Consider the following 144,179-nt stretch of genomic DNA (forward strand, 5'->3'; position numbering starts at 1 on the left):
AGATACAAAGTTATGTGAAAACATTTTATAGTAAAAAAAATAAAATAAAACAGAACAGCTTTCATTTAAATTTAATGGTCCACTGTAGATGTTTGTTGGGTGCTCAGTTGGCCTTTACGTAGCATTTGGGGATTTGGTGACCCCTCTGGTAGAAATAGGTAATTGCACCAAAACATGTTTTCTGCAAGTAAGAACTTTTTTGTGTCTTAATGAAAAATACTATAATTTTATGTGTCCAACTGTTCATAGTTGTGACTGCTAGTCATGAAATGAAGTTCTAGCTAAAATTATCACTACAGAAATAATCAGTACAGAAAAGTTTGGTAAATCTTTCAGTAGTGTTATGATTGTTTGGTTAGTGATAAAGTGTGTGGTCAATTATTTATTTTTTAACATAATCAAGGTCTGGGTTCACTCAAAGTTAAAGGATTTTAGTCTAAGTTCAATTTAAAAGACTGACATTTTGCTTCAACTCTGATTTTAAACATGTTTGGTAGAATGATCCATAAAGAGTTTACAGAAAAAACAAAATGTTTTGTTTCAGCATTTCTCAACATTAATGAGCACAGTAAAATTAACCCTCCTCCCCCCCGCAGTGTCTTACCTTGTAAAGTGAGTTTGATGTTTATATGTGAACCTTTAACAGCACAGGTGTAAACTCCTCCATCCTCTTCAGTCAGGTGTGATATGAGTAGAGAGAGATTTCCTGGAGAGTGACCCTTAACCAGCTGAACTCTGTTTCTGTACTGACCACTCTCACTGGATATCTCTTCCGTTCTTTTTGTGTGTCTGTTCTCTTTCTTCCAGCTGAATGTCTCAGGTTTGGTGTGTAGGTCAGTGCAGGAGCAGGGCAGCAGTACTGACCCTCCTTTATGTGCTGTGATACTCAGTACTTTTTCATTTTTCACCAGAGTGCAGCCTGTAGAAACACACATTAGTGGGATCAGATTAATTATATACTATTTATATGACATTTTGATTACAGTTTTTATTTTAAGTATGTGGCATCAACCAACAGCTTTGTATGATCAAATTCAAAATATCAATTATTGTTCATAAACTAAGAAAGATAAAACAGAACAGTTATATATGATGCATGCTGTTGGTGTCCTTTATATATTGTTAATTTTAAGATGATTGGGCAGCAGAAGTGGTCAAAAAGCCATCTCACATACTGGTAGCTGTTACTGAATAATAAGTAATTTTATGGGCACCAAGTTGGTGATAAAGTAATGAAATGATGGTAATACTTTGAAAAAATCTAAAAATAACCTGAATGTTTTGTAGCTATTACAAAAAGTTAATAAACAGTAAAATCATGAAAACAACCTTTTTTTTTTAGTTTGTGTTTTATAAGTTATAGGGGAAATACGACCCGTCCAGCTTAATAACTTCAACATATCACACCAAATTCCTTTAAACCTTAAACCATTGTAGAGTTTTATAATATTATGACTATTGTCCCAGAAACAATGAAGTAGTTCTGCTTAAAAGTAACTGCAAAATAAGGCATTACTGGGGAGCTAACTGACTAACAATTAGCATGCTATCACAGCTTCAAACACAAGGGGAATAGACTTCCAATAAAGATGCAACTAAAGAACTGGTCATCATACAGTTACAGTGAATGCAAATATTCCCTAGTTCTTTTTTACAAATGTTGATGATAAAAGAACTGTAAAAAAACTCTATTCTTGATATGTTTCTCTGTTTTGGTGTGTTAAACAGACAGAAAAGGTAAAGAAAGTAAAGCTTAGACTCAGGAATGTACGACCCACCATAACATGTGATCAAGTTGATCAAGAAGTTAAAAAATTGAGACATGTGGAATTAAAAAATGTAGATTTAAACAGTGTTTTACCTTCAACAGAGAGTCTGATGTCTGTGTGTTCATGTGCTCTAATGTCACACCTGTACACTCCTCCATCCTCTTCAATCAGGTGTGATATGAGTAGAGAGAGATTTCCTGGAGAGTGACCATTAACCAGCTGAATTCTGTCTCTGTACTGACCACTCTCACTGGATATTACTTCCCATCTGTTTCTGGTAGGGTTAAGTTTGTTCCAGCTGAATCTCTCAGGTTTGGTGTGTAGGTCAGTACAGTAGCAGGGCAGCAGGACTGACCCTCCTGTATGAGCTTTGATAAAGGATCCATTTTCATTTTTTATCAGAGTGCAGTCTGCAGAAACATCAGTAAGAGAAGGTTACTTACAGTCTATCTTTGGGTCATATTGTTAAAAGTTTTTTTTTTTTTTGTTTTGTTTTGTGTTGTTTTGTTTTAAATACATGGATAGAAACAAAAAATATCCCACAATAAAAATAAAATAAAGCAGTAACATATTGAGCTCAGCGGCTGTCAGTGTGCTGTGCTTACAATCAGACACTTGTGGGTAGCTTGAAGTTGAAGTGCTGGTTATGGTTTGGCTGTGGACGACTGCAGTAGATGCTGTAGTTTTAGGTGGGCCTAAAACTAGAGATAGAAGGGTTTCATGGTCAGTGCAGTAACAGAACATCAATGGGCAGATTACTGTATATATACAGTAACATAAACACCTTTTACTGTAAATGATCAGAACATGTTTTCTGCAAGTAAGAACTTTTTTGTGTCTTAATGAAAAATACCATAATTTTATGTGTCCAACTGTTCATAGTTCTGATTGCTAGTCATAAAATGACGTTCTAGCTAAAATTATCACTACAGAAATAATCAGTACAGAAAAGTTTGGTAAATCTTTAGTAGTGTTATGATTGTTTGGTTAGTGATAAAGTGTGTGGTCAATTATTTATTTTTTTAATAAAATAAGCATAATCAAGGTCTAGGTTCACTCAAAGTTAAAGGATTTTAGTCTTAAGTCCAATTTAAAAGACTGACATTTTGCTTCAACTCTGATTTTAAACATGTTTGGTAGAATGATCCATAAAGAGTTTGCAGAAAAAACAAAATGTTTTGTTTCAGCATTTCTCAATATTAATGAGCACAGTAAAATTACCTCAGTGTCTTACCTCGTAAAGTGAGTTTGATGTTTATATGTGAACCTTTAACAGCACAGGTGTACACTCCTCCATCCTCTTCAGTCAGGTGTGATATGAGTAGAGAGAGATTTCCTGGAGAGTGACCATTAACCAGCTGAACTCTGTTTCTGTACTGACCACTCTCGCTGGATATCTCTTCCGTTCTTTTTGTGTGTCTGTTCTCTTTCTTCCAGCTGAATGTCTCAGGTTTGGTGTGTAGGTCAGTGCAGGAGCAGGGCAGCAATACTGACCCTCCTTTATGTGCTGTGAAACTCAGTACTTTTCCATGGTTCACCAGAGTGCAGCCTGTAGAAACACACATCAGTGGGATCAGATTAATTATATACTCTTTATATGACATTTTGATTACAGTTTTTTATTTTAAGTATGTGGAATCAGCCAACAGCTTTGTATGATCTAATTCAAAATACCAATCATTGTTCATAAACTAAGAAAGATTAAACAGAACAGTTATATATGATGCATGCTGTTGGTGTCCTTTATATATTGTTAATTTTAAGATGATTGGGCAGCAGAAGTGGTCAAAAAGCCATCTCACATACTGGTAGCTTTTACTGAATAATAAGTAATGTTATGGGCACCAAGTTGGTGATAAAGTAATGAAATGATGGTAATACTTTGAAAAAGTCTAAAAAATAACCTGAATGTTTTGTAGCTATTACAAAATTTAAGTTAATAAACAGTAAAATCATGAAAACAACCTTTTTTTTTTGTTTGTGTTTTATAAGTTATAGGGGAAAGATGCCCCGTCCAGCTTAATAACTTCAACATATCACACCAAATTCCTTTAAACCTTAAACCATTGTAGAGTTTTATAATATTACGACTATTGTCTCAGAAACAATGAAGTAGTTCTGCTTATCACAGTTTTAAACACAAGGGGAATAGACTTCCAATAAAGATGCAACTAGAGAACTGGTCATCGTACAGTTACAGTGAATGCAAATGTTCCCTAGTTCTTTTTTACAAATGTTGATTTTAAAAGAACTGTAAAAAAACCTCTTGATATGTTTCTCTGTTTTGGTGTGTTACACAGACAGGAAAGGTAAAGAAAGTAGAGCTTAGACTCAGGAATGTACGACCCACCATAACATGTGATCAAGTTGATCAAGAAGTTAAAAAATTTAGACGTGGAATTTAACAAGTGCTTTACCTTCAACAGTGAGTCTGATGTCTGTGTGTTCATCTGCTCTAATGTCACACCTGTAATCTCCTCCATCCTCTTCAGTCAGGTGTGATATGAGTAGAGAGAGATTTCCTGGAGAGTGACCATTAACCAGCTGAACTCTGTTTCTGTACTGACCACTCTCAATGGATATCACTTCCCATGTGCTTCTGGTTGTGTCGAGTTTCTTCCATGTGAATCTCCCAGGTTTGGTGTGTAGGTCAGTGCAGTAGCAGGGCAGCAGGACTGACCCTCCTGTATGAGCTTTGATAAAGGATCCATTTTCATTTTTTATCAGAGTGCAGTCTGCAGAGACATCAGTAAGAGAAGGTTACTTACAGTCTATCTTTGGGTCAAATTGTTAAAAGTTTTTTGTTTTTGTCAAATACATGGATAGAAACAAAAAATATCACATAAAAATAAAATAAAGCAGTAACATATTGAGCTCAGTGGCTGTCAGTGTGCTGTGCTTACAATCAGGACACTTGTGGGTAGCTTGAAGTTGAAGTGCTGGTTATGGTTTGGCTGTGGACGACTGCAGTAGATGCTGTAGTTTTAGGTGAGCCTAAAACAGGAGATAGAAGGGTTTCATGGTCAGTGCAGTAACAGAACATCAATGGGCAGATCACTGTATATATACAGTAACATAAACATCTTTTACTGTAAATGATCAGAACAGCTTTTATTACATTTTACAGTTAGACTTTGTTTTTATGGATCACTGTAAATGAGGTAGGTTTTCAATGGTCAGCCAGTCTTTCAATAACATTCAAGTTTACTAAGTGCAACAAATGAAGTGTGATAGATTCTTTTACATTTTAAATTAAACCTAAACCTAACCTTAACTTCAACACTAATCCTACTCCTAAACCTAACTCTAACCTCAACTTCAACACTAAACCTACACTTACTCCTAAATCTAATCCTAACCTTAACTTCAACACTAAACCTACACCTACTTCTAAACCTACCCTAAACTCAAATTCAACACTAAACCTACACTTACTCCTAAACCTAACCCTAACCTCAACTTCAACACTAAACCTACACTTACTCTTAAACCTAACCCTAACCTTAACCTCAACACTAATCCTACTCCTAAACCTAACCCTAACCTCAACTTCAACACTAAACCTGCACCTACTCCTAAACCTAACCCTAACCTTAACTTCAACACTAAACCTAAACCTAACCCTAAACCTAACCCTAACCTTAACTTCAACACTAAACCTACACCTACTCCTAAACCTAACCCTAACCTCAACTTCAACACTAAACCTGCACCTACTCCTAAACCTAACCCTAATCTTAACTTCAACACTAAACCTACTCCTAAACCTAACCCTAACCTTAACTTCAACACTAAACCTACACCTACTCCTACACAAAGCTATGGAAATACAGTAACTGCATTCTTCTTAAGTTTAACAACAATCAGTAAAAACATCTAGTATCAGTTGTACATTTCAGCCATTAGCAACTCCCCCAAAAAATAAATAAAAATAAAAATTTTCTCATTATTTTTTCCACTAATATATGAAAAAATATTGGCTACACTGGGCAGCTATGTGGCTAAAAATTAGCATGCTATACCATCTTCATTTGTCCAGTGTTTGTTGTTGTTTTTTTTTTCCTGTTTGCCTTTTATAAACCAGGCCAAATATATATATATATATATATATATATATATATATATATATATATATATATATATATATATATATATATATATATTTATACTGGTGAGCTAACTGGCTAACAATTACCATGCCACACCAGCTTCATCCACAAGGGGACAGTTCAGTTCTAAGGACTTCCAATCAAGAGACAACTAGAGAACTGATTATCATACAGTTACAGTGAATTAAAATCTTCAGTAGCTCTTTTTTATATAAATGTTTAATAACAGCTCTGTAAGGAATCCAATTCCTAATATTTTTGGTTGTTTATGGTATTTAATACAGGCAGAAAAAAAAATAAAGTACAGCTTAGAATTAGCTTTTGCATCTTACCCTTCAGGCCTTCCGTATAATGGAATCTTACCACAACAATAGATGAAGTTGATCAACAAATTAAAGAAGATTTAAACAGTGTTTTACCTTCAACAGTGAGTCTGATGTCTGTGTGTTCATGTGCTCTAATGTGACACCTGTACACTCCTCCATCCTCTTCAGTCAGGTGTGATATGAGTAGAGAGAGATTTCCTGGAGAGTGACCATTAACCAGCTGAACTCTGTTTCTGTACTGACCACTGTCACTGGATATCTCCTCCCATGTGTTTGTGGTTTTGTTGAGTTTCTGCCACGTGAATCTCTCAGGTGTGGTGTGTAGGTCAGTGCAGTAGCAGGGCAGCAGTACTGACCCTCCTGTGTGGTCTTTAATAAATGATCCATTTTCATTTTTTACCAAAGTGCAGACTGCAGAAACATCAGTAAGAAAATTTTAATCACATTCTCTTTTTATATGAAGTTGTTACATGTTTTTTTTTCAAATACATGTATAAAAAGAAAGATATCCCACAAAAATAAAATAAAGCAGTAATATCTTAAGCTCAGCTTCAGTCAGTGTGCTGTACTTACAATCAGGTGTTTGCGAGTAACTTGCAAATGAAATGACTGAAATGGTTTGGCTGTTGACGACTGCAGTAGGTGTTGTAGTTGTTGGTGGTCCCTCTGTAGAGAGAGAAGAGTTTAATAGTCAGTGCAGGAACAGAACAGCAGTGAACAGCTCACTGTAGATACACAGTAACATGAACACCTTTTATTGTAAATGACCAGAACAGCCTTCATTAAAATGTACAGATACACTTTATATTGCTGGTCCATTGTAGATGCTGTAGGTTGTAGATGCTCAGTTGGTCTTTAAGTAACAGTTAACCAAATGTTCACTAAATGCGCACACACACACCTTCTAAGCAATTTAGTGTGGCCTGACTGCATGTCTTTGGACTGTGGGAGGAAACCCAGACCCGTAGACCAAGGGGGAACATGCAAACTCTACACAGAAAGGACCCTGGTTGCCCGACCAGGGAATTAAACCCAGGCCCTTCTTGCTGTGAGGCTACCCACTGCACCACTGTGCCACCCACTAAATGCAACTAAATGAAGTTAAATAAATAAATTAAAAATTTAAATATTTTATAGTGGACCACCACAATAATGTGTGACTATGTATAAAAAATAATCTTTAGAGACCAATTCAATATGAACATACAATTATAGTAAAGCTATAACAGCAGATATTCTTCATGAATACATAAAAAATGGTCAGTTAGGTCAGTTAGTTTGGATCTGACAGTATAAATACATATTCAAATAAGGTTTAACCTTCTACAGTGAGCCTTTTGGTAAGGCCAGTTTGTATCCTCACACCAATTTATCCTCATACACAGTGCTGTGAAAAAGTATTTGCCCTATTTTTAGTATTAGACAAAGATAACCCAAATAAACACAGAACGCTGTTTTTAAATGACTATTTCATTTATTGAAGGAAAACAGTCCATCCCTACCTGGCCTTAATGTACAAAACATCCCCCTAAATCAAGCAGTTAACAAACTTCAACTGACCATTGCATTCAGTTTCACTAGCCACACCCAGGCATGATCAAGGCCAAACCTGTTGAATCTACACATCCCTTAAATAGAACCTGTCTGGCAATGTGAAGCAGACTAGAAGGTCTCAGAAAGCAGCTCATGAAGCTACATTTTAAAGAGATTCAAATACAGACGCAAAAAAGAAACCTTCCAGTCTGGAAAATGTTACAAAGCCACTGCTGAGGCTCTGGGACTCTATCAAATCACAGTGAGAGTCATTATCCACAAACAGAAACTTGGAACAGTGGTGAACCTTCCCAGGAGTGGCCAGCCTACCAAAATTTCTACAAGAACACATCAATGACTCATCCAGGAGGTCATAAAAAACCCAGATGACCATCTGAAGAACTGTAGGCCTCACTCGCTTCAGTTAAGGTCAATGTACATGATTCCACAATACGAAAGGCATCCATAGGAGAGTTGCAAGGCGCAAACCACTTCTGACCAAAAAGAACTCAAAGGCTCATCTTGTATTTCCCAGAAACTTGTAGATGACCCCCAAGAGTTGGGGGTATTACCCTGATAGAAAATATTCCATGCACTGATGAGTCAAATATGGAACTTTTTATAAGACATGGTTCCTGTTACATCTGATGTAAAGCCAACACGCAGTCCACCATAAGAACATCATACCAACAGTCAAACATGGTGGTGGTAGTGTGAAGGTCTGGAGCTGCTTTGCTTCTGCAGGACCTGGATGACTTGTTATAATTGATGGAACCATGAATTCTGCTCTCTATCAGAAAATCCTGAAGGAGAATGTCCACCCATGAGATCATGACCTAAAGCTCAAGCACAGTTGGGTTATGCAGCAAGACAATGATTCAAAGCACACCTTTCCACCTTTGAATGGCTCAAAACACACAAAATTAAGGTTTTGCAGTGGCCGAGTCAAAGTCTTGACTTGAATCCCATTAAGATGCTGTGGCAAGACCTTAAATGGGCAGTTCATGCGCAAAAACCCTCCAATGTATCTGAATTAAGACAATTCTACAAAATGGAGTGGGTCAAAATTCCTCCACAGTGACGTAAAAGACTAGAGACAACCAGATATAGATACATACATAGATTAAATATATTACATAGATATTTACAAGGATTAAGTTATGATGTTGTTAAACTCAAGGCATTAATTAAGATAGTAATAAGTAAAATATATACAACATTATAATTTATGGAGTACTTTCTATTGGGAGGTGACTGGCCCAAACCCTAAACTAAATTTACACTTGTGATAACAATTCTCAACATTTGGTTATATTTTGTTATATTTTTATAGACTGTTTTGATTTATTTAATAGCAAATTTAAAATATTTAGATTTATCATGATTTTAATTAAAAAAGAAAAAAAAAATACTAGGGAGCTAACTGGCTAACAATTAGCATGCCATCCTAGCTTCAACCACAAGGGGGCGATTCATTTCAATAGACTTCAATTCAAGAGGCAACTAGAGAACTGGTCATCATACAGTTAGAGGTGATTTTTTTTATATGTTGATTATAACAGCTCTGCAATAAAATTAATTCTTAATATGTTTTGGCTGTTTTTGGTGTGTTATATATTTAAAATAGAGCTTAGACTCACAAATGTACTTAATTTCTTTCTTTTTTTCATCTTTTCCTTCAGGGCTTCTGTAAGACACAGCCTCACCATGACAAGTGATCAAAGTTATGTAATGTAAAAATGCAGATACAAATAGTGTTTTACCTTCAACAGTGAGTCTGATGTCTGTCTGTTCAATTCCCTCTGCATGACATCTGTAATCTCCTTCATCCTCTTCAGTCAGATGTGATATGAGTAGAGAGAGATTTCCTGGAGAGTGAACATTAACCAGCTGAACTCTGTCTCTGTACTGACCACTCTCACTGGATATCTCTTCCCATCTGTGTCTGGTTGAGTTGTATTTCTTCCAGGTGAATCTCTTAGGTTTGTTATGTAGGTCAGTGCAGTAGCAGGGCAGCAGTGCTGACCCTCTTGTATGGGCTTTGATGAAAGTTTCGTTTTCATTTTTTACCAAAGTGCAGTCTGCAGAAACACAAACGAGTAAGACAAGGTTAATCACATTCTCTCTTTGTGTGATGCTGTTAGTAATATAAGCCAGCACTAATATACTAAACCCTCTTCTTAAGATCATTCTCAGCTGCAGAAGCTGTGTGGAAAGATTTGCTCTTCATCTGATACGGATCTGTTTGCCAGGAAAGACTTGAGCTGAGGAAGTAACTGGCCGCCCTCCAGCACTGATAACTTTTGCTGATATTCAAACAAATTTGCAGCATCCTTAAAAGGCATAGCAACATCTGTTTATCTGAGTTTACTTGACTTAAAAGAAAATGTGTGGGTCTCTTGAAAAACAAGAAACATGCAGACAGACATCAAACAAGGCATGGCTGGGATTCTTGGATAAAATGAAATGTTACAAACATGGGTGATGACCGATATGACCGAAACCCCATTTTGGGAGTGCAAGATGAGACAGAATGCCGGTCCTACTCAGATCTCAAAAACAGTCTACACTGTTAAAAAAAGAATATTCTTCAAGGGTTCTTTAGTACAAGGAATGGTTCTGTTTAGAATTATGTGCTCTATGTAGAAATATTGCATGCTTAAGCAGTTCTTTGCATGGTGAAATGGTTCTTCAGATTGATGGAGCATGTGTTGTATATGGTTCTATATAGCACCAAAAAGTGACACTGTAACTATGACAGAACTATTTTGGTGCTATATAGAACCCTTTTTTACCCTTTTTCAAAAAGATTCTATATAGAACCTCACAGCAAAAAGGATCTGGGTTCGATTCCCCAACCGGGCAACCGGGGTCCTTTCTGTGTGGAGTTTGCATGTGTTCCCTGCGTCTATGTGGGTTTCCTCCCACAGTTCAAAGACATGCAGTCAGGCCAATTGGACACGCTAAATTGCCCCTAGGTGTGAGTGTGTGTGTGAATGTGTATGTCTGTCTGTCTGCCCTGTGATGGACTGGTGACCTGTCCAGGGTGTATCCTGCCTTCCACCCAAAGACTGCTGGGATAAGCTCCAGCTCCCCCTGCGACCCAGGATAAGCGGTTTAGTGTGTGTGTGGTTCTATATAGAACTCATGGTGATGTTAACCAAGCATAAGGAGGCTGAAGTTGCAGAATGAACTGGCTTTATACAGAGGAATCCCAAATCCAAGCTTAATGATTACAAGGTGCAATGAAAATGCCTAGGAGACCAGAAATGGGCATTTGGAAGTTTGGAAGGAATGAATGAATGAATGAATGAACAAATAAATAAATCTTAGGGTTCCCCCAGTAAAACCGGACCATTCTACCCCTGGTTACAAACAAAGCACAAAAGGATGACAAGGTGGCAAGACTAATGTAGAACTGAGGCAAGACTGGAGTGACAGGATGGGGTGAAGCCTAGCCAGGAAAACTTTGATGGCTCAATATTGTTATGCTACTTTCAAATACATTACAAGTGAAAGTGAAAGCTTAGCACAAGCAAGACTGAGCATAGTGGTTCCTATATAAAAGATTTAAAAAAAAAATCAAACCAAATGATCTCTATGAATAACATACTCAACATGACTGTGTAGTTATACCACAGCTGTATTTGTGTACAATTTGTGGAAAAGAGGGAAAAAAAGCTGTTTATAATATAAGCAGTTTTTGCCTGAATGATTTACACATCCAAACTAAAAGGAGGAAAAAAAAGTACACTGGCCTTCAGTCACAAGAATGCAAACAAGAAATTCCCATGAGTAAAAAAACACACTAGAATAACTAGCCACACACAGCTACTCTACACACATCCTCACTACAGAGCTCTCACCACAACTATGATATAATCCGCCACACTCTAATGACCTCGGAGTATTACATTGTAATGAAAACATGTTTGAAATAAAACACTGTAGAGTTGGTTCACTGACAAACTGAATTTTGAAATTTACGTTGGATTATGAATACAGATACAAATAGTGTTTTACCTTGAATGGTGAGTCTGATGTATAGATATTGTGCTATAGAATCATCACACCTGTAATCCCCTCCATCCTCTTCAGTCAGGTGTGATATGAGTAGAGAGAGATTTCCTGGAGAGTGACCATTAACCAGCTGAACTCTGTTTCTGTACTGACCACTCTCACTGGATATCACTTCCCATGTGAATGCATTTTTGTTGTATTTCTTCCAGCTGAATGTGTCAGGTTTGGTGTGTAGGTCCGTGCAGTAGCAGGGCAGCAGTACTGACCCTCCTGTATGTGCTACAATATATGATGATGTTCTAATGTTTTCCAGAGTGCAGCCTGCAGAAACACAAATATGAACTTATAACTTAGCTTAACAAATGTGTTTCTTTGAAGTCAGTGCAAATGGTAAAAGGGGACATACTTCAAATTTATCTCATGGTGAACAAGAGAAGATCTGGCACTCACCTTCAGAGACATGAAGCCCAATGAAGAGAAGATAGAAAGTCAGCAACATTCTCACTAGTAAAACAACACTGAGTTCACAGCACACTGACAGCTCCACACCCAGCACTACACTAGCCCTGTATACCACACTGAGTACACAGCTCTCTCAGCAGCTCTTCACTGGAGTCTAACCCACTCTAATGCCCATGCAGCTCACAGGAGCTGTGCCCAAATCAGCTAGACTGAAAATCATCTGATTTTATCAGCAGCTTGATCAAAACACACCCAGCCATGTGGTTTCCTCTGGGTCATGATAACACATATTGTTTCCTCTTTTGTGGTACATTGTTTCCCAGGACACACTGCCCAATTTCCTGTGATCATGGTTTGGGGGGGTAAAGTTTTCCAAAAATACATCTGGCGTTTACTCCTGTACTCATGAGAGCTAAAAGTGTGGTTCCCAAACAGAGGAGCAGAGAACTGAAAATGTTGGATCTAAAGTCAAGCTCTGTGAATTGGCATGCGATGCATATCAGCATATCAGATTTAGATCATGTGAGCTTTGTTACAGCTTTTAGCCACATTCTGCAGCAATGTGTTACTTGAGCACATCACATCCCCACATATTCATTAGTGTGCTGACAATGTTTCAGGAGTTTTATTTGCTATGGATTTGTAGCATATCAGAACACCAGCATTAAAACACAATGCTACATAGGCTGTGTGTTTGGTGGCCAGCATTATAACTTCTTTTACTGCTGACCAGCAGAGCAGCATCCAAAATGCAACACATGCAGGTTTTTCTAGCAGGGATATTCTTCCCAGTTTACATCTGTCTTTAGCCTTTTCTTTTTATGTATTAGCTTGCTTGCTTTCATGTTTGGTTACCTTGAACTGTCATTTACCACTTTTTCCTTTATACTCTCCAGTCCTACAGGTATTCCAGGAGAGTGATACCATATACACTAGAATGGGCTTGAGATCAGGGCTCTGTGCAGGCTTTACACCACCACCCCCAACGTTTGGCATAGTGCAATTTGATCCTAGCCTTGAGTAGCTGCTCAGCCATGCCATGGAAACCCATTTCGTGAAGCTCCTACTGTAATGTGCAGTTCTTCTGCTGATGTTGTTTCCAGAGGCAAATTGGAACTCTTTAGTGAGTGATTCAGCGCTTCAGCACTCGGCGGCCCCGCATTGTGAGTTTGCGTGGTCGACCACTTCGTGGCTAAACTCTTGTTGCTTCCATTTCATGATAATAGCACTTACAGTTGACAGGGGCAGATCTAGCAGGGCAGAAATTTCACAAACTGACTTAGTAGTGGTAGAGGTGCCATCCTATGACAGCACCATGTTTAAAGTCACTGAGCTTGTCGTTATGACCCATTCTACTGCCAGTGTTTGTCTATCGAGACTGCAAGGCTATGTGCTTAATTTGATCTAATTGTTAGCAATGGGTGTTGCTGAAACACCAGAATTAGGAGGGGTGTCCCAATACTTTTGTCCATATAGTGTATGTTCTGCTGGCAGTTCATCTGCTCTCTTCCAATCCTCTATTCTGTCTGGCAGTGTTATACTGGTTTGTAGCTGTAGTCTCTAATATAATCTCTTAAAGTTGTGTGCAGCTCTGATCTCGTACTTTTCTGCATCTTATGTTTATTTTTAAACTATCAGCTCTGCTTTCTGTGGTTTGCTAGTTGTTCTCTCTGGTCCTTTCATGGATTTGAGATATAATCTCATTACTGTAAAACATCTATGTGGTCTACGTCTCCATTTTGTGGTAGCTATAACAGCATTAAGTGGGGCTGTGGATAGGAGAGAGGCAGGGCTACGCTGACTAGAAACTAGACAAGGCCTCAGAGACACAGCATGAGTGACCCAGAGTGCTTTAGTTACACATACATGGCATACCAAAACAAATGTTTATTCAAAGACTTTCTTATTTCAGTGTCAAATGTCATTCTTTAACCATTTTTTTGTCATGATAGCATTAAAAATAAAATTAGCCTAAGAAAGACAATCAAATACACAGGACACAGCAGAACATAGAAAATAACAAAAATTACTTTCAGGAAGGCACAACAAGGACTATACAGAATGTGCAGGCTCAGTATTTAAAGCACTGTGTACTGCACATGCAGTCTCCACCAACACATGCTTAGAACACCTCGCTCTAAGCAGGCGGTCCATTTTGTATCTCGTCTAATCACAAGGCGGCAGTTATCGCAGGTAATTTGGATCCCCACATCTGCATCTGCTCCAGTGAAACTTTTTTCAGTACACATTCATTTACAGTGTGGTCTCACAAAATCATTAGTAAATAACAAACAAATAAGTTAGTGAGTAGGTCTGTTTTCAGTCCTGTTTTAAGTTTTTAAAACAATTTCAGGACATTTTGAACAAAAAACAACATTAATGAACAAAATTAGCTTCCATAGTTGCTGCACTTACAGCCAAACAAAAGCATCATAAAGAATTTCTGTATGGAGCTGGAAGTGTTGATTTTTATTCCGGAAAGTAAGTTTAGGTTAGATTAGTAGAAAAGTGACAGTCTGTGGATCTGTGATGACAGAACAAGAGAGAGTGGAACTTTTACAGAAGATATGGAGCAGAAAATTCATAATATCAATGTAATTATGTATTTCATGGCAATGGTGTCATTAGCAGTACAACTTAAATAATGAACAGCTTTAAAAGCAGAAAGAAAAGTAGTAAAAGTACAAGCAGCTTTTAGCATCATTCCATGATCCAGTCCAGGTCTTCTGCTCTCACTACTCATTCCGGTCCATACTCCAGTCCATTTATTCACACTGCATGATTTTCCTTTTTTCTGCTTCGACTCGGCCATTTGTTTGTTATTTGCTTGAGTAATTTTTGACTGTTTAGTCTTCTGACTCTGGTTTGTTTTTGATTTAGTCTAGTCTGCCACTTTGTTTGGGTTTCAGGTTTTGTTTGTGTTTTGTTTGTCAGTTGTTCGTCCTTTATTTTATTATTTTGTTTTGGTGACTTTAATTTGTGCGGGTTTTGTTTGTTGTTTTGGCCTTGGCCAAACCTGAGGTCCAACTAGTGTTTGCACTGGATTTTCATAAAAAACTTTGTATTGGCTATTAACCCCTTCCATAGCCCACCAGCGGACCCAGAATTTTATTACACACTTCTATAACTTAAGAATAGCTCAGTCAGTTTGCATTAAAGTCCCTGTAGTTACAGAATAATAAGACTTAATATATAATAAGCTTGAAATTTTAAGAGGTTAAGAACCTTTTGTCATTTTTGTCTCATTTTGCCTCACCCTAGACTGGGTCATAACATATCTGTATTATCTCACAGCATTAAGTCTTGAAATAACCATTATGTGCACATATACTGATCAAAAATATGGTTCATGATTTATTTCAGCATTCAACATAATCATGCCACAGCGGCTTATTGAAAGGCTGAGCGTGCTGGGCATGAACATCTCCCTCTGCAACTGGATCCTGGACTTCCTGACTGGAAGACCTCTGTTTGTTAGGATCAGCAAGACCACCTCCAGCACCACGACACTGAACACCGGCGCTGACCAGGCCTGTGTGCTAAGTCCCCTACTACTCACACTGCTGACTCTTGACTGTGCTGCAAAGCATAGCTCAGATCACATGCTCAAGTTTGCTGATGTCATCGTAGTGGTGGGTCATATCAGCAACAATGATGAGTCAGCAAACAGGCAGGAGGCAGAGCTGCTTGCAGACTGATGCAAAGACAACAATGTATCTCTTAATGTTAATCAAATAAATTATTGTCAGCGGGTTTTTGAGGAAAACAGAATTTAATGAGTTGCTAATTTTTAAAGCTGGTCTATTTATCTTTTTAATTTAGATTTTTATTGCTCTTTTTAATAGTTTACTTTATCCGCATATATGGCTGAATTTGAGAGGAATAAATGCCTTTTATTTTGATATACTGAAAATGTGTTCACATAAAAGAGGGACTTTGGAACAGTATGATATGTGGTATGTCATATATATATATATATATATATATATATATATATATATATATATATATATATATAATATATGTAAATGCATGAGAACCAACAGCATTGTGTGCGTCACTAAACCACACACACCCCAACTTACACCCCCACCCACATGATTGACATGATGGCGTGAAGATTTGCTACTTGAAGTTGTGAGAACACTTACTATTTCCTCATGATGCATCATTTAATAATGTCCTAAAGAAACTTTAACCCAGCTACTGTCCATATAAAAACACCCATATCATCGCCACCCTAGAAAACAATATATACCAAATAAAAACTTTTCAGAACAAGGAAAAAACATGTATTATTTTAATGTAAGTTAATGTAAAGATATTCTATTCCAGCTGATTTTGAAATAATTCTGTTGGTCTGTTCATCAGGAAATTGTCACACAATGTAAAGGAGGACTGCTCACTGGACAGTGATGATATGTATAAACTGAAAACTGATCCAGATATTCTATATTAAACAAACACCTCACTCAAACTAGTCTCTTCATCAATCCTACAATCCTAACAGACTGGACCCTTAAAACCTGACCATAAGAAGCTTTATGCTAATCTGTTACAATGTCAAAAACTGAACCAACATTACATTTCAGTAAACTCATTCATATAATATAATGTTAGAACATACATGGTCCCACTGCTGTACTGTAAATGTTCCTCCTCTAACATAGAGAGAGAGAGAGAGAGAGAGAGAGAGAGAGAGAGAGAGAGAGAGAGATCAATACAGCAAAATGAAAACTAAGCAGATTTCCATGCATTAGACAGTAACACCATTGGAATATGAAGATGAGCCACTGCTGCATGGCACCCTGGGAAACTGAGTCTGTCAAGAAAAAGCTCTGTTTAAGAATTTAAGTGAAAGATGCATTGTGACAAAGTCACATCAACAGATTGATGAACAGAAAAATAGTGATAATGAGAGATACTGAAATATTTGACATGGAAAACAGTGATGAAATAAATGAAGAGATGAGCTCAGCAATTTCAGCAGAAGCTTTATTTATTTCCATTTTAATTTATTTGCAAATTTGCAAGCACATTTTATTTTAATTTAAAATAAATTTAAAGGTTACACGAGCAGAAAAATGTCACAGAAAACAAAATGCATTTTTCCATTTGCTTTGGGTGGATTGGCTAATTCACTTTGATGGTAGCATATTCAGTGTTATCTCCAGTGTCACTCATGGTGGGCGTGGTGGTTGTGTTACTGTGGACTACAGTAGAGTACGTCACCTGATCCTGCAGAGAAACACAAATGCTAATTAACAAATACCACTTGGCCACTTCAGAGTTTGACTAAAACCACCATGAGCAATATTCTCATATACACTACATGGACAAAAGTATTGAGACACCTACACATCACACCTACAGGAGCTTTTATGACATCGCTTTCTAAATCCATAGGCATTAATATAGAGTTTGTCCCCCCCTTTGCAGCTATAACAACTTCCACTCTTCTTTTGGGTGTCTGTGGGAATTTTTGCCTATTCATCCAGATAAGCATTTGTGAGGTCACTGCATGGCTAGGTGCTCGATTTTGTACACCTGTGGCAATGATTAAGAGGTGTGTACCAATACTTTTGTCCACATAGTGGACACATAAAATAAGGACATGCATATTTACTCCAAATTGTTTCTGCCTGTGTATTATTAGATTTAGCTTCTAATTGTTACACAAATTGAACACTCCAAGTCTTAGCAGTCACACAGTCAATTTAGTGTGTAGTAAAAAAAAATCAGGCATGCCAACATTTCTCACAGTGTCTAACTTACATTATGATTCAGTGCCATATACTGTTTACTGAAGTAGCCTAGTTGGTATATCAACATCATCTTTTACAGTCAACAACTGAATGTCAAATCAAATAAAGTACAATTCAGTCATATTTCAACAATATTTATTGTCAGTTTTCTCTTTTTAGAGAACGCCATATAAAACAATCTGACTCACTTTCTTCCCCGACAGCTGTGTCTCACCTCGTCCCTCCCCTGTGTGTGCGTCACTCACTTGAGTCTCAATGCTCAGATCATGCACAGATCTAATTGGATGAGTAGCGTCACGTGTGATATGTACAATGCAAGCGATTGGTCTGTGAGTTTCCTGGGTGGCTAAAGCTACCGTAATGACCAGAAATGTTACGCCAATTAAAATAGGACCACCCCATCGAAATGAAATAATTCTCCATAGGTTACAGATCCAGGTCCACATAGAACAGTGTCTGGGTCTGGACTCAGACTGCAGTCTGCCTATTAGTGACCTCTGCACTAGTTAGTTACCCACCATGTTAACAATGTTGTCAGTGATGAGCAAAAAAGCTTCAACTCTTCTAAAAAAGCAATAATACTAGACCAAAAAATGTGCCTAGGCGAACAACTTTCATTCCAAATGAAAGGTCAGAATTTTTTTCCAAGTACCAAGAGTCCATGGAGCCATCCAGTTTAGTGTCACCGCTGCAGGCGTGTGATGTCTTTGTGATAGCGTGCAGAATTTCTGGCACATTTTAAGGACCTTGATTCCCACTGATCATTCCTGGGTGTGTTTTGCTATTTTCACTTGAAATCTCACAATAGATCCATTTCTGACTGCTGTACATCGATCAGGCATAACATTATGACCACCTCCTTGTTTCTACGCTCATTGTCCATTTTATCAGCTCCACTTACTATATAGGTGCACTTTGTAGTTCTACAATTACAGACTGTAGTCCATCTGTTCTCTGCATACTTTGTTAGCCCCCTTTTACCCTGGTCAGTGGTCAGGACCCCCATGGACCCTCACAGAGCAGGTACTATTTGGGTGGTGGATCATTCTCAGCACTGCAGTAACACTGATGTGGTGGTGGTGTGTTAGTGTGTGTTGCGCTGGTACGAGTGGATCAGACACAGCAGTGCTGCTGGAGTTTTTAAACACCTCAGTGTCACTGCTGGAATGAGAATAGTCCACCAACCAAAAATATCCAGCCAACAGCGTCCTGTGGGCAGCATCCTTTGCCCACTGATGAAGGACTAGAGGATGACCAACACAAACTGTGCAGCAGCAGATGAGCTATCGTCTCTGACTTTACATCTACAAGGTGGACTGGTAGGAGTGTCTAATAGAGTGGACAGTGAGTGGACACAGTATTTAAAAACTCCAGCAGCACTGTTGTGTCTGATCCACTCATACTACCACAACAGACCACCACCACATCAGTGTTACTGCAGTGCTGAGAATGATCCACCACCCAAATACTACCTGCTCTGTGAGGGTCCATGGGGGTCCTGACCACTGAAGAAAAGGGTAAAAGGGGGCTAACAAAGTATGCAGAGAAACAGATGGCCTACAGTCTGTAACTGTAGAACTACAAAGTACACCTATATAGTAAGTGGAGCTGATAAAATGGATGATGAGCGTAGAAACAAGGAGGTGGTCATAATGTTATGCCTGATTGGTGTATATTGGGGTTGCATATCTATGGAGTCTGCAGAAGCTATCCAAGAGACTGCAAACACCCAAATATCTCTGAGATTCAGTAAAGCACACTTTCTAACAATATAATTTCAGCCAGTGTAGTGTAATTTTACTTTAGGCAAAACACAATGCTTGTCAGCTTCAGAGAGTCTTTTCTTACTCTTACTTTTCTTTCTTTCTTTTGTGATACAAAACCTATAGGGCTCTGAAGGTTAAGCAATATCTGAACAGCAAGGCACATCTGAACACCACTGATAACCAGGCTTATTCTTACATGGCTGTGGTTTATTCACATGAATACTTCCAGCATTATAATGCACCATGTCACAAGGTATGTATCATCACCATGTGGTTCCAGGAGCATGACAGTGAGTTTTCATTGCTTTAGTAAGACTAAAGTAAGTTGTGCCATTCAAATTTGCAGCAGCTTTACAGCCTAGTCATTGTTGCATGGTACAGCATTACTGCACACATCTATGCTCAGCCAAATTTAGGTGTAGATGAGATGTGTAGTTGAGATATGACGGCATCTGATTGAAACTCACCTGTGTCTCCTGCTCTCTCTTCCTCCCTCTTTGCTCCTTGCTCCCCATCTGCCCTCGTCTCTGTCCTGTAGAATGAAACCAGACAGCATGAGAAACAGACGCTGCACACAGTCTTCATGCATTTGTGTGTGTGTGTGTGTGTGTGTGTGTGTGTGTGTGTGTGTGTGTGTACCTCTGTATTTCCAATAGATGACTCCCCCAAGTCCCAGCAGGAGAATAACAAGTATAGGGATGAAGAAATATAAGTGATGTCCAGCATCTTTGTCTAAAATTTAAAACAAGTGGCTAAATGTTTGTATATTTGTACATATACTGTATGTGTGAGAGAAAGAGAGAAAAGTGGCATGTAGGTATGAATTCCTGAATTCAGCATTGAAACAATGAATTTACTGCTTTTACAAGATTTCTCTTTGTGCCTATGTGCAGTGGTCTGTAATAAACTGACCATTCAGAAGACAGAACAAATTGAGATAAGGCAGGGACAAAGTGGAGTGAGGACAGGTCATAGGTAAAGACAAGACAAGGCAAAAACTGACACAGGAAACCAAACATTTTGGACTTTTAACTGAGATGAACATTAGACGTATTTTTGCTTTGGTTGACCGTATGCCTTATTTATGTTTATTTCATTAAAATAGACGATTGAACATTCCATTTTATCACTACCAAAAATTATAAAGCTACAGAAACTTTACCAGGTGTGTTGGTAACAACAATTTTAGCTAAGTTTCAGCAGAATTCAAAAATGCTAGCCAGTACATCACTAGCCACTGAAGCTTTGTATAGTTGTACACACATATCTGGTTTAGTAGTCACAAATGTTAATGTTCCACACTGATTTTCAGATTTTGGGAGCCACTGAATTCAAAAGTAGTGGGATCTAACTTCTCATCATGTGGCCATGTGAGTCAAGAATACAGTCCCACACCCTGATTTAAAATGCAGGGGCGTGGCTAAAAAAACAAAACAAAAACTCTGTGTTTTGGTAGTGACAGGAAAATATGGTTCAATATTTTTGAATAAAGGATTTTTATTTAAAAATTAAACTCATGATAAATCTTTCAACTTCACCTTCAAAGAAATCAAAATTATCTTAAAAAAAGAAAAAAAAACAAGTATTATTTTGTGTACATTCACATTAAATGCCAACCTCATACAGAAAGTATGCTGTAAATGATGATTTGGTATGTATTTAGCTTATTACCACCTTAGGTGTAAATAAATCATAACATATTATCTAGGTATAAAAATATCTAGGTAGAAAAGTCTGAATATTTCTTTATTTATCTTTTTTTTTTATTTTTCCTTACTTTTATTTGACACTGCAGTTGGAACTAATTTGGTACAATGGCCAATATAAGGAAAGAGCTGAGGACCAGAACAGAGATAGTGACAAGGACTAGGATAGGAATAGTGATAAAAACAGAAACATAAACAGTAACAGGAACAGGAGATAGGATAGGCATGCTAGACTTGATCAGAAGACTCAGATGCCAGTTGGGCAGTGAACTCAGAGGCTAGCTAAGCAGTGGGCTCGAGAGCTCAGCCATGTGGAGCTTGTTGGAGGCCTCAGAAGAAGCTACAACCTAAGTGACAACATTCTCCATCCTCAGCCACAAGCAGGGCAACAGCGACTTCCATGGGCAGGATAACTGGAGGGTCAACACTGGCAGATCTGGCACAACCTCTTTGACCAATCTTTCACCTCAAAGGGAAATGCTGTCCTTGGCTGCCAAGCCTGCTGAGGCAAGGCTGACCACAATAAAGGCAGTGTCCTCAGCCCTGATGAGCCTGGTGAAGTCAGCCACAAGAGGTAGCAGGTCAGGTGAAAGCAGGATGGGGAACAGTGACATGAGAAATTACAAGCTGGGGCATTTCGGAGGCCACATTGGTGAGCTCCATTACTGCTGCATCACCTTCAGCTCTGCATGATTGAGAGCCAGGTTCTGGATTCCCAGCAGCATAAGGACATAGCCTGATAGATATGTGCCCAGATGTATAGCTACATCCTTGGCCAATGTGGCATTCTGTAGCAGTTAAGCAGCAGCTGAGGCAGGAGAGGAGGCAAGATTCATTGAGAGTCAGTTAACTGGTCTAGACTCTGGGGAAACACAGGGCAGACAAACATGGAGAGTGCTATGGTTTCCATGGGAAAATACAAAGATAAGACCAAACTAGAAAACAACAAAGAACAGAGAGACAGACAGACAGACTGAAGCTAACAGATACACAAAACAAAACTGAAGAATCAATATCATTTGAATGTAAAGTGAGGAACAAGGGGAAATAAAGGACTATACATACACCTGGGAGCACTGGGATCACACTGACATGCAACATGGAATTAGGGTGGAGAGAAAGTAGAGTGGGTCATGTTGGAGACAGGACAAGGCAAATCCTGGCTCTGGAAAACCATGACACTGCTAAAACACATTAAAGTAGTTATCTCCTACTTTCAGCTGGAGACTGTGTGCTGTGCTTACCATTAGAAGTTTCAGAGGTTGCTGTGATTGAAGTGGTTGTACTGGTGGGGCTGCTGACCACTGCAGTATATTTTGTAGTTTTATTTGGGACTCCTTTAGGGACAGATGGGTTTTATAGTTAGTACAGGAATGAGGCAGCTTTAAAGAGCTCACTGTAGATACACAGTAACATTAAAGCTATTTATTATAATTTACACAAACAGTTTCATCACTAAAATATAGAAACTTGTTGTGATCTTTGAAATTTAATACAGTCTCATGATAAATTATTAAATTTCAAGAGTGAAGACTTGTGTAATATATATTTAAAAAACAGAGTTATTTCAGATATATTTGTTATATTTGTTTTGAGATGATACAAATACAGACCAAGACAGTGCTTTACCTTCAATAGTGAGTGTCATATCTGAGTGTTCACTTCCTTTACCATCGCACCTGTACGTGCCTACATCCTCTTCAGTCAGGTGTGATATGAGCAGAGAGAGATTTCCTGGAGAGTGACCATTAGCCAGCTGAAGTCTGTTTCTGTACTGACTCATATTGGAAATCTCTTCCCATGCGTTTTTGATTGAGTTGAGTTTCTTCCAGGTGAATGTCTCAGTTTTGTTGTGCAAGTGAGTGCAGTTGCAGGGTAACAGTACTGACCCTCCTATATGTGCTTTGATAAGTAATGCTTTTTCATTTTTTTACCACAGTGCAACCTGCAGAAACACATATCAATAAGGTGAGGTAAATCACATACTGTCTTTGTTTGATATCCCTGTTAAAAGTCACTAATCACCTTACTTAAAAACATAGTGAACTTAATTCATTTTGCTAAAGTTTACTATGTTTACTCAGCCAAACTTAGTTATGACAACTAATGAGGAAAGTAAGTTTAATCTATTTAGGTAAACTTATGAAGTAGGACATAGGTAAACTGGTGAAGTGGAGCTAGTTGATTGCTCATGTGCAGGAAGTACTCTGAGTGAACAGGAAGGGAAAAAGACCATGTCCAGAAAGTCTAAACATCACTGCTTTTTGCCACTGATCCTCTTCTGCTCTCTGGGACCTAGAAACTAAGTTTCTTACCGGCTGTCCGAAGTCAAGAGAAACTGCTCTGAAAATCTACTGAAGCAGCCTCCAATGAGGAAGATACATGAGTTTATGCTATCTGGGAGGTCTTTTACAGATTTTACGGATCATTACTGCATCCACACCCACAGAGGAATGTTGAAGAGTGGAGATTTGTGTAATATAAGCAATCTAACTATATTTTGAAATTTTTCAAATGAAGTGTTGTTTGCGTATATATATATATATATATATATATATATATATATATATATATATATATATATATATATATATATATATATATATATCCATCATCTATACCGCTTATCCTTCTGGGTCGCGGTGGGGTGCTGGAGCCTATCCCAGCTGTCATTGGGCGGAAGGCAGGATACACCCTGGACAGGTCGCCAGTCCATCGCAGGGCTTATATATATATATATATATATATATATATATATATATATATATATTTCTCTGCATTGTGTAATTTGTACTTGGTGCAAAATAAAATAAAAATAAAAATAAAATAATGGAATAGAAAACTACACAAATATGAATCGGCTGGCTCTGGGTATGGGCTGAATCGGTCACAGGATTATTAGGGGAATCCCTTTAACCACTTAAAATCCCAGCCTTATCACATACTAAGCCATCATATTCAATAACTACAGGGACTTCAACGTAGACTGATTGAGCTAATCTTAGGTTATAGAAGTGGGTAATACAACTTTGGGCCCTGGCCCATTGTCAGTTCATCAATATCAACATCAGTGTTAGTGATGTTGAAAGGAATGTCTCATTTCCCCGATTTCTGCTCATTCTCTATATTCTTCCTGCTCCTTTCCCCTGATTTCTCATTCTTCTAGGGTAGGAGAAGAGCAGTGGACTAAAAGGTACACTACCCAGGAAGTCTTTTACAGATTTTCAGGAAACATCATTGCATGCAGCAAGAAGAAGCTATATTTTAAATTTTAAGCTTTGATTGTGATGATATGTGATTGAATACAGGAGTATTAGGGGAGTGCTTTCAAGAGAACAAAGTGATAGTATATCAATAATCAACATAAGATTTAATGACGTTGAAAAGAATCGACTGTCCCATCTCCTACTTTCTGCCTATTTCCTCCATTCTTACTGCTCCTCTCCTTAACTCCTCTGTGTTCTTCCATGGCAGGAGAGGACAAGTAGAAAGGAAGGCAGAAGGCAGGAGCAGTAGCAAAAGTCTCTGGATGCAGACCAGAACAGAAAGAAACGTTGCAGATTGCAGTGAAATCATCTCAAGGTAAGTTGCTACTTTACAGATTCATTATGATAAATTGATGATGTTCATTTTAATGTGAAAAAAATCAACCTCTAAGGCATTAGATTGAATGTGTGATGGGGCAGAAACATCACAAAACTGTTTGTTCACGTGAAGTGACTAGGTTTTCAGTTAACTTACAGTTTTTCACTTTTTAAAAACTCTTCACACACTTCACTGCAGAATCATGCAGATCTGCACAACAGTTCATTTATACCCAAACTGCTCTACAGCAACCAGAACACTGCAGAAACATCTCAAAATGAATTTACTGTATCAACACTTCAACACTGGTGTTCTTACACAGGAATACTTTGTTAATCTCAGCAAAGTCAACTTAGAAACAACTGTTGTCGTTAAGATATTTTATGTAAATCTATGAAGTAGTAAAGAGTTGTGTGCTAAAAGGTAGAAGCACACAGGAGAACAGTTGAAAACATGTTTTAATGCTACAGCATACAGACATTTTAGACAATTTTATGCTTGCAACTTTGCAACAACAGTCTTTTCCTGTTCCATCATCACTGTATACCTGAAGTGAGCTCTATAAAGACATGGTTCAATGAGTTTGGTGTGAAGGAACTCCAGTGGCCCTGATCTCAACCCCATTGAACACCTTTGGGATGAATTCAAGCATTGACTGTGAGTCAAGCTTTCTCATTCAACAACAGTGTCTCACTTCACAAATGCTCTTTTGACTCAATGAGCACAAATTCCCACAGACACACTCCAAAATCTTGAAGACAGACTTCTCAGAAAAGTGGAAACAGTTAAAGCCGCAAAGGAGGGCAATGTAGTATATGTAATGTTTCACTTCATCAACTTCACTGTTATTTGTAAATACACATTTATTATGGAATTTATATCTGCAACACATTCCAAAAAGTTGGGACACATATGAAGCCTAGGAACATTGTAAAATGTTCAAAAACATCTAAACTGATGGAATCATAGTTGGATATAAAAGGAGCATCCAGGAAAGGCCTAGTGTTTTATGAACAAGGACTAGTTTAGGCTTGCAACGGTCGCCAAAAATGCAGCAAATCCAGCCAGGGATTGCAAATATTTCAGGTATTACACTTTCTGCAGTGCATAATATCATCAAATTATAAGGAACCTAGAACAGTCTTTTTGCATGAAGGGAAATGCCAAAATCACAAATGAATGCCAGTGATTTTCAACCACTTCATATGGCACTGAATTGACAAGAAGCTTTTTCTGTGATGGATATCACCGCCTGGGCTTGAGAATATGCAGAAACAGAAAAAAAAGTCTGTCACTGCTGACTTCTCTGGACCCCAGCTCATTTAAAGTCTCATTTAAAGAATTGTGGTCTGATGAGTCAACCTTTCAGATTATTTATGAAAATAATGGATGCCGTGTTTTCTAGACCAAAGACAAAAAGGACCATCCAGACTGTTACCAACGTAAAGTTAAAAAGCCAGGGTCTGTCATGGTATTGGGGGTATTACTAGGTGACATGGACATCTGTGAGAGCACCATTAAAGCTGAACACATTTGGGAGCAGCATGTGTTACCTTTTAGGTGCTGTCTTTTTTTAGGGACTCCTATGCTTATTTCAACACAACAACACCAAGACACATTCTGCATGTGTTACAACAGCATGGCTACATAATCAGAGAGTGTCTGTGCTAGACTGGCCTGCCTGTAGTTCAGAACTGTCTCCTATTGTGTAACAGGATAAACAAATAAAGACACTTGTGGTTAAAAACAAGCTTTGAGGCTTTATTAGAAAAGCCCAGTCCAAACTCATAGTGATGAAACAAGCCAAGGTCAAAACCTAATACAAGTGATCTAAAACCAGCAGGGACATCAAGAGAGTAGTCAAAACATAAGCCAGTTCAAACAAACAGTAATCACAAAATAGCAGGCATAGCAAGACGAACAAAGGCAAAATATAGTCAGGAAGAACAAACCAGGTCGAAACTGCCAAAAGAAAGTAACGCTTAATATTCTCAGCAAACTGAGACTATATTTTGAAAAGAAACAGATGAAACCAAGTTTATATACAGCTGAGAACAGGAGTGACAATAAATATTTGGGTGAGGGTAATCTGTGACAGGTTAATGCCTGGGAGTTAAGAGTCACATGATCTCCCATGACATTCTGGGAGTTAGAGTTCAGGAGGAGACAGATAAGGGAAGAGTCAGCAGAGTTGGTGGAAGGCATGACACACTGAAAATGTGTGGTGCATTATTACACTCATAATATCACAACAAATGACCTGTATAGTTGCACAACTGAAAACTTTAACAGACAAATAGCAAAATAGCAAAAAATGTTACTTTCTGAAACTTGATCAATCTCCAAATGATTATTACGTGTTGTAATTTACAAATCAAATGTTCCTGTTTTTATTGGCATTGCACAAACTCTCACAATTCTTTTGGAATTGGGTTGGTACTTGAGTTCCAGCAAAAGCTTAGACCTGTTTGCATTAAATCTCTTCCATTAAGACGAGCAAGCAAATGAACACGCAATAAATTCATAGCACATACACTTAGATATATGTACACCTACATTGTGCCTTTGTCAGGCACACCTACTAGTGCACTTTGAACATGGACAGTTATTGACTGTAGCGCTCATCTGTTGCTATGATACATGCATTCATCACCCCTCCCCCTTTATCCATACTCTATCCATCAGTGAAAAAAAAAAATCACCATATGAGCACTGCTGACCAGATATTACTTTAGGGGTAACCATTCTCAGCAGAGCTGTAACAAATAGGATGTGGCAGCATACATGCACATGTTGCTTAAGGTCAATACATGGGTGGACAGGATCACCCAAGAATCATCCATAATGAAAAACTAGCTAAACTTCTTTCATTTGTAATCATAAAAGCTGCAGCAACAATATGAGGACAAGTGCGTGAGAGAGAGAGAGTCTGCAGCTGTACAAGGAACAAAATGTTCACTACAAAATGTTCACTAACCCGAACCACAGACTGCATATATCACAGTGACCTCAACCACTCGCCGTTTAACAGCACTACAAACATGAAGCAGTGTTAGAAACACATAATGAAACAAAATGCTAACAGCTAAGCGCTGATCACAGCGCCTACAAACTAATAACTTACTACTGTGAACTAAACTGTGTATGTGAAAGTGAAACTCACACAAGTACACAACCAACAAGGAACATGCAGGCCTTAACAACTGTTAGTGAAGGATACTCACGCACACACACACACACACACACACACACACAACAGTGCATGATGAACTGAATTAACTCTACTTTTCCAGGGAGAACTAGTTTCTCCAGAATTTTTTGACCTACACCCAAAGTCATTCGATGTGCCCATTAGGGTAAGCATACCACAGTTTGGAGCAAAAACCAAAAAAAAAAAACAAAAAACAACAGACTTGACCAGTCGTCTCCTTTGTCTCTTCATCTGATCTCGTCTTGTCTAAGAGAAACTACAGATACATTAAGGAGATCTCTTTTGTATTTTTCTTTCCTATGGGTACTTCCTGTTTCGAGTAACTAAAGAAACATTCACACTCACCTTCAGAGACATGAAGCCCAGTGAAGAGCAGATAAAAAGGCAGCAACATCCTCACGAGTAAAACAACACAGCACTTCACAACACAGCAGTTCACAGCACACTGACAGCTCCACACCCAGCACTACACTAGCCCTGTATACCACACTGAGTACACAGCTCTCTCAGCAGCTCTTCACTGGAGTCTAACCCACTCTAATGTCCGTGCAGCTTGCAGGGGCTGTGTGAGAATCTACAGGACCGGAACTCTTCTGTCTTTTTTCATCATCAGCTTTGTGGCACTTCGAAAACCACATACAGTGGCATGGTGTCTTCTGACTCGTGAGAACACTTGCTGTTTCCTTTTTTTGTGGTGCATTAGCCACGTGACAGCATGTGCAGCAGACATGGGGTGGGGGTGATATTTAGAGGAGAGAGGCCCTCATGTTGCCCTGGAAATTTTTGGCCGTACCCTTTGACTTAACATGGATCCCCTTTTTATTTTTAAAATGTAACTAATCCAGTGAAGTCCACAGACACAGGCGTAATAAACCAGTCCTGCAGACTAAGCTGATGCAGTCTCTGTTTTGCATGTAGACGTCTTTCAGCAGCAGCATGATAATGAGGTCATTTAGTCCAAACACTTCCTTACACTTACATCGTTTGACAGGCTCTCATCCAGAATGACCAAAAATTACACAAAGTCTTCAGAACTAACTATAAACTGTCACACCACTCTCCGGTTCATAAGTTTAACAGTGTAATCCCATGGACTCCAACTCCCAGAATCCATTTGGAGATCATGTGACATTGTTCACCAATCACAAACTGTTTCAAAGATCAGCTTTACCTGAATACTAATCCAATACATCTGTTTGTCATTCCATTGACCCTTATAAAACTGATAGGGTGCACTAAGCCTTTTTCTCCTGTCCTTGATTATTTTGTATCATGACCTTTTTGTTTGTGTTTATGACTACATTTTTGCTTGTGCCCTTTTTGGATTTGGTTGCTGTGTTTGTGCCCTTTGGTTTTGACCTGTTTTTGTCTTCATTATTCTCCTTGATGGGTGGCATGGTGGCACAGTGGGTAGTGCTGTTGCCTCACAGCATGAAGGGCCTGGGTTTGACTCCCAGTTGGGCAACCAGGGTCCTCTCTGTCTGGAGTTTGCATGTTCTCCCTGTGTCTGTGTGGGTTTCCTACCATAGTCTAAAGACATGCAGTCAGGCCAACTGGACATGCTAAATTGCCCCAAGGTGTGAGTGTGTTGTGTATATGTCTTTTTCTCTGCCCTGTGATGGACTGGTGACCTGTCCAAGATGTATCCTGCCTTCCACCCAAAGACTGCTGGGATAGGCTCCAGCTCCCCCCGTGACCCAGAAGGATAAGCAGCTTAGGAAGTGTGCATGTGTGTATTCTCCTTGATCTTAGCATGTTTTATGATTGTGATTTTGGATCACACATCTTCTAGTAAAGGTTTGTATTCTTTTATCCACAAGGGTCTGACTCAGCGTGTACAGCGTTACATAAATTCAAATCTATCCGTATTTAATTTTTCCACTCTTCACTCTTGTGCACTCTGTTGCCACTTCCACTTTTTCATCCCTCCTATCTTAAAAGTAACAAGTTATGGTTGTGCCCCACCCAACAAAAGCTGTTCCTAAAGGAATTACTTGCATAAGGATGGGGCAAGACAGAGGAAAATAAATAAAGGTAAGTTTCCAAAACTGGAGTTCAAACAGACCTGGTAGACCACCAAAACTGTCCCTTTCAGATAAACAGCACTTAAAGATTTTATCTCTGAGACAGTGGAGAAAATCATGCTGGTTTATGTCTCTATTTTGTGGTGGCTACAAGAGTATCAAGTGTTTTTGCTGCCAGAGCGAGGGGCTGAGCTACGCTTATCTGAAACCTGATGAGGCCTCACAGACATAAACACCAGCGTGAGTGACCCAGAGCGTTTTATTCATGCATACGTGACATACCAAACAAACAAACATGTATTCAAAACCTCACATATTTCCGTCCTTTTAGAGTCCATCTCGCTCTCTCGTTCTTTTTCTTTCTATGTCCTTTATGCTGTACCATGCCAGAGAGAACCAGTCTTATGCTGCCGATGATTCTTGAGCACCAGGTGTCTGTGATTTGGGAAGAAGCACCCCATAAATGCTCACGTGAAAGACAGTGACTCCTCCTGTCTTTTGCCACACAATACACAATATAAAGTATGTCATAGCTGCAGTGGTCTACATTGAATTAACTGTGCATTTTCTAAAGATATGTGTCCGTTTTGGCCTAACAATAGTCCTGCATTCTCAGAAAAAAAGGTACTAAACTGCCACTGGAGAAGCACACGTGTTTATTCTACTCTCACACACAAAGAGGAGGCTGGGTAGAGTGATGTTGTAGTATTTTAGGGCCAAGAAGTCTCTAAATCTACAATTAGATCCCACCTATATGCCAACAACCTATTAGCAAAGCAATGTTAGAAGAAAGCATTGTCTCTTGTCTAACCTTAAACATAAGTGTATGAAATTAGCTTGATGTTATTGGAACTTTAAGTGGAACTTTAAGTGGAACTGGTTTGTAGAGTGATGGGACCAAAATAGAGCTTTTAGATAACTAACACTCAAGGTAGAGGCATAAAAAGAAGCCTGATCATACAGAAAATGTCTGCAGCTCAGTATAGTGGATAATCTGTGTTCCTTAAACGTCCGTGGTTGCATACATAGCATCATGGACTTCACAAAGTACAAAGATATTTTAAATGAAAATCTGGCCTCTGCATCAAGCCAAAATTGGAGTGATGGCTGGATCTTTTAGAAGGACAATGACACAAAATATACATCCAAATCCACATAAAAATATTTAAATGAGCACAGAATTAAACATTTGGCATGGCCATTGATGCCCCCTGATCTAAACACCACTGAAAGCAAAGGAGAGGCCTGAAATAAAGTTGTGTCCTGCCTACCTTTTAATATTCATTATGCTACTCATCTATATATTCTTGGTTATTTGTATCCATTGATTTAGCTTGTACTATATAAACATATCTATTGATTTGCTGTGATTAGCTTATACTACATGTGCATATCTGTTGATTTGAGTTCAGCTTATACTTAAGGGCTGAGTATTTTACAATTGAGTGTGAACATAGGCTAGTTTACAAAATATACTGTATTATGAAAGGAATTGTAAAACTTGGTATATGCCTTGTTTCCAGTGGCCTTTGGCTTTTATGTTTAAGGATACCTGGGGGGCATCCGTTGGTCCTGGGTTCCCTCTCTCTTTCTGCTACTGTTACTGTTATAAAACACAGGTCATGCTGCCTAAACGTTAAACCGTCATGCAGAGGAACAGCACATATTATCTCTGACATCCAGATATATATATATATATAGTTTATGCACTCGTCAGCATTAACAGAACACTTCAAGATGGTTGGGTGGAGCTCTCAGACAATGTCTGAGGAACTTGCTTAAAAATAGAGCTAGTGTTAATGGCGTTGGCCAATACCGTGGCAGGCGGTTAGCTTTGGGAACAGAGATTGAGACATTTGATCCTCTTTTTTTATTTTCTTAAATCTTTTTTCTTTATTTCCAATTAATCTGACATTTAATCAACCAATATTTTTCATGACCATCATTTTTTTCTTCAGTTTCATAAAAAATTGTTTTTGTCTGATTAATTACTTTTAAAAATCTGGCCAAAAAAATCTGGGCTTTGACTTTTTTTTTTTTCAACCAATATCTTACAGGCATGTTGGGTCTACAGAGCGTTGTCAGATTATACACTTTGAATTCTCCAATCTCACGAAGCATTATAATTGAAGACTCAGTGATTATGTTGGCAAACAGACGTTGCACAAAGTAAACTGAAAAAAAAAAAAATGCTGACTTTACTTGTTTCAAATGTGTTCATCAGTTTAACGCGATTAACCTATGTTACATCAACTCTGTTCATGCATGTAGGATGGCAAGAGTGTAGGGCAGGTTTTCAACACACTGGTCAGCATTCCTGCCTCTAACTTCCTGTAGGTCAGTTTTAGGTTCTGACTTGTCTGAACTGTTCCTGTTAGAGGTGTCCAGGAATGTGTTTTCAGCTTTTGTAACAGATTGCCTCACTAAGTTCTGGTGTAGCCTTTGATGTAAAGTTTTTTATTCTATTCTATTCCCTATTGAACAGTTCTGACCAATGTATGATGGTGGCATTAGTCAAGAGTGAAGCACAAAAGTAAGGGACAAACCACAAGACTCACAAATGCTGCCCTTTATTCAATTTATTTAATAATAAAAAAGATTATTGGTTATTGAGCTTTTTGTGGTTTTACATAACAGTTACAAAAGCAGAAAAGCAGTAAAAGAGCAACAGATGGTTACTGAGATATATATTTATATTGAGGTATATTTTACTCCTTTATGAACAGCATTTGTGGAACAATTCTTAAACATTTCCACTTGTAATTTTAAGACGTTTTAGCTGCCAAACGGGGACCTCATGCCAGTGTTTTTCATGACTGCACTACTCCAGACTGACCACTCCATCTCCATCAGCAGTGCCGTAGTGAACTCTCACAGGATCTGATAGAGAGACACAATATTCTTGATAAATTAACACACACCAGGAAATTAGTATGATTATAACAGCTTGATTGTGTAGTTTGTACCTTTGGTCTTAATGAGATAGACCACAGCTACTATAATGTGGAGAACAATCACAGTCATCACAGCAAAGGGGATGAAGGGCAGAGACTTCGGACATTCTGCAACAAGAAGTGGATCATATTATTCATTTTATCACACAGCACTAAGTCTTTGTGAATGTTTACATATGCTATGTATAGCATCTACAGTGTATTAGTGACAGTTTTACTGCATAATCTTAGCTGTGTTTAACATTAATCTCTTGAGAAGCTGCTGTGGTTGATATGGTTGATATGAGACTGTTTAGGCAGTTGACCACTATTTCCTATTCACTGTTTTATTGATTTGTATGTTGTACATGTTAGTGAAACACTTTGAGGTGTAAATTAAAGTATGAGTTATATTTAAACACGAAGATATCACAACTTATTATTATTAAATGAACAATATGGCTAGCACCCCTCCTAACTGTCGAGTTCATGTGTTTCAGCCACATGCATTGTTAACAGGTGTATAAAATCAAACACACAGGGTCATACTAAAGAGCTCAGTTACTTTAAACATGGCACTGTCATAAGATGCCACCTTTGCCACACTAGTAAGTTAGTGAGATTTATTCTCTGCTAGATACGCTCTGGTAAACTTTAAGTGTGATTAAATGGAGCAGAGTCACCAAGTGCTAAAGCACATAAGAGTGCCCACACACTACAAGAGTGGAGTTTCTACTGTTAGAAATCCAGCAGAAAACAAAACATTTGGACCAGAAACATTTGGCAGAAACTGACTAAGCAGTACACAAAGACACACTCTGCCAGCCTGACGCACAACGCAGGGAATCTATGCATTCTGGCAATTTGACATCATATAGAACAGGGAAAGAGTAAACCACACCGATTAGTCTCCTCTACATCTCAGACTTTAATTCTTCTGCCTGTGCTAGTTCAACTAAGTTTCTATTGTTTAATGCGCCTCCACGTCAGAATTAGTTGCAGCAACTGAAAAAAAACAATCATATCAGACCTGGGGGAGGGTCTTACTTGCTCTGCAATTTATGCCGGTCAGCAACTGCTGAAGCTAAAGACAAGATTTTTGCTAAAAGCTCACTAAAATAAACATTATTCAAAGTCTAGAATATTCAGAGTGAAACAGTAAGTAGTTACAAAGTAAAGACACCCACCTACACTATGGATTTGTGGCAAATTATGATCAGTAAATGTAGCTGTCGGGTTTTTTAGGCTGCTTGTTAGATAATTTTAGCTAACTTTGGGTTTATGTGCGGCAAGAGAACAGGCTGGGCTTACACTAACACTGGCTTTCTAGCTAAGAAGTTTTAAAATTTGAAAAAAACTTCATAGTGAAAGTGAGAGAGTGTGAACGAGTGACAGGGACCGAAATAATGTCTATTCCTCTTAAAATATTTGGAAACACCAAAGTTCTGATACCAGTACTTGCGAAGTATTGTTGTTTACAGTAAGATGATGCCAGTCACATAGTAATGATCATAATGCAAATTTTATATTTCTCAATTTCTAAACATGTAGATGAAAATGAAGAGGTGGCAGCTCCATCAAAGGCCAGTACAAATTTGAAAGGATTGATTATTATTTCTTTAGGTTCTTGTAAATCCGAGTTTAACGAAAATGTTGTATTATTATACACAGGAATAGAGGGAGAGAAAGAAGCTGAAAGAGACTGGCAGGGCTGAAAGAGCAGATGTGATGGAAGTTAGTTACAAAGAAGAAAGCAAAAGAGAGTTATTTAAGTTTTCAATTAAAATTAGTACTGAATTTATGACCATGACATTCTGTCACCTAGCTCATTTAACATGCCTACAGAGCAAAATTACACCCTTTCTGATTGCACCAACTGAGAATGAACTGATCTCTGATATTTAATCTGTGTATTTGCAATAAAAATATTTGATTCATATATTTATGACCTTGCAGTTTACCTAAAAGAGAGGAGACTTTCTGGATAAAGTATTTTAATTTTAAAATTAAACCAATGATGAATTAAAATCTTTTAACTTCACTTTTAACACTGGCAGAGCTGCAGGCATAAAAGTGATGCTCAAACAATCTCCTCCAACCTCTCTGACTGCAGTGTTTTGCTTCAAAGAGAAATGGTGAAAAAAATACAATAGCCAGCCAAGTCTGCTGAGGCAAGTTTGATCACAAAACAGACAGTGTCCTTAGCCCTGATGAGCCAATATAAAACTAACAGACACATCCAGCAAACAAAATAATTAACTTTAATTGAATGTAAAGTGAGGAACAAGTGGTAACAAAGGACTGAACTTACACAGACACATAACTAGGAACTCCTGGGAACAATGATTATAGTGATGCATAAAATGTGACTAGGGTGGAGAGAAAGTCGAGTGGAGGGTCAGAGTGGAGACTGGACAAGGCTGAGTCTAGCTTGGAGAAACCATGACACTACTAAAACACATTAAATTAGTGATATCGTTTCTTGCAACTAGAGACTGTGTGCTTACCATTAGAAGTTTGAGAATGTACTGTGATTGAGGTGGTCAAACTGGTTGGGGTGTTGACCGCTGTACAGACAGAAGGGTTTTAATGTCAGTACAGGAACAAGACAGCAATAAACAATTTATCCAAAAAATCACATCAGTAAAATACAGATACAGAGTCTCATGACAAGTGTTCAAAGTTAAAGAGTGAAGATTTGTATGATATCTAACACAACCAGTGAGTTCAGATCATATTTAGTTTTGATATGATACAAATACAGACCAAAGCAATGTTTTACCTTCAACAGTGAGTATCATTTCTGTGTATTCACTTCCTTTAACATTGCATTTGTACACTCCTCCATCCTCTTCAGTGAGGGGGGGTATGAGTGGAGAGAGATTTCCTGGAGAGTGCCCATTAACCAGCTGAACTCTGTTTCTGTACTGAATCATATTGGAAATCACTCTCCATGTGTTACTGGTTTTGTTAAGTTTCATCCAGGTGAATGTCTCAGGTTTGGTGTGTAACTTAGTGCAGGTGCAGGGTAGCAGTGCTCACCCTCCTATATGTGCTTTGATATACAGTGCTTTTTCATTTTTTTACCACAGTGCAACCTGCAGAAACACATATCAATAAGGTAAGGCTAATCACACACTGTCTTTGTTTTATTTCACTGTTTAAATGAATGAATCGCCTAACTAATAAAAAACACAGTGAACTTAAATGATTTTGGTGAAGTTTACTAAGTTTACTCAGTTAATTATGGCAACTTTCTGGTGAGTAACTAAACGTTGGCATTAAGTAACAGTTGGAACAAAATCCTGGGGGGATTTTTACTTTCTGGGCCCAAACTACCCACCTTTGTTTGTTAGTGTTACGACCCTCAGTGACCCAATCTGGCTTGTAGTGGTGTTGCAAGCCAGTGGATGGTGCCTGGTAAATGATCTGCACCTGTGACTTGTAGCCTCACCCACCCGACTAACCACCCCACAGTTTCAGGGCTCTGAATGAGCCTTTCTGCTGGTGCTCTTAAAAAAGAGCACTTCTTGCAGCAGAATCACTGCCTCCACTTCTTCTGCTGACACCACACTAGTGTCAGAAGTAGGATAGTGCCACAAAGTGAATATAAACCTGGGTAGGCGTTCAGCGGTGGCTGCAGGCTGTGGGTCAAGTTCTGCGTAGATGACAGATGGCTCACCACCGCTAGCTCATCAGTATCCCTACTGTGACCAGCTGTGCTCATGTGCATCAGAAGAGACACATAGCTGGAGGGTGACCATCGTCCAGGTCAGGCCAGTCACCAGCAGCAGAGCCCCAACACACACGAGCAGCATTTCATACCAGCATTGATGGTGTAGTGGACAGCAGAGGAAGAGGACAGCAGCTGGGTGGAGTGGCATGTAGTTTTGGGAGGGGATGCTTGCCACTGAGGAGTGAGTGCCCCATGGTCTTAGCTGGCCCTGAACTGGGGGCATGCCCAGGGACTTGGCTCAAGTCGGTAGGTAACCAGGGACCGGCTGACCTTTGAAGGGAGGGTTATGTAGCATCCGCAGGTGTGCACAAAAGATCATTTCTTACAGCAGAATTATAGACTCCCCTGTGTTTCTTCTTGTGCCAATGCTACACTACCTTTGTATTCTGCCTCACTATTGTGTTGCGGTCTTTAATGAGCCGGCCATAACAGTTAGTAAAATTACTACTTATGAGTTTTGCATGGAATTGTGTTTGATTGAGAAGAGACTGCTAGCTAGTTGACTTTTCTCAGACTTGCCTGGCAATATTGTAAATATGAACATTTAAGGAATTTTAGGTATTTTCTGTATCCTTCACTTAGGAGGTGATTTTTGTGCTAAGTGGCTAAAAAAATGTAGCACAAATGTAGAAGCACAAAGGACTACATACCTCAAATCTGACCAACAAATTTACACTTTGTCAAGAGTAACCAAAGGAAATGTCACACTTACCTTCAGAGACATGAAGCCCAATGAAGAGAAGATAGAAAGTCAGCAACTTTCTCACTAGTAAAACAACACTGAGTTCACAGCACACTGACAGCTCCACACCCAGCGCTACACTAGCCCTGTATACCACACTGAGTACACAGCTCTCTCAGCAGCTCTTCACTGGAGTCTAACCCACTCTAATGTCCGTGCAGCTCACAGGAGCTGTGTTTAAATCAGCTAGACCAGAACTCTTCTGTCTTTTAGAGACTTTATCAGCAGTTTTTTGACACTCTCAAAGCCACAGTCATGAGAACACTTAGTGTTTCCTGTTTTGTGGTGCATCATTTCACAGTGCACACACACATAATGACCAAGTTGCTGCAGTTAGCATGGGGTGGGGTTTAGGGGAAGCAGTCTAGTGTGGCATTTAAAAATAGAGTGGACATGAGAAACAAAAGAATCAATGGCCTAAAGAGAACTCATACACACTTGCGGCCTTTGGAGTGTTCAGGAGAGCTAGTCCAGGTATATTCTGCTGTAAATCCATATGTAGTCATTTCTGGACTGTGCTGTGCTGATGTGTCACAGCACAGTCCAGAAATGACTAGCATTTAGTCCAGCATCTTGTTTCTCAAAATTGTGGTCAAGCAGATCTTACACTCAAGTAGTTTAAAGCATGAGAACTAACACTGCCTTGGGCAGCTCTGACCACATGTTTCTTGTTTTCTTTAATATTAGCCCTGCTTTCTTTTGTCTCACTAGTTGTGCTCACATGACCTCTGGTTTGTAGTTGCTAATATATGTGTAGAGGGCAGTGAGGCTCTATCAAATTAATTTATCTTTTGTCTACGAGACTTTATGGAACAAAAAAAGCTTTCAAGATTTTGGAGAGTGTCTGTGGGAATTTTTGCCCATTTATCCAGAACATCATTTGTGAGGTCAGACAATTATGTTGGACAAAAGTGCCTGGCTCCCCATCTCTGTTCTAGTTCCTCCCAAAGGTGTTTGATGAGGTTGAGGTCAGGGCTCTGTGAGGGCTCTTTCACACCAAACTCACCCAACCATGCCTTTATGGACCTTGCTTTGTGCCCTGAGGCACTCCTCCACCAAACCTTACACTTGGCACAATGTAGGCAGGTAATGTTCTCATGGCATTCGCCAAACCCAGACTCGTCCATCAGACAGATAGAGAAGCGTGATTCATCACTCCACAGAGTACATTTTCACTGCTCCAGAATCTAGTGGCAGCATGCTTGCTCTGCACCTGTCCCCTCACATTTGATCAAGGTGGCTGAGCTGCGGGGCGGGGGCAATGGAGGGGCAGTGGAACAAGAAGTGGCTCAGGAGCTCACGCTGCCTTAATGAGAGCCAGCTGATGGTGATATGGTGTCAGCAGCATGGGCGCCTTTAAAAGAGCAGAGAGGGAACAGAGAGAGAGACAAGGCACAAAACCTGTTGCTCTGCCTCTCCGTCACCAACATGCTCCCCAGGTTGGCCGCCTTGATTGAGAGTGAAGTGTAGTCAAGTGGAATTTGGGATTCGTGTCCCACCTTCTTGTCTCTCGTGGCTATCGTCTTCCTCTCCCTGTCACTTGCGGCCCTTGGTGGGTGCAGCTTCCCTTCCCGCTGACTCTCGCAGCTTTCATCGGGGCCCAGACGCAGGCTACAGTATCATTGGGAGGGCATAACAAGATGAAGAAGAAGAAGATGTATATTTTGCCTATCTATTGGTGGAAACACCACGTGGTGAACCTTGCTTTGTAGTTCTATAGTCAAGTGTAAAAGCTAGCTCCATACAATTGTAGGCCAAAATTAGGTTCCAGTGTCACACCCGTAGTCAAGCTACATGCTGAAATCCATTATCTCAAACACACGCTGGATAAAATTATTATAATAATTAAAAAAAAAAATGTAAAATATATTTTATATATATGAAACACGAAAAATGGGCCTAGTGTACTTTTGTATTCATACACTTTTACATGTCCTCAAAGCATTTGGTGAGAGAAGTGACTTGGCTCACCGTAATAAATATCAAGCATTAACTAACAAATTCTAAAAACATATAAATAGCACCTCAATTAAAAAAGGAAACTTCACCCTGAAACCAGCACACATTGGTCTGTAATGTGTTCATATTATTATTTTAAAATTATTTTTAGCTGTTAAACGAAACAAAAATATCAGTGATGATTTGATTTTCAGTGAAAATCAAATTTTAAACTGTGTTTACAATGTTAGCCATAGGCTTTTTTAATTGTTTTATTTTTACCTCAAAACACTTTAAAACACGATGTCCATTTACACATACACTGGACAGTTACTGCTTTATGCTTTGGAATACTATTGCATTTCAGATTGTATCTAATCATCAGTGAAACACTGTAGCAAGTAAACTAAGATCAAATCCTTCAATCTTGCTAGTATATTCAGCACTTCTGGTTTCATCCTTCTGAATTAGCCAATCAGCATCTAGCACTGCAAGCATTTATTCTCTGTTACAGTCTGTCAAACTATTTAACCCATTAAAATCCCAGGCTTATTACAGTACAGTGTCCCATAATACACTCTTGTACTCTAGCCTGCTGTGGGATTGTTTTGGAATAAAACAGATCATGAAGTGAACATGAAATGAAATTAAAGTAATAGCAAACATAGAAGTGACATAATTTGTTTATTTGGCAACTGGACTTTTCACAGTACAACAAGTAGTAACAATAGGAATGACAGTAAACACCATGTACTAAGTTTAAACTCTGTGCATAAGGTATAAAATATAAGTCTGACAGAGTAATATATTGCTGTAATATAGTCATGCCTGTAGCTCAGTAGTTACTATATAATTTACAATGCAAAATCAAGAAATAATTTAATCCGTATAATCCATAGAACAAAAGATAAATAAATAAAATTGTGTAGATAGTTATGGTGGTGTATTAATGGCCTCTATATGAATAAAATCTGGTTGCAATTTATTTCAAAACATTTACTGTAACTAGCTAATAGCAAAAATGTAAGAAACGTTGATGTTGAGATGTTTGGGCTGCTGTACGGTGAATTCATGCAGAACTGCTGTGTTCCAGAATGACCACTCCATCTCCATCAGCGACGTAGCGAACTCTAGAAGGATCTAAAAATGATGTTGGCAAAAAAGATGTTATATTAATCATTGGAATAGAAGTATGATTACAGCAGCTTGATTGTGTAGTTTGTACCTTCGGTTCTAGTAGTGTTATAAACCACAGCTACTATAATGTGAAGAAAGATCACAGTCACCAAGGCAAAGGGGACGAAGGGCAGAGAGTGTGGAGGAACTGTAACAAGAATTGGATCATATTTACAATATTGTGTCTGGACTTCAAAATATTATTTATGCATTTACATTTTATAACATACATGTTGATGAAAGCGCAGTTCATGATTTCAGAACATAGCTCAGATTGTCAGTTTGTCCAATGTTACCTCTATCATCAGATACAACAGAGTGACAGTTTTCCATCATACATTCTCAGCTCTCAGTAGCAATGTTTTTCAAAGATCTCCTTCCTTATCTGGCAAACATTTCTGAGTATTTCTAAATTTGCGCATTAAAGTTAGACACTAATGGCACAGTTGGTATATAAAGTGAGAATATTGGTGGGATTTCTCAGTATTCAAAACTAATGATTTATGAATATTTGTACAAATACATGTACAAGTTTAAGGAAGAAATATATAATGTGACCAGCATTTGACATAACAACAAGGACACACATTATATTTGTATGGGTCCTTTTTAACTGTTTTGTTCTTTCTGCATTAAACTGTTTAAAACTGTCTTGGGTTTTAGAGAAGGTGTAGGTTTAGTGTTGAAGTTCAGGTTAGGGTTAGGTTTAGGAGTAGGTGTGGGTTTAGTGTTGAAGTTCAGGTTAGGGTTAGGTTTAGGAGTAGGTGTGGGTTTAGTGTTGAAGTTCAGGTTAGGGTTAGGTTTAGGAGTAGGTGTGGGTTTAGTGTTGAAGTTCAGGTTAGGGTTAGGATTAGCAGACATGTATAACAGAACTAGTTACAGTTAGTTCAGGTTCAATTTTGTTGATGCAAATTTTACCGTCAACAGTGAGTCTGATGTCTGTGTATTCACTTCCTGTAAGCTCACACCTGTACACTCCTCCATCCTCTTCAGTCAGGTCTGATATGAGTAGAGAGAGATTTCCTGGAGAGTGACCATTAACCAGCTGAACTCTGTTTCTGTACTGACCACTCTCACTGGATATCACTTCCCATGTGTTTCTGGTTGAGTTGTCTTTCTTCCAGCTGAATCTCTTAGGTGTTGTGTGTAGGTCAGTGCAGTAGCAGGGCAGCAGTACTGACCCTCCTGTATGTGCTGTGATACTCAATGCTGTTCCTCTGTTTTCCAGAATGCAGCCTGCAGAAACAGGCAAAATAATAAGACTTGCACTGACCAAAGTAATTTCTTTGAGGAGCAAGTATGTGTGTCAAATAATGTTCATGAAAATAAAAATGCAACCAGAATAAATCTCATTTTTAGCATATATTTATATTTATATCATATAATTCATATAAATATATCATTTCAAATTAGGTAATTTGTTTGTCTACAGTTTGTGAATTCAGATTCCAAGTATATAACAGCTCAGCAAAGTTAACCCCTTACATGACAAGGGCCCATCGGCAGGCCCAAAGTTTTATTACACACTTCATTTCACACTATAGTTCAATTTGAACTGGCAGTCCCTGAGATGCCCACAGACTACTTTATGTTTCTTCATAAGTGAAGCTGATGCAAATGATATTTCAGGTACTGTCTTTGTTTCAATTTCATTACTGTTTAACTAAATCTACACTTGGGCCGTAGTACAGAAACTTCTTAACTTGGAAGTCTTATCTTAGCTCTTTAGTAACCATGTCAACTTCCATTAGGAATTTAGGACAGAAGCTATTACAGAACAACAGCTCTTAAGTGAATAATCTTATTCTAACTTCAGACAAGAAAACAGTACAAAAGCATCCTAACTAGTCTAAATTTCCTAAATACCACTATAATTTTACCCCACGAGTTGTTACCCCTTTTTTTTGTTGGTGTTTTTTTTGTTGGGATTTTTACCCAATTTTTACCCAATTTAGTCGTCTCCAATTCCACCCACTGGTTAGGACTCCCCCAATCACACGATACCGTCAATGCTAGGAGGGTGAAGGCTAACACAGGCTTCCTCCAAGACCCGTGAAGCACCACCGCATCTTTTTGAACTGCTGCTAATGCAATGTCATTGGACAGCTGAACGCGCTCGGAGGAAAGCGCCAACCACCAGATCTGTTACGTCAGCTAACAGACGCCTGCGCTGACTAGCATCGCGCTGAGTGATGGGGGGAGAAGGGGGGCCATCTTACCCACCCAGAGAGAGCGAGGCCAATTGTGCTCTCATGGACTCCCGGCTAAGGACGGCTGTAGCACCACCAGGGATCGAACTCGCGATCTCCTGATGATAGGTTAACTTTTGTTCTAACTGTTTGTTTGTTACTGTTGTTGTTGCTGCATGTGTTCATGTTGAAGAAAACTTCTCAGACAAATATTACAGTGATGGTGGTGAATAATGAGGTGACAAAGCTGAACATGTGCCTATTTAATAGGAGGAATAGTGTTGGCACGCTCAGGTAAAGCGTTTGGGAAACTGAAACTGTGGAGCAGTGAAGCCTTGATAAACAGCATGAAGCGCTGACACAATATTCTTAACTTCAAATTTATTACACTTTAGTTTTGTTTGACCATTTTACATCAGTAACAGTAGCTAATGTTAGCTGTCTGGCTAATAATCTTGATTATTTTGATTACGTTTACATTTAGTCAGTTGCTAGGTAACCGACATGGTTGATTGTCGATTTCGATTGAGTATGTTGAGATTTCCTAACTTGAGATAAGATGCAGCAAGATAAGATATGACTTATCTTTGCCTCTCAAATACAAAATAAATCTTTTGAAGTGATGTTAACTAATTTAGATTTATTGTGAGTTTAATTTTTTAAATAAGGACACTTATTCAAAAAATGAAAGTCTGAAATTTCTTTTCAACTCTGACTTTGAACCAAATCAGTAGAAATATCCAGAATTATGTTGATTTGGTAAATATGAAATGTAGATGATAAAGAGGAAATTCACTCTAATAGCAAAGTCTGACTATCACATACATTTTCCATCTATTGAGTTACAAGATCACATGAATGTGACACTCACCTTCAGAGACGTGAAGCCCAATGAAGAGAAGATAAAAGTCAGCAACATCCTCACTAGTAAAACAACACTGAGTTCACAGCACACTGACAGCTCCACACCCAGCACTACACTAGCCCTGTATACCACACTGAGTACACAGCTCTCTCAGCAGCTCTTCACTGGAGTCTAACCCACTCTAAAGTTTGTGTAGCTCAGACTGTCTGTTTGAGTGGAGCTCGTCTGTCTTTTAAAGTTTTCATCATCAGCTTTATGACACTCTCAAAACCACACACAAAGACATGCTGGTCTCTGAGTCGTGAGAAAGCTGATTGTTTCCTCTTTTGTGGTCCATCATTTCATAGTACACACACCCACACTGTCCAAGTTACTGCATCTGCAGTGGTTGTGGGGTGAGGTTCATGGGAGGGGGTTGTCCGTGGAGAGAGCGGGCATGAGAAACAGTCACAGATACAGTCGGCTAAAATACATTGTCAGTAAAAAAAAGTTGCTGTACAGGTATATTTTTGTTAAAGTTACAAAGGGCAAAGATACATATTCACACCTGTATCTCATCTGTACTTCTTTCTTCCCATTCTAGAACCGAGAATCGTCACAACTGTCTAGAGCCTTTCATTTTATCTCTTTATCACATTCGCTTTGTTCCTTATATTTTAGGCCGATTTAGCAGTCAGTTGTCACTAATGTTTCCTTTATAGTGTCCAGTCCTGCAGATATTCCACGTATCTTCCACTGGTAGCTATTTTGATCTCTAGCTGTCCTCCATATTGCCTGAGGCCCCATAATGTAGTTTGTGCAGTGAGATAAAAATCTCAAAAGATGGTTTAAAGTGTGAGAACTGAAACTGAATCAAGCAATTCTGACCACATGCACTTCTCTTTTTCTTTTTTAAGTACTGCCGTCCCTCTATTCTGTGGTTTAACTGGTTCTTCTCTCTGGCCCTTTTATGGTAATGAGATGTCGTCTTATGGTAGAGAAGCTTCTGCGACTTATATGCCTCCAAGTTGTTTTTGCTGCAGTAGTTTATTATATGAGGATAGAGCATCACATTCTGTTATCTGCAGTGATTGCATGGTCAAGGTATGTGCCAACTTTGGCTCATAGTCAACTACAGCTAAAACCTCTTTTGCCATGTCTGATCTGTTAAAAGATTTAAGATGGTGGAGAACGTAAGGGGTATATTTGGCAATGGAGTGGCACTCAGCATTTGGTGAGAGAGTGCAGCTGATGTTAAACTGGTGAATGGCAGTTGTGAACACTGCTTAGCAGTCTGTTATGCAATTTGAGCTCTCCACAACAAAAGGTGCTGACCTGGCAGAGGTGAAGTCTTCAGCACCACGGATAGTGCCTCGTTTATCCTAGGCTGGTTCAACAGTGCAGATACAGGAGGAACAGCTCTGTCCCCTTCATACATGACAATTTGTCAGAGGATCAAAAGAGATATTTGAGCAGATTTAGGGACCACAGTGCAACTGTGATGGTGAATGGCTTCAGGTCCTGTTCATGTTCTTTTTCCAGTTGAGTGAACTCTGAATACTCTGCCCTCGTCCCACATGGACACAGGGTGTGTTCCAATACCTACAGAACTCCCTTTAGTAGCCACAGTCTACACTGGCAGCTGTCTAAGTAGGTAGCATTCCAACATCATCAAATAAATGATATGCTTTAGTTAGTTTCTGGACAATTAGTGTCCAGAAAACTGTAAAATGGTCACTAACAGACCTAAATTGTAAACTATAGGCTATTTGTGCACCTTTGTGACAAGAAAACAAATACATTGCCACAGAAAATCAGAATAACTAACATTTGAAGACGACTTTCATGCTTGCTGGGCAGCTTGCCACACCACTTCTGTCTGCCAAACAAATTTTGTGCTGTATTGCATTGTGGGATTGCTAGGAAACATCCAACGCTCTCTCGATATTCGGCCAAAATAAGATACCTCAGTAGGCCGCATATTTGAGGTATCTAAGAATTGAGACAGCCTTCTTGTCGGGAGCATGCATATTGTGACATAAAATCCTGTCTATGTAGAGAACTCAGTGTGGATGTCACTTTTGAGTGACACCTACAGACTCTCCAAAATAAGAGAACTGATCCTATTTGTAAGATGGATAATGACCTGTACCTCTGGGAAGGCCCTCCTTCTGTTCTTCTCATCCTACAACTAAAGTTCAGTCAAATCTGCCTTTAGCTTGTTGTTTCATATTTTTATTGGCTTGATTTCTTGTAATATTTTGCTACTTTAAGTTGCCAGAAACTAGCTGTCATGTTTTCCCAACACAACCTGGAATTTCTTAATATAACTTGTGTTTTTGGCTCTATATCTACATTCACATTTAGTTTCTGTTAGTATTGATGTGGATGTATTTACAGAACAGCTCAACAGGCCCAAAGAATGTGTGGAAATCCTTGCATACAGGTGCAACACCAGACCCAGACTGTTTGGATGCAAATGTAGACTATTTACCAAAGTTTAAATTTCAAGTAAAAAACAACAACAAACCCTCAAAAATAACATGTGTAAAGACCTACAGATCATTTCCAGAGATATAAACAACATGGCAAAAAAAATAACAGATGTGGCTGATAAAATACAAGTAACATACAGTAAAATGCTTCATGTGTGAAGGAATCTGCCCTTCTTCTTCTTAGCTTGGTAGAAACAAATGCAGATCCAAGTGCTCAGAACATGCCAACTACACATCGTTTGATTCATGACATTCAAAGCTATGATTTGTGTGCAAGTTGGTCAATAAATTTAATTCAAGTCCATTGAAACAAACACCTGCCAACTAGTCCGTTACATCATCTGAAGATATCACACATAAGTTTCCTGCTTATGTCATTTATATGAAATGGCTTAATTCATGCAGTTAAGTTTCTTCATATACTGATCAGGCATAACATTATGACCACCTTGTTTCTACACTCATTGTCCATTTTATCAGCTCCACTTACTATATAGGTGCACTCTGTAGTTCTACAGTTACAGACTGTAGTCCATCTGTTTCTCTGATACTTTGTTAGCCCCCTTTTACCCTGTTCTTCAGTGGTCAGGACCCCCATGGACCCTCACAGAGCAGGTAGTATTTGGGTGGTAGATCATTCTCAGCAGTAACATTGATGTGGTGGTGGTGATCAGACACAGCAGTGCTGCTTTTTAAACACTGTGTCCACTCACTGTCCACTCTACTAGACACTTCTACCTTGTCAGTCCACCTTGTAGACAATAGCTAGATTTCAGTGTAAATTTCATGATGAATGGACCAAAAGAAATGGCCAAAAATGACTTGGAAAAATGGCTGGTTCCATTGACTTACATTAAAAGTAGAGTAGGTTTTTTCCTTCTCCTGTAAAGTTACCATTTTGGAGAGTAACAGCAACAGTGATATAAAACTGAATAACTATATTGTCAATAAAATTAGACAAAATTTAGTAAAGAATATATATATATATATATATATATATATATATATATATATATATATATATATATATATATATATATAAATTCATGTAAATGAGGAAAAAATATAATACAAATAAAAAAGTAAAAAAAGCAACAGATTGTATTGTGATATATGTTTGCCTTTGTACCGACAGCACCTGGATGAAATTTCATATTTTCACTTAAGAGGATCTGCACTACTCCAGACTGACCACTCCATCTCCATCAGCAGTGCTGTAGAGAACTCTGGCAGGATCTGACAGAAATGTTTTCAAGAAAGACGTTAATTAATACACAGAAGAACATTAGCATGATTACAACAGCTTGATTGTGTAGTTTGTACCTTTGTTTCTCTTGGTGTGATAAACCACAGCTACTATAATGTGGAGGAAGATCACAGTCACCAAGGCAAAGGGGACGAAGGGCAGGACTGTGGAGAGACTGAAAAATGAAATTATGAATTATGAAACACTATACATTTTAAGTAATACGTCAAGAGAATTTTACCTATAACAGTGAGTTTGAGGACTATGTGTTCACTTCCTCCAAGATCACACTTATACCATCCCCCATCCTCTTCAGTCAGGTGTGATATGAGTAGAGAGAGATTTCCTGGAGAGTGACCATTAACCAGCTGAACTCTGTTTCTGTACTGACCACTCTCACTGGATATCTCTTCCCAGGAGGCACTGGTTATGTTGAGTTTTTCCCAGGTGAATCTCTCAGGTTTGGTGTGTTGGTCAGTGCAGTAGCAGGGCAGTAGTACTGACCCTCCTGTATGAGCTGAGATACTCAGTGGTATTCCACTATTTTCCAGAGAGCAGACTGTAGAAACATATGGTACAGATTTGTCATGTTTTTAATGTAGCACAATTCATGAACAGGCAGAATTAATCAATGTGTGATCTCTTATAGCAATGTTTACATGACAAACAGTATTGCATGGGCATGCCCACTTTCTTTTAAGCAATACAGAATTTTTATTCAAAATAATTCTGAATGATTATGATTTTTATACAGTGTAAATGCATTAAGCAAGGGCATTTTGTCGAAAAAAATGAAGCTTTTTGGGGGGAGGGGTAGCTTTTTTTTTGAGGGGGGGGTGGGGGGGGGCAGCAACAGTGTATCAAGACAGATAAGTGATTTCTTTTCCCAGGTAACTCTGGATATCTCTTCTTTGTTTGAGCCCTGGATTTCACCTGTGAAGACTGCCTTTGTTTGTAAAAAGGATAGACTTATGAGATACAACTTGAAGACCAAAAACTGTCTATGGGAGAAAAGAAGACCATTTTAAAGCAAAGAGTAAGTATCAATCAGAGCCTTTGCTCAAGAATTGCACAAAGCCAATGCAATAATTTGGAATGTCTATAAAAAGAAAGCAATCACTTTGGTCTACTAACAACCAGACATTTAAAAAGTTGGCCAAAGACAATAACAGCAGTTGATGACAGAAACATTGTGATAGCTGTGAAGAAAAACCTCAAAACAATAGTCGGTGACATCACCAACAACCTACACGATGTACTCTTTGGCGGCCCAAGGAGTTACCGCTGCGCCACCGGGAAGCGCAGGTGAAAATAGGAAAAACACCTCAACGAATGGTAAATAAAAAAGGTAAGTAGAGGAGTCCACAGGTGTGCCAGGTTGGGCCTAACTTATTACATGTCAGTATTACCTGTCTTAGTGTCATTTAATGCCATTTCTAGCTGTAACACAGACATGTGAAGCTTGTAACAGACATACAAAGTAAAGAGTATGTTGCCTGTATGGCTGTTAGAATCTTTGTCTTTTCCATTTCAGTGAACGTGCCATTTAATGTTTTAATGTTTGCAATTCTGCAGCTTGTTGCTACGTCAGAGTAACGAACTCCGCTCACTCGCTGCACAGACAGCAGTTTGTTCTCCAGCTCCTTACACTAACTTCCAAAACTTTCATTACCACTGAGGAAGCTTTTCAGAAGAACACCTAAACAACTTGGAATTAGCCAGAAATGAACTGAATATCATTCACCAAACGTGTAGTCTCATCTTCAGAGTCTGACCAAATCGGACTGAGCCATAAAAATGCCGCAATATCAAGTGTAGCTCAGTTTTGTCAATTTTTACCAGATCAATATTAATGTTATTTTGTATTTTAAATAGTAGCCCAGAGTGATTTACCTGTAACAGTGAGATTGAGGACTATGTGTTCACTTCCTCCAAGATCACACTTATACCATCCCCCATCCTCTTCAGTCAGGTTTGATATAAGTAGAGAGAGATTTCCTGGAGAGTGACCATTAACCAGCTGAACTCTGTTTCTGTACTGACCACTCTCACTGGATATCTCTTCCCATGTGTTTTTGGGTTTTCTTGAGTTTGTTCCAGGTGAATCTCTTAGGTTTGGTGTGTAGGTCAGTGCAGTAGCAGGGCAGCAGTACTGACCCTCCTGTATTAGCTGAGATACTTAGTGGTATTCGAATGTTTTCCAGAGAGCAAACTGTAGAAACATATGGTACAGATCATTTGTCATGTACATTTTTAATGCAACACTGCAGAAATTTTGTTCAAAATATAATGATGATTTTTATACAGTGTAAAGGGCAGCTGTATTTTATAGGAATTATTATTATTATCATTATTTATTTATTTTATTTATTTATTTTTATGGGGGGGGGGTCACACGTATAGATATCAACCGGAGTCTTTGCTCAAACACTGGGCAAAGCCAATACAATAATTTGGCAATCACCTGACAACTACAGCAGTTGATGACAGAAACATTGTGATAGCTGTGAACAAAACCAGTCTGTGACATCACCAACAATCTACATGGGGCTACATGATATTTTTTATATCCTTCGACGATACATGTCTCTGTATCCCCTTCTTCTTAGCATTACACCTGTACACTCCTCCATCCTCTTCACACAGGCTTGATATGAGCAGAGGCAGAGTGATCATTAACCAGCTGAGCTCTGTTTCTGTTTATTCTGTTTAGCCAGAGGAATATATTGACTTGTATTCACAAAACTTTGAAAAGAACAAAAGGACCCAATGCATTTTGCTTGTGTACTAGTAACTGCATAATTTTTAGTATTTAGACTCTTAAGTGTTTTAAAATTAATATTTAGACAGAATGACCTTACATTTGATGAAAGCTGACACTGGAGTTCATCTTCATCTAAAGTTTTCACCAGCAGTTTTGCAACAGCCACAAAACCACATCCAGCATCATGGTCTAGTCTGTCACAACACTTGCTGTTCCTGTTTCGTAGTTCACCCTATCACAGTGCACACAAACTGTTAAAGTCTATTAAGAGTGATACCTTGAGGAGGGGCTGTTGTCACATCAACATATACTCTGTATGGCCAAAAGTATATGGACACCACTCCTAAATATTGAGCTCAGGTGTTTCCACCACTCCTATTGTATAAACCCATTCACACAGCCATCATCTATAGACAAGTATTGGCAGTAGAATGGGTCATACTGAAGAGCTCATTGACATTAAAGGTGGCAATACCATAAAATGTCATCTTTCGCCAATTAGCCAGTTTGTGAAATTTCTATTAGTCAAAGTCAGTATGTGAAAATTCTACCCTGCTAGATCTGCCCAGGTTAACTGCAAATGCTATTATTGTGAAATGGAAGCATCTAGGATCAACACCAGCTTAGTCACAAAATTGTAGACCAGGCAAGCTCACAGAGCAGGGAACTCACAAAACATAGTGCCAACAGTAAAGTTTGGTAGAGGAGGGATAATTATCTGGGGATGTTTTTCTTTTAGGGTTTTGGCTCAGCCCCTTAGTTCCAGTGAAGGGTAATGTTACAGTGTACAATGACATTTTAAGCAATTAAGTGATTCCAACTTTGTGGTGATGGTTTGGGGAATGCCCTTTCATGCCGCCCATAAGTGTGTCCCTGTGCACAACGTGAAGATAATAAAGACATAGTTTGATAAGTTTGGTGTGGAGGTACTCTTTCCAGAAGGGTGGATGCTATTAGACTTTTGTTTTTGTGGGAACAGCATGACTGAGCCCCAGTGCACAAAGCAAGGTCCCTAAAGGCATGGTTGGGGGAGTTTGGTGTGGAAGAACTTGACCTGCCTACACACAACCCTGACCTCAGCCTCATCGAACATCAGTGGGATGAACTAGAATGAAGAATGCGAGCCAGGCCCTCTCGTCCAACATCAGTGTCTGACCTCTTCTAGATGAATGGGACCAACTCCATATTATTGGCTATGGGTTTAGAACGGAATGTCATAAAAGCCCCAATATGCAGTTGTCCCCAAAGTTTTGTCCATGTAGTGTACTTTTAGCTTTATGGTGTATAGAACAAGCCTTGTTAACTGTTCCCTTGTTTTTATCTTTAGTTCTTTTTTTTATTTATTAAAAATTCTCCACTTGTGTTGGACAGGGGACCAGATCATCTCTTCTGACCATTACACTAAATGTCAAAAAGCAGCTTTTTCACAGCAATTTTTTAAATTTCGACTTAAATTCATCTTTTTACTTCTATGACTAATACTGACATTTATACTCAACAACAGAAATGTGAAGCTTAATAAAGATTAAAACAGAATAAATTTTTGGCAGTAAAACAACATTGACTCCTAATTATGATTCTCTCCACTTACTGAAAACACATTCCCACCTCCAGAACTCCCTCTTCAAATGAGTTCTTCTCTACTTCTTCAATGAGATCTAAGACACTCCTTTGTCACGTGACTACAGAGTTTAGTAGTGAACAATGAACAATAATATTTTCATAGTTTCGATTAGCAACAAAGATGAGATTAATGTTTTACCTTTAACATAGAGCCTGATATATAAGTATCCACTCTTGTCTGCATTACAATGGTAAACTCCTCCATCTTCTTCAGTCAGGTGTGATATGAGTAGAGAGAGATTCCCTGGAGAGTGACCATTAACCAGCTGAACTCTGTTTCTGTACTGACCACTCTCGCTGGATATCTCTTCCCATGTGTTTGTGTTTTTGTTGAGTTTCGTCCAGGTGAATCTCTGAAGTGCGGCGTGTCGGTCAGTACAGTAGCAGGGTAGCAGTGCTGACCCTCCTGTATGTGTTGTGATATGTGATGTCGTGTCAGTGTTTTCCAGAATGCAGCCTGCAGAAACACATATACGAACTGTCATAGGATAAAGTAGGATCACATTTTTTTAAGTTACATGAAGTCATGAAGTCAGTTGACAGCTTAGGGTAAAAAAGTAAACTAAATGGTTACGTAGTGCTGAGTTTGAATATGTTATATTAGATAAATGGATCTCATACTATTGCCATAGTTTGACTGGTATGTATATTAATGTTTTAATATTTTCATATCATGATAAAAAAAGTCACTCACCTTCAGAAACATGAAGCCCAATGAAGAGAAGATAAAAAGTCAGCAACATTCTCACTAGTAAAACAACACTGAGTTCACAGCACACTGACAGCTCCACACCCAGCACTACACTAGCCCTGTATACCACACTGAGTACACAGCTCTCTCAGCAGCTCTTCATTCTAAGTCATGCACAGTCTCAATGTGTCCTGTGAGTTGTGAAGTAATGTGCTGGTTCCTCTTTTCCAGAGCATTATTTGGTAATACACACACACGCACTGACCAAGAGATAGTGTGAAGGGGGGTGGGGTATCACGGTTTAAGTGTCTGCTGTAAGTGTCAGCTGAAAATGAAAATTATTCTCCCATATTTGTCTTGTATGTCCTGGTGGGTCAGTGAGAGGTGAATGGCAGAGGATATGGCACCCTCTATAGACCAGTTAGGGCAATACACAAACTGAAATGGATCCAGTGTGGTAGGAGGTGCTTTATGTTTCATTACCGCCTGCTCAAGGCACTCGATGAGCGCTATGGGTCAGTAGTCATTAAGACAGGACAAGGTAGATTAACATGATGGATTTTTTTTTTTTCTGCATTTAATGCAGAAAATGATCACAGGGATGATGGTGGTTCTTTTAAAGCACAACTGCCTGGCTCAGAGAGATGTTGGAGATGTCCGCAGGCTGTTCAGCACATCACCTGAGAACCCAACTAGGTATGTTGTCAGGGCCATTAGCCGTCTGAGGGTTAACTGTGGAAAGAGTAGTCCTAACGTCTACTATGGATAGACTAAGTATTTGGTTGGTGGGAGGCGGGGTGGTGTTCCTTGCTGGCTGGTTGTTCTGTGCTTTAAGCCATTCTCAGAAATCTTTCAGTGCATCAGGGAGCAAAGCATCACCATCACAGGCATATGATGTCACTTTGTAGTCAGTGCTGGCCTGAATGCCCTGCCACAAACGCTGTGTGTGTCTGATGTCTAGAAAGTATCCGTGGATTCTCTGTGCATAGTTGTGCTTTGCCTCTCTGATAGCCCAGGACACACAGGAGAGCCGAAAGCTGCCTTGCCGTCTAACTTAAAGGCAGTGTTCCAGGTTTTACGTAGTGCATGCACATCTACAGTCATGGCTTCTAGTTAGCATGTGTGATGATGGTGTTGAAGGAAGTCACATCATCAATGCACTTGCTATAGCCAGTTGCTGTATATTCCTCTAAATTTATTGAACCATTAACTGAAAATGTTCCAGTCTGTGTGCTCAAAACAGTCCTGAAATGCTGAGATGGTCCTCATAGAAAAGCGTACAGAATGTACACAAGTACTACTAGGGCTACAAAGCTTCCTGGGCCACTGCAGTTGAGGATTCTTTTAGGGCTAAGAGGCTTCCTAGGCCAGCCATCTGAGCAATGCTACGGTACAGTTAGGCCTTCCAGGTGGAGAGAGATCATCCACTGCGGCTAGACTCTTTTCGGGCTACGAGGCTTCCCAAGCCAGGCATCTGAACTATGCTACCCTGCTGCTACAAGACCTCTTGTCCTAAAAGGACATTACATTTTCAATGTAGCCTTTACATTAAGTTCAGGTTTTTTTTTTTGTTTTTTTTTTAATTAATAGAATGATTTTTTTTTCAGTTGGCCTGATATGACTTTTAACATTGGCCTTAAGTAATACTTTAAGCAAAGACAACTGAATGAAATTAATACAATTGAGAAGGCATAACAAAAGCTGTTTTTATTCATCTGAAAAATCTCATGAATCTACTTAAAAACCATGCAAAATATTGCCTTGATATATATATATATATATATATATTTTAAATCCAACAGATTTTTTCAGTGTACATTCCTGGAACTGTCTTTCAAAGTTAAACTTTGCGCCACACAAAGTGACACGGCGTCTACTGAGACACGAGAACCCTTACTGATTCCACTTTTGTGGTGCATGTTTTCACAGTACACACAACCACAGTGACCAAGTTATTTCATACACACATCTAAGTTACTCCATGTACAGTGGGTTGGTGTGGGGTTTAGGAGAAGAGTTTGGGTGTCTGCTTCAGAGGAGAGAAGGGCATGAAAAACAGAAGAAACAGTTTACTAAAGTAAAGTTATATACACTCCTCCCTCTTAAACTCTCCCTCTCTTTTCAGAGCTTAGATTGTGTTAAACATACACTCTACCTTGAGGTCCAGAAAACTTATCTACTCAGTTGAGCTATAACAAAACCTCGTATCTCCAAAATGGTAAGTTTACAGGAGAAGGAAAAAACATACTTTACTTTTAATGTAAGTCAGTGGAACCAGAGTTTTTTCCAAGTCATTTTGGGCTGTTTGTTTTGGCCCATTCATCATGAAATTTACGTACAATGTACATGAATGTACAATGAACAACAGGCATATTCAAATTATGTTAAAAACTGAAAAACAACAAAAATGAGGATTTGAGGTTTTCTTCTGATAGCTGCGATATATACATATGCTATATGAAGAGTCTGTGAGAAGCTTCATTTGGATAGCCAGTGCTGCAATGCTAAAGGCTACTGCATAGCAGCAGTGACCTCACTACTGTGTTATGTGCATATTATGGTATTTGTGAGGTTGCTGAAATCCTCCTGAAGAAACAATAGCAATATGCTGAACAGATCTACCCATAGCTATAATTTTCCTTTTATTTATCATAAAGTATATACAAGTGCAACCTCAGCTCTTTTGGATACAGTTTTTTTTTTTTTTAAAGCTTTAAAAAAAACTGAAACCATTGATGGTGGTGGGGATTAATAGTAAATAACACCTGGAAAATTGGACAATTAAACAGAAAAATCATCATTCTGACAAAGTCAATATAACGTTAAGCTCATATCTGACCACACAGAAACAACCTGGACATCACATTAAACACACATGCTTAACACATGCTAATCTGCACTGACCAGTTGCAAACTGACACCATGATACATGTGATCTGTGTGGCTAAAGGCCTGTTGATTCACCTCCAGTCACTTAGTGATCAACTGAGCGTGTATACAAGGCTGTAGGGTGTCCCATTTTTCATTATGGTGTTCAGAAGGCTGCTTCACTCTTACTGAAGCTTTTGATGAGGACTGCATTAATGTGGACTCTTACCCAAAATTTAGGTCTGGATCAATCAGAACATCTTTGTCTGCAACACTGTTGTCAACACCAAACTGTGGATTTGGAGGAGGACCACAGGACTTGGGACTTTAGAACTTGTTTTAACACAGATTTATTTCCATCACCATAGACGTGGGAGGTTACAAGAGTATTCTGAAACATGTTCAGAATTAGCTTTAGTGATCCTTAGTGGTGCACCTTGTACTGCTGAGCCACTGTTTGGATGAGCATATTGGGGAATGCAAGCATCGCTTTCCATCCATTCTTTCCATCTTCTTATTAAGGCGTTATCCGTAAGTATATTGTTTAAAGGAACAATATATACATTGTCTATGCTTTATTTTTAATGGCTGTTGTGTTTTAGAGAATTATTTTTATTTGTAGTCACACTAGTTGCTCAATGCCTGATACACTACTCTATTCTATGTAAAGAACTGAATGGGGATGTGAAAGAACAGAACCTGTACTAAACTTACCTGTATATCTCCATGACTACTTGGAAAGAAAACACATTTTCTCTATTTGTGTTGATGTTATGAAATGGGTTTTTGCAAGTTTGGCTGGGCCTCATATTGGCAGTAACATTCTCACAGCCAAGGCAATTTGTATCGATCTTTGTTTTATGTTTACTTTGTACATTCTTTTTTTGTTTTGTTTCTATTGATGATGCACTGAAATCCATACTGCTATTTCCTTCTGTTTTTACAGCTTCACACCGCTTCCATTAAAACTGCCTAAGAAGTACTGCCTTGGCTACTTTTTGAAGGAGCGTTTAAATATCTTCAAAGCTTTGTATGTAAATACTTAGTGAGCGCAGAAGAAGCAGACATTTGTTTTCTTTCTCCATTCAAGTTAACTCTAAAGGCTCTGCCCTCTTCTCACGAAGACACACACTATCACACACACTGTCAGCTCAGGGGATCAAACCGGCAAACTTCCGGTTGCAAGGCTGGTTCCCTAACTGCTCCTCGTGACTCTCAATGCCTATGTATTTAGAATGGGATATCATTAAAGCTACTGTAGGTGTAAGGTGTAGGTGTCCCAATAGTTTTGTCTATACACACCTGTAACCGATACAAGTAGTTGTGAAAGTTGTTAATATGTACAATTTGTAGAACACAGGCTTGGTTCCATCCATCTGACAGAGTAATTTAATGACAGTCCTGATTAATAATCAATAAACTAAAATATTAGCCAACTTGAGTATTTCGAGATCTACTACAAAAGGTAACATTGGGAAGTAGGCTATAGACTGCATGTATTTGGGATATCACCTCTAAAGGGGATGAACTCAATGAACTCTTGGAACTCATAAAGAAAGAAACTGTACAAATTGTAGCTACAAGTTATGGTTGAAAGGAGGGGAATTGTTGGATGACATTCTAAACTATAGCCAAGGTAAAAACGAATTAAAGGGGAATTCTGTTAGATGACAGTATAAATTATAGCTGAAGTGAGCTCATGCACTTGGGTGAAGAAGCTGTGTAAGATGGCCTTGAGAGTATCAAACAGCCTGGTACGCCCAGGTTAGAATGGTTTTTAAAAAAATGACATCATGTGCGTTTGGTTCTAAAGGTTTCCAAAAAGGTGCAGGGTTTGGACACAATGGGGACTAAGATGATATGGAATTGTGTAAAAAGGGAAGGGGTGATTACTTAATCACCCCGAACAGGATATAACAAGGGTGCTTTGTGATGATTTTTGCATTGTGGTTAAAGCTAAATAAAGAGAAGGCCTTTTCCTTCCTTCCACAAGAACTCAGCGGCTGAAGTCTTCTTTATTCTTTTTATTCTTTTTTACTTTTTGTTGATATTGTTTTATTCTTTTTAAAGAAGATAGACTACAGTTAGTTATCAAGGCTATAGTATAGAACATATTAGAGATACTCTTACATACCTAGACCCTGGGCAGAAGGGACAGCTCTTGGTCATGACACATCGTATGGATTTGTTAAATTATTATTTTTTTTTTTTAGTTTTATTTTTCTAATTATTTCCTAAGTAAACTATGCATATTAGTCACACAATGTAAAGCTGTATATCTGTAAAACAACTAACTCTAAACATACAATAATACAAAAATACAATAAAAACAAGCAGTAAAAGAGTCATGACACATTTTTGGTCTGTACATTTTTGAACAGCATCTGTGGAGAAATTCATAAACATTTTCACTCAAGAACCTGTGAATATATGGAACAATCATTTCTGATCTCAAGATGTTTCAGCTGCCAAATGTTGAATTCACAGATGTGACAGAACTTTTTATTGCAACTCACAACCTTGTCCGAGGATATCTACCCTCACGTGCAAGCAAGGTGGGACAACGGAAGTGTTGCAGATCTGCCCTACTCCACACTGACCACTCCATCTCCATCAGCAGTGCTGTAGTGAACTCTGGCAGGATCTGACAGAGATGTTTTCAAGAAATGTGATTTCACAAAAAGAAGAAAATTAGCATATCACCAACAGCTGATTATCTAGTTTGTAGTCTACACAGAACAGCTACTGGAACTAGACTAAAGCTAAGTACATGTACTGCGTACCTGTACATCTCACTCACTAGGTAACACTAACATCTCATACAGAGGTAAACACAGTGAAAGAATAACTCAATTTTTTTATTTATATACGTTATATTGCCAAAAGTATTCGATCGTCTGCCTTCACACGCATATGAACTTGAGTGACATCCCATTCTTAATCCATAGGGTTTAATCAGATGTCAGGCCACCCTTTGCAGCTGTAACAGCTTCAACTCTTCTGGGAAGGCTTTCCACAAGGTTTAGGAGTGTGTTTATGGGAATTTTGACCATTCTTCCAGAAGCGCATTTGTGAGGTCAGACACTGATGTTGGACGAGAAGGCCTGGCTCGCAGTCTCCTCTCTAATTCATCCCAAAGGTGTTCTATCAGGTTGAGGTCAGGACTCTGTGCAGGCCAGTCAAGTTCTTACACACCAAACTAGCTCATCCATGTCTTTATGGACCTTGCTTTGTGCACTGGTGCACAGTCATGTTGGACCAGGAAGGGGCCGTCCCCAAACTGTTCCCACAAAGTTGGGAGCATGAAATTGTCCAAAATCTCTTGGTCTGCTGAAGCATTAAGAGTCCCTTTCACTGGAACTAAGGGACCGAGCCCAACTCCTGAAAAACAACCCCACACCATAATCCCCCCTCCACCACACTTTACACTTGGCACAATGCAGTCAGACAAGTACTGTTCTCCTGGCAACCACCAAACCCAGACTCATCCATCGGATTGCCAGATGGAGAAGTGTGATTCGTCACTTCAGAGAACACGTCTCCACTGCTCTAGAGTCCAGTGGCGGCGCTTTACACCACTGCATTCGACGCTTTGCATTGCGCTGGGTGATGTAAGGCTTGGATGCAGCTGCTCAGCCATGGAAACCCATTCCATGAAGCTCTCTATGCTGTTCCTGAGCTAATCTGAAGGTCACATGAAGTTTGGAGGTCTGTAGCGATTGATTCTGCAGAAAGTTGGCGCCTCAGCATCCGCTGACCCCACTCTGTCATTTTATGTGGCCGACCACTTTGTGGCTGAGTTGTTGTCGTTCCCAATCACTTCCACTTTGTTATAATACCACTGACAGTTGACTGTGGAATATTTAGTAGCGAGGAAATTTCACAACTGGACTGCACAGGTGGCATCCTATCACGGTACCACGCTGGAATTCACTGAGCTCCTGAGAGCGACCCATTCTTTCACAAATGTTTGTAGAAGAGGTCTGCAAGCCTAGGTGCTTGGTTTTATATGACTGTGGCCATGGAAGTGATTGGAACACCTGAATTCAATGATTTGGATGAGTGAGTGAATACTTTTGGAAATATAGTTTATTTACATAATTAAATGGTTAAGATGTTAGTGTGAAATGCTCCATTCTAGCGCAGAATTGTTCACAATGGTGGTGACAGGAACCAGTTACCAGAAAGTTATTACATCAAATTTTTATGAATACACAGCCGGATCCCTGAGACATTGTTGTCCGATATTTTGGTGGTAAAGTTTCATCCTAAAGTGTCTTGTTAATCGGTTTATTTTAATCCATTCACAGCAGAGGGATACATGCAGGGCAGTGTGAGACTAAATAGTCCCCAAAGGAAACCTTTTTTTCAGATTTTCCACTATTTTACCATCAAGAATGCATCAAAAATTCAGAAGTTGCCTGTAGGTTCAATGGTGGTTTTGCATAGTAAATAAAATGTTTACATCTGTGCTATAGACATGATGACCCTGCTTTCTGTTACCAGCACTGTAAAGAAATCTGAGTCTGTAAGTTTCTCTACAATGAATCATTTCACATCAAAGCACTGATTTTGAAAAATTGGTGGAATTCTCCTTTAAGTCTGTTGCCAAGCCACAGCTGTTCTGAGGCCAGCCGAGATGCAGTCACTGCTCACTGTGTTTGCTGTTTCCACACTGAATCTCAGAAAACCCTTCAGTAGCTATAGAGGGCCTCCATGTCCTTGTGCTAGTTACGCTAATGACAGGCACTGATAATGAACCGAAGGCTTAAGGCAATGATGGATAGCAACAGTAGCTAAGCCGTGACTGCCGGGCTGAGAAAATAAGGTGGAGTTTGATGGAGAGCATAATGATTTTCATTGGCCATAACACAGTGACAGCACTCAGAGAAAACAAATCCAATTTTATTTTCTGAGAAAATTTAGCTTAATAAACGTCCTTATTTGATTGGCTATATCATCCTTGGTTGCACCCCTTAGTAGGCTACTGCATAATCAGTACTGTGCAGTTTCCATATCAAATCTCGTGAAGTAAACATTAAAAAAAAAATCCTTCTAAAACATGAACTGAAACGAGGACAGTCACAGACCACAAACCACACTTTTTTTTTTCAACTTGAAACAGCCTGTTTTCTATATGTTGCAACTGTCCAGAAGTGCTAAGCTGATATTTTGCAAGGGAATGAAAACTGTGTAGCAGCTCAGATCACCTAATTTCAGAATATACGTATCATTCTTAACATTTTGGAATGGGCACAAGTGATTTTGTGAGTTAATATTTGTTCTTTTTTAACAATATTATTCTTTATTCTTTTAGAAAGAAGCCTGATAGATAATATTACTGCTTAATGCAACCATGTAACCATAATAGCTGTCTTCAAATCATTTTTACACATCATTATTACAATAGAGAGAATGGATTACTCAAGCAACAGAAATGACTCATCAGATGAGGAGGACAATATGCTAAAACTAAAGGTTATCAAGGTAGCTACTTGGCTAGCTAGGTATTTTACCTTACTTTCTCTTGCTGAAAGAATAAAAACGTGACCATTTTGTGTTGAATAAAGATAAAACGTCATTGTTTTCTTTATGTTCTACTTTGCTGGAAGGGTAAGAGTTACACTGATGCTAGCATTCTTATAACCACTCTGCCATTTCTCAAACTCCTCTAGTTCTTGGTCAGTCATTCAGAACTTTCTGAAATGACCCTTTTATTTCTTTCAAGTGACCATCATCCATGTCTTGAATTTTCATGAAACCTTTTTCCATCTCTGCATGAAACCACGCAAGTGGCAAGTCTGGGGATGCTACCAATACTAGCATACCTTCTTCAGGTGATATTTCTCTTTTAGTCTGTGCTCTTTTCTTTGGTGGCATCATTAAAAAAAATTCCAATAGAGCCTGAGGTCACTTCAGAGGATAAAGTCTACTTGCTTAGTAGTTTAGAATAGCCATACAAGATTTTAGCGTGGGATCCAGGCTTTTGGCATCACTCTCTCATACCACCATAACCTGAACAATTTTAGGTCTTAGACTTTACTATTTTATTACTTTTTACTGTTTATTACATAAACAGCTTAAGATTGTGAAACTGAAAGTCTTCAGGAAGATTATATGAACACTAATGAAATCAGTGAATTTTCAGTTGAAGCATTATTTATTAATTTATTTTTGAACATGTATAAAAGATAACAGGTACATTTTGGAGAGATGGTTGTTATTAGTTGACTCTGATGGTGGCGTATTCAGTCTTATCTCCAGAGTCAGTCACTGTGGGTGTTGTTGTGGTTGTGTTACTGTAAAATACAGTAGAGTACGTCACCTGAGACTGCAGAGAGAACACAAATGTTAAAGTTATAGTTTTGATGCATTCATACATGACATGTGGCAGCTGTCTGAATGATATAATCTTCCTTTTTATAATTCCTATAATTATAGAGACTCAAGACTTGAATCAGACTTTCATTTCAGAGACAACTGACGTGACTCAGACTTACATTTCAGGGACTCAAGACTTGAATCGAACTTGTATTTCAGAGACTTCAGACTTGAATCAGACTTACATTTCAGAGCCACTAGACTTGATTCAGACTTACATTTCAGAAACTCAAGACATGACTCAGACTTGCACCTTAGAGACTCCAGACTTGACTTAAACTCGCACTTCAGAGACCTGAGACTTGAAGTCAGACTTGCACCTCAGGGACTCAAGACTGGACTCAGACTTGCAGTGTAGAGACTTAAGTTGGAATTGCACATAGACTTGCACCTTAGAAACTTAAGACTAGACTCGGATTTGCACTTCAGAGACTTGAGACTTGACTCAGACTTGCACCTTAAAGACTTCAGACTTGACTTGAACTCCTAAGAAGTGGCTTGTAAACATCTCTGGTGTGAACTCACCTGTGTCTCCTGCTCTCTCCTCCTCCCTCTGTATTCTATGCTCTCCATCTGCCGTCGTTTCTGTTCTGCAGAATGAAACCATACAGAGTTATCCTAAAAGACTGTGTGTGTGTATGTGTCTGTTTGTGTGTGTTTGAGTGTGTGTGCTTACTTCTGTGTCTCCAATAGATAACTGCTCCAAATCCCAGCAGGAGTAGAAGAACAGGGATAAAGATTAAGGAATGCGTCTTGAGATTTGTGGGATTTGTACCTGTGTGTGCAAAAATAATTAGCACAGTTTGAAGCTGAAGTGTTGAAAATGCAGTACAAAAACTGATCCAATAGTGAGTTTACCTTCAACAGTGAGAGTGATGTCAATGTAACTGCTTCCTGTAAGATCACACCTGTACACTCCTTCATCCTCTTCAGTCAGGTGTGATATGAGTAGAGAGAGATTTCCTGGAGAGTGACCATTAACCTGCTGAACTCTGTTTCTGTACTGACCACTCTCACTGAGTATCTCTTCCCATATGTTTCTGGTTGTGTCGAGTTTTTTCCAGCTGAATTTCTCAGGTTTGGTGTGTAGGTCAGTGCAGTAGCAGGGCAGCAATACTGACCCTCCTGCATCTGCAGTGATATTCATTGCTTTTCCAAGGTTTTCCAGAGAGCAGCCTGCAGAAACACACATCAGTCAGATAAGATTGATCACATACTGCCATTGTCTCATATTGCTACACATGTCATCACTGTCCAAAGAAAACTGGGTAACACTTTCTATGAATGTCACCTTTGTAAGCATCTATAAACACATTCATAACATGTTATAATGCATTCATAAGACATTATAAACATGGCTATACATATTTATAAAAATGCATTATATGTTATAACCATGTTTATTATGCATTATGAATTGTTAACATAATACATTATAAGTACTGATCATAAATTATAAGAGCTCATAAGTTGTATTTGTCCACTCTAAGTAAAGTGAAGCGTACTGTACTAAAGCCTCCTCCAGTGTTAAGAGTGAGGCTTCAAGTTGAAGTATTTACTGAAGGATTTACTGAAACACTAAAACATACACAATAAAGCACATTACAGGCTTCAAATGTCAGAGTTTAAACTAGAGCTGCCATCAGTGCTTTACCCAATGTGGGAGAGTCAATCTACACCACCGTTAGCTTGGTATTTGTTTTAACTTTACGCTCTCTAAACTGGGACTGACTTCTTTGGCACTGACATTATAACATGTTATTAACACTATTTATAATGCATTATATTAACAATTCATAATGTACAATAAACATGGCTATAAAAGTCAGTGTAATTCTTTTTTATAAATATTTATAACCACGTTTATAATGCCTTATGAATACATTATAACATGTTATAAATGTGTTTATAGATGCTTACAAATGCAACATTCATAGAAAGTTTTACCGAAAACTGTGTATCTCCATTTTTGTTCATTTTTATTTTTCTACGTCATTTCAACCCACCAACTGTCCTTTATGTTTTGTGAAAAGTTCATGATGAATGGACCAACAGAGTTGCTCTTAAATCACTTGGAATAAAATCTCTATTTGCATTACCTTCCATTAAAAGATAAGAGTGTTTTTGTTTTCTTCTGTAAAGTTATTATTTTGGAGATGCTTGTTTTTCTTTCGACAGTGATGATGTAGACTGAAAGATTAAATAGATAGGGCTGTCCAAAATGGACAACCAATAAGAAACCAATAAAAGTCTTCAGGAAAGATTTACATATGCCTACGTATGTTACATGATTATATTGCAAGTCGCTCTGGATAAGAATATCTGCCAAAATGCATAAGCATAAATAGAAAATATAAAGTAAATATGTGTATTTGTTTAAACTTTCTATTTATATAAGTTGCTATTAGTATTTTTTTCTAACTGTGACTGACATATCACATTTATATGTCCTGACAAAAACCATAAAAAGTATTTTACCCTCACTGGATTGAATCACAAAGAATATCACTAAACTATCGACTTCCCCAACACAGTCCAACAACTATCCATTGTGCCATGTGTCCAGTATATACTCGCCTACTGCCTATCCCCTTTTAAATCATTCACTTCAGAGTTACAACTGCCTTGGGAAGCAACATCAGGAGCTTAATAAAATGGTTTTCTATGGCTGAGCAGCTGCACACAAGCCTAAGATTACTAAATGTAATGCTAAGTGTTGGCTAGTTCGGCATAAAGTGTGCCACCACTGGACTCTGGAGCAGTGGAAATGGGTTCTCTGAGCTGATGATCATTCTTCACCCTCAGTCTGATGGATGAATATAGGCTAGCAGATGCCAGGAGAACACTACCTACAAATGTATGAAAACCAACTATAAAGTTTGTTGAAGGGGGGATAATGATCTGGGTGTGAGTTTGGGCTCAGCTGCTTAGTTCCAGTGAGGGGGTATGTTAATGCTACAGCATACAGAGACATTTTAGACAATTTTGTGCTTTCGATTTTGTGGCAACAGTTTCGGGAAGGCTTTTCCAGCATGCCCCTGTGTTGTAGAAGAACTCCAGTGGCCTGCACAGAGCCCTGACCTCAACTCCACTGAACACCTTCGGGATAAATTGGAACACTGACTGTGAGCCAAGCCTTCTTGTTCAACATTAATGTCTCACCTCACCAAAGCTGTTTTGACTAAATAGGCATAAATTCCCACAGACACAGGGCAAAATCTTGTGGAAAGCCTTCCCAGAGGAGTGGAGGCTATTATAGTCACAAAGGAGGGGGCAACTCCATATTAATGCCCATGGTTTTGGAATGAGAAGTCACACAACTTCATGTAGGTGTGACAGTCAGGTGTTCACAAACCTCTGACCATGTAATGTATTTAATGTTTTACTAAAATATACATTTATTTTCTTAAGATTAACCCCTTAACAAGTCATGGTGCTGCTGGCAGGTCCAAAGTTTTATTACACACTTCTGTAACCTGTAGTTCCCTCTAAGTCCCTGTAGTTACTAAATAGTAAGCCTTTGTATGAAGTAAACCTGGAATGTTAAGGGGTTAATATGTACCCCTTAAGATGTCTTTGAAAAACTGAAAGCACGTCTCCTCGAGCGGACAGACAAAATGCAGAAAAAATGATACAATGGGAAGAGAACAATGGAGAGATCTAAAAACACCAGATAGATAAGATAAGCAAGCAACAGGGAACAGCTCTCGAATTGTACAGTGAAAAGACAAGATTCACGAACTGCAAACACAACTGTAGAGATAAAATAAATATGTACATAAATGGTGTGAAACTAGGCCTAGGTGTGAGAAATCAGGTGGTGCCTGTGGTGGAGACCTATTTCCCTGCAGAACTGGAACTGCCCATCTCTACGTTAGATGATGAAAAAAAAAAATACATACAGTGCATGTGATACAGAAGAGATTAGTTTAGTTGCAGATTAAGGGTGGGGTTAGTATCTTGGAAAATCTCTGCATTACGTATGACTTTATTGAGATCTCTACTACAGTGGTTTCAAAACTTTTTACAGTGCTGTACCCCTTCATACTCCTGCATACCCCTGTCTCACTCCTTATACACCCATTCTCAGTCTTGGCAGGAATTTACTTTACTTTTCTGTTTTGAAACATTAGGTTATGGGAAATTATAAATATGTCCCTTTCCCCTAGAAAAGTGAAAGTAATGTACCTCATTTAAGGTACACAATTGAGCCTTAAAACCATTACTGCACCTTTGAGGGTATATTTACTTACTTATACACTGCTTTTTTCTGACATTGTACAACAAAGGATTTTATTAACATTTACCTTCAAATTAATAATACTTAACAAATGAACAATATTGGGGATACTTCTTTATTACTGTATTATAGATGAGGGTCAGTCTAGACTTCCTATCAGAGCACAGGGAGCATAAGAAGGCAAATGACTAAACTTTTTTATTTGTAATCATAGGCCACAGCATCAATAATAGGGCATATGTGCATAAGAGAGGGTCTGCAGCTTTGTAATGAACAGTGAGTAAGAAAATGTTCACTAACTCCAGCCACAGATCACATTTATTACAGTTACATCATCTGCTCAGTGTTTAACAGCACTATAAACATGAAGCAGTGTTATAAACACATATTGAAAATGCTAACAACTAAGCGCTGATCACTGCACCTACAAACTAATAACTCACTAAAACTGTGAACTATTCGAAATCATTCAACATGGCCCTGGTGGTATGCGTACCACAGTTTGGGAACCACTGCTCTACTAAAACTCAGTAAAGTATGTGAGATTATTAGGCTCTTTTTCTCCAGAGAAATATCAAAGCAGCTGGAGTTTTTGAGCAAAAGTCTCCTTTGTCTTTCCATCTGATCTCACTGTTGTCTTAGAGAAACTACAGATTCATTAAGGAGAACTCTTTTTTGTTTTTTTTCTTTTCTGTCAAGAGTAACTAAAGTTCACACTCACCTTCAGAGACATGAAGCCCAATGAAGAGAAGATAAAAAGTCAGCAACATCCTCACTAGTAAAACAACACTGAGTTCACAGCACACTGACAGCTCCACACCCAGCACTACACTAGCCCTGTATACCACACTGAGTACACAGCTCTCTCAGCAGCTCTTCACTGGAGTCTAACCCACTCTAAAGTTTGTGTAGCTCAGACTGTCTGTTTGAGTGGAGCTCGTCTGTCTTTTAAAGTTTTCATCATCAGCTTCATGACACTCTCAAAACCACACACAAAGACATGCTGGTCTCTGAGTCGTGAGAAGGCTGATTGTTTCCTCTTTTGTGGTCCATCATTTCATAGTACACACACCCACACTGTCCAAGTTACTGCGTCTGCAGTGGATGTGGGGTGAGGTTCATGGTGGGGGGAGTGTCAGTGGAGAGAGTGGGCATGAGAAACAGAACACATTCTGCTAAAGTACATTTTTTAGTAAACAATGACTCTAAAGTCAGACTGTGGACCCTGACCTGACCTTAATGGCCAAGGCCCACTAGCAGGCCCAACATTTTAGTACACACTTATATAACTTAAGAATAGCTCAGCCAATTTGCACTGATGTCCCTGTAGTTGCTGAATAATAAGCCTTAGTATGTAATAAGCCTGGGGTTTTAAGGGGTTAAGTAAGTTCTGCCCAGGGGAAAGACACATATTTACACCTGTATCTCATCTGTACCTCTTTCCTCCCATTCTAGAACCAAGAATGATCACAGCTGTCTAAAGCCTTTTATTTTGTCTCTTTATCTCATTTTGTTCCTTATATTCTAGGCTGCTTTAAGTAGTCATATCTAATGTTTCCTTTATAGTGTCCAGTCCTGCAGATATTCCAAGTACTTTCCACTCGTAGCTCCTTTGATCTCTAGCTGTCCTCCATATTGCCTGACACTCCATAATGTAGTGTGATCAGTGAGATTAACATCTGCACTGTTGTGTAAACTTGGATTGTTTAAAGTATGAGAACTGAAACTGAATCAAGCAATTCTGACCACATGCACTTCTCTTTTTCTTTTTTAAGTACTGCCGTCCCTCTATTCTGTGGTCTAACTGGTTCTTCTCTCTGGCCCTTTTATGGTAATCGAGGTAGTGAAGCATCAGTGACCTAAATGCCTCTAAGTTGTTTTTGCTGCAGTAGTTTATTATATGAGGATTCACATTATGTTATCTGCAGTGATTGCATGGTCAAGGTATGTGCCAACTTTGGCTCATAGTCAACTACAGCTAAAATCTCATTTGCCATGTGTGATATGTTAAAGGATTTAAGGTGGTGGAGAACCTAATGGGTATATTTCGCAGTGGAGTGGCTCTTTCTGCTGCAGCAGGATCAAGGGACAGCTTGTCGGTTTTCTTGTCCAGTCATTCCGGTGTGCGTGGAGCGAGAAAGCACTCAGCATTTGGTGAGAGAGTGCAGTTGATGTTAAACTGGTGAATGCCAGTTGTGAACGCTGCTTAGCAGCCTGTTATGCAATTTGAGCTCTCCACAACAAAGGTGCTGAACTGGCAGAGGTGAAGTCTTCAGCACCACGGATAGTGCCTCCTTTATTCTAGGCTGGTTCAACAGTGCAGATACGGGAGGAACAGCTCTGTCCCCTTCATACATGACAATTTCTCAAAGGAGGCATTTATAGCCAGGAATCTGTGTTGGTGAATGGCTTCATGTTCTTTTTCCAGTTGTGTGAACTCCGAAGACCCTGCCGTCATCCGACATGGACACAGGGTGTGTCACATTACCTAGTGAGCTCTCTTTAGTAGCCATTGTCTACACTGGCAGCTGTCTAAGTAAGTAGCATTCCAACATCATCTAACCTTAAAAGACAGATAAATCATATGGTCTAGCTAGACGGCGATGACATTGCCGCTGGTGTTAGTATGTCAGCCAGCAAGTTTGTTAGCCAGCTGGCTATTCAAAACAATAACCTGAAGCTTCAAAATCCACTAGCTTGTATGCTAATGGATTGGTGTTTGGAAAACTGTAAAAGTGGTCACTGACAGACCTAAATTGCAAACTATAGGCTATTTGTGCACCTTTGTGTCTCCAAAATAACAGAACTGATCCTATTTGTAAGATGGATAGTGACCTGTACCTCTGGGAGGACCCTCCATCCGTTCTTCTCATCCTACAACTAAAAGTTCAGTCAAATCTGTCTTTAGCTTGTTGTTTCATACTTTTGTTGCTTGATTTCTTGTAATATTTGGCTACTTTAAGTTGCCAGAAACTAGCTGTCATATTTTCCAAACCCACCTGGAATTTCTTAATATAACTTGTGTTTTTGGCTCTATATCTACATTCACATTTGGTTTATGTTAGTATTGATGTGGATGTATTTACAGAACAGCTCAACAGGCCCAAAAATGTGTGGAAATTCTCGCATAAGCGTGCAACACCAGACCAAGAGTGTTTGGATGCAAATGCAGACTTTATTTACCAAAATTTAAATTTCAAGTAAAAAACAACCAACCCCTCCAAAATAACATGTAAAGACCTGCAAAGCATTTACAGAAATGTCCAAAATATAAACAACACAGCAAAAATATCAGATGTGACTCTGTGACAAGTAACGCACAGTAAAATGCTTCATGTGTGAAGGAATCTGCCCTTCTTCATCTAAGTTTGGTAAAAACAAATGCAGATCCGAGTGCCCAGAACATGCCAATGACACACTGTTTGATTCATGACATTGTCAAAGCTGAAATTTGTGCGCAAGTTGGTCAATAAATCAACTTCAGCTGCATGGAAACAAACATCTGCCCACTAGTCCCTTACATCATCTGAAGATATCACACCTAAGTTTCCCTACCTGCTTGTCATTTACATGAAATGACTTAATTTATGCAGTTAAGTGAGTCAAGTAAAAAGTGGTTGTGCTCCAAGAAATCCAGCTACTGATTGAATACTCTTTAACTTGGTACTATGATGGCACTCCTGATTCCCAAATATCTTTCAATTTATGATTACTACTTTGTTAAAGGATTAAAAAAACATAACAAAGATACAAGTCTACACATTTTTCTTCATACACCGACCAGGCATAACATTATGACCACCTCCTCGTTTCTACACTCATTGTCCATTTTATCAGCTCCACTTACTATATAGGTGCACTTTGTAGTTCTACAGTTACAGACTGTAGTCCATCTGTTTCTCTGCATACTCTGTTAGCCCCCTTTTACCCTGTTCTTCAGTGGTCAGGACCCCCATGGACCCTCACAGAGCAGGTACTATTTGGGTGGTGGATCATTCTCAACACTACAGTAACACTGGTGTGTTAGTGTGTGTTGTGCTGGTCTGAGTGGATCAGATACAGCAGTGCTGCTGGAGTTTTTAAACACTGTGTCCACTCACTGTCCACTCTATTAGACACTCCTACCTTGTCAGTCCACCTTGTAGATGTAAAGTCAGAGATAATAGCTCATCTGCTGCTGCACAGTATATGTTGGTCATCCTCTAGTCCTTAATCAGTGGTCACAGGATGCTGCCCACAGGACGCTGTTGGCTGGATATTTTAGGTTGGTGGACTATTCTCAGTCCAGCAGTGACATTGAGGTGTTTAAAAACTCCAGCAGCACTGCTGTGTCTGATCCACTCAGACAAGCACACCAGCACAACACACACTAACACACCACCACGTCAGTGTCACTGCAGTGCTGAGAATGATCCACCACCCAAACAGTACCTGCTCTGTGAGGGTCCATGAGGGTCCTGACCACTGAAGAACAGGGTAAAAGGGGGCTTACAAAGTATGCAGAGAAACAGATGGACTACAGTCTGTAACTGTAGAACTACAAAGTGCACCTATATAGTAAGTGGAGCTGATAAAATGGACAATGAGCGTAGAAACAAGGAGGTGGTCTTAATGTTATGCCTGATCGGTGTATTTAAAAATGTGAAAAATTTGAAATGCTTGTCAATATATATTTTTAATACTGATATTAGTAATGAATTGAAGCATTTGTCAAGTTGGTAAAACATTCTGCATACATGTACAAACAAACTGGCCAGAAGTGAGTTTCATCTCACAGATAAACCATCACTTTAAATGGGCGAATAAGGAATAACACTGAAAAAGACGAATAAGAAATAACACTGACTTTATTTTCAGATTTATCTTTACACAACTTTGATGAATAAGGCCCAGTGTGTGGATGAGGGGTAACACTAGCCTAGAGGTCTGTGGTACTTTAAGGAGAAATAACATATAAAAGAAAAGACCAAATGTATTATATTAACACTGATTATTAGCAGTCACCATTTTTACAAGTTTTACAAGTTTACATTCAGTAAAGCATGTTTTATAAAACGATTTTACAAAGGTTTTAATAAAAAATATTAATCAGAATAATAAAAATATTAAAAATAGCTTAAAATTTAAACTCAACCAATATGTTATTCAAAAACTATGTACAATAGTTATTGTCAGAAGAAAACTTTTATTATTTAATTTTATTATTTTATTTTCAGTTTTTGACATAATTTGAAAATGCCTGTTGTCCACATTGTGTGTAAATTTCATGATGAATGAACCAAAAGAAACGGCCCAAAATGACTTGGAAAAAAGTCTGGTTCCATTGACTTACAGTAAAAGTAAAGGTTTTTTCCTTTTCCCTTAAAGTTACCTTTTCGGAGATACAAGTTTTTTTTGTTTTTTTTTTTCAACAACAGCAATATAAAATGCAAAATGCAACAGAAACTGAATAACTATATTGTAAATAAAATTAAACAAGATTTAGTAAAGAGTATCATATATAAAAGCAGGAAACCATAATTTTTATACAAATTCATGTAAATTATGAAAAATCTTGTAAAAATATAGTAAAAATAAAAAAGTAAAAAAAAGCAACGGATTGTATTGTGATATGTTTGCCTTCGTATGGACAGTATGGATGAAATTCTTTCAAATTATTACCGAAGAGGATGTGCACTACTCCAGCCTGACCACTCCATCTCCATCAGCAGTGCTGTAGTGAACTCTGGCAGGATCTGATAGAGATGTTTTCAAGAAAGATGTTAATTCATACACAGAAAAACATTAGCATGATTACAACTATTTGATTGTGTAGTTTGTACCTTTGTTTCTCTTGGTGTGATAAACCACAGCTACTATAATGTGGAGGAAGATCACAGTCACCAAGGCGAAGGGGACGAAGGGCAGAGACTGTGAAGAGACTGAAAAACCATCCTATTATGACTCATATAATCAATATTATGAAACACTATACATTTGAAGTAGTAAGTCAAGAGAATTTTACCTATAACAGTGAGTTTGAGGACTATGTGTTCACTTCCTCCAAGATCACACTTATACCATCCCCCATCCTCCTCAGTCAGGTGTGATATGAGTAGAGAGAGATTTCCTGGAGAGTGACCATTAACCAGCTGAACTCTGTTTCTGTACTGACCACTCTCACTGGATATCTCGTCCCATGTGGTACTGGTTATGTTGAGTTTCTTCCAGGTGAATGTGTCAGGTTTGGTCTGTTGGTCAATGCAGTAGCAGGGCAGCAGTACTGACCCTCCTGTATGAGCTGAGATGCTCAGTGATATTCCACAGTTTTCCAGAGAGCAGACTGTAGAAACATGTCATACAGAAAATCTGTCATGTACGTTTTTAATGTAACACTTTTGAAATTCATGAACTGAAATGTAGGACAGGCAGAACTAACCGATGTGTGATCTCTTATAGAAATGTTTACATGACAAATAAACAGTATTGCATGGGCATGTCCACTTTCTTTTAAGCAATATAGAAATTTAATTCAAAATAATTCTGATCATGATTTGTATACAGTGTAAAGTAGCACAGTAGCAACAGTGTATCAAGACTGTTTTGTTTTTTCTTGCCCAGGTAACTAAATATTTCCTCTTTGTTTGAGCCCTGGATTTCACCTGTGAAGACCGCATTTGTTGTTAAAAAGGATAAACCAGATGACTAAAAAAAAGACTAAAAAACTGTCTATGGGAGAAAAGAAGACCATTTTGAAGCTAAGAAAAGAGCACATATCAATCAGAGCCTTTTTTGAAGCATTGGGCAAAGCCAATATAATAATTTGGAATGTGTATAAAAAGAAAGCAATCACTTTGGTTTACTAACAACCAGAGATTTAACAAGTTGGCTAAAGAAAACAACAGCAGTTGATGACAGAAACACTGTGATAGCTGTGAAGAAAAACCTCAAAACGACAGTCAGTGACATCACCAACAACCTACATGATGTACTCATTGGCCGTCCAAGGAGTTACCGCTGTGCCACCGGGAAGCGCAGGTGAAAATGTGATTATGAAAGGAAGGCCAACTTTATGTTTCAGTTTTCATGCTGAAGCCTTCTTTCGGTTTTCAGTAGTTTTGGGGCAATTTCTCTCTTTTGTTTTTTCCAGGCTGCTTTTCTTTTCTTTTCTTTTAAATACCCACCTGGGCTGAGGACTGTACCGGTCATTCCTCTACAAAGATGTGACAAAGGGCTGCTGTTTGCCACAACCCTAAGTAGAGGAGACCACAGGTGTGCCAGGTTGGGCCTTATCAGGCCAAGGGCTTCTGGGAATTGGAGTTCCCTGAATTTATTACACCCATTACACCCGTACACTCCTCCATCCTCTTCACACAGATTTGATTTGAGCAGAGGGAGAGTGATCATTAACCAGCTGAGCTCTGTTTCTGTTTATCTGATTAGCGGCTAACATAGTGCTGATTTCTGCTACAGCCTTCTTAAGAAGTTACAGTAATACATGTCAGTATTACATGTCTTAGTGTCAAGTGCTGTACCTTCACAGTTAATGCCATTTCTAGCTGTAACACAGACATGTGAAGCTTGTAACAGAAATACAAAGTAAAGGGTATTTTGCCTGTATGGCTGTTAGAATCTTTATGTTTCAATTTTACATTGATTCCGTCTGAAAATGTCAGATTTTGAAGCCTGTCCCTTGGATATTTTTAAAGGAGCCTAGTACACTTAAGCAACAGAAGACAAGGAGGAGCATGTCATCACGATAACACACGACCTCGAGTGTTCTACTGCTTTTATACAACAGTTAAATAAATAAAGTAAGAAATTAATAAACTGGGTCGTGAACGTGGCATTTAATATGTTTTAATGTTTGCAGTTCCTTCCGCCAAATTATAGTTCCTTAATAAGCAGCTTATTGTTATGTCAGAGTAACAAGCTCGACTCACTCGCTGCACAGCCGGCAGTTCGTTCTCCAGCTCCTTACACTAAATTCGGGAACTTTCATTACCACTGAGCAGCTTTTCAGTCAGCAGCTGTGACAGAAGAACAGCGAAACAACCTGGGATTAGCCAGAAATGAACCCAATACCATTCACCAAACATTTAGTCTAATCTTCAGAGCCTGACCCAATCAGACTGAGCCATAAAACTGCCGCAATATCAAGTTTAGCTCAGTTTTGTCACTTTTTGCTAGATCAGTATTAATGTTGTTTTGTATTTTAAATAGTAGCCCAAGAGTGATTTACCTGTAACAGTGAGATTGAAGACTATCTGTTCGCTTCCTCCAAGATCACACTTATACCATCCATCATCCTCTTCAATCAGGTGTGATATGAGTAGAGAGAGATTTCCTGGAGAGTGACCATTAACCAGCTGAACTCTGTTTCTGTACTGACCACTCTCAGTGGATATCACTTCCCATGTGGTACTGGTTATGTTGAGTTTATTCCAGGTGAATCTCTCAGGTTTGGTGTGTTGGTCAGTGCAGTAGCAGGGCAGCAGTACTGACCCTCCTGTATGAGCTGAGATACTCAGTGGTACTCCACTGTTTTCCAGAGAGCAGACTGTAGAAACACATCGCACAAAAAATTTGTCATGCAATTTTTAATGTAACATTTTTGAAATTCACGAACTGAAAATGTAGGACAGGCAGAACTAACCGATGTGTGATCTCTTATAGAAATGTGTACATGACAAATAAATAGTATTGCATAGGCATGTCCACTTTCTTTTGAGCAATACAGAAATTTAATTAAAAATAATCTGAATGATCATGATTTTCATACAATGTAAAGGCCAGCTGCATCTTGTAGAAAAAAATTGAAGCTTTTTGCGGGGAAGGGGCACCTTTTTTTTTGGGGTAGGGGGGCAGCAACAGTGTATCAAGTTTTTTCTTGCCTGGGTCACTCTGAATATCTCTTATTTGTTTGAGCCCTGGATTTCACCTGTGAAGACTGCCTTTGTTGTTAAAAAGGGTAAAACAACATGAAGACCAAAAAACCTGTCTATGGGAGAAAAGAAGACCATCTTGAAGCTAAGAAAAGAGCACATATCAATCAGAACTTTTGTTCAAGCACTGGGCAAAGCCAATACAATAATTTGGAATGTGTATAAAAAGGAAGCAATCACTCTGGTGTACTAACAACCAGAGATTTAACAAGCTGGCTAAAGAAAACAACAGTAGTTGATGTCAGAAACATTGTGATAGCTGTGAAAAAAAACCTCAAAACAACAGTGAGTGACATCACCAACAACCTACACAGGGTAGGGGTTAATATGCTTATATCCTTCAACAATACATGTTGTCTCTGTATCCCCTCTTCATAGCATTACACCCGTACACTCCTCCATCCTCTTCACATAAGTTTGATTTGAGCAGAGGGAGAGTGATCATTAACCAGCTGAGCTCTGTTTCTGTTTATCTGATTAGCAGAAGTTATAAGTTATAAGAAGTTGCAGTGTTATGTTACTATTAAGTGTTTCCATGCTGTACCTTCACATTTGATGCCAGTTCTAGCTGTAACTGGAACATGTAAAGCTTGTAACAGACATACAAAGTATGAAGTATGTTGCCTGTATGGTTGTTAGAATCTTGATGATTTTCAGTTTTACATTGATTCCTTCTAAAAATGTCTGAATTTAAAGCCCATCTCTGGGTATTTCTAAAGGAGACTACAATCCTGTTAGAAATCTGCAGATCTGTACAGCGTTCTCTTGTTAAAGTAAAAGATCCTTCAGTTTAGTGTTAATAAAGTATAAACTGGTAAAAGAGAGCCTGTTGTTGGGGGGGTGGAGCTAGAGGAATATATTGAGTAGTGTCCACAAAACTTTGAGAAGAACAAAAGGACCCAATGCATTTTGATTGTGTACAAGTAACTGCATGATTTTTAGTATTTAGACCCTTAAGTAATTTATATATATATATATATATACTTCATTACATCTAATGAAAACTGACACTGGAGTTTATCTTCAAAGTTTTCACCAGCAGCTTTGCGACAGCCACAAAACCACATCCAGTGTCATGGTCTAGTCTGTAACAACACTTGCTCTTCCTGTTTTGTAGTTCATCCTATCACAGTGCACACAAACTGTTAAAGTCTGTAAGAGTGTAAAAGTATATGGACACCAAATATTGAGCTCAGCTGTTTCTACTACACAGGTTGCTAATAGGTATATAAAATCAAGTATATGTCCATGCACCATCTGTAGACAAGTACTGGCAATAGAATGGGTCATACTGAAGAGCTCATTGACATTAAAGGTGGCATTACCATAAAATGTCATCTTTTGCCAATTAGCCAGTTTGTGAAATTTCAGTTAGTCAAACTTAGTATGTGAGAATTCTACCCTGCTACATCTGCCCAGGTTAACTGCAAATGCTATTATTGTGAAATGGAAGCATCTAGGATCAACAACAGCTTAGTCATGAAATTGTAGACCAGGCAAGCTCACAGAGCAGGGAACTCACAAAACATAGCGCCAACAGTAAAGTTTGGTAGAGGAGGGATAATTATCTGGGGATGTTTTTCAGGGTTGTGGCTCAGCCCCTTAGTTCCAGTGAAGGGTAATGTTACTGTTACAGTATACAATGACATTTTAAGCAATTAAGTGCTTCCATCTTTGTGGTGATGGTTTGGGGAATGCCCTTTCATGCCCTCCATGAGTGTGTCCCTGTGCACAACAAGAAGATAATAAAGACATATTTCAGTAAGTTTGGTGTGAAGGTACTCTTTCCAGAAGGTTGGAGGCTATTATAACTACAAAGGGGGGCAACTCCATATTGTAATGTCTTGATGAACGAGAACCAAAAGAAGAAAATGCTCTTTTATTTAGAACAAGCAGAAATAGCCACTGAACTTAGCCAACCCAATGGGGGGAGGTGTTCACAAACCATATGCTTGGTGACCACTCTCCAAAACAGAACACCCACCGCCCATGAAAACACAATGCAGAATAGATACATAGACTGTACTTAAAGCAACTGAACCAAAAAAAATGACTGTTTCATGTTGGGGAGTTGGGCTCGCAGCAAAGCTCTGCAAACCACTGCCCTAAAACCCCTTTCTGACAACCAAAACTAAAATGTTTCATTCACAATATTCACACATTGACACACATATGTTATATGGACAAAAGTATTGGGACCGCTTTTAATAATTTAGTTCAGGTGTTTCAGCCACACCGATTGCTAACAGGTGGATAAAATTAAGCACATAGCTTAATTTTGTCTCTTAATTTAGTCTTAATAGACAAACACTGGCAGTAGAATGGGTTGTACTGATGAGTTCAGGGACTTCAGGGGTTGGCCTAGACCCCTTAGTTCCAGGAGAGTGAAAACTTAATGCTTCAGCAAACCAAGATACTTTGGACAATTCTATGCTTCCAGTTTTGTGGGAACGGCATGACTGAGCCCCAGTGCACAAAGCAAGGTCCCTAAAGGCATGGTTGGGTTAGTTTGGTGTGGAAGATCTTGACTGGCCCTCACAGAGCCCTGACTTCAACCCCATCAAACATCATTGGGATGAACTAGAACGGAGACTGGGAGCCAGGCCCTCTCGTCCAACATCAGTGTCTGACCTCTCCTAGATGAATGGGACCAACTCCATATTATTGGCTATGGGTCTAGAACGGGATGTTATAAAAGCTCCAATGTGTAGTTGTCCCCAAAGTTTTGCCCATATAGCGTACTTTTGGCTTTATGGTGTATAGAACAAGCCTTGTTAACTGTTCCCTTGTTTTTATCTTTAGTTCTTTTTTTACTAAAATTGTGTACTTGTGTTGGACAGGGGACCAGATCATCTGTTCTGACCATTACACGAAATGTCAAAAAGCAACCTTTTCACAGCATTTTGATTTCAACTTAAATTCACCTTTACACTTCATGACTAAGAAGAGAACTGGCATTTATACTCAACTACAGAAACGTGAAGCAAATTAAAACAGAATTAAACTCTCAGCAGTAAAACAAACTCCTAATCATGATCCTCACCAACTACTGAAAACACATCTTCACCTCCAGAACTCTCTCAGTAGTTCTTCACAGAGATGTAAAACACTCCTTTGTCATGTGACTACAGAGTTTGGTCTAAATGAACAATAATATTTTAATAGTTTTTCATTAGGAATAGAGATATAAATATTGTGTTACCTTTAACGTAGAGGCTGACATATAAGTATCCACTCTTGTCTGCATTACACTGGTAATCTCCTCTATCTTCTTCAGTCAGGTGTGATATGAGTAGAGAGAGATTTCCTGGAGAGTGACCATTAACCAGCTGAACTCTGTTTCTGAACTGACCACTCTCACTGGATATCTCTTCCCACGTGCTGCTTTTGGTGTAATATTTCATCCACTTTAATCCCTCAGGTTTAGTGTGTAGGTCAGTGCAGGAGCAGGGCAGCAGTACTGACTCTCCTTTATGTGCTTCGCTAATCAATGTTTTCTGACTGTCTTTCAGAGTGCAGCCTGTAATAGAATAAAGTTAATTACATTTTCTTTTCTTTTTTTTCATTTACATGAAGTCATAAAGTCAGTTGACAGCTTAGGGTAAACCAGAGGACCAAGCCTTCATAAAAAGTAAACAGCATGGTTACGTAGTGCTATGTTTGAATATGTTATATTACAAGATAAATGGAGCTCATACTATTGGCTCATTTTGACTGACATTTTCATATCATGATAAAAAAAAGTCACTCACCTTCAGAGACATGAAGCCCAATGAAGAGAAGATAAAAAGTCAGCAACATCCTCACTAGTAAAACAACACTGAGTTCACAGCACACTGACAGCTCCACACCCAGCACTACACTAGCCCTGTATACCACACTGAGTACACAGCTCTCTCAGCAGCTCTTCACTCTAAACCACATGAAAGTCATGCACAGTCTCAAGGTGTCCTGTGAGTTGTGAAATAATGTGCTGGTTCCTCTTTTCCAGAGCATTATTTGGTAATACACACACACGTTGTGGGGGTGGGGTGTCGCGGTTTAAGTGTTTGCTTTGGAGGAGAGAGTGAACATGAGGAACAGAAGAATGACCTCGCATTGATTCATTTTCATGCATTCTGTGGAATTCTGCTTGTTATTTTCACTGAGTTTGTGCTTTTTCTCTATGATTACCAACATTTAAGCTCAACAACAAAAAACCGAGAAATGTCCCAAGTAACATCTGGGATAATTTTGTTGTAAATCTTTTTCTGTGGTAATGAAGAGAGTCAGAAGACTGGACTGCAATGATAAATTCTTTATTTAAAGAATTAGATCCTTTACCCACTGTCCATTAGTCTGCAGATGCCCAATTCTTTATTCAAAGCACACTCAGCCCATCTGCAGTTTCCTCTTTTCTGATGCATTATTTGGTAACACACACACTTACGCTGACCAAGAGAAAGTGTGAAGGGGTGAGGTCTAGTGGTTTAAGTGTCTGCTTTAGATAAGAGAGTGAACATGAGGAACAGAAGAAATAGCTCACTTTGTTTTTCTTTTTCATGTTTTCTGTGGGATTCTCCATGTAGTTTTCATAGAGTTTGTGCTTTTTCTCTATGGTTGCCAACATTTAAGTTTAACAACAAAAAACTGATCTGAGATCATTCTGCTGTAAATCTTTTTCTGTGCCAATGATATCTGTTATGATGCAACAACCCAGTTTGTTTTGAACTCTAAAATATGCAAATTTAAAATGTGTGCAGTGGTAGCTGGCACACCTCTTTCTGTGACCCTTGGTGACATGGGTCTACATATACCATTGTACTATCAATAGTTCATTCATGCAAAACTGCAAATTTACATGACATTCTATATCGGACCTTAAGGAGTCCTGTACCAAGTCAAGTGACGTCTTTATTGTCATTTCTTAATATAATTGTTTACACTGGAGCACTATTTTGTTCTTCAGGCCACATGGTGCAACACACACCAGCAGTACATTGCATAGGACTACACAGTCAAGACAGATGGCAGTGTGAAGTGAGTGCAGTATATATAATAAATATGCCAGGCAATAAATACCAGACAGGATAATACAACTGGACATCATATATGCAACCCTGGGGTGATGTAAGGAGTCAGGCTAGGACACTGGTTGCCAGTAGAGGGGCTGAGCATTGTGAAAGGAAAAAGGGGCTGGGTAAAAGGTTGAACAGGGATCCAAAAGTAAAGAACGATATCAAGCGAGGTTAGTGAGCTGGACAGGGGAAAGCTCAGCACTCAACCTGGATTCTACATCAGAGTTTATAAGAACGAGCTGTGCACTATTTACATTCTAAGTTTTTCCCCTCGAGTTTCAAGATGGTTTTGTTTCATTTTTTCCCTTTTAAAGAGGTCCCTTTGTTCTCTTTGCTTGCCGTTCCCTACAGTTCTTTTCTCACTGCTTCTTCTGGCGCAGTCGTAGAGCTCCACTCTCTCACGCAGTAGGTCACTGGTTTATATCCGGCGTCCGCTCTCGCCACACAGTGACACCAAACCATGTTTATTTCACTTCAACACCTCATGCCAGTGACCCTTTCACACACTACAAAGACAGTAATAAACAAACTAGTGACTCAACACCTAAAAGCTCAGGCCCAGCAAGCTCAGCTTTCCAATAAGTTGCTGTGGTATTATTGTGTTGAATGCTGTACTGAAAGCTATGAACAACATTCTCACATATTCAGCTTTTATGCCCAGGTGGGTCAATGAGAGGTGATGGCAGAGGATATGGCACCCTCTATAGACCAGTTAGGGCAATACACAAACTGAAATGGATCCAGTGTGGTAGGAGGACTGCTCTTTATATGCATCATTACCAACTGCTCAAGGCACTTCATGAGCGCTATGGGTCAGTAGTCATTAAAGCAGGACATAGTAGAATTTTTGGTAACACTTTCTATGAATGTCACCTTTGTAAGCATCTATAAACACATTTATAACATGTTATAATGTATTCATAAGGCATTATAAACAAGGTTATAAATATTTATAAAAAAGAATTACACTGAATTACACTTTATAGCCATGTTTATGATACATTATAAATTGTTGATATAATGCATTATAAATAGTGTTAATAACACAGACTATCAGTGCCAAAGAAGTCAGTCCCAGCTTGGAGATCGTAAAGTAAAGACAAATACCAAGCTAACGGTGGTGTACATTACCTTTCCCACATTAGGTAAAACACTGATGGCAGCACTAGTTTAAACTCTGACATTTGAAGCCTGTAATGTGCTTTATTGTGAATGTTTTAGTGTTTCAGTATATCCTTCAGTAAATACTTAAACTCTTAACACTGGAGGAGGCTTTAGTACAGTACGCTTCACTTTACTTAGAGCGGACAAATACAACTTATGAGCTCTTATAATTTGTTATGATCAGTACTTTAACATAATAATGTATTATGTTAACAATTCATAATGCATAATAAACATGGCTATAACGTGTAATGCATTTTTATAAATATTTATAGCTATGTTTATAGTGTCTTATGAATGCATTATAACATGTTATGAATGTGTTTATAGATGCTTGCAAAGGTGACATTCATAGAAAGTGTTACCGAATTTTTTTGCACAGGATGATGGTGGTTCTGTTGAAGCACTTTGGGACAACTGCAGGACTCAGAGAGATGTTGGAGATGTCCGCAGGCTGGTCAGCACATCCCCGAGCACCCAGCTAGGTATGTTGTCAGAGCCAGTAGCCGTCTGAGGGTTAACTGTGGAAAGAGTCAAGTCAAGTCAAGTCAAACTTATTTGTATAGCGCTTTTTTACAACTGATGTTGTCACAAAGCAGCTTCACAGAAATCCATAGAGTAAGAGAAAGAGTAGTCCTAACGTCTACTATGGACAGGCTCAATATTTGATTGGTGGGAGGAGGAGTGGTGTCCTTTGCTGGCTGGTTGTTCTGTGCTTCAAGCCACATGCACACATCTTTCAGTGCATCAGGGAGCAAAGCATCACCATCACAGGCATATGATGTCACTTTGTAGTCAGTGCTGGCCTGAATGTCCCTGCCACAAATGCTGTGTGTGTCTGGTGTCTAGAAAGTGTCCATGGATTCCCTGTGCATAGTTGTGCTTTGCCTCTCTGATAGCCCAGGACAGACTGAGAGCTGAAAGCTGCCTTGTCATCTAACTTAAAGCCAGGTTTTAAGTAGTGCATGCACCTCTACAGTCATGCATAGTTTCTGGTTAGCATGTGTTCAGGCCTGACTTAGCTTTTAACATTAGCCTGAAGTAATACTTTAAGCAAAGACAACTGAATTAACTTAATACAATTGAGTAAGCATAAAAAAACTGATCATATTCAACTAACTATCTCTCATGAATCTACTTAAAATGCTCCATGCAAAACGTTGCCTTGATTTTTTAAGAAAATCCAACACATTTTTTTTTCAGTGTACTTTCCTGGAACTGTCTTTCAAAGTTAACTTTGCGACACTCATAAAACCACACAAAGTGACACGGCGTCTACTGAGACACGAGAACCCTTACTGATTCCTCTATTGTGGTGCATGTTTTCACAGTACACACAGCCACACTGACTAAGTTGTTTCATACACACATCTAAGTTACTCCATCTACAGTGGGAGGGGGTGGGGTTTAGGAAAAGAGTTTAAGTTGTTTTTTCTCCATTCGATTTAACTCTAAAGGATCTGCCCTCTTCTTACATAAGTGTAGGCCAGTAGTTCCCAATTCAGTCCATGAGGCCCCAAATGATCCATAATTTTGCTCCAACCCATTTTGCAACACATAGGGACAGAGCATGTGGGCAGTCTGAGAACCACTAGTGTAACTGCTTGTAGGGTGAATTGTAGGGGTGTGTTTGTAAAGAGAGAGAGAGAGAGAGAGAGAGCGGCTGAACATGGGAGTCTCAACAAAAGCGTAAGTGTGTGATGACAACAACAAATGCGGTGGTGGTGAGCATGTTGAAAGGAGAACCAAGGACCAGGACACATACCACCAGCGAGTTGCTGCAATGTCTGGGTGGCGGATAAGATCGAATAGTTACTGCCAGTCCTTTTCCTTGTCTCCTAAACAAGTGTATGCACCAAGGACAGATTGTAACCACTCCCTGTGTAATCCAGACTGCTCCCCGGGAATCTCAATGCCTATTATTTAGAATGGGATATCAAAGCTACTGTAGGTGTAATTGGGAGGTGTCCCAATAGTTTTGTCAAATAGTCAATAGTTGTCAAAGTTGTTAATATATACAATTTGTAGAACATAGGTTTGGTTCCATCCATCTTACACTATATTGCCAAAAGTATTCGCTCGTCTGCCTTCACACGAATATGAAATTGAGTGAGATCCCATTCTTAATCCATTGGGTTTAATGTGATGTCGGCCCACCCTTTGCAGCTATAACAGCTTCAACTCTTTTAGGAAGCTTTCCACCAGGGTTAGGAGTGTTTATGGGACTTTGTGAGGTCAGACACTGATGTTGGACGAGAAGGCCTGGCTCATAGTGTCCGCTCTAATTCATCCCAAAGGCGTTCTTTCAGGTTGAAGTCAGGACTCTGTTCAGGCCAGTCAAGTTCTTCCACACCAAACTTGCTCATCCATGTCTTTATGGACCTTGCTTTGTGCACTGGTGCAGTCAGACAAGTACTGTTCTCCTGGCAACCGCTAAACCCAGACTCATCCATCGGATTGCCAGAGGGAGAAGCGTGATTCGTCACTCCAGAGAACACGTTTCCACTGCTCTAGAGTCCAGTGGCAGCGCTTTACACCACTGCATTTGACGCTTTGCATTGCGCTTGGTGATGTGTAGGAGGTTGGTGACTTCGCTGACCCCACTCTGTCATTTTATGTGGCCAACCACTTCGTGGCTGAGTTGATGTCATTCCCAGTCACTTCCACTTTGTTATAACACCACTGAAAGTCGACTGTGGAATATTTAGTAGTGAGGAAATTTTACGACTGGACTTGTTGCACAGGTGGCATCCTATCACGGTACCACGCTGGAATTCACTGAGCTCCTAATAGTGACCTAATGTTTGTAGAAGCAGTCTGCATGCCTAGGTGCTTGGTTTTATACACCTGTGGCCATGGAAGTGATTGGAACACCTGAATACAATGATCTGGATGGGTGGGTGAATACTTTTGGCAATTTAGTGTATGTATTTGTTAAATGATTACATCATTTGACTAAATAAACTAGGTATTGCATGGTAAATGTCAATGGTGGTCTTTAAGGAGAACTTTGGAAATGGCTAAAATAATACATTCACACACAACAAATCACAATAGATTTTTACTGTTTTTTTTATTCTTTATATATATATATATAAACTCTAACTGCCTGGATGTATAACTGTACAAATTAATTACCTCAGACATTTGCACAGTTATTAGTAAAAGTAACACTACTACTACTACTACTACTACTACTAATAATAATAATAATAATAATATTTTTTCTAATTATTTCCTAGGTAAACTGTGCATATTAGTCATAAAATATAAAGCTGTAAATCTGTAAAACAACTAAACTCTAAACATACATAATGAGACTACAAAATAAATGAAACTAAAGCAATTAATTCTGTCACTTTCAATATTTTATTAAAAATTACAATAAAAAAAGAAGCAGTAACAGAGTTACAGATGATTTTCATGGCACATTTTGGTCTGTATATGAACAGCATCTGTGGAGAAATTCATAAACATTTTCACTCAAGAACATTTGGATATTTGGAACAATCATTTCTGATCTCGAAATGTTTCAGCTACCAAAATGTTGAATTAACAGCAGTGTTGCAGGTCTGCACTACTCCAGACTGACCACTCCACCTCCATCAGCAGTGCTGTAGTGACCTCTGGCAGGATCTGATAGAGACATTTTCAAGAAAAACATGTTATTTCACACCAAGAAGAAAACTAGCATGTCTACAAAAGCTGATTGTGTGGTTTCTACCTTTGTTTCTCTTGGTGTGATAAACCACAGCTACTATAATGTGGAGAAAGATCACAGTCACCAAGGCAAAGGGGACGAAGGGCAGAGACTGTGGAGGGACTAAAACAAGAAGTGGAAACGTATTCATGTGTTTATTTATAAATACAGTTCATGATTTCTCTCCAGAATAAAGAAGGTGAAATCTCTCTGAACTTACAGCTCATAGCAATATCAACAATAACACAGCTGTTTAAAATGAGAATGTTGGTGTTATTCCTATTGGTGTTCAACATTAAAGACTTGAAAGGACATTATATATGGGACCACTACATGTGCATTTTTTGGAGCAAACCTATTGCTTGACCAGCATTTGGCTATTAAGTGCAGGTGGTGAAGATCATTGCATATTCTTCAATAAACTGATAATTAAAAAGAAGAATAGTATTTTTAATGCAGGTCCAAATAGTGTTTTACCTTTGACAATGAGTCTGATGTCTGTGTATCCACTCTCATTAACATCACACCTGTGCACTCCCTCATCCTCTTCAGTCAGGTGTGATATGAGTAGAGAGAGATTTCCTGGAGAGTGACCATTAACCAGCTGAACTCTGTTTCTGTACTGATCACTCTCACTGGATATCTCTTCCCATTTGTGTCTGGTTGAGTTGTATTTCTTCCAGGTGAATCTCTTAGGTTTGTTATGTAGGTCAGTGCAGTAGCAGCACTTTCCCCATGGTCATGTATTTCCAAAGAAAATGTTCAGGTGCAGTGCTGTCAGTGCAGTAGCAGGGCAGCAGAACTGACCCTCCTGTATATGCTGTGATGTCCAGTGTTCTTCCGCTGTTTTTAAGAGTGCAGCCTGCAGAAACACACATCACATTTATTTTATGCAGACTTGACAGGTTACGTCATAATTTTTTATTAAAATAATCAAGACAAAGAGTTCAATTTAATTGATTCAAGTAGAGGAAAGATCAGAACTGGGCTCCAAATAATATTTTACTTATAAACTTTAACGATGTATCTTATATTTTGAGCTGAATTGCTTGGAGAATGCCAACCTCCAAATGGACTGAGCTGAAATTCTCATGTAAAGGAACCAAACAAGTGTCCTGTCTTCTCTGATGAAGAATAAATTTTACAACATCACCATTGAGTGTTTCTAGAAATGATCTCAGACACCATTTCCTAACAGATAGTGTGCAGTGTATGCAAAAGGTTGGGCACCCCTGGTCAAAAAACATTTTGTTGACTTTCTGAGTGAACACATCCTCTACAGAGAACACACTTCTTCACATTTTAATATACAATTACTGTTTATTCGCTGCATTCGACATATTGGTGAAACAGTTAAACCTAAAATGTGGCCTGTGCAAAAGTTAAGCCACATTTTATAATTTCCCAAAATGTTAAATGGCTATAGTTAGTTGCAGTCTCTTCTCATATTACAACTAAATGTTGAAGGCACAGTCCAAAGTAGTACAGTTTTGCAACCATTATCAAAAAGTTGTGCAATGAAATGAAATATAAGTTTTTGTTTGAATGCTTTTCTATGACAACCCACGACATTGCATGCCAGGCCCAAAGTGAGTTGGCATGGAACAGTGTAACTACATACATACACATCCATACATCATCTAAACCACTTATCCTTCTGGGTCACGGTGGGGTGCAGTGTAACTAGATGAAGTTAAACATTCAGTTAATCTCTTTGCTTGATATTGTTTGATGCTGCTATATTAAACACTTAATTTTGTCAAGAGTTTAAAGAAAACAAAAACTAAAAGCAAAATTGTATCAAACAAAGAATATCTTGCAAATACAAATAATAAGAAATAAGCCAAACTTCAAACTTCAAAAGGTTTCTGGTCTTTTACTACATATATTTGCTAGCATGTTGCCAGTCTTTGTGTTTTGTTTTGTTTTGTTTTGTTTCCAGTCCCACTTTCAGTCCCATATTGTATCTCTATTAATCAAGCAGTTAAACATTAGTAAAGCATGCAACAACACTATTCACTGCTGATGTATTCGCAGTAACAGATGGATTACAGTGGTACAGTTAATGTAAATACATGTGTATTCAGTTTTTGCTCATTTAATTACACATTACACAAGTGTATCTTCAGCCCTGTGACTGGAAGGTCGCCGGTTCAATACGCTGAGCCGACAGTACGTGACTGAAGTGCCCTTGAGCAAGGCACCTAACCCCCAACTGCTCCCCAGGCAAGTGTGCTCACTGCCACCTAGTGTGTGTGTGCATTCAGAGGAACCAAGACTCAGAAGGGGAACCCATCCTCCTCTGGTTGACACCGGATAGTAAAACATTGTTAGTATAAAGTATTATAGTACAAAAACAGGGAAAACAGGTGGAGCAATGATTAATTTGATTAGTTTTGTTTATGCAGCAGCAGCAGCATCAGTGGGGTCAGGTTGTGAGGATGAGGTTGCACGCCATTGTACAGCTATTGGTCAACAGTGCAAATTTGAGTGTCAAAGGAGATGCAGGATATATTATTTTAGATTGTGATAAAAAAGGCAACTCTGATACTTTTTGCCTTACACTTAAATGAAACATGCATTTTCTGTCATCAGTAACAAAATAATCAGAAAAAATCTCACACTCACCTTCAGAGACATGAAGCCCAATGAAGAGAAGATAAAAAGTCAGCAACATTCTCACTAGTAAAACAACACTGAGTTCACAGCACACTGACAGCTCCACACCCAGCACTACACTTCAATGTTTTCATCAGCAGCTTTGTGAGAATGGCCAAACCACACACAGTGACATGGTTTTCTTCTCCCTATTGGGGTCACTTGTTGCTGTTTCCTGTTTTGTGGTGTATCTAGACTAAAAAATACATTATAAAAGTCTGTCTCTACCAAGCCTCAGCTATCAAAAATGGACAAGGTACTCAGTTAATCAGGTTTAATACAGCCTAATATGCCTGCTGATTTATTTAATTATATGCTAGTTAACAGTGATTTTTCTCCTGCTCATTGTAGTTTGAGTAGGTAACAAAATACATCTTATCTTCTCATCTAATCGCTAATATAGCCAACCACAGAGCCAGTAGTCTAAACTGAGCAGCTACTGGAACTAGACTAAAGCTAAGTACATGTGCTGCGTACCTGTACATCTCACTTAGGGTAACATTAGCATCTCATACAGAGGTAAACACAGAGGGCAGTTAAAGAATAACTCCATTTTTCCATTCATTTATTTACATAATTACATGGTTAAGATGTAAAGAATGTCATTCAGAGTGGTTAGTGCAGAACTGTTCACAGTGGTGGTGACAGGAACCAGACGTCCACCTCTAAAAGCTCCCTCACAGAAAGTTATTACATCAAATGGTTATGAATACACAGCCTGATCCCTGAGACATTGCTGTCTGATAGTTTGGTGTTAAAGTTTCATTCTAAAATGTCTTGTTAATTCGTTTATTTTAATCCATTCACAGCAGAGGGTTACATGCAGGGCAATGTGAGACTAAATGGTCCCCAAAGGAATTTTCAGGTTTTCCACCATTTTTCCATCATCAACAATGCATCAAAAATTCAGAAGACGCATGTCGGTTTGGATAGTGAATAAAAACAGAATCTCAGAATACCCTTCTGAAACTATGGACTTCTGTGTCCTTGTGCTAATTGCACATGACAGGCACTGATAATGAACCGAAGGCTTAAGGCAATGATGGATAGCAACAGTAGCTAAGCCATGATTGCTGGGCTAAGAAAATAAGGCGGAGTTTGATGGAGAGCATAGTGATTTTCATTGGCCATAATACAGTGACAGCACTCAGAGAAAACAAATCCAGTTTCATTATCTGAGAACATTTAGCTTAATAAATGTTCTGTCCTTATTTGATTTGGTATGTCATCCATGGCTCTGCCCCTTAGTAGGTTACTTCATGATCAGTACTGTGCAGCTTCCACATCAAAATCTGAAGTAAGCATAAAAGAAAACCCTTCTGAAACTACTGAGGTCCAGACCTTGGTGTCCGCATAGCTAGTTACAGCCATGACTGGAGCTAGAATATATGAGCATGTTGGAAAATACATTTTTAATTGGTATGAACATCCCTTGTCCCTGATCAAACTCCAGCAGCCCTTCAGCTTGACACTAATCTGTTCCTTTTTTTTAACATGAACTGAAATGAGGACAGTCACAGACCACAAACCACACTTTTTGAAAACTTGAAACAGCCTGTTTCTATATGTTGCAATTACCCAGAAGTGCTGTGCTGATATGTTGCAAGAGAATGAAAAGTGTGTAGCAGCTCAGCTCACCTAATTTCAGAATATATCATTCTTAATATTTTTGAATGAGTGTATGAGTGTAAGTGATTTTGTGACTTAATATTTGTTCTTTGTAACAATATTATTCTTTATATTTGTTTTTTTTCTAGCTGTTAAATGCAGAACCATGTAACTGTAATAGCTGTCTTCAAATCATTTTTACAAATCATTTTTACAATAGAGAGAATGAATTACTCAAGCAACAGAAATGACTCACCAGATGAGGAGGACAATATGCTAAAACAATATGCTAAAAAAGTTTGCGAGGTAGCTACTTGGCAATCTAATTATTTTACACCTAGCCTTTCTCTGGCTGCAAGAATAAAAACATGATCATTTTGTGTTGAATAAAGCTAAAAAGTAATTGTTTTCTTTATGTTCTACTTTTCTGGAAGGGTAAGAGTTACACTGAGGCTAGCATTCTTATAACCACCCTGCCATTTTTCAAACTCATCCAGTTCTTGGCAGTTGGTCAGAACTTTCTGTACTGACCCTTTTATTTCTTTCAGGTGACCATCAATCATGTCTTGAATTTTCATGAAACCTCTTTCCATCTCTGCATGAAACCATGTAAGTGACAAGTCTGGGGATGCTACCAATACTGGCATACTTTCTTCAGGTCATATTTCTCTTTTACTGCGTGCTCTTTTCTTTGGTGGCATCATTAAATAAGTTTCAGTAAAGCCAGTAGAACTTAGGAGGATGAAAAGTCTACTTGCTTAGTGGTTTAGAATAACCATACAAGATTTTAGCGTGGGATCCAGGCTTTCTGCATCACTCTCTCATAGTCATAACCTGAACTACTTTAGACCTTAGACTTTACTATTTTATTACTTTCATTTTACAGGAACAGCTTAATATTGTGAAACTGAAAGTGTTGAAGAAGATTACGTGGACAGTACTGAAATCAGTGAATTTTCAGTTGAAGCATTATTTATTAATTTATTTTTGATCATATATATAAAAGATAACAGGTAACAATTTTTTCGAGAGATGGCTGCGTTATTAGTTGACTCTGATGGTGGCATATTCAGTCTTATCTCCAGAGTCAGTCACTGTGGGTGTGGTGGTTGTGTTACTGTGGACTACAATAGAGTACGTCACCTGATCCTGCAAAGAAAACACAAACGTTAAAGTTATAGTTTTGATCCATGCATGACATGTGGTGCCTGTCTGAACACTGAATTATAATCTTCCTAAAAACAGAAATGCCATTTGTTTTGGTTCAAAAAGATATGTAAATGGGTTATGAAAGTGAAATTATAAGTAACAGAGAAAGTCTGACTTTTTTGTCCATGTCAGTTGTACAAGCATAGAGCCAGACCATCCCAGACAGAAAGCTATGACTGAAGGTACCCTGTCCCTGTCCAGTGTGCGTTGCAGTGCATTCTGTATAAATACTATAACAGTTTTAACATAATTGCTAATACGGATTTAAACTTAACTAAACTTAATGACTCAAGATCTGACCTAGAATTGTACTTCAGACTTACCTAGAGTCGTGCCTCACAAACTTAAGTCTGAGACGATGCAGAACCACACCTCAGAGACTTGCCTACGATTTATACCTCAGGGACTCAAGACTTGGAGTCACACCTCAAAGAATCAAGACTTGGCTCTAACTTGCACCTTACAGACCCAAGACCTTCACTTCAGAAACTCAAGACTTAAATCAGGAAAGATCTACATTTGCCTGCCTCCATAACATAACTAAATTGAAAAAAATTAAAAAAGTAAATGTAGGGCTCCTGTGTTAGCCCTATCATCAGGAGATTGCAAGTGATGCTACAGCCATCCAAGGCCCTCATCTCCCCCCATCATTCAGCACAATGCTAGTCAGAGCAAGTGTCTGTTAGCTGACATAACAGATCTGGTGGTGGGCACTTTCCTCAGAGCGCGTTTGGCTGTCCAATGACATCATGAGTGGCTGTTCAAAAACATGCAGTGGCACTTCACAGGTCTCGGGGGAAGCCTGTGTCTTCGCCCTCCTAGCGCTGGTGGTATTGTGTGACTGGGGGGGTCCTAAATAGCGGGGGAAATTGGAGCTTTGTGACACTTAGAAAACCACAAAGTGAGGGAGTGTCTTCTGAGTCATGAGAACACTTGCTGTTTCCTGTTTTGTGGTGCAGCATTTCACAGTACACACACCCACACTGACCATGTGACAGCGTTTGCAATGAACCTGGGCCGGGGGGGTTGGGGGTTGTTTGGAGGAGAGAGGCCCTGATGTTGCCCTGGAAACTTTTGACCATGCATAGCAGAAAATGCAACTAACTTCTAAGACTGAACTTTGGACCTAACACCTCGAGCCAAGTTCTTGGGCATGTGCACAATACCAGCCAAGACAAACACCGCAGGGCAATCGTTCCTCAACGGTGAGTAAGTAGTAAGTAAGTAAGTGAAGTTTATTTATATAGCGCTTTTTACAACAGGTGTTGTCACAAAGCCGCTTTACAAGGAAAGCAGCTTTACAAGGAAGTGCCCACAGTCCTCCCCTAAGATTCTCTGGTGAAGGGTAGAGCCATAGACAGCGTGCTGTGTCAAGTCCCATGCACCTGGGGGTGGCGGCAGCAACTGTGGAACTCGACCCAGCCCTTCCACTCTCACTGCCCCTCCACTGCACCAGCGACGCTGTCCTGAATGCCACTCATGCACACTGGTGCCCTGCCTCCACCGCTGGTGACTGACCTGAGCTGGATGATGGCCACTTTCCAGCTGTGTGATGTGCCCCGCTCAGTGCATGAGCACGCTTGTCACAGCCCATGAAGATGAATGTGATGAGCCATCTGTTATCCACAACACACTTAGCCTTGCCATCAGGCCTTTTTGCACTGACTCTGGCCTCCAGCCCTGCCGACAAGCCTCACTAGGCGATTTTTTCCCATGCTGTTTCCATCTTCACAGTCTTTTGGCAGGCTTTTTCCTCTCACCATTCGTCTAGAAGGTTCTTGAAGCGCTGTTTCTCCCCTGATCACTGAGGGTGCTCTCTCACTTCTGACATCAGTGTGATGTCAGCAGAAAGTAAGACACAGGGGTCGACATGCTTCTGCTATAAGAATTGCTCTTTGTTGAACACACTGGCACACAATACACACATATACACAACACAAACTAAAAAACAATAATATTTAAACAACATGCCTCCCAAGCTCATCAGCCAGGCAGTAGCAGGCTGCTAAAATAGGAAGAACTACATCAGATCTTAAAATGTAGAGCAAAATAAAATCAAGTAAATATTTAGCTGTTTTAGTCGTTGATATAAAAAGGGTGTAACAGAAGTAAATAAGCCTATATATGGTTTTCATGGTATTGTTGGTCTCCATGAACAGTGTCTGGCTGTAATTCTCAGTTATTTCAACATAACAGCATGTGGGAAAGTTGCTGGCTGAGATGTTTTTATTTGTTGCTAAATGGGGAATGCATGCCAATGTTGCAGACCTGAACTACTGCAGACTGACCACTCCATCTCCATCAGCAGTGCTGTAGTGAAGTCTGGCAGGATCTGACAGATGACAGCAAAATAGACAATAAATTCAAACAACATCGAACATGTGAATGTTTACAGGAGCTTGATTGTGTAGTTTGTACCTTTGTTTCTCTTGGTGTGATAAACCACAGCTACTATAATGTGGAGGAAGATCACAGTCACCAAGGCAAAGGGGACGGAGGGCAGAGACTGTGGAGATTCTGCAACAAGAAGTGGATCATATTATTCATATTATCCTATTACATTGTCTCAGGCTTTTAGATAATATTCATGTATTTACATTTACACCTCCAAATGAATGCAGTTTATGATTTGTTCTTCAGAACAGAATTCAAATTGTCATTATGTGCAAATGGCAATCAGGAGACCTGTTACAAGTAAAAAGTAATATAGTTAAAAGTAATATAGTAGTTACAGGTCCAAAAGTTTGAGACCACATTAAAAATGTGGATTTTTTTTTTTTCATTTAAAATTTGAAATAAACAACAGAAGGTTTTAGAAAAGATTTAAAAAACTATGACAAGTGAAATGAAGAACAAATATTTAAGATACTGAACAAATTCTAGGTCACTTTTAAAATGTAAACAAACTTTGACATTGACCCAGTTAATCTTACTTTCATCAACAGTCAGCGTTCTGTGTTTAACATCAGACGTTTGAGAGGAATGTATGGATGAAGTGGTTGGTCTGGTGTGTACATTGACCACTGCAGTAGGTGTTGTAGGTTTAGGTGGACCCTCTGTAGAGAGAGAAGAGTTTGACAGTCAGTGCAGCAAGAGAACAAAAGCAAATGGCTCAATGCAAAAACAGAGAGTAACATGACAACCATGTATTTTCAAGCAACAGTACAATCATATTGTTCAGAAAGTATAAATTTATTGAGTATTCAATGCACAGACACCACAGACGGCGAGCAGAGACATTTATTAATGACTGTCTAACAAAACCATGTTCAGGTTGAATTTAGATGGCAGTATGATTACAGATCCAAGCAGTGTTTTACCTTCAAGAGTGAGTGTGATGTCTAAGTATCCACCCCCTTTAACTTTGCACATATACAGTCCTCCATCCTCTTCAGTCAGGTGTGATAGGAGTAGAGAGAGATTTCTTGGAGAGTGACCATTAACCAGCTGAACTCTGTCTCTGTACTGACCACTCTCACTGGATATGTCTTCCCATGTGTCTGTGTTGTATTTCTTCCAGGTGAATCTTGGAGGAATAGTGTGTAGGTCAGTGCAGTAGCAGGGCAGCAGTACTGACCCTCCAGTATGTGCAGTCATATATAATGTTTTTCTTTTGTTCTCCAGAATACAGTCTGCAGAAACACATATCAGTAATATAATCACAATCCGCCTTTTTCTGAAGGAACACATTTTTTTTTTTTAACGAGTAAATCATTTAATCAAATTCTCTTCATGAAAATGCACAATTTGACTGGAATAATGATAAAATTATATAATGTATGCAATCTAATGCATGTGCACTTCGAGCAAAGAACAAGACTGTAATGACCCCCAATATGTGCTCCTTAAAAAGGTCTCACCAGAATATTTTACCCTTACCTCGGCATTCCCACTACAACACTACAACACTTCCAAACACACTCAAACATCTATCCTCACACAACTCAGGCCCTTCAGATAAGTCCTAATAATTTTTGGGAAATGTTTTAGTTCATTTTTATTTAATAACATTGAGTTCATGCTTGTATTTAACCCTTAAATGGCCAGGGCCCACCAGCAGGCCAAACGTGTTATCACACACTTCTACAACCTCAGCCAGGTTGCTGTGAAGTTCCTGTCATTACTGAATAATAAGCCTTAGAATGAAATAAGGCTGTGACTTTAAGGGGTTAAACCCTGCTGTATTACTGTATTACAACACTACTTGCTTCACTGTGACACTTTCAAACTAAACCAAAAGGTTAAATTCTTCAAATGTCCAGTGGAAAATGGGACAATCAGGATTTCTTTTTTCCTCCATGATATTTTGGTAGATATAGATAAGTGAGTTCTACTGTTGGTTAGAACTTCAAGAACTGAAGATAAGGCCAAACATCTTAGATAAAATATCAGCATAATCACAAAAGTGATAGAGGAACCAACCAATTGTGTTTAATCTACATACATCTTCCCTTTGACACTGATACAGGGTAAAACATGTGCCAATGCCTGTCACAAACTTCAGGCTTTTAGACGCTTCAAATGTCTGTGTTTAATCTAGAATGTCCAACAAATGTTCATGTGAATCATTGTTTGTTACCGCTAAGCTAACAATTAAAATGCCATAGAGATGCCATCAGAAGTTACCACCATTGTAGAGGTGTTATTTTTTACTGGTTATAATGTTTTGACATTTCTATCCCAAATTGTATGAACTGGTTTTATTCATGACATCTGCATTGTATTCGAAATCAGCATTCAAATAATACTTTACCTTCAACAATAAGTCTGAAGTATTTATATATATTCTCAGTAGCTTCACACCTGTAATCTCCCTCATCCTCTTCAGTCAGGTGTGATATGAGTAGAGAGAGATTTCCTGGAGAGTGACCATTAACCAGCTGAGCTCTTTTCTGTACTGACCACTCTCACTGGATATCACTTCCCAAATGTTTTGGATTCTGTTGTATTTCTCCCAGGTGAATCTTAGAGGTGTGAGGTCAGTGCAGTAGCAGGGCAGCAGGACTGACCCTCCTCTATATGTCATAATATACACTGGTTTTTCACTGTTTTCCAGTGTGCAACCTGCAAAAACACACATCAGTAAAATAAGGTCCAGTTTAAAAACATAGCCTTTGTAATTGACATTGTAATTACATTTCTTGAACTATAGTAAAAGCTTATGATGAACAATGCGGTTTCTTTGAAGCAAACAATATGTTTTTGAGTGAAATATTTTGTCAATGTAAAAACTGAACTTATTCTAATAGCAATACGTAGCTGTCCCACCAAATGAACTTTTTGTTAACTATCCTAAGGGCTAATTACAAGCAGGATCCACTTCCCAAACACTGTAGTAAAGTCACAAAGCAGATTCCCCAGATTAATTTGCTTAAACAGGGCAGCTAGACATACCATTGTTGTTTCTCTGATGCAAACAACTACACCCAAACGACTAAAGACATAACTTTTTTTTAGTTTTAATTCATCCAAAGCAAACCAGTTCAGCTTAAAGAAAAAAGTACCTGGCAAGGAATTCATTTACTCAGCACAGTAATAAGAAGTTGGCATGTTTCATTGGAGCTCATGAAGTAGCCAACATACTCAGTTAGCAAGGTCAATACTAGGGTTGACATAATTAATCAACTACATCCATTCTAAAAAAAATGTCAACAGTGATCTTTTCATGGCGATGCAGCATTGTCACCATGTAGTGTTCACATGGATTACTTGTGGCAGATTTCAATACAGTGTACACATGGGGCAATATGGCTTCTATTTTGTCACTGCATTGTAAAAGGGAATTTTTGTGCCACCGAAAGAACCGTAAATCAAAGCTGCCGTAAAGGGATGTGAACTACCACAGTGACTTTTTGGTAACACTTTCTATGAAAACCATGTCTATGAACATCTATAAACACAAGCATGACATGTTAGAATGCATTGATAGACATTATAAACATGGCTATAAATATTTATAAAAATGAATTACATTTTATAGCCGTGTTTACTATGAGTGTTGTTAGGGCTGGACCTTCAGGCCTTAAGCCCTGAATATTCAGATGCCAGCCCCAAACAAGCTGTCCAATTCCACCCACTAGTTAGGAGTCCTCCAATCACATGATACCATCAATGCTAGGAAGGTGAAAACTAGCACAGCCTTCCTCCGAGCCCTGTGAAGCACCACTGCATGTTTTCAAACTGCCGCTAACGCTAACAGACGCATGAGCCTGCACCGGCCTTCCCACCGAGAGAGGATCCCATGATGAACACTATCATGTGTTGTAATCAGGCCTTAATTTGTAGCCACAAATGCCTGTGTCTCTCACTGCATGATTAGCTTTGGAGCCGCTAGCTAGTTTAGCGCATAAAGAACTCAGTTCATGATAACCTCCAACTCACGAAAAGCCCAAGGAAACCAATATCCTGAAACAATGTGCAATGTGTGCTAATTATTTAGTCTGTACTTAGATATCAACTCAGCTTCTTCTCCACTTTGCAAAAGTTGATTGACTAACAAAATAGTGAGGTCCAAACAAAATCAAACATTACTCTATGTAAACTCTATGTAACTCCATGTAATGGATGAGCTGTCACAACAAATACTGGTAGGGCCTTACAAATGTCTGATGCAAGCAAATGTCACACTCACCTTCAGAGACATGAAGCCCAGTGAAGAGAAGATAAAAAGTCAGCAACATCCTCACTAGTAAAACAACAGCACACTGACAGCTCCACACCCAGCACTACACTAGCCCTGTATACCACACTGAGTACACAGCTCTCTCAGCAGCTCTTCACTGGAGTCTAACCCACTCTAATGTCCGTGCAGCTCACAGGATCTGTGTGAGAATCGTCTTGGGCGGAAGTCTCATTTTAGCCTGGTAATGTTTCCGTAAGACCCTTTATAAGAATTGCAAACCCACAAAGCCTGTCTATATTCTCTGAATGATGACATCACTTGCTGTTTCTTCTTTTTGTGGTGCATCATTTCAGAGTACACACACACCCATACTGACCAAATGGACGTGTGGTGGGGGTGGGGTATAGCAGGTGACTGTCTTCTTCAGAGGAGAGAGTGGACATGACAAACAGAAGTAGTAGTTCACAACCTCTTTTTTTCATGCATTTTAAAGGCTTCAAGCTCAACCACAAGTCAAGATCTGAGATCGTTCTCTCAACATCCTGTCTGCTCTAGGTGTTAACCACAACCGCTGAAAACACGGACTCATAGAACATCTCATGTGACTAGCGTCTTATCAACATCTATTTCAAGAGCTATCATGAGCATCCAAAAATAATAGATGTAAGAAACAAGTGCAAAGTGTGTTAACTTATTGAAAAGGAACAGTGAAATTTAAACATTTCTCAAATATTAGAAAGGACCACGCTTAACACAAATGACCAATCAAGCAGGCCACTGTCTGAGGATAACCTCAGATACCATGAAAGGTTCTCCAAGTATGAAATGTGAGGATTTAAACCTGTTTTGGCACAAGGTTTAGCATGACTTAATTAATCCTGCCAAGGCAACTGTTTGTCATTGTGATACAGATTATTCTGTAGATTATTATTGGTACAGTATAAGACAATTTGATTTATGTTACCCAAAATATTTAAAAATATGTTTGGCATACAATTCCACAATTATAGACCCTAAGCTTTTACATAACCATAGCGAAAGTAACAGAAAAGGCCAAACTCCAATATTAGCACCAGGTTGTGCTCAGCCCAAGTTTGGTCAAATGCTTTATGTTGAGCCAGAAGGTGCCTACCAGTCTCCAGCTCTGCCAGCTCCCTATGCAGCCTGACCTGAGGCCTCCGCTCATCCAGCTGTCCCAAAAGCTCTGCCTACCCCTAAGGACATCAAAGAGGCCTACACACCCACATACCCCTGAGGCCAAAGCAGGCCTGTCTGCCCCTGAGGACATTGATGCAGGCTTGCTTGCCACTGAGGATGTCAATGCAAGCCCGACTGACTCTGAGGACATCAGAGGCAAGTAGGCCTGTATTGAGGACACTGCACCAGTGCTGCCAGAAGGCACCACAGAGTCAGCGCTGAGCTCCACAGCGCTGTCCAGTGTCAAATGGGCATTTAGCTCAACAGCACCCCTCTAGTGCTTTGTAGGGCATCATCAAGGCAGTGCTAGCTCACAAGCACCACCTAGTGCTTCGGAGGACACCATTAAGGCAGAGTTCAACCCTACAACTCCACCTACCCTGTACAAACAATCTTTAACACATCACACAATACTCTCTGGAAAATGTACATATTGAGTAGATTAAAACCAAGTACTTATGAAACTAAAAATCTGCCCCCCTGACCCTGCCTCCTCTGCTTCAGCAAGGCCACTAGACAATACCTGATATTCAGTCCTGGTGGCTGAGCTGCAGAGCAGGGGTGGTGATGGGGAGGCAGAGCAGTAAGCTGTAGCTCTCTGCGCAACAAGGTAATGAGAACCAGCTGATCCTGGCTAAGCTTCAGCAGCGTGGTCACCTTTAAAAAGAGTGGAGAGGGAAAAGAGAGCGAGAAGGACGAGCAGCAATACAAGAAATAGACTAATAAACTGGAAAGCTTGCATGTGGGAAATGAACTGTCTGGATGTGGGAACTGAAAAGTCTAGTTTAGAAGCCACTGAAAAGTGGTGAGTTTTGGTTCTGAAACATTTTTTGGTGCTATATAAAACCATCCATAGAACCATATACAACACCTTCTCTTGTAAAACCACTTCTACCAGAAAGACTCCAGAGATGATGGTGAAAGAAGAAAATTTTAATCTAAATAGGATTTAACAGTTAAAATAAAAGTCCTTGGCACAGGCCCTCATCGTTTGGCCCAGGTCTTGGAGCGTCTAGACCCTAGCAGATCCTGCCATATAGGGACGGCGGGGCGGAGCCGACCACCTGGGCAACTGGGTCGGGACCAAACTGATAACGGTAGGGAGGAAGAAGGGGAACAATGAAATGTCTGCATCTGAAAGCAGCAAAACTGGCATGCAAATCGAGTCATTTTTAAGACAAGTGGAAGCTTGTGATTAGTACTGAGTGACGTAGCACTGGAGTCTCACTGGCAGAACTTGTGCTAAAGTTTCATTTCAACATGCAAAGAATCACTTAAGCATGAAATGGTTCTATGTCGAACACATGGCTACCCTGAAGAACCATCTTTTTTTTAAGATTGTGGGGTTTCCTGGAACCTTTTTTTTTGGTTGTTAATAGTTTTCATCATCAGCTTCTTCTTCTGAGAAACAAAAAAACAGAGTCACATGGTATATTCTGGGAAATGACAAAACTTGCTGCATTGTTTCGCAGTACCCACACCCACACTGACCAAGTTACTGTCTGCAGTGGACGTTGGGTGGGGGTGTTTTTTAGGTGGAGATGAGTGACTGCTTCAAAAGAGAGCATGGACACAAAGGACAGAAGAAACATGCAGCTTAAGTTATGTACACTGATTCCTTTTAAACTCTCCCACTCTCTTTTCTGAGCTTAGCCTGTGTTGGAGGTTTGAACCACAGACGCTGGGGGTCTACCCAATTTGATCTGTGTTTGAGCAGTCTCTTCAAGCAGCTACTCCTGAATATATAGATTTTGTGGGGAGAACTTCTCAAACTTCATTTGAGAAGCCAGTCCTGAAAAAACAAATGTATATCTGCAGTGACTCTACTTTTGTATTGTAAATATATAATATTATGTTATATCTTAGTTTGCTGAGAGGTTGTCCTCCCAGATAACCGTGGCAACACCATTAACATGTCTGTGTCGAGCTATAATTTTCTTTCTAGTTTCAAGCTGTATATCATATAGAACGCACAATGACTTAACTCCTTAAAACCCCAGGCTTATGACATGTAAAGGCTTATTATTCAGTAACTACAAGGACCACAATGCAAACTAGCTGAGCTATTCTTAGGTTACAGAAGTGTAATAAACTTTGGACCTGCCGATGGTCCCTGGCCATTTAAGGAGTTAAAAATTCACTGTAATGTCTCATTCAACACTGACTAAGCAAACTCAAAGTTTGGACACAAGCTTTTTTAAGCTTTGGGAACTGAAACCGTAACGACCTCAGACCACAGAAACTTCTTTTTAAACATGTAGACAAGCTGAAATAGTTTACATTTCATAAATAGCCATTTCACACAAGAGACTCATGTCTCATCATGTCACATGATGAACTCAACTCCGAACAGAAACAGGTGTGATAGAGCTGGAAAAGAGTAAACTGTGCAATGCAGATAAACTACACACTACAATACACAGCTGAGATTAAGAATCAAAGCATAAGCAAAATCTGGTCATCTCAAATTAACCCCCAAAATGACCAGAACTCACCACCAGGGCCAAAGTTTTATTACACACTTCTGTAACCTGAGAATAGCTCAGCCAGGTTGCACTGATGTACTTATAGTTACTGTAATAAGCCTTAATATGTAATAAGCCTGGGATGTTAGGGGTTAAGACTCATGAGCAATGGCAGAGGTGAACATTGGTAACAAATAAGACTGAGAAAACTGGAGAAACAAATGGAAAAACTGACATAGCTGTACAAAAAGAGGTTTACTTTACTTGGTCCATACATATGCAGTAAGAAACAACTGGGACGTCAGTCACGTCAGACACGCATATTGAACAAATGCAATGACCAGGTGTAACCTTGCACTAGTCTGTCCCAAATGTCTACATTTAAATTGAACGACATCATCCAAGCCAACAGTGCTACGTCCAAAACAGTTACACTGATCCACATGTAGGACTGGGTTTCAGGACAGTGATCTGCAACTTGAGGAAAACTCCAGATCCCCAGAGGGATGGGGGTCTCTTACCTTCCTTACATAATGCATGGCTATGAAGCTCTAAAGTTTGGCTGTTTAGATAACTCTGTGTGACCCAATCTCCTAGTCAATGTATAACTAGTAAATGTATTTTTTTGTAAAGTTTTGGTTGTAAAGTTGTTAATCTGTTTATCTTTAAGATGTTAAGATGTTTTGTCTGCCAAATGCAGAAATTAGGGCAATGCTGATTTAAACATTATGACATTAGCATGATTACAATAGCTTGATTGTGTACTTTGTACCTTTGTTTTTGCTTCATTTAATAGACTTTAACCTTTATCACAAAGCGATAAAGGGATGAAAGCAAGAGACATTGAAGAGACTGCAACAAGAAGTGGATCCTGTGATATTTTCTCACAGTTCTGAAGTTAAAATATATATATATATATATATATATATATATATATATATATATTTACATATACTTAACATGAAAGGTAATAAATGCACTCTGGAACCATTTGAAACACATCTGAGAATTGTGAGATGCTTTGGTTCTGGACACTTTGATAAATAGAAAATGTAATATGTTTTTAAATGTCAATAAATGTAAATAAACAATGACATATCTCAGGCCATCACAAATGTCCACGAGTGAGTGTAACCCCTTTTAGCCCACTAATGAACTACAGCAGCAACACTGCAAACTAGATGCAAAAGTTGAAGTTGCAATAAGGCTATGGACCAGTACAACCAGGTTCGTTGAGGTGGAAGGTGTGTGACAGCATACACAGGAGACAGGAGTAGTGTTATAAATAAAAATAATCACTTTACTGAATGACACAAGTATATACAAACACAAAATAAAGAAAACATTCAATAATTGAACCACTTTTCCTTCTGTCCCTGAGTTCAAGTTGATCCTAAATTAAATTAAATTTGGTCCTATTTGTGTTCTAGTTTAATGGGTTTAAGGTTTAGCTATCTTTGATTTAGTTAAGGCTTAAGACTTTGGGTTTAGCGTTAAATTATGTCTTTAGTTTAGTTGGATTATTATTGTTTAGGATTTATTGTTACTTTGGTATGAAGCTTAGCTAGAATTATTTCTCTAATTTAGTTTGATATAGTTTAGACAGATTTAAACCCTTTGTTTCACCCCAATAGCTTAAATAACACTGTTTATCAGCAGAAAATAAATAAATAAATAAATACCCAAAAACAAATAAATAACAAAACAAGTAACGGAAACACTGGTGCTTGCTCACAAAAGGAAATAGAGAATAAAGAGTCTTTTAGTCTTGTGTTTTTGTTAGTTCACCAGTCCGTAGTGAAGACTGATCTCATAGAAAACCGTTCTATCCGTGGGTGGCTCGCCATAGACTTCTCGGAAGATCCAACCAGGCTCTGATTCCAAGGTTCTGATGATCCTCAAAAAAAAACCTGACCTGTTTAAACAAAACAGGTACTGTAACACTCTCTCTACACTTAAGCCTAGGTGGCTATATCACTTCTCATTTCACTGTTATTCACAAGCACTTTCTTCACTTAACAACAATTGAATATACATAACTTTCACAATAACTAATACTTTTTTCTTTTCAGGTTCAGAACATCAGTTTTAACAGGTTTATACACATTTTCAATTAACTCACTGAACTTCTCTTTCTTTTACAGGTTGTAACTCTTACTGTATATAAATGTATATGTAACATTTAACAACATATTTAAATGAAAATAAACCTTCTTCACCAATATTCAGTAAGCATTGTCTCTTTTTCCAGTTCACAAACACATTCAATTGCACTTCTCACAAAACAAATGGAAATGTACCTCTGGAATGTTCTAGAATCTCTGCTGGATTGCCTCAACCAGCTTTAACCAGTAATGGCTATGAGGAAAAGAAAAAAACATTTCACTCACAGCACCCCCATTTTGGCTTAAAACTCATTTTGGATAAAAAAAAACCTTTTTTTTTAAACTATAAACACATTTACACATCTAAAGCATTCACTGAGTTATCAAATCATTTTAAGTTATATAAATCCAGAAATTTACATAAATCTGTGTTGAGCTAATTAGCTAGTTAGGATGCCTATGGAATGATTTACTCACCATTTATCATCTTGTTACAGCTAATATTGTGGGATTTTACACACATTACTGGGAATTTATGGTTTCGGGTCTCTTTTCATTAGGACACCTAACTTGTATAGACTTTTATTGTTTCTTTTGAGGTACTTTCCAAGTTTTCTTACAGCGTTTGCCCTCTAAGCTACAGCTGTGTCTCGTCTCTTCTCAGCACGAGAGAAGAAGAGAAAATATTTCAATGACCGTTATTCATTGTTACTATTAATTCTATATTTGTTTTTTTAGTTCTACAAAATATGTTGAGTTGAATTTTATATGCTTTGGCAACATTGTACCCAAAACAGTCCTGCCAATAAAGCTACTTTGAATTTGAAATTTGAAATTTGAAAAGGGAGAGGGAGGGGGGCTCAATTTGACTGTGCAGCGGCAGAGGCGGGACAACTGAATCCTCAACTACGATTCGCTACAGCGAGCAGAGCAGCCGTCTGCTCCAATAAGAAAGCAGAGTTGTACTAATGACAATCTTTCAGTAGCCGCTGGGCGGGATGAAGTCAAACTCTCCGTTATGATTGGTTGCTACTGGCAAAGCAGCTCTCAGCAAGCTTAACCCTTCATTTGCCAGAAGGTTTTAAGCGTAAACTATGTTAAGAGGAGCCTTCACATACCAGTGTTATGAAGGTCTCTCCTACTTCGACTGCTGCCTTCACTTTGAGACACAACTTTTTGAAGTCACACAGGACTAGCACTGTCATATGACATAAACTGAAAGCAGCAGGACAAAGAAAGGTTTGGACACTGAAACAGCTGCACCGTAAAATTTGTTATTTTTAAAATTACTGACACCACTAACATTTTACACATTTTGCATAAGTGGCATATTATGCATTTAGAGCTGATCTAAAACAGTACCAGTAAATTTGACACAAAAAGGCAGGGGCTCGAGATCCAGTGCACATTAATGTCCATGCAGCACACAGAAGCTGTGTGACAATCTATTTTCCAAGAACTCATATATACACTAAAGATTTCATCATCAGTTTCTAAGAACTGCAAAACCACATACAGTAACATGGCGCCCTGAGTTGTGAGAACAGTTACCATTTCTTCTTTTGTGGTGCATCGTTTCATAGTACACACACCCACACTGACCAAGTTACCATGTCTGCAGTGGTCATGGGGTGATGAGGTTGCGAGAGATAGCCCTGGTAAGGTCTCCGTTTTTTTGTTTTTTTTTGACCAAGGGAGGTTTTCCAGTCAGTGAATGCTGTATAGCAGTCAAGTTAGATTTAAGTTAATAGATTTTTTTCTCATGTTTGTGTAACTAATGTAAACCTACTTGAACCACTGGACAGGGAGCCCTGGCTACCATTTTACATTGAAAAAACTGCACAGGAGTCAGGGGATTGTCGCATTGTTCATTTAATGCTCTATTTTGTAAAATACAAAACAGTTTGATGTTAATAAGAAAGCACAGCGGGTTCTTTGAGTGTTCATGGTTCATATATATTGCCAAAAGTATTCAGTCACCCATCCAAATCATTGAAGTCACTTCCATGGCCACAAGTGTATAAAACCAAGCACCTAGGCAAGCAGACTGCTTCTACAAACATTTGTGAAAGAATGGGTCGCTCTCAGGAGCTCAGTGAATTCCAGTGTGGTACTGTGATAGGATGCCACCTGTGCAACAAGTCCAGTCGTGAAATTTCCTCACTACTAAATATTCCACAGTCAACTGTCAGTGGTATTATAACAAAGTGGAAGCGATTGGGAACGACAACAACTCAGGCCACGTAAAATGACAGGGCGGGGTGTATAGTGCGCAGAGGTCGCCAACTTTCTGCAGAGTCAGTCGCTACATACCTCCAACCTTCATGTGGCCTTCAGATTAGCTCAAGAACAGCTTAGAGAGCTTCATGGAATGGGCAGCTAAATCAAAGCCTTACATCAACAAACGCAATGCAAAGCGTCAAATGCAGTGGTGTAAAGCGCCGCCACTGGACTCTAGAGCAGTGGAGACGTGTTCTCTGGAGTGACGAATCACGCTTCTCTGTCTGGCAATCCGATGGTTGACTCTGGGTTTGGTGGTTGCCAGGAGAACAGTACTTGTCTGACTGCATTGTCACAAGTTTGGGGGAGGGGGGATTATGGTGTGGGGTTGTTTTTCAGGAGTTGGGCTCGGCCCTTTAGTTCCAGTGAAAGGAACTCTTAATGCTTCAGCAGACCAAGAGATTTTGGACAATTTCATGCTCCCAACTTTGTGGGAACAGTTTGGGGACGGCCCCTTCCTGTTCCAACATGACTGCGCACCAGTGCACAAAGCAAGGTCCATAAAGACATGGATGAGCGAGTTTGGTGTGGAAGAACTTGACTGGCCTGCACAGAGTCCTGACCTCAATCTGATAGAACACCTTTGGGATGAATTAGGGCGGAGACTGTGAGGCAGGCTTTCTCGTCCAACATCAGTGTCTGACCTCACAAATGTGCTTCTGGAAGAATGGTCAAAAATTCCCATAAACACTCCTAAGACTTCCCAGAAGAGTTGAACCTGTTATAGCTGCAGAGGGTGGGCTGACATCATATTAAACCCTATGGATTAAGAATGGGATGTCACTCAACTTCATATGTGTGTGAAGGAAGACGAGCGAATACTTTTGGAAATAAAGTGTATATACTGTGAATTTCTAAGCTAATGTTTTAGTTTATTGCAAATGCTGTTTGCATTTAATTTGTAAGCATATTTCATTTTCAAGTCGAGTCAAAGATTAAAATGTTTGGTGATGTTGGAGGTGGGAGGATGTTATTAGTTCACTCTGATGGTGGCGTATTCAGTCTTATCTCCAGTGCTGGTCACTGTGGGTGAGCTGGTTCTGTTACTGTGGACTACAGTAGAGTACGTCACTTGATCCTGCAAAGAGAACACAAATGTTAATACACACACACACACACACACACACACACACACACACACACACACACACAGAAATAACACTATGCTATTTCAAAGCACTTCAGGTTTGTCTAAATCCAACAGGAAGTGGTTCTGTAAGACCTGGAGTGGCAATATATCAGTGCATTTTCTAAGCTATTAGAATCAAAGTTAATTATTACAATATTGACATTTTCATTTGTGATAGGTTATTATGGGATGTGAAGAGATGTGTGAATTGACCTGTGTATCTTGTTCTTTTCTTTCTTGTTCTCCACTCTCCATCTGCTCTCGTCTCTGACCTGCTGAATGATCATAAAGAGTGAGGCATAGATACTGTACATGGTGTGTGTGTGTGTGTGTGTGTGTGTGTGTGTGTTCACCTCTGTATCTCCAATAGAAGACTCCTCCAACTGCCAGCAAGAGTAGAAGAACAGGAATAAAGATTAAGAATTGCATGCTGGGAGTTTGAGAAGGGCCAGTAACTGTGAAAATCGAAATGGGGGCATGTTCATGCATTGGTGTGTGTGTGTGTGTGTGTGTGTGTGTGTGTGTGTGTGTGTGAGTGTGAGTCAGACAGAGAGAGAGAGAGAGAGAGAGAGAGAGAGAGAGAGAAGTGAAGGTATGATTAAATACAACATTAATAGACATTAAATTCAGACATAAAACCTAGAAAGATTTCTTCTGTTCCTCTGTATGTAGGGCTGTAAGTTCTGCAATAAACCAAACATTCAGAAACTGTTCAAAAGCAATATCTTATTTTCAGGAGTCACTGCAGTAGTTTTTGGTTGGCCCTCTGTAGAGAGAGAAGAGTTTGATCACTGCAGGAATGTTTGTAGATGCAAACATTATCATGTTTAGCTTAGCATGTATTGTGTGAAGGTTGTGTTATGAATTAAATGCAGTGTCATCATAGATGGTCAAAGCTAAAGAGCAGAGACATTTGTACTGCTTACCTAACAATCTTGTACAAAGCTGGTTTCAGTTAAGCTTGATATTGACACTGGAGAATAAATACAGATACAAACAGTGTTTTACCTTCAACAGTGAGTCTGACATAGGTGTGTTCACTCTCTGTAACATTACACCTGTACTCTGCTCTATCATCTTCAGTCAAGTGTGATATGAGTAGAGAGAGATTTCCTGGAGAGTGACCCTTAACCAGCTGAACTCTGCTTCTGTACTGTCCACTCTTACTGGATATCACTTCCCATCTGTTTTTGAATCTGTTACGTTTTTCCCAGCTGAATCTCTGAGGTGTGGTCTGTAGGTCAGTGCAGTAGCAGGGCAGCAGTACTGACCCTCCTGTATGAGCTGTGATAGTCTGTGATTTTTTGTTGTTTATCAGAGTGCAGCCTGTAGAAACACACATCAGAAAGACACTAAACTTTTTTTTTTACATATAAAATTACATTTCATGAACAACAAAAGAAATAAAATGCTAACTGTATCTTCTTTGGCTTGAAACACAATCAGGAGAAAAAATGCAGTTCTATGGTCAAAAATAAAACAATAATGACTTCACAACACACTCCAACCACTATACACACACCTACTGTCACATACCCTCACTACAGAACTCTCTCAGCAGAACTTCACTGAATCCCACCACACATTAACAAGCTTAGAGCATCTCTAATGTAGAGCTAATAAATCCTCATAGAGCTGTTTCTCTACATCTTTAAATTTATCTATGAGATTTGCTTTTACAAAGAAAACATCCAAATATACATCTTACCTTTAACAGTGAGAGTAATGTAGATATGTCCACCCCCTTGAAGAAAACACTGGTACTGTCCTCCATCCTCTTCAGTCAGGTGTGATATGAGTAGAGAGAGATTTCCTGGAGAGTGACCATTAACCAGCTGAACTCTGTTTCTGTACTGACTAGTCTCACTGGATATCTCTTCCCATGTCTTCCTGTTTGTGTTGTGTTTCTTCCAGGTTAATTCTGTCTTAGGTTCGTTCTGTAGGTCGGTGCAGTAGCAGGGCAGCAGTACTGACCCTCCTGTGTATGCTGTGATATGCAATGTTTGACTATTGTTTACCAGAGTGCAGCCTGTAGAAACACATATCAAGAAGATAATCATTCTCTTTGTCTCTTATCAGAGATAATACTTTTTGGAATAAATGAATTCACCAAATAAAGTAATAAAGCCCTCCTAAAGTCATGAATTGAATCATAAAAAAGAAAATAATCTGCATTTAGACTATTAAATAGTCTGCATAGACTATTAAATGTTCTTCTGTTTTATTTTTCATGCGTAAGAGAGACTAAAACTGCATCCATAAACCTCAACACTCAGTAAGAATGAGAAGACGTGTGCAACTTGTAAACACCCCCTCACTGCCTTGCTTCTTAATGTCACCTCTTCACTCTCTATGTTGATTAAACAGATGTGACAGAACAGAAATGATAATAAGCTCCAACTATAACTTTAATAATCAGAAAGAAAGATTAGTGCACAGATGATTTTAATGCTGTGGTATTTTCACTGCTGTTCAAGGCAAGAACCAGTCAGTTTCGACATATAAATTGTGTCATGCATAGTAAAAACCAACACCAAACGAAGTTTTGTTTGGCTGCCAAAATGAACGAAACAAACAAACAAACAAATCTTCTACTTAGTTTCCAGTTAGGTAAAAAAGAAAAACCTTTTAAATGGCGAGTACTAAATATTTTGATCACCGCCCCAAACAAGCTCTACAGCCCAGAGTTATTACTAAGATTCACTTCCCTTAAGCAGCACTCTCACTTATATAAGTTGTATTACATCACAGAGACCCAAGTACCCATGAGACCCTTTAACTGAGACCCCCTCTGATATTACACAGAGCATGAAGTTACTGTGGAGCAATGGCATGGCAAGTGAGAAGCAAATTAATAGCGAGTCATTATTGGTAGTTGGTCCCTCATCAGTTCTAATGCAAACCACTTAAAACCTTCACTTTGTTAACATTTTTAAGTTATACATATTTAAGCAATAGAACCAGAGAGGGAGCGTGTTATCGCAAAATAACATCACGGCTGTGATTTGGTCACAGTAGATCATCACAGCCATGATGTTACAGCGATAACACATGACCGAGTGTTCTACTGGTTTTATACAACAGTTAAATAAATAGGTAAGAAATTAATAAACTGGGTCGTGAACGCGGCGTTTAATATGTTTTAATGTTCGCAGTTCCTTCACCAAATTATAGTTCCTTAACGAGCAGCTTGTTGCTACATCAGAGTAACGAGCTCCGCCCACTCGCTGCACAGCCAGCAGTTCGTTCTCCAGCTCCTTACACTAAATTCACAAACTGTCATCACCACTCAGCAGCTTTTTTGTTTTTTATTGTGGCAGTTTTGTGGCTCAGTCCCATTTGGTCAGACTCTGAAGATCAGACTACACGTTTGGCGAATGGTATTGGGTTCATTTCTGGCTGATTCCAGGTTGTTTAGCTGTTCTTCTGTCACAGCTGCTGACTGAAAAGCTGCTCAGTGGTGATGACAGTTTGGGAGTTCAGTGTAGTCTCATCTGCAGAGTCTGACCAAATCGGCTGTCGGTCAAATGTGATCTTAAAAGTGTCCTTTTTCTGTTTGTGGCAAAGTAAGAAGAAAAACATTCAAATGGCTTGAGTGTCCCCTATCAAAGTTGTTATGGCGAAATATCAGCACGGTTAGGACATCTCTCAACCAATCAGCTTGTGTGGCCAGAACTAACTGTTGTGTAAATATATATAACGGCATGGAGTTAGGAAATTATTTACATTATATATATATATATATATATATATATATATATATATTGACTGAACAATCTGAATATATGGAATTAAACTTGAGAATATGGAATGAAATGTGACGCCATTGAGGCACTTGCGTCATCTTGTTTTTTCAATGTGTGATGTTATCCCGAGTCAGCACAAAATCTAATAGCACTAATCCTAAACAGTGAGGAGGTAGTTAACACCCTGGTGAATCATGTCTGGGTCAAAATAATACTGGAAGAAAATGTCTTCCACCTCACAGGAGCAACACATGTAGCCTAGAGTGCTGTAATGTCACCTTCCCGGATTCGAAGAGGGGTTGTAGGGATGGGGTATGGTGTTGGGGTTCCCCTTTAAACGTCCCGGGGGGTCACCTAACGTAGCACCCTACTACGTTGTAATATATACGCTAGCTAGTCCTACCCCACCCCATTGCCTTGGCATGAACGGGTGAAGACTTTATGTAGGGATTGTTGTGGGGGCTCCTGTGAGGTGAACACCATGTTCCTGTCTGCATTAATGTTTACCTAATTAACTATAATTGTCTAGCCTATGAGGTTCACTGCGTTCTTCCACAGTGAAACAGTATATCTGTTAGCCAGGGTGTAAATTACCCCCTCACTATTCAGGATTACTGCCACTAGATTTCATGCTGACTCAATCATAGCGTTGCACTGTCTGCCACCGTACAGAACCTCACACTTCTAAAACACAAGATGGCGCTAATGCCTTGATGACATCAGATTTCATTCCATATTCTCAAGTTTCATTCCATATACTCAGGTTTATATATAAAAAATATATAGTATATATATAAAATCTGAATAAGAAGCAGAATGGTGTGAAACTGATACTGGCTGACCTAACAGACACAATTCTACAGAGTTAAGTTTACTTTCTTTTTCATTACTGATGTAGCAGTTTTCATGTGTGAATTGTGAAGATGGACAGCAGCAGCAAGAACTGCAAATGATAAGGTGGCACTGAGACAGAGAAGAATGAAAAAGCTACTTAATAAAGATGATGACAAATCTGAGCAGGTGCTAAATACAGACCTTAGCTTACAGAGCTAGCATTTGTTTGCAGACTGTCATGAGTATGAAATATTTAAGAAAAAAGTAACCCAGTTTCCATTTTATCACTAGAGAGACACTTCGATTATCTCAGTGTAGCATCAATTTCAACATCTGATATATGTTCTATTTTCTATTGTGAATAAAATATGGGTCTATGAGATTTGCAGGTCATTGCAATTTTAATGTAAGTCAATGGAGTTTTTTCCAAGTAATTTTGGGTCATTTCTTTTGGTCCATTCATCATTACATACAATCAAATTTACATAAAATGTAAAGGGCAACATGCATTTTTAAATTATGTTAAAAACTGAAAAATGACAAAAATGGAGATACGAGGTTATGTTGCGACAGTAGCGATATACAGTGTTATGAAGATTAAGAAAGAAATGTCACACTCACCTTCAGAGACATGAAGCCCAATGAAGAGAAGATAGAAAGTCGGCAACATCCTCACTAGTAAAACAACACTGAGTTCACAGCACACTGACAGCTCCACACCCAGCACTACACTAGCCCTGTATACCACACTGAGTACACAGCTCTCTCAGCAGCTCTTCACTGGAGTCTAACCCACTCTAATGTCTGTGCAGCTCAGAATGTCTGTTTGAGTGGAGCTCGTCTGTCTTTTATAGTTTTCATCATCAGGTTTGTGACACTCTCAAAACCATACAAAAAGACACAATGAACTCTGAGTCATGAGAAGACTTACCATATCCTCTTTTGTGGTGCAGCATGTCACAGCACGCCACAGTGACCAACGTACTCTGGGGGTGGGGTGGGGGTGGGGCGGTTGAGTGTCACAATGTATGGTTTTTGTGTACAGGGTGCTGATAGCCTGTTCTCAGAAAAGTGTGGCAGTACCTTAAATTATCTGCCTGGATCTTTCATTTTCCGTCTGTTCAGTTTTAAACTGTATGTCATGTTGGAAATATGAAGAGTTTAATATGCACTTTTAATGACTCATTGAACACTGACTAACCAAACTCTGTGTTTGGAAAAAAAAAAGGCCATTTGACTTTTTTAAGTTCTGCCCACAGAGTCTTCTTTTAAAAATAAGTAATCTAGTATCCTGATATAGTCTGTGTTCCATATATAGACCACTTCTACTGAATTAGTTCAAAGTCTAGTCCCACAGTAGAAGAACTATTTAAAAGAAGTAAGGATTCAGATCTTAGATATTTATAGGGTTTAACTGAGATAACAAAAGGCTAAAAATATACAAAATTATCATTTATAGGACATCTTCTTTTGGGAGGCTGTCACACATCCCTCCGGCTCTGGATCACACATGGACTCCACTTCCCAGAATCCCATGGGAGATCATGTTACTGTTGAACGTCCTCAATCCTCCAATCACCACTTACAGTCACCAGAATACTGATGTTTTGCAGCTGTTCTGTGTGTCATATGACCAGTCTAGTTTAGTTTACAAGCCCCGGCTTTAGATTAGTATTTAATACTCCTTCTAACTGCAGAGCTACTCAGCATTTCCTGTTTGCTATTGTTTGCGATGTTTGTATATTTGACCCTGTTGCTGAATTTTCAGACTTTTTGTCTTTCACATTTTAGATCTGGTAGCCTTTGTTATGTTTGTCCTTTTTTGTTCACCAACTTTGAATCTTGTCAAACCCTTCCCAAGTAAAGCCTCATTAAAGCCTCATTTATTCATTTATTTATTTGTTTGTTTGTTTGTTTGTTTGTTACTGCATGTGTCTGGCTGGTTCTATCATGTTACACTAAACCCTAAATTTTACTTCTTGAAAATAAAACTAATGTGTTATTATTATTATTATTATTATTGTTGTTGTTTTCTTCTTGTTGTTGTTGTTGATGATGATGTTTACTTTTTACTATCTTCTTTATAAATAAACAAATAAATAAACATGCTGCAGATTTACTATTGAAACAGTTTTAGTCCATAGATTAAGCCTTATTTTAGCCACTCCCATTTCGAGCATTTTCGAGCAGAAAATGAGACTGTATCACTGTCCCTCAACCACCTGGTGATACAACCCACTGTTTTGAAGCAAATATATCCCAGTCTAAAAATCAGTATGAAACATCAAAAAATGTCATGCTTTCTGCAATTAAGTAATCAACTTTTGTATTTTGATGAAAATTTTCATTTTATCTATATACAATAAGAAGCAGCCCAGACCACGGATCACAGATTCCCATTTTTTTCTCCCCAATTTAGACGTATCCAAATCCATCCCATGATACCACCAGGACTAGAACGGTGAAGGCTAGCACAAGCTTCCTCTGTGACCTGTGAAGAGCCACCACATCTTTTTGAACTGCCACTTACGCAATAACAATGGACAGCTAAACACGCTCAGTGGAAAGCGCCAAAGGCCAGTTCTGTCAGCACACACCTGTGCTAGCTAGCATCGTGCTGAGTGATGGGGGTGTCTTGTGCTGTCTTGGACTCACACCCCTGACGACTGTATCACCATCAGTGATCGAATTCTCAATCTCCTTATGAGAGGGCCAACACTTGGACAGTTGCACCACTCGGGAACCCTCAGAAAACAGATTCTGCATAAACATATGGACGACAATTTCTTCTCCAGCACGATGGCAATTGAAGGGAGGGGTTTCTAATAAAGTGGACAGTGAGTGTACTTAGTATCACCACTGTACCTGATACACTGCAGATCTTGACTGAAGTGTAACCCACTCTAACATCAGTGCAGCAAACAGGAGCTGTTTTCATCATCAGCTTTGTGACACCCTCTAAACCCCACTCAGTGACACAGTTCCCTCTTAGCTGTGAGAACACTTGCTGTTTCGTCTTCTGTGGTGCATCATTTCATAGAGAACACAACCACACTGACCATGTTACTCCATCTGCAGTGGACGTGGGGTGGGGTGGGGGGTTATTTGGGATTTAGAGGGAGAGCTTGAATGTGGTGTGAATGTAGTAGCTCTTTACTGTATTATGTGCATATTATGTATTATTATTTTTTAGGGTGCTGAGAGCTTACAGATGGCAGTACTCTGAAAATGTCCACCTGGAGTTGGAGGAGGACAGCAGGGACTGGTGGCACCTTTTGGAGCAAGCCTTAAGGTATGAACACAGATGTGTTTTCTGCCTCTAGTGATTTCTACAGCAGTCTGTGCTGGTGAAAGGATACAGGAGCTGCTCTTTTTCTCTCTCCAGTCATGTGAACTCTGAAAGCTCAACTATCATCCTGCATCAGGTTAGTCCAAAACAATAAAGCTGATCTTGCATGTAAGAAGGGTTTTCAGTACCTTGGACAGCAACCAGCAACTCTGGCATGGCTGTAACTAGCTCTGAGGACACTGAGGTCTGGACCTCCATAGTTTGAGAAGGATTTTTTTTTTTCACTTTTCTCCATTCATGAGATTAACTGCAAAAACAGCACCATTATGATAATACAGTAGTCTACTCAAGGGCGCTGAGTGACGGTGTCCACTCAGGGACAGTGTCCCAAACCTACGCAATCAAACAGGGACAGAATATTTATTATGCTGCATTTTTTATGATAATGAAATTTGATTTGTTTTCTGTGGCCAATCAAAACCTGCCAAGCTCCGCCTTATTTTCTTCAACTCTCCAATCACTGCTTAGCAAATGTTCCTATCTGCAATTGCTTTAGTATGAGGTCCTTGGAGTCCTTATGAGATTCAGTGTGGAAAAAAGTAACAATTACCACATAGAATCGCAGTTTAAAGTATTTGTCCTTCATACTAATGAGAACTGAGTGTTGACATGAGTATATAAGGCCAAGAGAGATGCTAAAAATACATATCATGGTTACTTTACAATGAGATCTGGTCTGGTCTATTAGACAGACAAAGTGACCATAGTGAGAACCAGAGAATGCTCTCAGCACAGAAGCACATGAAAGATACAATGCTAGTTTTATTAAACTCAGTACTTTATTAAAAAAGCAAATAGAATAATAAAATAAAACATGTTTTCATCAATCTAAATATCAAAGACTTCAATTTAGCTACTGCCCTGTTTCACTGTTTTACACACACATCTTCTAAGCCGCTTATCCTCCTGGGGTTGCGGGGGTGCGGGGGGAGGTGGGGGAATGAGCTGAAGCCTATGCCAGCAGTCCTTGGGCGGAAGGCAGGATACACCCTGGATAGGTTGCCAGTTCATCACAGGTGTTTCACTGTTTCATGTTGGTAAAATATACAAAGTATTATCATTTGTTATATGAAGCTGAGAGGTTTAATGCTGATTGATGAGAAGATAAAGTAAGATTAGTAACCAATATCATCTGAGCTTCAACAGTATAGATAATTTTTGGCTCACCATTTCTTAAGCAACAGGTCACCCTTGCTGTTTTTATTTAACTTTCATAGGTGATTATTATTAATTTTAAGCTTTTTTTAGAATCTTGACACGTATTACTAAACTAATTTTAAACCATTCATAAACCCTTTATAATGCTAATCTTAGTGAAAAGTGGTGCCAAATAAACATTCATGTAGATGAGAAGTGCAGAATCAGGCCAGTAATGTAGAGCTGCACTACTCCAGACTGACCACTCCATCTCCATCTCCATCAGCAGTGCTGCAGTGAACTCTGGCAGGATCTGTTGGAAATATTTCCAAGAAAAAATGTGAAATCACACAAAGAATAAAGTTAGTGTAATTAATACAGCTTGATTTTGTGGTTTCTACCTTTGTTTCTCTTGGTGTGATAAACCACAGCTACTAAAATATGAAGGAAGATCACAGTGACCAAGGCAAAGGGGACGAAGGGCAGAGACTGTGGAGGAACTGAAACAAGAAGTGTTACAGTCTGGAGAACAAATTAAAGACTCTCAACTCAAATGTACCAAAGCTGTAATAACTTGTTGCTGCTGGTGTGATACTGCTGTGTTTACCATTGGTCACTGGAGTAGATGCTGTGCCCAGATAGCTCGGACTGGTTAGTCTACTGACCTCTGCAGTAGATTTTGTAGTTTTAATTAGGCTTTCTATAGAGAAAGAGGGGTTTTATGGTCATTATAGAAGCATGTAGCTCACTGTCCATACACAGAAACAATAAATGGGCATTATTTCCCATTACATTATATTGTGTAGTGCAACATAATATTCCTAAGCCTCATCACTTTTATAAAAATGTATATCATATTCATGTCTTTGTTCATCAGTGTTCTCTCACTACAATACCCAACATGCAGTATGTAAAAGCTTAATTAGACCTGAAATATGAAATATGTAAGACAAACACATTTTTTTTTTCTTTGCGTTCACTCACTTTAGGAAAGAATTAAATTGATTTAACATATTTTACACACATAGAACCATTTGTAAAGTAAAGACAGTGACTTTTTTCTGTATAAATTGGTAACAATAACACATTCAGCTTTTTGCAGTACTAAATGTAGTGTTTGTAACAATTTTCACTGCGGCAAGAGTATCGCTTTAATAATATTTAGTGTTAATTACTGTGAATTATAATGAATTACCTAACCCTGACGTCATTACAATGTTGATAATAAAATGCAGCATTACTGCAGAATGTGATCAAGGCTGTGGAGCAGAGATTTGTAATACGTACCATACATGCCTGTACAAAGTTAGTACAGGTTAATGTTAGTAATGTGTTGAGATGGGAGAAGGAATAGAGATCCCAACAGTGTTTTACCTTCAACAGTGAGTCTGACGTATGTGTGTTCACTCTCTGTAACATTACACCTGTACTCTCCTCTATCCTTTTCAGTCAGGTGTGATATAAGTAGAGAGAGATTTCCTGGAGAGTGACCATTAACCAGCTGAACTCTGTTTCTGTACTGACCACTCTCACTGTATAGCTCTTCCCATCTGTTTTTGAATCTGTTACGTTTCTCCCAGGTGAATGTCTCAGGTTTGGCATGTAGGTCAGTGCAGTAACAGGGCAGCAGTACTGACCCTCCTGTATGAGCTGTGATAGTCTGTGATTTTTTATTGTTTATCAGAGTGCAGCCTGCAGTAACACACATTGGAAAGACAAGGCTAAGCAAAACACTGAAAAAAAGAAAATCAAAATATATGTGCTATTTTTAGGTATGATATGTGGTAATTAGCAAACAAAAAACAATCATTTTTTGGTGTTCATATATAATGACATTTCATGAACAACAAAAGAATTGAAATTCTAAATGTATCCTTCTTTGGCATGAAACACAATTAGGAGGAAAAATGCAGATCTATATTCACAAGTTAAACAGCACAGACTTTATAACACACTCCAACCACTATCCACACACACTTACTATACACACACCCTCAGTGCAGAGCTCTCTCAGCAGAACTTCACTGAGTACTGCCACACACTAATGAGCTTAGAGCATTTCTAATGTAGAGCTAACAAACTTCATAGAGCTGTTTCTCTACATCTTTACATTTATTTATGATTTGCTTTCACAAAGAAAACCTCCAAATATGCTTCTTACCTTTAACAGTGAGAACAATGTAGACGTGTCCACCTGCTTGAACAAAACACTGGTACTGTCCTCCATCCTCTTCAGTCAGGTGTGATATGAGTAGAGAGAGATTTCCTGGAGAGTGACCATTAACCAGCTGAACTCTGTTTCTGGACTGACCACTCTCACTGGATATCTCTTCCCATGTTTTTCTGTTTGTGTTGTGTTTCTTCCAGGTGAATTCTGCCTTAGGTTTGGTCTGTAGGTCAGTGCAGTAGCAGGGCAGCAGTACTGACCCTCCTGTGTCTGCTGTGATATGCAATGTTTGACTATTGTTTACCAGAGTGCAGCCTGTAGAAACACATATCAAGAAGATAATCATTCTCTTTGTCTCTTATCAGAGATAATACTTTTTGGAATAAATGAATTCACCAAATAAAGTAATAAAGCTCTCCTAAAGTCATGAATTGAATCATAAAAAAGAAAATAATCTGCATTTAGACTATTAAATAGTCTGCATAGACTATTAAATGTTCTTCTGTTTTATTTTTCATGCCTAAGAGAGACTAAAACTGCATCCATAAACCTCGACACTCAGTAAGAATGAGAAGACCTATGAAAATTTATGATTATGCAACTTGTAAACATCCCCTCACTGCCTTGTTTCTTAGTGTCACCTCTTCACTCTCTATCTTGATCAAACAGATGAGACAGAAATAATAATAAGCTCTCACTATAACTTTAATGAATGAAGTTCTGTTTGGCTGTTAAAATGGACACAATGAAAGAAATAAAATCTTCTACTTAGTTTCCAGTTAGCTGAAAGAGAAAAATAACCTTTTAAATGGCCAGTACTAAATAATTTGATTCCAGCCCCAAACAAGTTGTCCAGCCCAGAGGTATTACTACGATTCACCTCCCTTAACCAGTACTTTCACTTATATGAGTTGTATTACATCACAGAAACCCAAGTACCCATCAGACCCTTGAACTGAAACCCCCTCTGATATTACACAGAGCATGAAGTTACTGTGGAGCAATGGCATGGAAAGTGAGAAGCAAGTTAATAGCGAGTCATTATGGTTATTTCCTCCCTCATCAGTTCTTTAGTTCTAATGCATATACAATATGCATATACATTCAATATATACACATTCAAATGCATGCAGTATTCAAGGAGGAGCAGAAATTTGGATAAGACCACATCACCCTCAACCTCACCCTCTCCACAATGGTGTGAAACTGATACTGGCTGACACAACAGACACAATTCTACAGAGTTAAGTTTACTTTCTTTTTCATTACTGATGTAGCAGTTTTCATGTGTGAATCATGTGGAGATGGACAAAGAGCTGCAAGAACTGCAAATGACAAGGTGGCACTGAGACAGAGAAGAATGAAAAAGCTACTTAATAAAGATGAGGACATATCTGAGCAGGTGGGCAAAATACACTTTAGCTTACATAGCTAGCATTAGTTTGCAGACTGTCATGAGTATGACACATTTAAGATAAAAGTAACCCAGTTTCCATTTTACCACTAGTGAGACACTTTGATTATCTCAGTGTAACATATAAATGATAAATAAAGTAAAAATAGAAGAAGATGAAAATGTGCAGATTTAGGAGAATTTCACTAACAGGAAGTCTATATATATATATATATATATATATATATATATATATAAATACAACCCCAGTTCCCAAAAGTTACCAAATTAAGACGCTGTGTAAAATGTAAATAAATGTAAATTAAAACAGAGTGCAAAGATTTGCAAATCTCATAGACCCATATTTTATTCACAATAGAACATACAACACATATTTCATGAAAAACATTAACTCGTTTAGAACTTGATGACAGCAACAGATCTTCAACAAGTCTTTAACTAGAGCGCATGTACACACAGCACCTTATATTATATGGAATCTAACAAAAAATATTTGTCACATAAATATGATGGAAAGAAGGAAGACACACATACAGTGTTATGAACATTAAGAGAAAATGTCACACTCACCTTCAGAGACATGAAGCCCAATGAAGAGAAGATAAAAAGTCAGCAACATCCTCACTAGTAAAACAACACTGAGTTCACAGCACACTGACAGCTCCACACCCAGCACTACACTAGCCCTGTATACCACACTGAGTACACAGCTCTCTCAGCAGCTCTTCACTGGAGTCTAACCCACTCTAATGTCCGCGCAGCTCAGACTGTCTGTTTGAATGGAGCTCGTCTGTCTTTTAAATTTTTCATCATCAGGTTTGTGACGCTCTCAAAACCATACAAAAAGACATGCTGGTCTCTGAGTCGTGAGAAGACTTACCATTTCCTCTTTTGTGACGCATCAATTCACAGCACAAACACTCACAGTGACCAACGTACTCTGGGGGTGGGGGGGGGTGGTTGAGTGTCACCATGTGTGGTCTGTGTGCACAGGATGCTGAAATCCTGTTCTCAGAAAAATGTGACAGTACCTTAAAATATCTGCCTGGATCTTTCATTTTCCTTCTGTTCAGTCTTAAACTGTATGTCATGTTGGAAATATTATGAGTTTAATATGCACTTTCAATGATTTATTGAACACTGACACACCAAACTCTGTGTTTGAAAAAAACGAAGGCATTTGATTTTTTTAAGCTTTGCAAACTGAAAGCATGATAAGTTCTGCCCACAGAGACTTCCTTTAAAAATGAGTAATCTAGTATCCTGATATAGTCTGTATTTCACATATGGACCATTTCAAGAGAATTTGATCAAATTCTAGTCGCACAATAGAAGAACTATTTAAAAGGAGAAGTAGGGATTCAGATCTTAGATATTTATAAGGTTTATATTATGATCTATTTAAACCCAATGTCTTAACTGAGATAATAAAAGGCTAAAATTATACAAAATCATCATTTATAGGACACCTTCTGTCTTTTTTGTCTGTCCCAAACCCTAACCCCTAAATTTGAACATAAAAAATAGTAATTTTTTTTTTTCTTTTTTGTATTTTTTCAAAATAATTTTTTAAAGTGAAATGGAAGGATTTACATTTGTCGTGAGTGTAATTATAAAAAAAAATCCCGCACATTTTCATTTTACTATTGTAGTTAGTTAAACAGTTTTAGTCCATAGGCTCAGCCTTATTTTAATCACTCCCTTGCATTTTAGAGCAGGAAATGAGACTGTATCTCAACCACCTGGTGAGCAGATCGATCAGAAATAAAGCACAATGCCACCATTTGGTCTTATTAATATAAATGTTACAGAGAGACGAGCTAGTGATACCTCAGAAGACTCTAAAGACTGTCATAAACATAAATGAAATGTGGTTTGAGCTGCTGGATTTGCTTTTTGTTTACATTGCTCCTTTTTTTAATCCGTTTTATTATGATTGTAATCAGCTATGGGATATGTGCAAATTTACTACAGTGGATCAATCTAGTTAACATACATTTGAATACCTTCTTCTCCACCATGATTTTCAGGCATGTGTAAATAAAGATACCCATTTCTGATTGGTCCTCTCCTATATCCCAGGGAATTTTGGGTAAACGTCCCCATGGATGCTGTCTACACCACAGGCTGAGGTAAGTGTCCAAAGAAGACACACATGAGCACCCCTCTGAACAAGTGAGAACTGATAGCCTGTAGTTCACCTGATGAGTCTGTAGTTCACCTGCACTGCACAGTTCCATGTTTTCCTGCTATAAAACACTTGGATCAGTTCGAGATGGACTTTAGTCCCCTTTATTTGAACAGCTCCCAATAGATTTTTTATAGATTTTAAAATTATTAGCAAACTATCTGTGGAAGTAGATGATTCTCAACCGTGTTGGAGGTTAGTATTAGTACTAGGGTTAAGTTTAGAAAAAAGGTGAGGGTTAGGTGTAGTTTGTTTTGAGTTCAAAGTTTGGGTCATTGTTAGATTTGAGGAAATTAAGGTGAACTGAATAGAAATTTTGTTAAATATAAGTTAAATAGACCACTGTAGTCATGTCATCATTTTGTAGTCAGCGCATGCTCTTGTACCCATATTAGGAACTCTGGGTCTAAGCTCCATTTCTCTATGGGCAGAATGAATAGGGTTTTCTGCTGACCCCCTGATAAACTGATTTAGGCTCTCAGAATATCCTCATTATTATTTTAATGCAGGTAACATTTTTCTGAGGACCTTTTTTTTAGGACATTCGCCAGCTTTTTGTTCGACCTTTCCCGTTCCACCTTAAGAGGTGCACATTCTAAACTGCTGCACCATTTAAGGTGGAACGGGAAAATGCGAACAAGCAGCCGGCGAAAGAGAAGCTGACTTCAGCCTCATAGTTTTAACACAGGTAGTATTTTTGATAAGGAGTTTTAGCCTATCAAAATATTTCGATGACAGCACATCTCGTCAGAGCACCGCCATAGCCCACCTTAGTTTCGTGTAGCTTAGTGACATCAAATTGATGCGCAGTAGCTTTAGCTCACATGTAACAATATAGTATTGTAGCTCTTTAATAACCTCGTATCGGGTTCTGAACAGTTTTATTTAACACAGGGTGCGACAGAGGGGGTTAGAGGGAGAGGTTGAACGTGGTGTGAATGCACTAGCAACCTCACTACTAGTCAAAGTCAAAGTCAAAGTGAACTTTATTGTCATTCATACTATAAAACAAAGAGTGCACAGCTGAACAAGATTGCATTTCTCATACTCCGATGTGCAAAATATACATCAATAACATAAAGGCACCTGCACATAGACATACTAGACAGCATAGACAGACATAAAGCCATATGTAAAAGGAGAAAAAATATATACACATATAAAAGAAATTATTGTATAGAAAAAATATTGCAGCGATGCAGCTGCCATACCACACTGGGAGGCTGCTGGTCAAGATGAGAACTATGGTGCCTCTGTAGAAACATGTGAGGATAGAAGGGGGGAGGTTTGCTCTTCTTCGCACAGTGTAGCAGGAAATGTAAACTTGACACTGGTAAATAGTAATAAAGTGATGTGAACATAGAAAATATTACACAAAAAATGCATTTTTATATAGAAGATAAAGTTCAGAGGAAAAGCATGTTGTGTATTGTTAAAGAGAGTTGAGTCGTTTAATGGCCTGTGGGAAGAAGCTCCTGCTGAATCTGGCGGTCTTGCACCACATGCTGTGGTAGTGTTTGCCAGAGGGCAGAAGGCTGAACAGTCCATGGGCAGGGTGGGTGGGGTCTCTGACTATCTTGGTGGCTCTGCTGAGGCAGCATGACTGGTAGGGATCTTGTGTGGATGGAAGTGGGGTTCTGATGATTCTCTCTGCCATCCTCACCACTCTCTGGAGGGACTCCTGGTCTGCAGCGATGCAGCTGCCATACCACACTGGGAGGCTGCTGGTCAGGATGAGAACTATGGTGCCTCTGTAGAAACATGTGAGGATAGAAGGGGGGAGGTTTGCTCTTCTCATCCATCATCCACCATGTCAGGTCGTCCATGATGTGCAGTTCCAAAAACATAGTGCTTCTCACTGACTCCACAGCGTTACGATGGATTGTAAGTGAGGTATGTACCATGTGCTTCCTCCTGAAGTCGACAGTCATTTCATTTGTCTTGTTGAGATTCAGGTTGTTATTGTCACACCAGATGACAATTTGGTTCACTTCCTCTCTGTAGGCTGAGTCGTTGTTATTGCTGATAAGGCCCACAACTGTTGTATCATCTGTAAATTTAATAATGTGGTTTGAGTTATACTTGGCACAACAGTAATGAGTCATCAGGGTGAACGACAGAGGGCTCAGCACACAGCCCTGAGGAACTCCAGTGTTCCCGATGATGGTTTTAGAGGTGTTTATTCCAACTCACACTTTCTGAGGTCTGTCTGTGAGGAAGTCCAGTAACCAGTTGTACAGTGGGGTGTTGATGCATAAGGAGTTTTCTTACCAAGTGCACGGGGATGACTGTATTGAAGGCAGAGCTGAAATCAATGGGGAGCATTTGCACATAACTGGGGTGGGTCGAGTGTTGTCAGGAGTCTGGATGTTATGTGATTTCTGAACAGCTTTCCAAAGCACTTCATCATGATGGGAGTGAGCGCTTTAGGGTGGTAGTCATTGAGTGTTGATGCTGGTGACTTCTTTGGCAATGGTGTGATAGGGCTGCCCTGAATGCCTGTTTAATGTTTGTGTAAATTGGATCTAGTGTGTTTTCTCCCCTACCCTAATGGTGCTATCGGGAATACTGGAATTAAGCCATGTCTCAGTAAAGATAAGGGCACAACAGTCTCTCATCTTGTGTTGGGTGGTTAAATCCAGTCTTAAATAGCCCATTCCAGTGGTTGTTTGACAGCAGAATCGATGGAAGCGCAGGTCTGTGGGGGTTAGCTTTTAGCCTAGCGCTAATAACCACTCAAGTGCCGCGTTTGCGTGGTCTCTCACACCGCTTTCATTGCTTCCTGCGGCGGTTGGTGATGGTAGGTGAGATTTCAGCTGTTTAGGCCTCTGGATTTTGCTGGTGTAGAATCCCCAGTTCATGGAGTATTTTGGGTTCAAAAGCTAGTAAATCCCCAGGAAAGTTGCTGGATGAGTCGGATGCACAAAGTCCGAGCAGAGAACTGTGACTATAGACTAATCTCGCATTCGACTGTGTCAGAATAGAGAGTACATTTAACTTAAAACGCACATCACTAATGGGAGCCAGATTAGCTGCTGCCATGCAGGGCGCCGCCATCTTGAATAGTGTAATAATACTATATTATGTGCATATTATGATTTTTAGGGTGCTGAAAGCTTACTAATGGCAGTGTTCTAAAGATGTCCACCTGGAGTTGAAGCATACAGGCATGTACAGTTCATGCAGAGAGGCAATGAGAACCCTATTTCTCTACATTCTACAGGGCTGAGGGCACCTTCTGGAACAGGCTTTAAGGTATGAACACAGATGTGTTTTCTGCCACTAGTGATCTCTACAACAGTCTGTGTTGGTGAAAGGATACAGGAGCTGCTTATTTTCTCTCTACAGTCGTGTGAACTCTGAAAGCTCTACTATCATCCTCCATTAGCATAGTCCTGATCTTGCATTTAGGAAGGATTTTCAGCACCTTGGACAGTGACCAGCAGCTTTGGGACATTCCAGATGTCAGAGGGACAGAAGAGTCTCTTACTTTTTCACTTCTCATGAGAATAGGTGTTCAGATAATGCAGTCCATCATTCCATTAGATGTACATTTGTTTGCCTTTAAACACTGTCTGGCAGAGGAAAATGAATATGACTGCAGGTTGTCAAATACCAATGTGCGTTTAAGATCCAATGTGGTGAGTATGACTCTGAGCAAAAGGAGAGGAAGATGAACAAATAAACACTCCCCAGAACAAAGCAGAAACCACCTAATAGTGCAACTTAAATTATTTGTGTTTATTACACAATAAACATTCTAACATAATCATGAATTATAGGTGAGTAGTTCACTCACAAATTCATCCAAAAATGCTAATGAGAATTGAGTGCTGACCTGAATATAAGGCACAATGAAATGGTAAAAACATAAATCAAGGTTACATTACGACGAGACTGGTCTATTAGAAGGACAAAGTGACCATAGAAACATAGGATGGCCTCAGCACAGAAGCACGTGGGAGATACAATGCTAGTTTTATTAAACTCAATACTTTGATTGAAAAAAGCAAATAAAGAAATGATTTATTCGAACAAAACATGTTTTATTCAATCTTAATCTCAAGACACATCAATTTAGCTTCTGACCTGTTTCACTTTTCACAGTGTACCAAAAACCTTGATAATTTAAAAAAAATTGACAAAGTAATATCACCCTCATTTGACCAAGAGTTTTGTTTTTTTTTAGCTTGATTGTTGTTTGTTAAATAAAATATAGCAACTGTATTACTTACAACATTTAAAGCTGTACAGTGACAACATGATGACATTTAACTTGCGCTTGACAGTTCTTCATATTGTAACGGGTTTTGCAATTTTTAATATTATTATTGCTGGAACCTTATGTGATGGGTGTGAGGTAACCCGGATTTATTTGAAGTCTACAGACCAGGGCAAGAGAGAGAAACGCTCGCACCAAGGATGCTTTAGAAAAGGGAATTTATTGGCTAAATATCAAACTACTTTTGGACTACACTCAATGATAAACAATAGAAAATAAAACCAGAAAACAAAACAAAACAAAACAAAGTGATAGTAATGAAAGACAAATTAGCTCGAGTAAGTTAGAGTGATTCACGGCTAAATGGTATGAGGCAGTGTGGTTTGGGGAGTCGCTTGGGAGAGCCTCTAGAGAATTAACCTAAGCCTGGACGGGAAGAACTATATGGCTGGATGTGCCTATAAAAGTTCTCTTATTAAATAAATTGGCGTCAGGACCCTGACTGCAAATTGATGGTTCCAGCTTACGTGGGAGTCGGGGGCTGACTTCAGGCGGGTCGTCTCAGGACAGACTCGATCGAAGGCTGGAGCTCACGCGGTGGATCCTCTCCTAGCTGGCCGTGGATGCTGCATCTCCGTGCGGGCACGTGCCTTCCCGTTAGTGATTGGGCGGAGGCGTCTCGTGGCCGTCTGACGGTGGAGCTTGGGCGGCCTTTCGAGGGTCGATCTGTTCACAGATCAGTGCGTGGCTCTGGGTGCGATGCTGGGTCTCCGTGGCGTCAGAACTGCTCCCACTCCGCTGGCGAGGTTCAGGTTGCAATCATGGTTCTGAGGCTGGTGATACTAATTTAACTAACTACCTCTCTTTAGCAGAATCGAAAGTTATGGGTATATTCTCCCGGGCCAGACAAGAAATATCCACCTTCCTTCTCTGAGGGTGGTTTAAACGTAAGGTGTGTAGACGGACAGGCAAGTTACAAAACAAACAAATGTTTCAGATCTGAAAATTTAGCGTTCTAATACTTCTGACCTGTCTTTCTGACCTAGGCCGGCACAAACTTAGAAACTTGTTGCGAACGCAGGAACTCTCCCAAATTTGCGGTGCACTCTGGTTTTGCTCGGCTGGAGGCCCTACCCTTTGGAGGTAGTGCCAGAGTGCTGATAGGTTGACTAGCTTGTTTCCCTCTCTGATTGGTTGTGCATAATTTGAGGAACGCCTTCCCCAGAATCACTGCCGCCTTTGTTTCAGCTAGTTTAAACAAAGAAAAAGAACATTTCTATATCATCCAATTGGTTTAACTTTCAAAATCAAGGAATGAACAATTTAGATATTCAGGCATGTTTCTAAGAGAGAGTTTAACCCTTGTTACCTGATACACAATACATGTCAAAGAACACAGGTACTACTTGCCTATCAACTCTGAACATGACCCAATGCATGAAAAAAATATAATCAACAATAAAAGGAAAGGAACAAAGGAAGAAAGAAAAGAAAACCACATTCAGGATACATCTTGGTCAATGGTCTAAACTCATAGCAATTAAATGGTTGGGTCTGACTGTTATCAAAGTTATACTCTACGTATTTCTAGCACTTAACGATAGAAAAAGATACAGGTAATATTTAGGTACTACCCAACAACAAGATTAATACCACAAGTAGTATTACTTACAGATCATAGAAACGTCGATAATCAAGGAGACAAAGCACGAATCATCAAGCAGAATCAAGCAGACAAAGCATGAGGTTTTCTTGCTTTTTTATGAGCACATGTCCTTACAGTGGTGATGTGGTAATTTGCGGTTTCACCACTTGGGGGTGCTGTGGGTCCATGCTTGAGATCCCTAGGGAATTTAGAAAGTTGGAATTTTGCCATCCAAAGTCGTACAAATTCCGTTTTGGTATGTCTAGTTTAGTTAAAAAGAGTTCTAACGAATGGTTGTAGTTTGGAGGGGACAAACACCTTAGAAATGTACTTTCTGTTACTTAAGATAAAAAGTTGTCCACAGGATTTTGGAGAGCCATGCAGCTGCATTCCAGTGAAGGGTCCTGTTGCCCCCTAGGTCGAGGGAGAGGGGTGCAGCCTCTTGATTCAGCCATAAATCTGACTGAGTCTGGGGTTGGGGTATTAAGCCAACAGCTTTACGCCTCACTCCCAGACTTGCTGGAGCCAAAAGGCCCTTAACTTTTGGGTAAACACTCTGCTTGAAGTAGAGTTTCAGCCAGTGTTTCGCTACAATATTAAAGATGAATAAAAAAAAGAAGTATTTAATAAGCAGTTATAGCACATGAATAAATATTAAGCAGTGAACTGTAATATCTGATGTATATATACAGCTGAGAGTTTTAATGCTGACTGGTGGAGGAGCCAAAATAAGACCAGTAAGAAGTAACACCTGAGTTTTAACAGTATAGATGACAGTTGGCTCACTGTTCATTAAGCAACAGGTCACTCTTTTTATTCAAGTTTCATAGCTGCTTATTAATAATTTTTAAGGTTTTTGTGATCTTATTGACATCCAGTACTCTACTAATTTTAAACCTTTCATAAATCCTTTATAAAGCTAGTCTCATTGAAAAGTCATGCCAAATAAATATTTAAGATAATGTATTTTGGCTGCCAAACACAGAATCACACCAACATTGCAGAGCAATGTTGCACTACTCCAGACTGACCACTCAGCAGTGCTGTAATGAACTCTGACAGGATCTGTTGGAAATATTTCCAAAAAATATTAAATCACACATAGAAGACAATTAGTATAATTAATACAGCTTGATTGTGTAGTTTGTACCTTTGTTTCTCTTGGTGTGATAAACCACAGCTACTATAATGTGGAGGAAGATCACAGTGACCAAGGCAAAGGGGATGAAGGGCAGAGACTGTGGAGGGACTGAAACGAGAAGTGTTACAGTCTGGAGAACATGTTAAAGACTCTTAACTAAAATGTACCAAAGCTGTAATAACTTGTTGCTGCTGGTGTGATACTGCTGTGTTTACCATTGGTCACTGGAGTGGATGCTGTGCCTAGAATGCTTGGATTGGTTAGTCCACTCAACTCTACACTAGATTTTGTAGTTTTATTTGGGTCTTCTGTAGAGAGAGAAGGGTTTTATGGTCATTATAGAAGCATGTAGCTCACTGTCCATACACAGAAACACTAAACGGGTATTCTTTCCCATTACATTATATTGTGTAGTGGAACATAATATTCCTAAGCCTCATCACTTTTATAAGAAATGTATATCATATTCATGTCTACATTCATTATTGTTCTCTCACTACAATACCCAGCATGCAGTATGTAAAAAAGGCTTAATTAGGCCTGAAATGTTGGTCTGAATTGAATTATTTTGTAACACCAACACATTGTTTTTCTTTCCGTTCACTCACTTTAGGAAAGAATTAAATTGATGTAACTTATTTTATACATGTGGAAACATTTGTAAAGACAAAGAGCTTTTATTCCAGTATAAATTTGCTACAATAACATATTCAGCTTTTTGCAGTACTAAATGTAGTGATTGTAACACTTTTCATTGTGAGTATCGCTTTAATAACATTCATATAAATTAATATAAATTATAATGAATTATCTAAAAAATATGTCAATACAATGTTCTCTGATAAATCTGATACAGAATGTGATCAAAGCTGTAGAGCAGAGATTTGAAATATGTATCATACAAACCTGTAGAGAGTTAGTACAGTTTAAACTTAGTATTGAGATGGGAGAAAGAATAGAGATCTCAACAGTATTTCACCTTTAAAAGTCAGTCTGACGTATGTGTGTTCACTCTCTGTAACATAACACCTGTACTCTCCTCCATCCTCTTCAGTCAGGTGTGATATGAGTAGAGAGAGATTTCCTGGAGAGTGACCGTTAACCAGCTGAACTCTGTTTCTGTACTGACCACTCTCACTGTATAGCTCTTCCCATCTGTTTTTGAATCTGTTACGTTTCTCCCAGGTGAATGTCTCAGGTTTGGTGTGTTGGTCAGTGCAGTAACAGGGCAGCAGTACTGACCCTCCTGTATGAGCTGTGACAGTCAGTGTTTTTTTATTGTTGATCAGAGTGCAGCCTGTAGAAACACACATCAGAAAGACAAGGCTAAGCAAAACACTGAAAAAATGAAAATCAAAATTGTTTTTTTTAGGTATGATATGTGGTAATTTGCAAACAAAAACATAACAAAATGTGCAGCCTGCAGAAACACATATCAGTAAGATAAAGTTCACACTCTCTTTATCTCATATCACAGATAATACTTTTTTGAATAAATGAATTCAGGAAATAACTTAATGAAGCTCAAAGCTCTCCCAAAGTCAAGAATTGAATCATAAAATAGAAAATCATATGCATATAATACTAGACTATTAAATGTTCTTCTGTTTTATTTTTGGCTAAGAAACCACTAAAACTGCATCCATCAACCTGAACACTCAGTAACAATGTGAAGAACATTTATGACTATGCACATTGTAAACGCCCCCTCACTGCCTTGTTTCTTAACAGTAATCTCTTCACTCTCTATGTTGATTAAACAGATGAGATAGAGCAGAAATGATAATAAGGTCTCACTATAACTTTAATATCAGAAAGAAAGATTAGTGCACAGATGAGTTTTTAACGCTGTGGTATTTTCACTGCTGTTCAAGGCAGGAGCCAATCAGTATTGATATATAAATTGTGTCATGCATATTAAAAACCAACTCCAAATGAAGATCTGTTTGGCTGCCAAACTGGACACAATGAAAGAAATGAAAACAAAAAAAAATCTTCTACTTAGTTTCCAGTTAACTAACAATAAATTAACCTTTTAAAAGGCCAGTATTTAATATTTTCATGCTAGCCCCAAACAAATTGTCCAGCACAGAGTTACTACTATGATATATCTATCGCTGTTGTCGGAAAAAAAAACCTTATATCTCCATTTTTGATGTTTTTCAGTTTTTGGCAATTTAAAATTCCTGTTCCATTGTATGTAAATTTAATGATGAATGGAGTAGGAGAAGACCTAAAATGATTTGGAAAAACCTGGTTCCATTGACTATATATAGAAGAAGATGAAATTTTCCTAATAGCAAGGCAATAACTATACATATATATATATATATATATATATAAATACACAGTGGTGTGAAAAAGTGTTTGCCTCCTTCCTGATTTCTTATTCTTTTGCATGTTTGTCACACTTAAATGTTTGAGATCACACTTTAGACAAAGATAACACAAGTAAACACAAAATGCAGTTTATAAATAAAGAAAAAGTGAAAAAGTGATTGCCCCTTAAACCTAATAACTGGTTGGGCCACCCTTAGCAGCAACAACGGCAATCAAGCGATTGCGATAACTGGCAATGAGTCTTTTACAGCGCTGTGGAGGAATTTTGGCCACTCATCTTTGCAGAAATGTTGTAATTCAGCCGCATTGGAGGGTTTCCAAGCATGAACCGCCTTTTTAAGGTCAAGCCACAGCATCTCAATCGGATTCAGGTCAGGACTTTGACTAGGCCACTCCAAAGTCTTAATTTTGTTTTTCTTAAGCCATTCAGAGGTGGACTTGCTGGTGTGTTTTGGATCATTGTCCTGCTGCAGAACCCAAGTGCGCTTCAGCTTGAGGTCACGGACAGATGGCTGGACATTCTCCTTCAGGATTTTTTGGTAGACAGCAGAGTTCATGGTTCCATTTACTACAGCAAGTCTTCCAGGTCCTAAAGCAGCAAAACAGCCCCAGACCGTCACACTACCACCACCATGTTTTACTGTTTGTATGATGTTCCTTTTCTGAAATGCTGCATTACTTCTACGCCAGATGTAACGGGACATACACCTTCCAAAAAGTTCAACTTTTATCTCGTCAGTCCACAGAGTATTTTCCCAAAAGTCTTGGGGTTCATCAAGATGTTTTCTGGCAAAACTGAGACGAGCCTTTATGTTCTTTTTGCTCAGCAGTGGTTTTCGTCTTGGAACTTGGCCATGCAGGCCATTTTTGCCCAGTCTCTTTCTTATGGTGGAGTCATGAACACCGACCTTAACTGAGGCACGTAAGGCCTGCAGTTCTTTGGATGTTGTTGTGGGGTCTTTTGTGACCTCTTGGATGTGTCGTCGCTGTGCTCTTGGGGTAATTTTGGTCGGCCGGCCACTCCTGGGAAGCTTCACCACTGTTCCATGTTTTCACCATTTGTGGATAATGGCTCTCACTGTGGTTCACTGGAGTCCCAAAGCTTTAGAAATGGCTTTATAACCTTTCTCAGGCTGATAGATCTCAATTACTTTGTTTCTCATTTTTTCCTGAATTTCTTTGGATCGCAGCATGATGTCTGGCTTTTGAGGATATTTTGGTCTACTTTACTTTGTCAGGCAGGTCCTATTTAAGTGATTTCTTGATTGAGAACAGGTGTGGCAGTAATCAGGCCCTTTCTTTTTCCCTTAATAATAAAGACCTTCATTTATAAATTGCATTTTGTGTTTACTTGTGTTATCTTTGTCTAATATTTAAATTTGTTTGGTGATCTGAAACATTTAAGTGTGACAGTATATATATATATAAGCCGGAAAACAAAAAAAGTAATAGAAAAGCATGTTCATTCCTAGTCTGTTAACATTTATCTGCCTGCTGTGATGAATTGGCTGATAAATACTGAAAGTTTTAGCATGCAGTTTTGAGTGTCTTGAGAAAAAATACTAAATGTATTCATGTATGCAATGATTTTTAAATGCTGAAAATAAGCCCAAATATTGAGTAAGTTCACATTGGTTCAAAAAGAGAGAGAGAGAGAGAGAGAGAGAGAGAGAGAGAGAGAGAGAGAGAGAGGCAGGCATATCTGTCCTTAAACTGACCTGAATCACTTAAGTACACAGTAAGTATGTGTCTTTAACTAACTTATATTTGACACATAGATATTAGGATAGGATACATACACAAACGCAATGTTATGAACATTAAGAGAAAATGTCACACTCACCTTCAGAGACATGAAGCCCAATGAAGAGAAGATAAAAAGTCAGCAACATTCTCACTAGTAAAACAACACTGAGTTCACAGCACACTGACAGCTCCACACCCAGCACTACACTAGCCCTGTATACCACACTGAGTACACAGCTCTCTCAGCAGCTCTTCACTCTAATGTCCGTGCAGTTCACAGGAGCTGGGAGGCAACCTGTACTTTACAAGAAATCTTTCATCTTTTAAAGTTTTTGTCATCAGCTTTGTAACACTCTCAGAACCACAAAGTCACATGGTTTCCTCTGAGTCAAGAGATCTCTTACTGCATCGTCTTTTGTGGTGCATGATTTCACACTACACACAACCATACTGACCATGGTACTGTGTTTGCAGTGGACATGGGATGGGGGTAGGGATGGTTAAGTGTCTGCTAAAAATGAAAGAGGGAACATGAGAGACAAATGAATCAGTTAACCACAGTAAAGTTAAACATGTCCCTCTTAAACTCTTTTCTGAGCTTACATTGTGCTGGACCACATACATTGTTTCTAGGGTTCATAAAAGTGATTTGTTTTGAGTATCTCCAGGAGCTACAACCGCATATGTAGAGTTTGTGGGGAGATCACTTCATTTGAAAAGCCAGTGTTGCAACAGAAAAGGATTTTGTACCGCACCAATTACTTCACATTTCTTTCTTTCTCTTTTCCAAGAACTATCGTCCCTCAATCTGTGGTCACAAGAGAAATGAGGAAGTGTGTGAAAAAGAGCAAGGTGTTTTAGAGAAGTAAAACTGAGAACGGTGCAGTGTTGGTGGACCACACACTGCAATACACAATTCAGAATAAGACATAATTAAAATATAGTAACACTGGGAAATGCACCATATGAAAAATAGCAAAACTTTACAACTACCCAGTACTGAGTAAGAGTTAACAGTAATTGTTATTTATACACATTTGTCCATTTTCAAATTCTGATTAAATAATTATTTGTTCACAACTATTAATGATTAGTTAAGTGTTTATTAAACAAAGTTATTATGAAGTGTTGCCAAATATCTTTATGCCTTTGGCATAACCCAGTCATGGTTGGTTCAAAGTGAGATTTTTGTGATTTGGTCCATACCTTTATAATTAGAAACAACCAGGATCTCGACACATTAGATATGTAGATCTAACGCATGTTAATCAACAATACACAAGCTGATGATATCAACACTCTCAGATATATTTGATCTCCTCTGTCCAGGTGGTACATTTGTGGTCATGTGTGCGTTCCCACAATGTTGTAGGGTGCCCCATTTCTCATTTTAGTGTTTGAAGGGACACTCAAAAGCAACTTCTTTGCACACTTACAATGTTAAAGACTGCATCAATATAGAATTTTAACTAAAATTCCTTGGGGTACCTCAGAGGACAAATCAGTTTATTTACAGCTGCCTGACCATCATGGCGGAGAAGAAGATATTCAAGTATTTTAAATGCATATATTAACTGATGAGTCATTGATGTGTATTATGCATATCCCGTACGTTGCACTGGTCTGTCACCCCTCATGACCTCTAACAGTGAGTCAGATGTGGCATGCACAGACTTTGGCAAGGGTGTTTCAAAAGGGGATTTCTGGAAAAGTTCATGTAAGGTTTTTTCAGTATTTTAAAATAAATTGATTTAAACGTGTTACACTGCCTAAGTAAGCCATGATAAATCAGAACAGCCTATTCAAGCTGCCTCAAATGTACGTGAATGAGCAATAAGGAGGAGTGCCAGCAAGGCCCCTTCTACTTTGACTGCAGCCTTCACTTTGAGACATGCCTTGGGTGTTCTGAAGTTGGACAGGACTAGCACTGTTGTATGTTCTAAACTGACAGCAAAAAGCAAAATGAATGGTAGCAGTACTGTGCAATGAAACTGGTGATTTAAAGCAGTTCAAATTATGGATGAAACCAAAGTTTTCATATTAAGCATTTCAAGCTCTTAAAAAAAAAAGCATTAGCAATTTTAACACAAAAAGGGGCTGGATCTCAATTATGGACGCTTCCTCGTGTGCACTCTAATGTCTGTGCAGCACACAGGGGCTGTGTGACAATCTCCTTTTTCTAGAACTCTTCTGTCCTTTAAAGATTTCATCATCAGTTTCGTAAGAACTGCAAAACCACACATGGTAACATGGCGCCCTGAGTTGTGAGATCAGTTAGTTTCTTATTTTGTGGTGCAGCTTTTCACAGCAGACACACACACACACACACACACACACACACACACACACACACTCACACACACACACACACACAAACACACACTGACCAAGCTACCATGTCTGCAGTGGTCATGGGGTGATGGGGGTGAAAGAGATAGCCCTGATAATTCCTCAACTGTTTCTGACTGTAGATATATTTTATTTTTTCCCTATTTTATATTTATATGCTGTACAGCAGTCATGTCAGATTTAAACGTTTGTAAATCTGCTCCTATGCTTCTAAAGTAGGCCTTGGCTTTAAGACTTATCCCTATTGATAAAACTATGCAGGCCAGACCACAGATCACCCTCACTTAAATAAATCAAACACAATGTTGTGATATATCATGCTTTCCATATGAAGCTATTTCTCTGCAGTTCTAAGCTTTTCCTTCATTTTAGTCTCAATATTTCTCCAAACCATGTACAGGTAGACTATGATCTTCGATGTTTGTAGCCATGTGAACAAAAATGTTGTGATGTTATATGATATCTCTAGTTCTTCTCTCTGGAACATTAATGATTGTGAGATGTGATCACATGGTAGTGTAAGACTGATGTGAATTTACTTCAGATGTTGTAACTATTTGTAGTACAAACTATTTCATGTTTCTATAATGATGGAAGGTGGACTACACTCCCAAAAATGATGGTTCTTCCAGGGTCCTTTAGTAAGAAAAACAGTTCTATATAGAACCATGAACACTCAAATAACCTTTGCTTGATTAAAGGGTTCTTTTACATTGTTAAATGGTTCTACAGACTGATGGAGAATGTGCTATGTATGGTTCTATATGGAAACCTTTTGAATTGCATTCTATATAGCACCAAAAAGGGTTCTTCTTTTGTTATGATGTCAGGCTTGTTACAGGCAACACTTTTTGGTGTTATATAGAACCCTTGTCAAAAAGATTCTATACAGGACCATTTGCATGTTCTCCATGTTCTCCATCAATCTGAAGAACTCTTTCAGAATGCAAAGTACCATATAATCATGAAAATGGTTCTTTGAATGTTCATGGTTCTATACAGAACCATTTTTCCTTACTGAAAAACCCTTGAAGAACCATTATTTGTATTATGGAAATAAATAGAAGAAAATTAACCATCCTCTCATACTGAATTACACTGTAAGGATTTGCTCTGCAGTCTAGATCTTGCTTTAAACTATGATAGAACACTGCACTTTAGATTAGAATGAGTTTGTTTGTGTTTGTTATTTTTATATTTAATTTTTCACTTATTAATACTATGAAACATTTTTTATGATAATTGTCAAAAATATTGAACATAAAAAACATGGATCAGTAAATTTTTAAGCTGAAGTTTTTTTGTTGCAAAGATATTGTTTATTTGTAAGCAAATTTTATTTTCACTTTGAGTCAAAGATTGTAAACCTTAATCAAAAAGAAAAGCAAAAGAAAAGACATTAAATAAATATAATTCTTGAGCCAAACCCATTTCACCCCTCGCCCTGACCACGTAGCCCTTAGCCCTTCGTTTTGTGCTTTCACATATAGGGGTAGGGTGTCCCGATTCTTGTTGAGATAGAGGAGTAGGGCAAAGTGTTAGGGATACATGACCCTCCAAACAGTTTTTTGAGAAAAAAAAGAGAAAAAAACAGCAAGATGTTAAATGTGAACATCTTCTATGTTAAAAATGATATGATAACCATTGTATTATCTTAGAACAGGAAAATTTGAATGAGAAGCTGGCTTCTGCTTCATATTACTGAAGAATTAGGGGTGGGCAATAGTAAATAATTGTTGCATCCCCGCTTTCTGAAGGCATATGATGCTCTAAATGTAACTAAAGCCAAGCAGTGAGGAGCTGAACTTTACCCTCCTCTGCTGTCACTGCAGACTGGAAGGGTCGCCTACAGAGCAGCACTGGTAGCTGTTAATGAAGTAACGTTCTTTTTATTTGAGGGTCCCATTTCGTAGAGGAAGATTTCAACCACTACCCCTTGTAACTCAGTTTCCAAGGGGCAAGGTGACACTCTAAAACAAGGGGTAGGGGTAAAAATAAGAAATGGGATTGGTCCCTTCAGTGGTGCTGGAGGATGTTATTAGTTGACTCTGATGGTGGCATATTCACTCTTATCTCCACTGTCAGTCACTGTGGGGGAGCTGGTTGTGTTACTGTGGACTACAGTAGAGTACGTCACCTGATCCTGCAAAGAGAACACAAATATTAATATACACAAGCACATATACACACAAATAACACTCATCACTTTAAGTCACTTTAGAGTTTGTCTAAGTTCAACAGAAAGTGGTTCTGTAGACCTTGGAGAGCCATTATGCATTGCAGTTAGCATAATTATAATATTGTATTTATGTTTCTAATGTAACTTACAGTGATGTTTCTAGTTTGAAGGTGTAAAGCACATATATATTCATATAAATAGACCATATATTCTATAATAAAGTGTGTGTATGGACTGTGATGGGATGTGATGGGATGGGACTCACCTGTGTCTCCTGGTCTCTCCTCTTCCCTCTTTTTTCTCCACTTCCAATGTGTCCTCGCCTCTGCCCTGCAGAATGAAACCATACAAAGTGAGACACACTGTGCACATCTCAAAAGAGTGTGTGTGTGTGTGTGTGTGTGTGTGTGTGTGTGTGTGTGTACGTGTGCACCTCTGTATTTCCAGTAGATGACTCCTCCAATTGCCAGCAGGAGAAGAAGAACAGGAATAATGATTGAGAAAAGCATGGTGAGAGACATTGTACCTGTGTGTGAGAAAACAGAGACAGAAAGAGAGTGAGAGAGAGAGAGAGAGAGAGAGAGAGAGAGAGAGAGAGAGAGAAAGTGAAAAGTACACTCTTAAAAAGATGGTTCTTCATATTCTTTAGTGAAGAAAATGGTTTTGTATAGAACCATGAACACTCATGAGTTTTATATACAACCAAAAAGGGTTCTCCTATTGTTACGAGCTTGACATCATAACAGTAGAAGAACCCTTTTGGGTGCTATATAGAACTCTTGCCAAAAAGGTTCTATATAGAATCTCTGCAGTACATTCTCCATCTATGTTATGAACCATTTCACCATGCAAAGACACTTTAATCATGCAAAAGGGCTGAGTATTCATGGTTCTAACTTTTTGTTGTTGTTGTTGTTTACTAAATAAACCTCGAAGAACAATATTTTTTAAGAGTGTATGATGGAATACAGCACATTGAACTACAAACAATAAATTCAGATATGAAACCTAGGAAGGGTTCTCCTGTTCCTCTATGTGCAGAGCAGTGAATTCTGTAATAAACTGACTACACAGAAAGCTTCATGCTGGTGCAGAATTGTATAGAACATGATAAAGACTTCACACTAAAATATAATAAAGCAGTTGCATCTCACTGCTGCTGTGAGTCGCTGTGCTGTGCTTAACATCAGGCATTGAAGCAGTTGGACTGGTATTTACACTGACCTCTGCAGTAGATGTTGTAGTTTTAGTTGGATCTTTTATAGAGAGAGAAAGGCCTGATAGTTACTGCAGGAACAGAGCAGCAGCAAACAGCTTACTGTAGATACACAGTGACATTGTTAGCATTTACTATTCATTGTCAAAATATTGGTAGTGCTCTATTTTATGGTATGCTAATTAACTAGTATTTAATGAGTAAACATACACAGCCAATTACATAGTGTTAATGTATTTCTGTGTGTGTGTGTGTGTGTGTGTGTGTGTGTGTGTGTGTGAGTGTCCATATAAATAAATAGATAAAAGTATGATTGAATACAGCAATAACACACAATGAATTCAGATATCAAACTCTTGTGCGGAATGTTTTGGAACATGATAAAGTCTTCCCATTAAGATATAATAAAGCTGTTATATCTTACTTTTATTGGGAGTCTCTGTACCATCAGGCATTTTAGATGAATGTGTGGTTGAAGTGGTTGGTCTGGTGTGTTCATTGTCCACTACAGTAGATGTGATAGTTTCAGGTGGACCCTCTGTAGAGAGAGAAGAGTTTGATAGTCAATGCAGGAAAAACATACCAGCAAACAGAGTTACACAGTTACCCAGTGATATCATTAGCATTCAATTAATATATGAGTACACTGTGTGTGTGTGTGTGTGTGTGTGTGTGTGTGTGTGTGTGTGTGTGTGTGTGGCAGTCAGGCTCAAATTGAAGTTTCTGTGTATTTTGCTTGTTGTTTTCTTTGTGTAAGTAATTCATTTAGGTCAGTTTAAGTTTTCTTTAGTCAAGACAACAAATAGTTTCTGTGTAAATACAATTTACATTGTTACACATCATTGTACAGTTTAGTTTCCTTCAAATTACAGAGGACTTTCCAGTATGAACCTGTTGGAATGTTTGGTTCTAATTTCTAAATATGATGACAATAAGAGAACATGTAGTTAATGTGTAATTACTATGTACAATATAATAATTTTATTTACGATCCTGTTTCCATCATATTACAAAGGACTTACAAATAACATTAATAAGGTTGGAACAGATTATTGTACTGGAATAAAAGTACATACACTATTTTACTCTAGATTTCTCTTTCACATAATAATAAAACATATTGAAAGCGAAACTATACCCGGTGTTTCTCACATTATTTACTCTGTACTTAGGCAGGCATATTACATATTTACCATTTGAATTCTAAGTAAGAACTTTTGTACATGCCTGATAATTTTCATGTGCAAAGTATGTACCAGAAAATCACTAGTAAGTACTCTATATTTACCAATTAAATTCTAGTTACTTACCATAAAACATACAAATGTATGTTAATACAGTAAACAAAATGCAGTGTCACCACAGAATGTGATTAAAGCTCATGAGCACAGAAATTTGTTATGTTTACCTAACAAACCTGTACAGAGTTCAGATTAAACTTAGTATTGAGGAGTAAGAATGAACATACATCCCAAACAGTGTCTTACCTTTAACAGTGAGTCTGACATATGTGTAATCACTTTCTGTGAGGTCACACCTGTACAGTGCTGTATCCTCTTCAGTCAGGTGTGATATGAGTAGAGAGAGATTTCCTGGAGAGTGACCATTAACCAGCTGAACTCTGTTTCTGTACTGACCACTCTCAAAGGATATCTCTTCCAGTGTTCTCGTGTTTGGGTTTAGTTTCTTCCAGGTGAATGTCCCGGGTTTGGTGTGTAGGTCAGTGCAGTAGCAGGGCAGCAGTACTGACCCTCCTGCATGTGCTGTGATTCTCAGTTCTTCTCTAGTATTCCGACTGTTAACCAGAGTGCAGGCTGCAAAAAGACAAATCAGTAAGGTAAGAAGAAACATCAATGTAACACTCCCCCTCTAAATAAATAAAAAAAACATCAAAGTAGGGGAGAGCAGAGCGCATCGCATTTTGTTTTTTGCTTAATTATTTTTGAAAGTAGTTGAGCAAAATGAATATCTACACACAAATCCGCTATGAATTAAAAATTAAACCTAACATGTGGGGGTGGTCTCTGAAATAGGCAAAAAAGAGCAGCCACCTAGGACCCCCATATACTGTAGGTGCAGAGGTGCATATGTGAAATAACCTATTCAAATATATTTGTACATGGATGATTCTACTGAATTGCTCCAGTAGTCATTGTTGGAAACATCTTTACTTCTGAAAGACTCAACCTCTCTGCGATGCTCATTTTATATCCAATCATGTGACTGATCTGTTGCCAATTAACCACCACATTACAAAACTTTACCAGCCTTTTGTTGCCCCCTTTTTTGTATTCAAATTCAAAATGGGAATATATTTTTTAAAAAACGATAACATTTCTCAGTTTCAACATTTTATATGTTGTCTTTGAAGCATTTTCAATGAAATATAGGGTTTAAATGATCTGCACATCATTGCATTTTGTTTTAATTTAGATTTTTCACAGCGTCCCAACTTTTTTGGAAATGGGGTTGTATATAAAGAACTGGGATCTATCACATTCTGATCTTTACAACACGTTTGTTGAAGTGTATCATGGCACCAACAAAGTAGATTTCTGAGGACCTCAGAAGGAGAGTTGTTTAAGCTCATCAGGCTGGAAAAGATTACAAAAATATCTCTAAAGAGTTTGGACTCCACCATCCACAGTCAGACAGACTGTGTACAAATGGAGGACATGCAATACCAGTGTTACACTCCCCACTCAACAGTGAGTCTGATGTATGTGTATTCACTTTCTGTGAGATCATACCTGTACAAGAGCAAGGCATGTCATAGGCCATGAGGTCACAAATGAACCCAGAATAACTTCTAAGCAACTAAAGGCCTGTCTCACAGTGGCTCAATTAATGTTAATGTTCATGAGTCCACCATCAGGACACTGAGCAACAATGGTGTGCATGGCAGGGTTGCAAGGAGAAGCTGCTGCTATCCAAAAAGAACAATGCGGTTTGCTAAAGATCACATGCACAAGCCAGAAGGCTACTGGAACAATGTTTTGTGAACAGATGAGACCAAAATAGATCTTTTTGGTTTAAATGTGAAGCTTTATGTTTGGAGAAAGGAAAACACAGCATTCCAGCATAAAAAAAAACGTATCCCACCAGTGAAACACGGTGGTGGTAGTATCATGGTTTGGGCCTCTTTTGTTGCTTTTGCAATGGCCCTAAGCACACAAGCTGTTCTACCAAAGAATGGTTAAAGAAGAATAAAGTTAATGTTTTGAAATGGCCAAGTCAAAGTCCTGCCCTTAATCCTATAGAAATGTTGTGGAAGGACCTGAAGCAGCAGTTCATGGGAGGAAACCCACCAACATAACAGAGTTGAAGCTGTTTTGTATGGAAGAATAGGCTAAAATTACACTAAGCGGATGTGCAAGACTGATCAACAGTTACTGGAAATGTTTAGCTGCAGTTATTGCTGCACAAGGGAGTCACACCAGCTAAAGGGTCACAAACTTTGTTGCCACCAAGTTTTATGCAGAAATATGGAAAATTCTAAAGGTTTCACAGACTTTGAAGAATATATATATATATATATATATATATATATATATATATATATATATATATATATATATATATATATATATATATGGTTAGTTTGAAAGTGTGGTGTGATTGAAAAATATATTTTTAGATTTTTTTGTTTGTTTTTTTTTGGGGGGGGGCACATTTTTGTTTTGACTACTTCCCAAATGTACTTTGGCTGTGGGAAAATGTTTCAAAATGTAAATTTATCATCTCACGAATGTGTATTGATCAAAATGTTGAATAGCTGGCAACCTAAAGAGTCATAGACACGTACAGTAAGAGAAGCAGTAGAAGCATGTACATCGTCTGATGCCAAATCACTGATCATATCACAGGCCACATCCTGACCATCCCAAACCTGAAGCATATACATACATACATATATGCATGTAATATCACAGAAAAAGATCTCTATGTACACTGGCAGCTATTAATTAATTAAAAGTAATATGGGTTCATAGAAGAAAGAGTTTCACTTAATAATGACACTACTGTAACCATCATGGTCACATGATCATGTTTGTTTTTTTATTTGTTTTTTTTTTTTTTTTTTTCTTACCATAGGTTATATATTATTGCTTGCATTTCCACCTACAGCCTCAGGGGGAGCTGTAATCTATACTGACTCCTTGAGGCAGGTTCAGGAAATGAAAAGGCAGGCAAACAGGAAGTAGAAGAGAGTTGTTTGCAACACATGTACTCTCTGCTTGGGCTATTTGTCTCCTGTACTGGGAAACTTGTGTTTCTATGCTGGTGTAGGTACAATGTTTTTTGTCCTTATACAGTCTGTGAACCATGTTCATGAAATTATTATGAAATGTATGGTTTCCAACTGGGTTTATTGAAGCTGTTAGCATACTATGCTAACTCCAGGCTTTGTTTGGTTAAACCCTACATTATTGTTGTTGTTTTGCTCATTTTCAGTAGTTAATGTATTATTAGGAGGAGACTTTATGCCACCCATCAATTCCACTGTTGGTGTAAGGATTACTGTTCCACATATTCCGCTGGACATTTGACCAAAACACCAGGAACTCAATACATTGAAGGCTTCACAGTGTGTTTGTGGACCTGTTTTGGTTCTATTATTTTTGCATTTCCTTTTGACCCACCCACATACATCTTCCTCCGTAGCCCAGTAGGTACCCATATTTTCTTAACGTTTCTGTGTGACCCTATTTTAAGTAGCCGGTTACATAATGGTGGCCCGTATGGGGACCTGCACAGTTTCAAGAATAGAAACTACTGCCTACCTTTTGTCTCATTTTCATTTGCCTATTCTCAAAAGAACCCAAACTCTCTGTAAAGATGGCTGTGAGTACACAGTCACAGGGACTGGATGGGTCCTCACCCCCTTTAGACTTGACTGCTGGTATTTTGTGACTTGAAGATCCATGAATGACATCATTGACACCGGGAGCCAGCTATACATCTGCTCAGATGATGAGGAGGAGATATCAGAACCTGGTGAGAGCCAAGAGGACCAACAAAACTGGCCTCCCCCTCCTGTGGACAATATTCCTGAAGGTTGGGAATATTCCCTGAGCCTTGGTCTGTAAAAGAAGTACAGGGGTTCTAGGGGATGGCTGGATGGTACCATCGCTTCATTCCACGGTTTGCCGACAGAGCAGCCTGCTTGAACGCTCTGAAAAAGAAAGATGCCACGTGGATGTGGACTGACGAGTGCAAAAGAGCCTTTCAAGACATCAAGCAGGCCTTGATCTCCTCACCAATCCTGCTGCCACCGGACTTTATGAAGGGTTTTCAAGTGCAGGTTGATGCAAGTGACAAAGGGCTGGCAGTGGTACTCCTTCAAGAAGTGGAGGGACAAGAACATGCAATCACGTACGTTTCCAGGCTTTTGAAAGGTGCCGAGCTGAATTACTCCACTTTAGAAAAGGAGTGTCTTGCAGTGAAATGGACCATTGAGAAGTGGAGAGTGTACTTTGAAGGACAACACTTTGAAGTGGTAACAGATCATGTTGACCTGTCTTGGGTTTTTAACCATCCCAAACCCTCCTCAAGATTGACCAATAGTCCACTTGCAGGGATTTTCTTTTACGGTTCGGTATAGGAAAGGGACGTGCAACATAGTACCAGACACCCTGCCACGTATCATACCCATACCTGAAGAAGGAGTGGTAGCCACCTGTCAAGCCACAGCCTCCCATCAGTAGTGACTAACACTTAAATTAATGATAGCCATTCATTTTCAGCACAAATTATAAAGAAAGCAGCAACACAAAGCAATCACATTAACTGCTCTGTCTCTGATTTTTCTAGAAGTTTACAAGCACTTTGTGAGGCAATTACAGAAACTAATCACAATTGACTGGAATTGAATTGAATTACTGGGGTGGCTGCTGGAATTTTAAGCTCACTGTGCTAAAGCATTAGCTTTTCAGGCTGCTGTAGCTTTGCACCAAAGCCAGCAATACTTAAGCAAGACTTTTCAAGCCTTGGACAATATCGAGCAAGCTTCAATCAGCATTTCACTCCAAAGAGAGGGGCAGAGCTCATCAAATAATTCATAAGCGTACAATAAAAGGGAAAAAAAAAACAGCTTGATTCTTTCTAGGGTCGAATCGTAGTGTTGGAAATGCACATGTAAAAACACTTCTGGGCATTTTTCACCCTGAACAAAGTCACATGTCTTCTGTGTAGACATCAGAGAACAATTGAAAATGTGTACTAAATACATTCTATGGCAGCTTT

General features: G+C 38.9%; 6 protein-coding genes and 1 long non-coding RNA gene across 7 annotated transcripts in view; all 7 read right to left on the reverse strand.

Moving 5' to 3' along the window:
• Window positions 1-2,075: 2,075 nt before the first annotated feature.
• Window positions 2,076-3,079, reverse strand: LOC118803023. Its single transcript, XR_005006810.1, has 3 exons — window positions 3,004-3,079; window positions 2,375-2,470; window positions 2,076-2,179 (listed from the first exon to the last, which is right to left on the reverse strand). It is a non-coding gene; the product is annotated as an uncharacterized LOC118803023 (long non-coding RNA).
• A 5,719-nt stretch (window positions 3,080-8,798) lies between these two features.
• On the reverse strand, window positions 8,799-12,381 carry LOC118803021 (cell surface A33 antigen-like). The gene is made up of 4 exons (XM_036563518.1): window positions 12,208-12,381; window positions 11,761-12,078; window positions 9,651-9,818; window positions 8,799-8,827 (listed from the first exon to the last, which is right to left on the reverse strand). Exons 1-4 carry the CDS (start codon window positions 12,254-12,256, stop codon window positions 8,799-8,801), a joined length of 564 nt encoding a protein of 187 aa, XP_036419411.1. The 5' UTR covers window positions 12,257-12,381.
• A 26,603-nt stretch (window positions 12,382-38,984) lies between these two features.
• LOC118803017 (junctional adhesion molecule-like) lies at window positions 38,985-69,002 on the reverse strand. The gene is made up of 9 exons (XM_036563514.1): window positions 68,984-69,002; window positions 63,024-63,078; window positions 62,428-62,492; window positions 52,102-52,419; window positions 47,787-48,134; window positions 47,653-47,739; window positions 47,511-47,565; window positions 39,187-39,298; window positions 38,985-39,041 (listed from the first exon to the last, which is right to left on the reverse strand). The coding sequence occupies exons 1-9, from the start codon at window positions 69,000-69,002 to the stop codon at window positions 38,985-38,987; spliced, it is 1,116 nt and encodes a 371-aa protein (XP_036419407.1).
• Window positions 69,003-71,716: 2,714 nt separating this feature from the next.
• LOC118803022 (cell surface A33 antigen-like) lies at window positions 71,717-78,972 on the reverse strand. The gene is made up of 6 exons (XM_036563520.1): window positions 78,819-78,972; window positions 78,269-78,586; window positions 74,364-74,681; window positions 72,147-72,464; window positions 71,965-72,063; window positions 71,717-71,877 (listed from the first exon to the last, which is right to left on the reverse strand). The coding sequence occupies exons 1-6, from the start codon at window positions 78,865-78,867 to the stop codon at window positions 71,819-71,821; spliced, it is 1,161 nt and encodes a 386-aa protein (XP_036419413.1). The 5' UTR covers window positions 78,868-78,972; the 3' UTR covers window positions 71,717-71,818.
• A 5,892-nt stretch (window positions 78,973-84,864) lies between these two features.
• LOC118803018 lies at window positions 84,865-94,349 on the reverse strand. The gene is made up of 6 exons (XM_036563515.1): window positions 94,342-94,349; window positions 93,783-94,138; window positions 85,780-85,849; window positions 85,461-85,712; window positions 85,012-85,109; window positions 84,865-84,923 (listed from the first exon to the last, which is right to left on the reverse strand). The coding sequence occupies exons 1-6, from the start codon at window positions 94,347-94,349 to the stop codon at window positions 84,865-84,867; spliced, it is 843 nt and encodes a 280-aa protein (XP_036419408.1).
• Window positions 94,350-115,574: 21,225 nt separating this feature from the next.
• On the reverse strand, window positions 115,575-119,657 carry LOC118803019 (junctional adhesion molecule-like). The gene is made up of 5 exons (XM_036563516.1): window positions 119,478-119,657; window positions 117,488-117,808; window positions 116,697-117,018; window positions 115,728-115,825; window positions 115,575-115,639 (listed from the first exon to the last, which is right to left on the reverse strand). The coding sequence occupies exons 1-5, from the start codon at window positions 119,524-119,526 to the stop codon at window positions 115,575-115,577; spliced, it is 855 nt and encodes a 284-aa protein (XP_036419409.1). The 5' UTR covers window positions 119,527-119,657.
• A 2,889-nt stretch (window positions 119,658-122,546) lies between these two features.
• Window positions 122,547-144,179, reverse strand: part of LOC118803020 (cell surface A33 antigen-like) — a 22,236-nt gene continuing 603 nt past the window's right edge. Inside the window, exons 2-5 of the mRNA XM_036563517.1 lie at window positions 139,421-139,747; window positions 129,083-129,400; window positions 128,113-128,211; window positions 122,547-123,145 (exon numbers count right to left, since the gene is read on the reverse strand). Coding sequence (XP_036419410.1) covers window positions 122,547-123,145; window positions 128,113-128,211; window positions 129,083-129,400; window positions 139,421-139,747 — 1,343 coding nt within the window. The remainder of the gene's footprint in view (window positions 123,146-128,112; window positions 128,212-129,082; window positions 129,401-139,420; window positions 139,748-144,179) is intronic.

The sequence above is a fragment of the Colossoma macropomum genome, unplaced genomic scaffold, assembly GCF_904425465.1.
Source record: "Colossoma macropomum unplaced genomic scaffold, Colossoma_macropomum, whole genome shotgun sequence".
Lineage (NCBI taxonomy): Eukaryota > Metazoa > Chordata > Actinopteri > Characiformes > Serrasalmidae > Colossoma > Colossoma macropomum.

Excerpts from the sequence above, each read along its gene's own strand:
- LOC118803021 (XM_036563518.1), bottom strand. The coding sequence starts at position 12,256 with ATGTTGCTGACTTTCTATCTTCTCTTCATTGGGCTTCATGTCTCTGAA. Across the intron at positions 9,819-11,760 it reads CATCAGACTCACCATTCAAG|ACTGCACTTTGGTAAAAAAT; the intron begins GTAAAACACTAT and ends GTGTTTCTGCAG. Across the intron at positions 8,828-9,650 it reads AGAGATATCCAGTGAGAGTG|TCTTTTACGTCACTGTGGAG; the intron begins GTCAGTACAGAG and ends GGTTGTCTCTAG.
- LOC118803017 (XM_036563514.1), bottom strand. Across the intron at positions 47,566-47,652 it reads TCACACCAAGAGAAACAAAG|ATCCTGCCAGAGTTCTCTAC; the intron begins GTACAAACTACA and ends CATTTCTGTCAG. Across the intron at positions 39,299-47,510 it reads GATGGAGTGGTCAGTCTGGA|CCTGCGTCTGGGCCCCGATG; the intron begins GTAGTGCAGATC and ends ATGATACTGTAG.
- LOC118803022 (XM_036563520.1), bottom strand. The coding sequence starts at position 78,867 with ATGTTGCTGACTTTTTATCTTCTCTTCATTGGGCTTCATGTCTCTGAA. Across the intron at positions 72,064-72,146 it reads CCTCAAACTCACTGTTATAG|TCTCTTCACAGTCTCTGCCC; the intron begins GTAAAATTCTCT and ends ATGGTTTTTCAG. Across the intron at positions 71,878-71,964 it reads TCACACCAAGAGAAACAAAG|ATCCTGCCAGAGTTCACTAC; the intron begins GTACAAACTACA and ends CATCTCTATCAG.
- LOC118803018 (XM_036563515.1), bottom strand. Across the intron at positions 85,110-85,460 it reads AGACTCATTGTCAAAGGTAA|CCCTCCACAGTCTCTGCCCT; the intron begins AACACTATTTGG and ends TCTTGTTTTAGT. Across the intron at positions 84,924-85,011 it reads TCACACCAAGAGAAACAAAG|ATCCTGCCAGAGGTCACTAC; the intron begins GTAGAAACCACA and ends TGTCTCTATCAG.
- LOC118803019 (XM_036563516.1), bottom strand. The coding sequence starts at position 119,526 with ATGTTGCTGACTTTTTATCTTCTCTTCATTGGGCTTCATGTCTCTGAA. Across the intron at positions 117,809-119,477 it reads TGGGCTTCATGTCTCTGAAG|GCTGCACTCTGGTAAACAAT; the intron begins GTGAGTGTGACA and ends GTGTTTCTACAG. Across the intron at positions 115,826-116,696 it reads AGACTCACTGTTGAAGGTAA|TCCTCCACAGTCTCTGCCCT; the intron begins AACACTGTTGGG and ends TCTTGTTTCAGT.